General features: G+C 39.9%; 4 protein-coding genes across 9 annotated transcripts in view; 2 read left to right on the top strand and 2 right to left on the bottom strand.

Moving 5' to 3' along the window:
• LOC111870315 (spastin) overlaps window positions 1-12042 on the top strand; it is a 189829-nt gene extending 177787 nt beyond the window's left edge. For 3 of the 4 annotated variants that reach the window (XM_023862491.2, XM_023862493.2, XM_023862492.2), the window contains 4 exons: window positions 1476-1733; window positions 5058-5248; window positions 7106-7299; window positions 9605-10669. In XM_023862491.2, coding sequence (XP_023718259.2) covers window positions 1476-1733; window positions 5058-5248; window positions 7106-7299; window positions 9605-9768 — 807 coding nt within the window. In that variant the 3' untranslated portion in view covers window positions 9769-10669. Of the gene's footprint in view, window positions 1-1475; window positions 1734-5057; window positions 5249-7105; window positions 7300-9604 lie in introns of all 4 variants that reach the window. The other variant, XM_033753775.1, reaches the window with a different exon arrangement.
• Window positions 12043-28549: 16507 nt separating this feature from the next.
• Window positions 28550-30856, bottom strand: LOC111870347 (nucleolysin TIAR). The gene has a single exon (XM_023862549.2). The coding sequence runs from the start codon at window positions 30732-30734 to the stop codon at window positions 29514-29516; it is 1221 nt and encodes a 406-aa protein (XP_023718317.1). The 5' UTR covers window positions 30735-30856; the 3' UTR covers window positions 28550-29513.
• A 3231-nt stretch (window positions 30857-34087) lies between these two features.
• LOC111870318 (eIF-2-alpha kinase GCN2) lies at window positions 34088-96557 on the top strand. Of its 3 annotated transcripts, XM_023862496.2 has the most exons (28): window positions 34088-34248; window positions 38228-38397; window positions 40710-40845; window positions 45869-45988; window positions 48628-48815; window positions 54687-54799; window positions 54945-55111; window positions 58119-58238; window positions 58337-58508; window positions 58599-58836; window positions 62564-62681; window positions 63813-63959; window positions 65845-66087; window positions 66906-67063; window positions 68883-69056; window positions 72312-72509; window positions 73134-73302; window positions 74918-75084; window positions 77775-77949; window positions 78111-78504; window positions 83071-83258; window positions 85078-85308; window positions 85895-86052; window positions 87792-88023; window positions 88635-88744; window positions 90530-90746; window positions 94315-94481; window positions 94950-96557. In XM_023862496.2, exons 1-28 carry the CDS (start codon window positions 34150-34152, stop codon window positions 95074-95076), a joined length of 4896 nt encoding a protein of 1631 aa, XP_023718264.1. In that variant the 5' UTR covers window positions 34088-34149; the 3' UTR covers window positions 95077-96557. The 3 variants fall into 3 exon arrangements, with proteins under 3 accessions (XP_023718264.1, XP_023718265.1, XP_023718266.1); XM_023862497.2 differs by lacking the exons at window positions 94315-94481; window positions 94950-96557 and adding an exon at window positions 92637-92821; XM_023862498.2 differs by lacking the exons at window positions 87792-88023; window positions 88635-88744; window positions 90530-90746; window positions 94315-94481; window positions 94950-96557 and having other exon boundaries at window positions 85917-86039.
• Window positions 96558-105701: 9144 nt separating this feature from the next.
• LOC111870345 (maltase 2) lies at window positions 105702-138710 on the bottom strand. Its single transcript, XM_023862545.2, has 10 exons — window positions 138371-138710; window positions 122994-123173; window positions 119476-119633; window positions 118849-118974; window positions 115766-116007; window positions 114836-115034; window positions 113746-113932; window positions 112696-112855; window positions 108779-108928; window positions 105702-105837 (listed from the first exon to the last, which is right to left on the bottom strand). The coding sequence occupies exons 1-10, from the start codon at window positions 138675-138677 to the stop codon at window positions 105765-105767; spliced, it is 1782 nt and encodes a 593-aa protein (XP_023718313.1). The 5' UTR covers window positions 138678-138710; the 3' UTR covers window positions 105702-105764.
• Between the last annotated feature and the right edge of the window lie 5378 nt (window positions 138711-144088).

The following is a 144088-nucleotide window of genomic DNA, read 5'->3' as shown; positions in this document are numbered from 1 at the left end:
AATTTTTATGTTTTAGACAGCAGATGGGAAGATCAAAGGTCCTGGACTGAATGGTAGCAAGCATTAACCGAATTCAGTCTCCTCTTAACACATGACAGTATTAAAGGAACTTACTCTTTTGGGCCTCTTGGTAAAGCTGTCATCAGAACATGGAATATCTATGCTAATTAGCCTAACAGAGTGTGTTTCTTTTATATCCTGTTTACCTGAAGATGGAAATAGAACTGGTTTCTAAAACCTAGTGATTTTAATGAACTTCAGTTATGGACAAACTCCACAAGAACTGCAGAACAATTACAAATGTAAGCAGTTTTGTTCCTTTTTATCTCTGATACCTGCCAGGTTTCTCCTGCTGACATGATATAGCTTTACAGGATTTGAAATTCTCACATTAGTGGTTATGAAGAGTTTTTTCTTCTGGAATTTAATACCTTGTAGACCATTGAAAGTCAAGTGGCATTTCAGAGAAACGTGCCTTTTCTCTCTTCAGGTCAGTGAATAAGCCAGGCAAGTAACTGGCATGTGCAGTTTCGTGGCAGTTTCTTGCTTGTCTTATTCGTTACCCTGAAGGTGGAGGTGACATGTTCCTCCGAAACTTCCGTTGACTTAGATCAGATTACAAGGCATTATATCCAAGAAGATAGAGCTACTCATTTTTAATGGTTTTTGCAAATTCCACAATTCGTTCATTTTATCCTATGGAAATAAACATTTTAGACTTCTGCAGCCACTGTGTCTTGACTATCTGCTATGGTCCAAACCACTGTTCTGTCAGCAAGGGTCTATAATATTCTTGATGAACAAAATAATGGGCAGACACTTTGGAATTATTATATTTCCTTTTAGGATATGTGATATACATAAGTTTGAGGAACATTTTTGATTAGATTTAGTCTCTAGAACTCCGATGTACTTTGTACCACAAGGTCCTTTGATATTAGCCTAATTATCAAAATCACAAATGGTATATGTGTTTTATACATGTCTCTTTGCTTTTAGGCTCACTTACTGTGATTTCACCAATTTACCTCCATTCTGTTTCTCTGTTGGTAGAGTCTGTGGCTTAAATGAGCCTGTAGAACAAATTCATGANTATTTTAATGTGTGAACATGGCATGCAATGAACTGGTTTGACGTGGATAAGTAAGCACCTGAAGATGGCATTATTATGCCGAAACATGTAGTGCGAAGGAGAGAAGGAGATAAATGAGTGTATGCACTGCAAGACGGATTAAATAAATCATGGATTCATGATGTCTATTGAGTGCACCTTTAAGTTCTATCACACTTGAAGTATGCATATTTCCTGATAACTTGATGGTAGCCCAGAATGTGTTGGACTATGCTAACTTCCATATTGAGGTGTCCAATGAAAGGTTTAGATGAAGTGTCATCATTTCAAACCATGTCATATCAGTAATGCAGTCAAAATAAATTGAACCTAAAAGGAATGGGTGCTCACATCCTGCCCTTAGGTGGCCAAGCAGGCGTTACAAGAGATGGTGATCCTGCCGTCGTTGCGCCCAGAACTGTTCACGGGCCTGCGCACTCCGTCCCGGGGATTGCTGCTCTTTGGACCACCTGGCAATGGCAAGACATTGTTAGCACGTGCTGTCGCCACTGAATGCAGTGCTACATTCTTTAGCATCAGTGCTGCCAGTCTGACATCGAAGTATGTTGGTGAGGGTGAGAAGCTAGTCAGGGCCCTGTTCTCTGTTGCCAGGGAGTTGCAGGTGAGTCATATGTTCCCCTTTTAACACAGTAGAGCTTAAAAATGTTAACAATTTGTTCTTGAATTCCAGGAATATAATTCCAGTATGAAAGATTCAGGTATTTTCGTGGGGCTTGGCATGTTTTGGCAAACACAGTAATGAACCTTTCCACAAAAAAATGTGGAATTTCTTGAGTAGCTGAGGAACTAATAGCTTCTCAAGAAGAACTGTGCTCCATGGAATTAATTCAGTGGGCCTTTGAGTGCCTGTCTGCCTTCGTGCAGCCCCTTCAGTGCTGTATAGTCACACCTGTGCCACCAGTTGGTTTCACCCCTTGTGGGTATTAATTTTGATACTTTGCTGCTGTCACCACCACATGGACACTATGTTGATTCTTACCCTTGAGCACCTTTTACTTGTAATAATGATGTTAAATAAATCTATCCATGAATCCAGAGAACTCACTAATTTGTTGCATTACCAGGATACATGACAATATTATCACTAGACCTTCATTGCTATGTTAACCTGAAATTGCATAATGACATTAATGAATATTTTACTTATGAAACTTGTATATAAATCAAGATTTGTAGTTAAATTTTCATTTTCATATCCTATCCAGTCCTCCTTTCTCTCTGATGATGTAATCTTGATGATAAAGTCAGAATATAAAATTGTCCATGAAGGAAGCATACATGGGTTTGCGAGGAGCAGGATGTCAATTGTGTCTCCATCTGAACGGGTTGCTCACCTGCTTACACTCCTGACCTACACTTGAGAGACATCAAGTCCAGATCTTCGCTAATGCATCAACTGTCATCTGTGGGCATTTTTATGATTTTCCTGAGTCATGTCAGGCAGATTTCATTGTAGTACTTGAAATTAAACACCAGTCCCCATTCTCTTCAGTTTTCCAAGCATAATTCCCTCATATCATTAGATATTAAATAATGCCCTAACCAGACCTGTTCTTTTGCAAAGTCAGAACAGTGAGATGCATACCAGGTCCTGACCATGATTCAGGTGCCATGTCAGGCTCATGGTTTGTAACCGTCCAAACCTTTTAATATTCTTTAATGGACGCATGTTCCTTTTCAGCCATTTCAATAGAGTGACTGATTTATAAAGGTGACCCATCCATTAAGAAGTTGACATGCTTTTCGCATTTAGACAGGAACAACTTATTTTGTTACCTGGACCTTGGGTGACCGTTAGAGGGTCGAGGCAATTATGAAAAGGATATGTTTGTTGTCTGCCCTAAACTAAGACATAAGTGCTTTCACATGTAGGGTCCCGGGTTCAATATCTCTGGATCTCTTCATTCTAAAAGCTATTAATGTGATTGTCTTGTACTGATGGTATCATGAATTGGCAGTTAAAATCAGCCATTAGAAACTATTCTTGTCTGGGAGAAAGGCCGTCGGTTCAAATCCTATACGGTGATGAAGTGACGCTCCCGCAGAATAGAAGCAGAGGCACTTGGCGTTCAGAATTCATCAGAGACAGACGTATCGGACTTGGCACTTAGAATTCACCAGAGGCAGACGTCATTTACCTGCTCTCTCCAAGTTTATCTAAATTTAACAGTATTTATTTGGCTCGATTAATCTTTGGCACATTACTCCCTACTCGCCGATAAAGTTATAGTTTGATTCTGAAATAAACAATATTGTGATTAAGCAGAAAATAGAGTATTTATTTGTATCAGTGGACTAGTTTTAAATGTGCAGTCTCCGCGTTGCCCCAGTTATTACCGTGGCACAACCCTGAGAAGAGTCAAAAGTGTTCTACCGAAGCGGGCAAACAAATAAATAAACATAAAGATAAATAGGCAACGGTCACGAGAAGTGGTGAACAGCGGTTGTAAGAAGTGACGGCCGTGTGCGGTTGTAGGTTCCCACTGCTTTATCTCAGAAACTGTATGGAATAGTACACATATACACTATTTTGCTTAGAATGACTAATACTGTGACCGCTGAGAATATTAACCTTTCCTTGTAAGATTTGAGGCTTTCCTTGTTGGACATCCTGTATTTTTTAATCTTAAATGTTCAGCTAGAACACAGGAAAAGTCTGTACTTAACTGAGTGGAATGTCCCCCAAATTTAATCTACTCTCAATTTCTTCATATCCTTTTAATACTGCAGCAAGCAGCCTCTGTACTCTAGGGGTAACGTTCCCACCTCATGATTCAAGGTATGCGGGTTCAAACCCGGCGTAGGTTGTGGAATTTTTAAGGGCGGAAAAATTCAGGGAACAAGTCCTCTGGGAGGGGCTTTAAGCCGTGGGTCCCGTGTCATAGATTTACGGCACGTAAAAGAACCTCATGCCTCTAGGAGGCCTCTGAGCTAAATTAGGCCAAAAAGTTTCCTGCCCAAATAGTTTCCAATGCCTCCGATAGATGGGGAAGTATTAGGTACCACTGACAGAAAGGGACTAATTATTAGATACCACTGCCAAGTAGAGGGTAGAAACCTTGCTGGCAGAAAGGGGCTAAAGTATTAGGTACCACTGCCAGAGGAGGGACTAACTGTTAGATACCACTGCCAAGTAGAGGGTAGAAACCTCGCCGGCAGAAAGGGGCTGATAGCGAGCACCAGTATCGGTAGGGGATGGAGACGGTAGAAATTAAAAGGTGGATGTACAATAGACTATCAGTCACGGTGCATGGGGAAACCCACCCCCTCAATACTGAATCACTGAATACTGCAGCAGAGTTGTGTTGATGTCAGTTTCTTAACTGAGTCTCCAAGAACTGCCTAATGATATATTCAGCCTCATGTACGTTGCTGTAACTGCTGTCTCCGGTTTGGTCTTACTGACCTGCCTCATGCTGCCCATTGTGTCAGTATGAAGGTGTCCCTTTATGAAGTGGGAGCACCTGTAAGGTTGTTTTGCTGCAACTGATAATTTGGTGACTAGGATGTAGGCCAGCACAGAGAAACTGGCAGTGTAATTGGGGCCCAGTATGTCCCATGGTGTCAGTGTCCTGCCTTTGTCACAAATGATTGGTGGAAAGGGCATGCAGAGAAATGGACATTCAATTTAGCCAGTCATGAACTGAGGTTTTTGGCACAAACCTCTAGATTTCCATGTGTTGTGTGAGTTGCGTAGGACATGAGATTGTCAAAGATTCACTGGGTAACATAATGAAACTACGACAATTACTGTAAATGTTGACAAAGTTGCAGTTCATTATATTGAATGTAAAAATTGAATAAAATTTGCCATAAATACATTTAATGATTTGACAGTAACCGTAGTTATTTGTTGCCTGTCACAGAATATTGAAATAAGAAAGTAATGGACAGTTCACACTTACCTGACAGTTGTTGATTACAGCCGTCCATCATCTTCATTGATGAAGTAGACTCACTTTTGTCTGAGCGGCGAGAGGGTGAGCACGAGGCAAGCCGGCGCTTGAAGACTGAGTTCCTGGTGGAGTTTGATGGCCTCCCATCAAACCCTGAGGAGAGGGTTCTGGTCATGGCTGCAACAAATCGCCCCCAAGAATTGGATGAAGCGGCTCTCAGGTGAGTGCGAACTGCTCAGATAGATGACCAAGGTTAAATTTTTGACAGGCTCGAAGGTTGTTCTCTTTGCTAACCACCAACTACAAATGCACACTCAGTTATTGATTCATGACTGACTTTTCCTGCTTGTCTTCGTTATGTTACCTTAGTATGGACAACACAGAAAACATCATTTTGCACAGTTCTTCAATAGCTGTGTGCATATCCATTGTTGCTGGAGCAAGTTTACTGAGCCGTTACCTAGCAATGGACATCATCTGTGGCTCTGCTGTTCTGCCTGTCTGGAATCATGTCACAATACCTTTGCTGTTTGCATTCTGTGTCAGTTCTTGTTGAAGGTCACATGGAGAAACAATAGATGGCAAGTGCTACACAAACCATCTGTGAGTTAAAACAAACATTAAAATCATTAAAATCACTCCACACATGAGACCTAGCACCTATGTTGATGCACAGTTTCATGGCTATTGTTAACCTTTAAATGCCAGACTTTTGAAATGGTGGTAGCTTGAGCTGGCCGGAGTTTATTTAAGTGTTCGCTGCTGGTGCGCGTTTAAATGTCCGTTCCTATTAGGGCGCTTAAACAATTTAAAGCATTGTATGCTGTATCTGATACAATTTTTATGATAAATGGATGGAATTAATTTGTTTGTATCAGAAAAGAACATAGTTGCATATTATAACGGAAGGTTTGCAAATTTTTATACAAAGAGTTATACTCTATTTTCAATTTGTTTCTTTTAATTTTGATGCGTACTGTAAAAATGGTTTCCCAGTTCTTCACAGAGTTGTTCTGCATTATAAAATCAGTCCTGCTTTTAACACTTGACATATTTTAGCAGTCCCTGGTCTCATAAAACAGATGGAAGCAATAAAATCGTTTGGTCTTCTGCTGGCAAGTTTAAAATCTTTGTTACACTCTTCAGATTTTTTAATCTTTTAGCTAAAGGACAGAAGAATGAAAGCATTGCTATTCGAGAAAAAGCTAGAGGGTTCCCTTCTTCAGTGCTAATAAGACCTTCCGTTGTAGCTGCAAGAGATTATTTCCCTTCCTATCATCGTGAACAGACAGTAGCATCGTGACTGAGATACAGACTGTGATCTGTTTTCTGTGCGTTCATAGTGAAATTGAAAACTGTAGTTTCATTTCAGCCTATATATACATCAAGCAGATGACAACAAAAAAGGTATGTACATTGAATTTTACTATATATTTTTAACATATTAATCAGCAAAATCTGCAATAAAAGTACTGTCTCGTGGATGAGTTTGGGCATAACTCATATGTATACTCTTTTCTGTTGTTGTTCACTTAGGTATCATTTTAAGTCCTCTGTTAGGGTTATACTCAAGTCTGGCTGGTAATTATTACATTTAAAAATAAATATTTAGGACTGTGCATGTGCGTGCACTTCCACTGGTGGAGTTTAAATGTCCGATTGGCCAAATCGGGGTATTTTGGCCACAATAAGCATACTCATCACTGGCCCGATCAGGGCACTTCAGATGTTAAAGGTTAAAAGCTGAGTACTGTCAGAGATTCTTTGTATGGTACCAACATGACACAATTTTCATGCATAATCTGCACTGGATGGAGTTGTAGTTTTAGGACTTCTGCTTTGATAATAGAAGTCCAGATGGGAGAAATTGGCAAGCTGGGTTGACTGATCAGATGGGCTATCACAGACATGTGGGGAGATTCCTTGTATTTTTTGTATCTGGTGTTTAGCTCAATCTGCAAGACCTTCCCTTCTTTTCAACATTTTGTGACCCTCTTTGTGCACATGTTGGGCTAATCTTAATTTTTCATATATATGTTCTATTTCTAATTGTCTTCTTATCAATATAATATTGCAGGAGATTTTCAAAGCGCATATATGTGACACTACCAGATCATGCAACACGAGTTTTACTTTTGAGGCGGCTGTTAAGTCGACATTGCAGTCCCTTGTCTCAGGAGGAGCTGGCTAAACTGGCCACTGTTACGGAAGGATATTCTGGAAGTGATCTCACAGGACTGGCCAAAGATGCAGCTCTAGGACCAATAAGAGGTACGCATGTCTGAAATCAGTGCCAGTGTAACCCTGCAGATGAGATGTAGGATCAGACAAGATTTCTGGCAAGTGTTCATGTTGATTTATAATACCAAATGCCTGCAAAATGTAGGTTACAGAGGAATGAATCATAACTTCTAAATCCATCAACTCTTTGCATTGTGAATTTTTGCAGTTTGTGTCATTATGTCCCCAAACAATTTCTTGCATTTATTTGTGTATAAAAATGTCTTAGTGCTCAAATGTAAGACACTATAACCCGCCACACATCAAATATTTGACATTATGCCCAAATACTAATCTTCCAGCAGGCTTTGTTGTATTCTGTTTCAGTGCCACTGGATTTTCGATTTTTACTTTATGATGTATACAGATATTATTTCAATCATGCCTGTAGTAAAGACTACCCGTAGAAGTAGGTGAAAATAACGAAGTATAAATTTTGGAATTTTAATTATCAGTTTTAGGAGTTAATTAATTTTTGTTAAAGTTGGTCACTCACTGATTCCTTATTCTTATTATGCTATTACATCTCTGCAGAGTATTGTAACTTGAATGGCAAGAGCATTGCTAGGTAATTCACTGGTAAACACACAAGGCAACAATGGAAGAATGTCATTATGTGTTGCTAGGCAACAGCACACCAATGAAGATGCTTGCTAGGAATCACATGACTTATTCTCTGTGTAGTCTTCCTTATGCAACAGTAGAACTGGGTTTTCTGTGCATGGTCGGTGCAGAGACTATATAACAAGATTCCAGATGGAACAAGTTTCAGTGTTTAAGTGACAGTGAGTGCATTTTTAAGTGGCAGAGTGTATGGAGAGTTCAGGAGAGCTCAAGACAATTGAGAGATTAGTGTAGAGTGCTTACAAGAAGAGTGAATGGAAGACCTGATGCGTGTGATACAATTACAGTAATCTTAAATGTGTTACAACTAGTGAAGATCCAATAAACCAATTCACCAATCCAAACCCGCATCTCAGTCACCCAAACAAGTGACAACTGGTGCTGGAAGTGGTAAGGATGGGACCAGATTTATCAGATTATTGGTTTTGTGATTGCGTTGCTTACTTATGGAGATGGAACAAATTTTGGAATCCCTCCTAAAAAAGCTATGTGAGAGGACATGAAATACATGCAAGAAGAGATTAGAACCAACCAGAAAACAAGGAGATGATGGCCAAGATAGAGAACAACCAAAAAAGAATGGAGGAGAGGAATGGTTAGAGAGGAAATGAAACAAGAAATGAGGGCCGGCCAAAAACAGATAAGGGAAGAAACTGGATCTAGCCAAGAGGAAATAAGGTCCATAGTTAATGCCTGGATAGCAGACATGAAGGTTGATCACCTAGAGATGACTGCCTGCCACAAAGAGACGGAGACAGAGAAGATTCAGTCTGATCCAAGAATGATGCAGTCTGTAACGGAGCATCAAGAAGTCCCCAAGGAAGAGGCTGCAGTGATGCCAATCAGAGGACTGAGGAAGCGGCATAGGGACCAGAATATGGCTGAGGGGACCACCAGAAGCCGAAGGGAAGGATCCAGGCAAGGTGCGAATCTCAGAAGAAATTGACCATCACCAGCAGGAAGATGACTCACCATGCAAGAGTAGCGTGGCACAAAGGAAACATCAGGAAAGATCAGACCAGGAAACAGGCAGAATGAGGAACCCCAAAATGACAAAAGGATGGGGAAAGACTGTGGAAAGGCCTGGAATGCAACAATGGCATGAGTGACCAAGGCTTGAGACAGAAGCTTCAAGGCAGAAATGAAGTGAAGGAGGACATAGGTGGCAGATGGATGCTATATCTGAGGTAAAAGAGGACAACCATGGATGGCATCCAGTGGTGGAGTCCAGGAGAGTGAACACCTCTGGGCAGCAGAGGTGCTCGCTCTCAAGCAAATGTTATATGAGATTTCCAGTTTATAAACCATGAAACAAATGCTTGAGGCTTCTATCAGGTTATGAAGAATGATGAACTGAACATTGTGGAAAGGTTGGCCTCCTCCAAAGCGGAAAAAGAGGCTGCATATGGAGTAGGAGCTAGTAATGTAGAAGCACCAGCCTTCACCGCTAAGAAGGGGGAGACTGGCTTTGGATGATGGTGATACATCTGAATATTTTTAATACCTAGCACAAATAAAGTAAACAGCACAGTACAGCTTATAGCCATAGATGAATGACAGATTGCTTATTGATGTTGATTTCAAAAATATTACCTAGCAGTGCTGTCACAATTCGTAATTGTTTAAGAGTTTGTATGTTTACCCTCATTAAAATAATATTTGTTATTGGCAGAACTAAATCCCGAACAAGTTCGATGCCTCGACCCCAGCAGTGTCCGCAACATTAAGTTCCAAGATTTTCAAGACTCACTCAAGAGAATCCGACGCAGTGTGTCACCATATTCTTTAGCTGTGTATGAAAAATGGAACATGGAATTTGGGGATGTCAGTTTGTAGAAGCCAGCTGCAGTGAAGTTGTGCATCATTGGCGAGCATTTGCATGTCAGTATTGCACAAAGATCATAATATTGGAGGGCCAGTGTTTTGCGCAGTGTTTGTTATGATAAATAATCCAACAATTCAAAGCTCTTCTGTGATTGTTGGTTGGTGGAAGTGGCTGTGACACCGTTGAAACATACAGTATCCTGGAATCCATAGCTTTGAATGGCAAGACCTGGTACTAGCAACTCATAGAACTCCAGTGTAGGAAACTAGAAACCATGATTTCTCAGTATTTTTAGATTTCATGTAGTTTCACATGCAGTACATTCAGATAGGTGTCAGACTGGTAGTGTTTAGTCCTGAGTTTTTCTTTTAAACAGATGTAAGTTGTTTGTTTTGTTGTTTTCATGGTTATTGTATTGCAGTTGAATTTATAGAACTTGGCACATAGTTAGGTTGTACTCAGTGCAGCTGGTTCTGCCACCGTACGAGCAATGAGTCGATGAGTGAATAGCTCAAAGAAGCGTACATAGCTCAGTCTTAGACTGTAGTGATAGGCAAGGCAAGACACATGTTTAACTTGTTTTATTGTTTTGCAACATACACCAGGTGTACATGTCGAACACCAACTTTAAGGCCTCACAACGTGAAGAAAAGAAATGTTTTTCTGTTACTGTTCAGTGGAACTGAAATGGTGAACTCCTCTTGTTTCTCTCGGTTCCATTGCCTTACAAACTTGTTTTGCTACTTTTATATGGAAACCACTTGTGTGTGCTTTATGTAATAAGTTGTCCCCTTCTGTTGTTACATGTTACATACTGAAGATTTTCATGCTATATGTGGCTGCTGCTTGGATAGCTGCTGTATGAGAAGGAGAAGAATGCTTGTAAGAACAAGGGCCTCACAGGTGAACAAGTTATTTAATGGGTCCTTGCTCTAGCGAGTGTAAGCTCTTTCCATTTACATAATGCCCATCCTCAGTCCACAAATTGTAAGGGGTATGAACAAAAATGATAAATATTTACATTGTCATGTCAATTATCTCTAATAAGAAATGTGTATATATATATGAATCCTGTAATTTTGTAAGATTGCACAATCTGATTATGTTAAAGTAATGGCATTTTATTTTTAACTACTATATATGAAATGCATTTTCACTATGTTGGATTTAAGGTTCTTATGGTGATGACTGTGAAATATGCAGTCTTCTGGGGTGTAATGCCATATAGATAAGGGAGAGCCCAACATTTTGGAGGAACGTATTGCCTCCATCTGCAGCTTCAAAGAGTAAGCTGAGCAAGAAGCCACTACAGGCAGGAGGCAAGCTGGGTTACTTCTGCTGCTCTCAATCTTGACTGACTATTAAACGCTGAAGATCAAGGCAGTGTGTTCATCTGAAATGTTGGGCTGTCTGTGAACTACATGGTGTTATAACCCAGACAACTGTACTCTTTGCATCTCAAATTTTTGTCTGTGAAGTTACTGTAATGTTGCTTGTCAAGATCCTTCTAGAACATTGTTGATAGTGAGACAAATTGCCCACATTTTTTGCTTTTGATCCTACTCTCACCCCACCTTTTCTCTTTAAATAATCATATTTTGCAGTGTAGATTATAATAGTAATTCAGAATGTCAGAAAATAATTATTTGTTCATAAAACTTGTTGATAGCATTGGTTTTCCTAACATATGGCTTATACAGTAATATCAGTTCTCTTGCTGTTGACATTTCAGTCTCATTTGTTCTGAATGCAGTTACTTATACCTATAATCAAGCAGCAGCATACCATGTGGTGGTTATATTGAAAACATTTCCTGAATCTCTCAGTATTAGTGCCCTAGAGATACCACTGCTTCTAAAAAGAATTTAAATCTTCTGAATGTTGTTCTTCAGAAGAAAGAAGAAAGAAAGAAAAAGAGATTCTTGTGCTTTTTTCATGAGAAGTTTTAAGTAAAGTGCAGACAGAACATTCAGACTACAGCAGTTCATACTTCAGCCTTTGTGTTAGTAAATACTCCTCTTTCTCTCCCTAGTCCACATTTTCCTTTAAATATCTCAGCATGTCTTTTCTGCACTATTATCTTAGGTCATCTTCATTCACTTCTTCCAGACCTTTAAATAGTATATTTTTAATTGAGAGTTGCAACTGACATAACTGCTATTGTAGAGCTTCTATTTTCTTTGGCATCTTTAGTGTTTTCAAAAAAAAAAGGTCTTAGAATTTGAACAGCATTTGTTACATTTCTGCTTTTTGTAATGTGAAGAATATATATATATATACAGTAATATGTTGTGATGTGTTTCACTGCATTCCACACCCTGTATCCCATTGACCAGTATCCTGAACCATACTTTCAGGGAAGAAATGATGCTCGTTGAAAGGTAAAACCTATTTTTTTGCATGTCCTTCCCACCTTACCTTACTTAACTTATGAATTTGTGGAACTAAATCCATGCTGTAACATCCTGCATACTAAAACATGACTCTGTGCTCCATGAATTTATCTGTTATAGTACTTGAGCAGTCACCATATGGAAGGCACACAGAGATGCTGTCAAGAAGGCAGTATGAGTGCATCTTTCATTCACTCAATGGTTGTCTCCTCGTTGAAAATGCTCTCTGCATAGTGTACTCATTGTGTGGTAAGCAAGCATTTGTCCCCCTTGTTGTTCAAGAACTGTACTTACCTTTGTAGAAACTAAAGCTTACGAGTAAATTGGCTTAAGTGAAAAGTTGTTTTTGTACAAAGTGTGTAGAGCCACAGACTGAGCACAAAACAACAATAAATACCAGTTGGTCAACAATATATTTTACATTTGATATTTTTGAGTGCTCTAACTATCAAACAAGTAAATTGGTATATAGAATTCACCATTTTTACTAATTATAATGTGGCAACAGTACTACATGCCTGATAGATATTGCCCTCTTAACGTTCCTTTAATGTATTTTTGACTTCTCACATGAGTTTAAAAAAGAAGATGAAGTTGTCCCTATGTTTAATTAATTAAGCACTATGCCATGAAGGCATAGGGGTAAGTGGAGATATAGCTCCACCATTCTTGGCCTTGGCATTAGATGAAGGTTAATGGTCAGTGTCATGCCCTGTTTATGCCTGGGGAAAGAGCCCGTTGTGCCTTTTAGATATGAGGCTTGGTGGGCCCCAGTGTCAGTCTGGACGCTGTGGAAAAGAAAAATCATGCCTCAGCAGGGATTGGAACCCAGGCTGTCCGGCCATTAGTCCGTTGCTATCCTGACTGCTTTGTCATCTGAGGTAGGTGTTGTTATTGTTAGTGCAGCTGCACCATCGCAAGATAATGTTGATGGAATAGAAGTGGTTTGTGATGTACCAGAGATACCACTCACCCTTGTCATGTAAGTAATCTGATATTACATATTTGATGGTTTAATTTTATTTTTACACTGTAACCACCCACAAACAGTGTTGTCAGATTGACTGAACTCGATGGAATTAGCCATATTATATTCAAAATAATGTCATTCCCTGCAAAAGTGACTGATTTGCTCTCAGAATACATAGAAACCACTGAAGGTGAAAAGGGCATGTGTGAAGAAGTGGTCAGAAAATAAATGGAACATGGGGGAGTTAAATAATGCTTTCTGTCCTTCAGAAGTGGGATGTCGATGTATGAGGAGACAACCACTTGTTGAACTGTTCTGTAAATACAGTATTTATTATAGTTGCACAGTATACACAGACAAACTTGAAGAATTGAAGGTTATTGGCTGAAGACTAATGATATAACAGCAGTAGTGAACATTGTACTGAAACACACCTCTGAACTGGAACTAAAAACTCCAAGTCCAAGACCAAATCACATTGCGACTGACGGTCAGTCAGTCAGTAAGTCTTGGTGTTGAGCCCTGGCTGGAGCTCATGACCAAATATTTATTAGTGTTTGACATTTATGGTCTTGTTTCTGTGGGGCACCCTCTCTGATGAGAAGACGGGTCTGCCTTTTGTATATGCTGCTGGCCCTTGCCAGTGCAGTCTTTCTTGGGTCTGAGTCCCTTGGGACTCAAGACCATATTTTACTGTCTCAGATTTGAGACTTCCCTTTTCGTCACCTCATATGACTCGCAGGGTCACGATGGAGGTATTCGACCCCACCTCCCACTCAGCGTATCTCCTTATTTAACCTTGAGTCAGACCTATAGAAAACACGTCACTGTCCATATTGTTGTAGACTTTACCTAGCAATGAGTGTTAACTCGCCATTGCTAAGCAATGGTACCTGAGCTGTCACTGTAATGTTTGCTTGAATGTGGGCAGTTCCCACATCATCACCCCCCCCCCCCCACAGAGATGGTTGCTCAGCTGTTAAAGCAAGCAGGGAAATGTACATGGCGTCCGGAGCGTATAGTTTGTACTATGGGCGGTGGTGGCATGGCATGTCGTGCCGCAGCCAGGGTTGCATCAGCTGCAGGTTTGAAGGTCTTGGTGGTGGTCCCACGGCTGGTCTCTTTCAGCATGTAGGCTGGCTTGACCCTTTCAGTTGACACAGTGACAGGCCCATGATGCACGGGGATTTGCATTATTCTCTCTCCATGACAGGACCTGGTAGGGGGCTCCGACGCTCTGCAAGTTGTTTCCCGCTGGAGGAAGACATGCGTGCACTTCTCAAGGTTGCTGTGCACAAATGTAACCTACCCCAGCGCCAATTTGTCCACCACAAATCCCACTTGACCGAACCTGGGCCGCCGGCGTGGGAAGCCAGTGGCTAAGTGGTTGAGCTATGGTGCGGCCCAAATCTTATCTAAGTGGGATATAATTAAATGTGGAGTTCCACAGGGCTCAATTCTTGGTCCCCTGTTTTTTTTTTTTATTTTATATAAATGATTTACCTAAAATAATAAATAAGGATAATAACATGGTTCTATATGCTGATGACACCAGTATCATAATTACTGATACTAATAATGTAAACTTTGAAACAAATCTTAACCAAACCTTTAAAGACATGAACACTTGGTTTAATGTTAATTTAACTATCTTAAATTTCAATAAAACTCAATATTTATAGTTTTGGTCCATGAATTGTTGTAACACAACGACACAAATTAATTATGATCAGGAAAGTATCTCCAGTGTAACAGAAGCTAAGTTCCTTGGTTTGATTANTCGATGTATGAGGAGACAACCACTTGTTGAACTGTTCTGTAAATACAGTATTTATTATAGTTGCACAGTATACACAGACAAACTTGAAGAATNGATTATCCTCTGCGTGCTATGCATTGTGAAATATAAAACATATTGTATCATTTGCAAAATTAAGGCCAGTCTACTTTGCTTACATACACTCCATTANTTGAAGGTTATTGGCTGAAGACTAATGATATAACAGCAGTAGTGAACATTGTACTGAAACACACCTCTGAACTGGAACTAAAAACNATGGTATAATCTTCTGGGGTGGCTCCTCTCATGCCAGGAAAGTGTTCATCTTGCAAAAGAAAATTATTTGAATCGTAATGAACACTAAACCTAGAGATTCTTGCAGGAATATTTTCAAGAAATTGGAAATTATGATGTTATATTCACAGTATATATACTCATTACTTTTATACATAATTAATAATAAACATTTATTTAACTTTAATAACGAGATTCATGAATATATAACTACATCCAAAGGTATTGTGAATACTTCAAAATTTGATAAGGACCCTATATAACAGGTATTAAAGTGTTCAGTCATCTTCCACGATCAATAAAGATTTTGGTCAATGATGAGAAAAGCTTTAAATTTACATTGAAGAGGTTTTTATATCATCATTCTTTTTACTCTAAATGAATACTTTCACTATAAAGAAGACAAAGGATTGTAATACAAATATTTTCTTGAATTGTTTGTTAGGTTGATTTTCCACATGATGTATTACCCACTGTCTAGTCGCTGGGCATTTAAGGGTATAAATTTTATGGAAGTACGGTATTGTAATAGACCATCTGTTTTAAATAACATGTGACAGTAAACAATTAAGATGGTCATGAGTGGTTTACTTACAGCTCATTTCCTTTTATCCTGTAGAGGAATATGTTAATTAATAGTTTTCAAATTTTAAGGTTCTTGCTAGGAAATGACTGACTGTAATCGTATATACTGAATTTTTATTATATATTCTAATTCTTAAATCCTGATGAAATGTATTATATTTGGACTGTTAAATTAAGTATTTGTAGATATGCAATGGAGATAATTACATCAAACTTCTATATTATGAATAGGTCTTTTGTATTAATTTATGATTGTGACAATGATAATCATATATATGCATAAATTTGATCATATTTGAATATTTTATATACAAATGTTGTATTGTGACTGTATTGCATGTTGATGGGTCCATTGTTTTTATGTATTTTTACATGTTCTATATATCCTATAGCATGCGTGACCTGAAAGGATCTATGGAATTTAAAATAAAGTGAATGTGAAAGTGAAAGGGCCATGCCAGAAGCCTCACTGTGCATGGCTAGTCTCAAATCCTAGTATATTACTAACTTTAACAAAAAGAAGAGGATTTTGCAGTTACAGATTTCACATAACATCTGTCATGCTATCAGTTAAAAATGTGAGGTACCTGCAACTGAAGCACTAAATTTCGGTTGGATTTTAGGTTCTTACAGCAGTGACTAGAAGAGTTCCAACTTCTGGAATATAATGTTATGTTGTCTGGTGAAAGTCAACTAACATTTTGGAGGAACACATCACCTCTATTTTCAGGATCAGAAGATAAGTAAAGCAGGAAACCAGCATGAAGCAGGCAATGTGCAGAGCAATAGAGGAACATGTTGCCTCAATTTTCAAGGTCAAAGAGTAAGCAAAATAAGAAAACAGCATGAGCAGGCTGCATGAGGGCCATTGGAGTAACATACCACCTCCATCTTCAGGGTTGAAGAGAAAGCAGATACAGGGCATCAGAGGTATTATATCCCAAAAAAATAGAACTCTTCAAGTAAATTTCAATTTTACTTTATCATCTATATATAACCTAAAGAAAATTCTATAGTAATGAATAATATTTCTTTTGAGATTTGTGATGGAAAATAATGTATGTAATATACGAGGCACTTTCCAGAAAAATATGAAATAGGCTACTGAAGCATCTTTTCATAAAACATAAATAAATACAAACTTCTAGAATAAATTAAGGGATACTACAAAGAAAGCAGTCTTCTGGGATGTGGCACCATGTAGATATTGTTGACATTTCAGAGGAACGTATCACCTCCATCTTCAGGGTAGAAGAAAAAAGAGGAAACTCTGCAAGCGAGGAACTGGCATGAACAAGTGCTCACAGTAATATTGAGTTGAACATATAAGAAGGAAGAGAAGGGGGGAGATGGGCTACATGGGAAATCAGTAGAGAGGAGAGGGGAAGGGTCTGGGGAGGTCGGCCAACAGGTAGCAGGCCTGACCAGGTATAGAAATTGTGTCAGGGTGAGAAAGGCAAGGTTAATAGGAGGGCATTAACCCGAAGTTTAGGGGCATCATGTCCTGGAGGTTTCTTGAGGGAACAGATGAGAGGCTTCCATGACTTGCTGAGACAGAACCCCACCTCTCTGTTCATATTGTCAGGATGGATTTCAATCTCAATGTCCTCCCTAATGATGCACGCCATATATCGGGTTTTGGTGGCAAGGATATACCCGATACACATTCCTGCAGGACCCAACATGCGCAACAGTAGGACTTCTATTGCTAGGCAATGGCACAGTAAACACACCTCATCAACAACAGAGGCTGTGTTTTCTATGTGGTCCATGCCAATGAGTTATCTTGAAGACAACTGGCACTACAGTGCAGTCAAGGGTTCAGTTGTGGGGTGTTAACCAGCAGGCAATGGAAGTTGAAGAATCTCCATTGCTAAGATTTGTAACCATGAAACAATGCAAAGGAATAGCCATTATGGAAAGCTGTTACCAAGTAAAGACTTGTGAAAGTAGACTGAGAAGACTTAGTGTGGAGTGAAAATTAGCAATACTGTTATAGTTATTTGTAGTTATGACCTGCAAGTGGTCAGTAAATCTGTTCAACAATCCAAACACCATCTATAGTTACTAATATACTGATTGTTTTGCTGTAGATTTCCAAAGTTGTAAAGATAACACTGATCCACTGGATCGTGTTTTCTAACCCTCTTCCTTCGGACCCAGACAGAAAGATGGGTGTCTGCCCTTTAAGTATATTGTATCCACTTTTGCCTCCTGATTTATAACCACTGTGGGCTATCTGACATAGTTTTATATATAGATTTTGACTTGAATAATAATGACCTTTGTAGTGATCATCTACGTGTTATGTGTGCTATTCCTTAGGCAGAGAGGGTTTTACCTTTGTTGACTGGTGCACCACTGGGTGCAAGACACATACATATTTTGCCAGTGAATCAATGTGCCTGTTGGGTAATAATGTTCAGAATGAAGTAGTTACAATTCATAGATCACAGGAGGTGTTGCAAATGCCATTCCTCACACCAGAAACACAGGTTCTGATTTACCCTTTGAAGCTCTTCTGCAGGAATAGTTGCAATTTCCCTACAAATATTTTCATTTAGTTCTTCTGTTTGGGGGTTACTGTCATAAACTGTTCTTTAAACAACCCCAGGAGAAAAAATCACAAGGAGTAAGATCGGGTGAGAGCGGCCTCCGTAGTCTAGGGGTAACGTTCCCACCTCATGACTCAAGGTACGTGGGTTCAAACCTGGCGGAGGTCGTGGAATTTTTAAGGGCGGAAATTTCGGGGAACAAGTCCTCCAGGAGGGACTTTAAGCCATGGGTCCTGTGTCGTAGATTTACAGCATGTAAGAGATCCTCATGTCTCTAGGAGACCTCTGAGCAAAATTATGCAAGTTTCCAGCCCAAGTAGTTTCCAATGCCTCTGGTAGATGGGGGAAGCATCAGGTACCGAGGGCTGAACAGGGTTGATAGCACGCACCAGTACTGGTTGGGTATGACGACTGGTTGAATATCAAACGGGGACGTACAATAGACTATTAGTCGTGGTGCATGGGGAAACCCACCCCCTCCAATAATAATAATAATAATATCGGGTGAACATGCTGGCCAAATATCACTGCTGATAATTCTGTCCTTGAAGACAAAGCCTGCATAGACATGCGTGGATACTTCTAAAACAAAACACTTATTAGAAATCACAGTGTTAAACCCTTTAAGGAAGGGAGTGGGAAAGACAAGATCAGATAATGTTACAAACCAGGACATTAGACAGCAACGTGGAATCCAGTCAAAAGCAGAATGGATTTTAATATAGCGAGAGGATGACAGAAGACAGAATTGTTAGAACTGTGGTATAAAATATACTGGAAAAAGGAAGTCCAGGAAGACTCAAGAGGTGCTGGTCCAACTCCTTTTCTTCGAGAAACAGGCCATCAGCCTAACAGAAAGAAAATGTAAAAACTTGTATTTACTTTGACGTACTGCAGTAGAGTTGAACTTCTTTAGTCCAACATTCCACAGATCACAAACTTTGCCAGAACAGCAAAATAATTAGAAACTTAACATGAAGGTCTGAAAGCCCATGCTAAAAATATTAAATTTCTGTACCTCAGAGGTGTAAGGACTGGTATATTCATATATCATATCATGTAGGTAGAAAGGTAAAAGGGGTAAAGCTATCCCTGTGACAGTCCTTGAAGCCCCACAGGGTTGTGAGACATCGAGGCTCCTGCTTTTTCTCTAGATAGCTCACAGATGGCAGTAAGGTTGTCAGCCTTATGCACTGGTCACCCTTTAACCCCCAGGAAGATTCCTGATGCTCATTTTTGTTAGAGGCTGAGGTTACCCCAAGGCCATAGTGGGGCTGGAAGGATTAAGTAAACTGAAAAAATCTGCTTCATCAAGAATCGAACCCATGACCTTCTGGCTTGTTGCATAGTGCCTCAACCAGCTATGCTACAACATGCCCGTGTATCTTGTAGGTGTCATGAGAATTCACATTGCTCTGAGGTATACCACACCATGATGGAACACACTTCTCACTAATTGTAGCTGAGAAGGAACAGCTAATGGAGCTGATAACTGCCACCCACTGCTGACAAATCATAAACAAATTCCCATGTATGAACCACACTGTTCACCATGAAACATAATGCCGTCAAGCAGTCCACAAAGTTAATAACTTCCCTTAATTCCAAATATTATTGGCCATCAGGCATACTGATTCATCAGCAAAATTAGTATGTGTCACGCAGCCAATGGTGCAGCAATCACCATGATGTGCAGAACCATGAACCATCAACAAAGATAAAAACATCCCTGTATATTTGAATTTTTTATCCAAAATAGAAGGGGTAAAGAACACAAATGATTTTTGTCATTTAAAAGCACAGAAGCTTCAGGAATTCTCAGCATCCTCATAAGGTTGCAAATTCAACGCTATGCACATCTGAAAATATAGTTTATATCCAATGCTTATGCCATAATCTATATACCCAGAAAGCGCAAGAAGTCATTTACAATTCTGAAAAGTGGCCTGCTCTTTGAAAATCAGTGATATATCTTTTGTAGTAAGAACAAGTACATAAGAGACCTGTATAGAGGAATAAATGACTGTAAGAGGGGTTACCAACCTAGAAGTAACTTAGTGAAGGATGAGAATGGTGATCTGTTTGCAGATTCCCACAACATTTTGAATAGGTGGAAAAACTACTACTCTCAGTTATTGAATGTATGTAGGGTCAGTGATGTTAAGCAGATAGAAATGCACAGAGCTGAGCCGTTAATGCCTGATCCCAGCACTTCTGAGGTTGAAATTTCTATTGCAAAATTGAAAAGGTATAAATCACCAGGTAGTGATCAAATTCCGGCAGAACTTGTTCAAGCAGGAGACGAAATATTACGTTCTAAGATCTGTAAGCTAATTAATTCTATTTGGCGTAAGGAAAAACTGCCTGGTCTGTGGAAGGAATCAATTATTGTACCAGTTCACAAGAAGGGTGATAAAACTGACTGTAGTAATTATCGAGGGATATCACTGCTATCAACTTTATACAGAATTTTATCCAACATTCTTCTCAAAAGATTAAGTCCATACATAGATGAACTTATTGGGGATCATCAGTGTGGGTTTTGATGTAACAGCTCAACTACTGATCAGATCTTTTGCATTTGTCAGATATTGGAGAAGAAATGAGAGTACAATGAGACAGTACATCAGCTATTTGTAGACTTCAAGAAAGCCTATGATTCAGTTAGGAAGTATTGTACAATATTCTGATAGAGTTTGAGACACCCGTGAAACTAGTTAAGCTGATTAAAATGTGTTTAAACAAAATTTATAATAAAGTCTGTACAGGTAAACATTTGTTTGATAAATTTTCTATCCAGAATGGTCTAAGACAAGGAGATGCTTTATCATTACTCCTTTTCAACTTTGCTTTAGAATATGCCATTAGGAAGTTCCAGGTAAACCAGGTGGGACTGAAATTAAATGGGACACATCAGCTGTTGGTCTATGCTGATGATGTGAATCTACTGTGTGATAATATAGATACCATAAAGAAAAACATACAAACTTTAATTGATGCAAGTAAGGAGGTTGGTCTAGAAGTAAACACAGAGAAAACTAAGTATATGTTGCTGTCTCGTCACCAAAATGCAGGGTGAAATCATGACATAACGTTAGAAAACAGATGTTTTGAAAATGTGGCACAGTTCAGATATTTGGGGATTACTATAACAAATCAAAACCTGATTCAGGAGGAAATTAAGAGGAGATTGAACTCAGGTAATGCTTGCTATTATTCAGTCTGGAACCTTTTTGTCTTCTCATCTGCTGTCCAAAAACATAAACATTAGAATATAAAAAAAACTATAATTTTGCCTGTGGTTCTGTATTAGTGTAAAATATGGTCTCTGACATTAAGGGAGGAACATAGACTGAGGGTGTCGAGGAGAATATTTGGACCAAAGAAGAATGAAGTGACAGGAGGTTGGAGAAAACTGCAACATGAGGAGCTTTATAGCTTGTGTTGTTCTCCAAGTATAATTAGAATGATCAAGTCAAGGAGGATGAGGTGGGCAGGGCATGTAGCACGAATGGGGGATAAAAAGAATGCATATAGGATATTGGTGGGAAAGCCAGAAGAAAAGAGACAACTGGGAAGACCAAGACATAGGTTGGTGGACAATATTAAAATGGATCATAGAGATAGGATGGGATGGTATGGATTGGATTGATCTGGCTCAGGATAGGGACCAGTGGAGGGCTCTTGTAAACATGGTAATGAACTTTTGGGTTCCATAAAATGCTAGGAAATTCTTGAATAGCTGCATATTCGGCTTCTCCTCAAGAAGGGCTGAGCTCCATAAGTAAGTAAGTCATTAGGCAGTTGCTTATACTTAATCCATCTCTGACACTACACTTATAGACAAGATTTCTGACAAATGACACAGACAGCCTTGTGTTTTAAGATATCTTGCAGCTTCAAGTAGACTGCTCTCTCTAGCCAGCACAAGACATATTCATAGTTTCTGTAGTCAGAAGTAGTCTGCTTTACAACCACTGCTTGTTTAATAGCGATTGTGATATCTAGGATGTGCCTACACCCAGAAGTTGATAGCATAGTTGAAGTATGTGAGTGGTCCGCATCACTGTCCAGCCGCATTCGCCCTGGAATACAGGTGACCCCAGTACATGCGAACTGTTCTGGACACTGTGCATATCTGTAGGGAATCAAACCCCACCCATTCAGCCAATAGTCACTCCCTTAATGACAACTCCTAACACAACTTACACACAGGCATTTTGTGGAATTTAATAAAAGAGAAAAAGATATGATTGTAATGTGCTGTTTTAAAACCAATAAATATAAATTCAATTTATAAACAGTGGAAAGTTCAAACTATATATCATCTTCAAAGTTATCTGGATTAGTATGAATCACATGAGTGTATTTAATTATGTAACATGATTACATAATTACGAAACTAATGTGGAAACATTTCACTTTTTTGGCAGTAAACTTTATTTCTAAGTAGCACACAACACACTTTCTGAGAATCTTGAATTTTTCAAATCAGTTTGAAATCAGGATGCAGCATTCTCTACAGTTTGAAGAGTCTTCTTTTTAATTTGTACATGATATTTTCTAAAATTGTGCATGAATTAACCAACTCCAGAGGTATAGTTCGCTTGTGAACTCAAACCATGTAGTTTTTGTTTATTTTAACCAACTACAAGAGTTTAATTTATCAAATGTGGGGATCAGTTGGCCTGCAAGTAAGAAGCATGACTTCTGTGCCAAAGATCTCAAGTCCAAGACAAGCAGGATGAAGTCTGGATCTTTCTTCCTTCACTTCTTAACTTTCAGAATGTGAGAAATGCCAGATTCAACTGGAGGTCCCCTTTGAATTTTATTATCCTACTGTTGGGATTAGCAATTTGCCTTACAGGTAGCCAAATCTCAAAAATGGATATTTTCACCATTACCAGATGAGCAGAAACCAGTAAGTTGCATATCCTGTAACCACAAGCATAGTCCTAATTTTTTTGAAGTCATACTGAATAGTTTAAACAAAAAGAAATATTGTCTGAAGTTCTGAGACATGCTGCCATCAGATTCATACAGTAAACCTAATATGAGCCTTCACAGTGCACCCAGGTGGACAAATGACACAGTTGTATATTGGGTTTTAAATCAATGCCAATTACACTACTTTCTGAATTGCTAATTCAATTATTTCTGTACTTATGCAAGTCTGCAACTACCTCTGCCCCTCAGAAAACTATGCAGTCATCACTGCCACTTATATTTTGAGTTTATGCAAATTTTTGTCTTGTCTACAAAGCTAATTCTCCTATCCAGTGGGTACTGGGGGCCTTCCCCCAGGAGTAAAGGGCATGAAGCTGACCACTGACCTCCAACTAGTGCTGATGTCAAGAACATGGGGATCTAAAAATTCACTTCCTCATGTCTTCATGGCATATTGCTTGAACTGTTAAGCACAGGGATGACTTTACTTTTTTTTTCTCCCATACCTACAACAGGCACACAGTAGCATAGTTGGTTGAGGCACTATGTTACAAGCCAGAAGGTTGTGGGTTTGATTCCCAATCAGGTCATTGAATTTTTTCAATTTACCTACTCCTTCCAGCCACAATATGGCCCTGGGGTTGACTCAGCCTCTAAGAGACATGAGTAGCAGGAAGATACCTTGGGGGTAAAGGGTAGCAGGCACATACGGCTAACAACCCTACCACCATCTGTGAGCCAGTTATCTAGAAGATGTGTGAGCCTCGACCTCTCACACCCCTGTGGGCCTTCATGGCCTGTTACAGGGACAAATTTACCTTTTTCCTTACCTTTACCATACCTACAAAGCCAGTTGCTAAATATCCATACTCATCAGTTTCCAGCTGAAGAAACTCAACTTATCTGGCCAGTTTGTGTATTTCCATATCTGATGCAATGTAAAATACAGTACATTTTATTTCAGAACAGTAATAACTCCACAAGCTCCTCAAAGGTCAATAAGTGTTGCTTCAGCTCACACTTCATACCCTATTCACATACAGACACTGACTTTCTACATATTCAGTTGTGTATGTTTCCCTTAACAAATAAATTGTATGTAACGGACATCCCTAATTTAAAGTGAACAGCTGAATGGGGGACACAACTTACCAGAGCAAGGACCACATTACACCACCATACCCACCTGCGGTGCCTTAGCTATTTCCCCCACCATGCAACTTTACTGGGAGAAAACACACGTGTTGCTACAAAACCTCAATCATGTCTTCTGAATTATTATTGTAGTGTGCATATGCTAGTTACCTATAGAAAGATGTGAGGATGTGGTTTCCAGTGATGTAGTGACATGTCTCTAGATTGTGGCAGGTTTGTCAGTGCAGAATAGTAACCCCATCATGAAAACTGATCCTGGTCATATTGTTGGTATTGTTTCTACACCATGAAGTACTTGCATAGTGTCCTTGCATTGTTTCATACTTAAAAAGTTCAGAAAAAATATATAATTATGCAAGGAAACGTGTTGGATGAAGTTCTCATAAATAGTGGCTATGAAGAGCTCTGTCTTCTGGGACATATCACTGTATACTCCAATGAAAGTCAACCAGTGTTTTGGAGGAACATACGAACTCCGTCTTTAGGATCAAAGAGTAAGCCAATCAAGAAACCAGTAACAGCAGGCAGTACACTGAGGCTCTGCTTTCTGCCTGCTTCATGCTGGTATCTTACTTGGTTTACTCTTCAATCCTGAAGACAGAAGCAGAGCCTCTCCTTAACCCTGAGGATGGAGGTGGTGTGTTCCTCTAAAACATCTGCTGACTTTCAACGGACTAACTTGTTATCTCTCAAGACAGAACTCTTCATTTTGCAAGGAATTTCTCCTGCTCTTCCAGTTACTTGGCATATATAAAACAATCGTTTGATGGTTTCTACCAGTTAATAATACAACTTCCATCTATTAACTGCACTACTTAGGCATGAACACAGATATCCATCTTCCTCTGACAGAACTAGGATTTACTTTCATTTCCTCAGGAATCAAAGTTTCAAATCCGCACAGTGCTTCTAACCTTAATTAGGAAAAAAAGGGCTACTGTTGGAATTAGGGAAAATAGGTTAACTTGGTTGTGATATGACTTCAATTCCAGCACACTGTCACATCATCATAATAATGTTTTAACTGAACTGTTCCTCTGAATGTATGAATGATGATACATGGCAGTTCAATCATAGAAGAAAAATTGAAGGATATGAAATCTGTAAAGACATCAGAAATGCTATGTATTCATTTACCACAAAATGCTTTCAAACATTCACAACAATCTACCTTCTAGGCCACATATGTTCTACTCAAAACAGGTATTGACTGGCGTGAAAGAAGATTGATTAGTAAATTGTACATGGATCAGAGAGTTAAGAGTGCGACTGGACAGAGGGAAGACAAGAAGTGTGAAGATTGGAACAGGAGTTTGACAAGGATGCTTTTTATCACCAATTTTGTTCAACTTGTACAGCGAATGCCTTATCAAAGAAGCTGTGGATGGGCTGGGAGACTTCAAATTAAGAGGGCAAATTATTCAAACTGTGAAATATGCAGATGACCTTGTGTTAATGGCTAAGGAAGAAACTGTGCTACAGGGTATGATTGACAGACTAATCGAAATTGGAAGGTGCTATGGCATGGAAATGAATGTGGAAAAAACAAAAGTAATGAAAATTTCGAAACAACCAACCCCAGTCACAATAAAGATAGACCAAAAACAACTGGAGAATGTGAAATGTTTTAAATATTTGGGTAGCTTGTTAACAGATGATGGAAGGTGTACTTGTGAAATTAAATCTAGGATTGCCATGGCAAAAGCTGCATTTAGCAAGAAGAATAATCTTTTTACCAGCAAATTGGACTTAAATTTGAGAAAGAAACTAGTGAAATGCTATATTTGGAGCATTGCTTTGTATGGGGCTGAAACTTGGACACTTAGGGCAGTAGATCAGAAACACCTGGAAAGCTTCGAAATGGGGTGTTGGAGAAGGATTGAGAAGATCAATTGGACCGATTATGTGAGAAATGAAAAAGTGTTATTTAGAGTCAGTGAGCAGAGGAATATCCTACATGAAATAAGATAATGGAAGGCTAATTGGATTGGTCCTATCTTATGCGGTAACTGCCTTCTAAAAGAAGTTATTGAAGGAAAGATAGAGGGGCGGATAGAAGTGACCAGAAGACGAGGAAGAAGACATAAGAAGATGCTGGATAACCTTGGGGACAGAAGAGAATATTTTCATTTGAAGGAGAAAGCTCTAGATCACATCAAGTGGAGGAACTGTTTTGGAATATACTGTGGACCTGTCGTCTTAATAGATAACTGATGAATGAATGAATGAATGAATGATGTTCTAATCCCTCAAATTATTGGGTTGCATTGCATTTAGTAAAAGGGATCAAACTTCAAAAGAGGTTTCAAACATAAATGTTAATTTACTCAGGTCGCTGAAGATTTGTCATACATGATGTATGAATAAAACAACTTTCCTAGGCCTTGGATGGGAGCTGGGATAGTGTAGTCAGTATAGCATCTGGCCACAGGCTGGACAACGAGGAAGTCACAGTTCGAGTGCTGGTAGGGTCAAGAATTTTCTTTTCTCCATGTAGTCCATATTGCCTCTGGGGCCCACCCAGCCCCCTATCCAATGGGTACATGGGGCTCTTTCCCCAGAGGTAAAGCAAGTGGGGCATGAACCTGACCACTCACCTCTAACTAGTTCCGAGGTCAAGAAAATGTGGATCTATATATCCACATCCACATGTCTTCATTGCGCGTAGTGCTTAATTAGTTAAACACAGGGACAACTTTACCTCTTTTACCTTACCAAGGCCTTGGATAACCATGACAGATTTTGCATGTGGCATAGTCATGTTTTACACTGGTTCACTGCAAATCAGTAAGCAACATTTGAATCTGCTAACATGAACTTCAAGAGTGAAGTATTAAAGGATACTGAATAACTAACAAGATCATGAAACAGCTATCACACTGGGCATTGCTGCTGACTTGTCTTCCCATCCAGTCTACTAATTTCTTCAGGTAACCTCCCACCCCCCACAGACACACACAAAACTGGGAACTGCCCCACCCACATAAAATCTATCAAGTCTGCAGGAGGAAACTTCTTTCTCATGCTGTGCAACCGAGTGTGTTACTAAACCAGTCACAGCTATGCTGACATTCTAGAATAACTTCTTTCAGTTCCTTCACAAAAATGCTAGTGGCTTGAAACAAAACAAATTCATACCTGCGAGAACTGAGGTTCTCACAGAGGTGACTATGAAGAGTATGGGTTCCTGGGTTGTAATGTCATTTAGTTGGCAGAAGTCCACTGATGTTCCTTTGGAAAGGTCAGAAGACTTCTGCTGAACTACATGGCATTATCACCCTGAAGACTGCACTCTTCAAATTTGCACCTACACAAAAAGTGAGTCTTTAAGGAACTGTAGAAGGCACTGTCATTACAACTCATAATTACATGGCACTTATCCCCAGAAATTTGCTGCACAACAAATTACAGATGCAACACACAATCTAATATCACAAGAAAAGCAAGAACTGAGAAGAAGAAACCTCTGAAACAGGTGTCACTTGGATAGACTTGAAAGGATTCTGACGATGATGTATACTGTACTTCTTTTGGCTTATTTTGGACTTCACCCATCGTCTGGTATGTAAAAGACAAAATGACCATGACGTTTCGGAGACTGGATCTGTCTCCGTCTTCAGGTGGATAGGGAAGGATAAACCTATTCAGTTGGGCCCGTTAGAAAGAGCTAGTCTCAATCACTGGACAAACCCCGGTCTGTAGAAAAACAACCTATGAAAAACCGACAACCAGTTCCATCAGTGGGAGAAAAGAATAAAATCAAAGTAAAAACGTGATAGAAAATTTACATACCAGATGATGGGTGAAGTCCAAAATAAGCCAAAAGAAGTACAGGTGTCATTTGCTTTCTGTCAGCTTCCACAAAAGAAAATAGTATCACAGCAATCAGAAATGTTATGACAGTGAAACCTCCATTAAAGGTTCCTCACTTTAGGTTTTCCTTTATTTTATGTTCAATTTCACTGATTTCAAATCAATAAATAATATTGGTGTTTAATTACTACCATATATGGTTTTCCTCAGTACTATATTCACATCTACTGCTCCCCAACGGAACTTTAATTGAGTTTCACTGTATTTACCATAGCTCTGAGCAGTCGATAACAAAGACAATGATCCCAGACCCAAATATTTTATTATAACAATCAAGAAGAATCAAATTCAGCACAGTTACCTTCAGAGATACATGCTTTGTGACAATTATTGATTGAAACTTAAATCTAATTCTTACTTTACTGTTAGTGAATGCCTTACCTGTTTCAAAACAGAGGTCACCAGAAGAGAGGTCTCTGTTTTAAAGCCTAAGGCTTAACAACATGGGTCAAATTTTCTTGCATGAGCATCAAACTGCTCTGACACAGTTGAAAAAAATAAACATAATGTCTGAATTAAAGAGGTAAGTGCAATCAAATAATCATCACTCATCACTGGATCCAAACAGCACATTTCTCCACACAACGGGACAAACTTATATTATCTGTGTTTTGCCACAATATGAGAGAGATATCCTGCTGGTGGTATATAATGGCCCTCCCATTCAATTTACATTTTTTTAAGAAAAGAATGCAGGACCATGGCTATATATGATCAGACAATATGCTAGCGCACTCTAGCAAATCTACACAATCGTATCACTGATTACATTTCAAATTGAAACTGAACACTACCTGCCTTGCTAGACTTATAACAAAACTGAGTGGTGTTTTATATGAATCGAAGTACACATACTGATGTAATGATAAAATAATACATGACAGGTTTTCATATCAGTGTTTATATTTTACACAAATCATGACACAAATGTCTCATAAAATGGCGGAGTAAAAAATGGTTTTGTCATGTTACCAGGTCTCCCATATTCAGATCGGGGGAATCCAAAACCATCTTTCTTCCATTTCCATTTTCTTGGGCAAGACCTAGTCAAGGTTGGTGCAATGAAAAGTCTTTGCCTTGAGATGAAAATTTCCTGTGCTTTGCAGCTTACCAATTGTCCTCATAGCGAATTTCTGCATCACATATAATTTAACCGATCTCTCTCCCTCCCTCACTGTATGCATAGGCTAGGTGGTTATGCTCATCACTGTGTCTGGAACTGTTGCATGGTGTACGTCATCATGCCAGGACCCTGCTGCTGCATCGCGGCACCCTGCGCTGCTGCAGCCATCTGCTGTGCCGCACCCGGAACTTGAGCTTGTGCTGGCATGCCCTGCCAGGTTGGCACCTGCATCCCCATTCTGCCCATGTAGCCCTGTTGATAGCCAAACTGTCCGTATGGGTAGCCCTGCATCCCCTGCAGGTACTGGCCTTGCATCTGTGCAGCAGCTGCTGTTGCTGCAGTTGCCTGGTAACTCTGGGGATACCAGTATCCCATCTGTTGACCATATGCATACGGGTACTGAGTGCCAGCTGGAGCCTGCCCTGTACTCTGAGCATGATTAGGGTCACCAGTCTCCTTACCCCAGAAGCACTTCACTAGTTGCCCATTGATCTCTGTATTATGAATTGCCTCAATAGCATGGGTGGCTGCCTCCTTTGTTGAGAATCTGATGAATGCATAGCCCTTGTCTTTGAAGACACGGATGTCTTGGATAGTGCCAAATGGAGAAAATGTTTTTTGCATTAACTCTTCAGTAATCCCATTTATAAATCCACCACAATAAACGGTACAATTTGTAGGACTGGACTGATTATATACTTCATCAAATGTTGGAGCTTTTGCATTTCCATGGCGGGGTCGCTCACTCCTTGGGGGTGGCGGTTTCCTTGTAGACCAGTTTGTTCGAATGCTTCGACTACCCAGCCACTGACCATTCATTGCAGTTATGGCACTCTCTGCCTCTGCCTTCTTAACAAAAGATACAAAAGCATAACCTTTTGATTTTAATGTTTGTGGATCTCTAACTATTCTGCAGTTGGAAATTTCCCCAAAAGGAGCAAAAGCTTCTCTAAGCGTCTGTGTCTCGATTTCTGGACTCAGATCGCCAACGAATATGTGATAGTGGTTACTTGTGTCTTGTTTAGGTTGATTACCTGGTGAAGTGGCCCAGTTTACCTTCATCTCTTTATCAAGAAATAACCTCTTGTTCATCGCAGCCAAAGCGGTAGCGGCCCCTTGATGGTTCGTAAACTCCAGGAAGGCGTACGGATCATTTCCGGGCTCACGGATGATTTTGCAGCCTTTGACGGGTCCAATCTGCGAGAACAAGGCACACAGAAGATCTTCGGACACAGAAGGATCCAAATTCCCTACATACAAGGTCCTGGGATGGCTTTCTTCGCTCATCATCTGTCTTGACATAATATTTTCTTCCACTTTGTAAGTATTTTGTTATAAGTACTTCGATGATTAGTATCCCGCTGTATCCACATATGCTTCTACAAATGCTTGACGCATACCGCTGTTCTTTTGTCACAACAAGGTTGTTATTCAGAAATCCATGCTTGACGCAAGCATAGAGCGCTCTTACGTCGCTCCTATCACTAGCAATCGATATAGCGCTTTTCGCTTGATCACAGAACAATACTGTCAAGTGTTAGTGATTAGACGTGTGGGTTTCTGCGTAACAGAACAACTACAAATCAGATCTTTTGCATTCGTCAGATATTAGAGAAAAATGTGAGTACAATGAGACAGTACGTCAGCTATTCATAGACTTCAGGAAAGTTTATGACTCAATTAAGAGTGAAGTATTGTACAATATTCAAGCTGATTAAAATCTGTGTAAACGAAACGTATAGTGAAGTCCGTATAGGTAAACATTCGTCTGACAAATTTCCTATTCAGAATGAACTTGTCGTGAAACAAGACTTCGAGGAGTGTATTCTTGCGACGTCACTTTTTTACTCTTCCACGTAACTACAGTTCAATGTAACTATAACACAAAAGGTTGAACAAATACTTTCACAATAGGCCTTTTTTATTGACAACTATCACTAGAATATCGAACTGTCGAATTGTCCAAGTCCAAGTCACATTTCGATTGACAGTCAGTCAGTAAGTCTTGGTGTCGAGCCCCATCTGGGGCTCATGACAAGATATTTATTTGAAAGTGTGGCACAGTTCAGATATTTGGGAACAACGATAACAACTAAAAAAGCCTGATTCAGGAGGAAATTAAGATGAGATTCAACTCGGGTCCAGAATCTTTTGTCTTCTCGACTGCTGTCCAAAAACATAAAATTTAGAATACACAAAACTATAATTTTGAGTGTGGTTCTGTATGGGTGTGAAACTTGGTCTCCGACATTAAGGGAGGAACATCGACTGAGTGTGTTTGAGAACATGATATTGACAATATTTGGACAGGAAGTTGGAAATATCTCCATAATGAGGAGCTTTATAACTTGTACTCTTATCCAAGTATGATTAGAATGATCAGGTCAAGGAGGATGAGGTTGGCAGGGCACGTAGCACGAGTGGGGGACACGAGGAATGCATATAGGATATTGGTGGGAGAGCCAGTCAGGATAGGGACCAGTGGAGGGCTCTTGTGAACACGGTAATGAACCTTCGGATTCCATAAAATGCTGGGAAATTCTTGAATAGCTGCAGAATTGGCCACTCCTCAAGAAGGGCTCAGCTCTAGGAGTAAGTATTTTTTTTATTGCTAGTGGTGTGGGACTAAGTCCCTTGTACTGCGGCCACTTCTGGCCTATTGTACCAGCCCCAAATGATAGGTGAGGGTGATTGTGAAGTAGTTGGTGGATTGAAGATTGGCAGGGGAAACTCGGAAGAAACCTGCCCCAACGCCACTTTGACCACCACAAATCCCACTTGACCAGACCCGGGATCAAACCCGGGCCAATGCAGTGGGAGGCCACCGACTAACCGCTTGATCTATGGCGCGGCCTATCCCGTAATAAGTATGTAAATAAGTGAGTAAGTTAGTGATTAGACGCAGGATTTGGATCGATAATTGCATTAATTGAACACTTATAACTCGTAACTTCAAATAATTATAACGCTTGTACTAATCTACATACCCTACAAATTCACTATAGTCAATGTCAAAGTTACTTTACTTGCGAGGGCACACCAAGGAAACTGGCAACCGCAACGCAACCGCGATTTCCGAGAATTGATAACAGCCTGAGTTGAACACATGTTAATGAATGGAGCAGCGCAAATTGAGGAAACAGCAACTCAAGACTAGGAAAGCCTGAAAAACTCAATTTCCAGACAACGGAGCATGCCAGTCTTCTCACAGTTGCGTTGCGCGTTGTGTTCTAGTATCAGCTGTTCTGTAACGCGCTTCAGTGATTCGTTTGTTACGGTGACACAACAGGCTGACGAAGCTGTTAATTTTGTCTTGTGCAGTTAATTGAGCGAAAGTCCTGTATATATGACAACGCCACCCAGACTATGCTAGGCCGGACAAAATAGATTTGGCTTGGGGGAAAAATTTCTCATCAGACGAAGAAGTTTGGATCCAGGTTAAATTATTTCGAAACAATATAAGCGCTTCAGTTTAAATTGTCACACAAGAACGGATGCACCCAATTTTTTCTCTGCATAATATTGCACTTGATCATCCTGTTGCATGAATATATCATTTATTTCACATATGTTTCAGTCTTAATATAGCTGCATAATCATGGTTGACAGCTAAGTCTGATTAGAGTCTTCACTGTACTGTGGCTCTCCCTGACCCTGGTGACAAAATTATTTTAACCAGTTTGTTGCAGTGTCATAATGCAGGCATGCCTGTCAACACGCACTGCTTTCCAGATGATGATAATGGTGAGCACTGGATGCTGTAGCATATTCTATATTTATAGTCAGTGCTTGAGGTGGAATGAAAATAGAACCGGGATGGTTTTCCCCTTTTCATTCATAGGCATTTACTGCCAAAGAAGTAGCGGGATGCTTTTAAGCCATTTAGAAAAGAACCGGGATACCATCCCGCCGCATCCCGCGCCACCTCAAGCCCTGTACCTAACTAAACGTAAGACGGGAAAAAATGAGAAAACAATGGTTCTATTTGTAAATTTTAGGCGGTTGCGTTGCTGTCGTCAGATTCCTTGGTGTGCTCTCGACCTATGAGTGTTGTCAGAATTAAACAGCGAGCATGAACAGTTTGCCAATCATTATCATTATTATCAGTATCATTTATTATCATTCAGTAATCCATACATACAGGTATTACAACCATTTGGATAAGGAAATTGTCAGTTTTAAATCTAATTCTCGTGCATATCTTTACCGTATACTGTACCACCCTAATATAGGGGGTTTGTCGTCTGAATAATATTATCTAAATCTAGTTACCATTAATTTCATTGTCTTTACACAAATACAACAAATTAATCAGCTATATATTACATTTACACACTTGAAAAATCAAAAGACAAAAATTCATCTACAGAATAAAAGGAATGTTTCAGCAAAAAATCACCACGGATCACTACTGTATGGCCCAGAATGTAATTTTTATGAGTGTTCATCTCATCGTTCTAATATTCTATTTTTTGAGAAAGTATACACAATACGTTGATGGACTGTGTACAGTTGTGTACGGAAGAAGATCCATGATAGGAGATAATCAACGATTCGTTATTTTGTCTGTGTTTTAATCTGATTCAATGTCGAAGAGGATCATATAGTGTATTTAGTGTAGACACCGTGGAGACGTTAAAGCATAAATGTGTAGGGTTAGTTTAGTCAGCTAGAGGGATTTTAGTTTACGGTAGTAGTAAAGGTATTCTACCGGTCTATGCAATCTATGCACCTATGCTTATTGCAGGCATGGTTTGACGTAGCCGGTATGGAATCTCTGCAGGAGAGGCAAGAGAACGAAATACAGGCACTTAAGGTTAGAATTTAAATATTGAAAGTTAGAGTTCTCTTTTGTAACGAAGGTAACGCATTTTTATATGAACTACCCCCAGTATTATCTGTATTATTTAAATGTACCGAAAGGTTATGTGATACCGCAAATCTTTCGACCGGGCCGCCGGAAGCCAGAAGCTCTCTGCGTCAGTTCTTTCCCGCTTGTTCGAATCCACAGCGCATTCGACAAGCATATTGCAAATAAAACGAACCAAGATAACGGCAGATACCGGAAATTGTGCCAGTTACGCACGCATTCCTTGCACCAACCAAAAATGTTCACTTGTTGAATTTCCTTTTTGAAAACAGAACTTGAAACACGAAGCCAGAAAGTTTTAGCCGAGTACTTTTGTGCAAGGCATTTGATGGATTTTTTAAGGGGAATATTGAAACTTGGATCGATTTCATCAAATTTTTCTAAAGAGACCACTGTTCTGATTTAATTTTTTGTTTGTCCAGTAATTATACATGGTAAAAGTAGGGGTAATGCCCATGACCTTAATATTCCACCACCATGAAGGCAACCCACCATTCTTGACTGTAGCATTAGATGTAGGCGAGAGATCAGCGTCACTCTCCAGCTGGTTTACTCCTAGGGAAGTCGCCGATGGTACCCACTGCATGGGAGACTGGATGGGCCCTGGATCTGGTCTTGATTCTGTGGAGTAGAGAAAACCCTTGCCTCTGCCAGGAATTGAACCCTGGCCATCTATATATAAGTTGCAACAACCAGCAACTGACTTGATATAAAACATCATTTGAAGAGTCTTAACCTTGTTTTACCCTATGACTTTTGTTTTTATATAGTCTAGTGCTTTGTACCTTTATGCCAAGCATTTTATAATGTAATAATTATCATGTATCCAGTTTTATCAGTACTGCAGTTCAGTGGTGTGAATATATTAATCATTGTATTTGTCCGATGATGGCTTTAATAGCCGAAACATGTAGCACGAGCCAGTCTTGGCCATGACCTTGATATTGTTGTGTTGGGACGGATTTTAATAAAGAAATTGTATCTAAATTTATTTATATTTTATTAATAGTTTCAAATCTGGAACTGTAATATTCTGAAATTCAATTTTGTATCACACATTCATTCATTTCCTTTATTTTCCATATATCTGTACAGGCATATACACATGAACACTGTTTCAGTGTATAACTCATATGTTGCATTTTAGAATGTGAGTAATATGACTGATTGAGTATTAAATATTTGTGGTCGACGCGTTTAGACAAATTTCAGGTCTGACCAGGTCGTCAGAGGTTTTAAAATACCCGCTGAACCACTAAGTGAACTGTTTTGTCCAAAAAGTTGGTGCAAGAAGGGCCGACTGTGTACTTACCTCTTTGATTGTCAAATTCTTGGTCCAACTCAGCACTGCTATAATATCTGTCAGTGAAATGCTGGTACTCTTCAATTCCAGACACATTGAGTCATGGTCTTTCCAACAAGGAAAGAACTATTCTTCAAATGAACGGTATATCAGAGTATCGTTACACATGTCACCTGTAAGTTTTCCATAATTTGGAATTATAGTATGAACATAACCTGTGTCGCTTTCAGCTAATGCAAATAATCTGATGCCTCACTTCGTTGGTTCTTTTGGATTATAAGTTTTGAAAATTATTTTGCCCTTGAACCCAACTGTTGATTCATCTATTACAGTGTTTTTACCTGGCACAAAATTTTTCTGAAATTGTTTCTCTATATGTTTTATCACCCCATGTACTTTCTTTTCTTTTTAATGGCCCAATTGCTTTATTCAGTGGCATCATTTCCTCACATGCACCATCTCCCAAAGTCACTTCTTCCCATCCACCAACATGCAGCAAAATTTGTTTCACTCTCACTTTCCGACATTTCTTTGCCCAATTCTTCACTCGCAGTTGCTCCTTAAATTTCCAAATTAATCTGATCATCATAGTCAATATCAAGTTCTTCACTTAACATATCACTAGTAGATTCTTCATCCACATCACACAAGGGATTATATCTAGTTTCTTCAATCCAGAGGGCCATGGTTTAGCTGAACGTAGAAGCATGCTACTAACGTATGACATGCCATAATATATAAATAACATTCGTTCCACAAGAAGTTCAAATTATGACTTCCAGATGGCAAAAGGAGGCAGACAAAACATTCATTGGTATAGCCTGCAGTGCCAACTAATGTCGTATGATCGAAATATGACCGCAGAAACACGAAACAAACTCTATCAATAATATATCGACATTTGTTTGTGGTAGAAGAGTTACCATGTTGATTATATATCGACGTTTGACCAGAAAAGGTTAAAGCAGTAGCAAGGGCTTGGGATGATAGCCAACAGGCATGTTACACTGAAGATGGTTCATAATAGCTGTTCAAAGATATATTGATGTGATACTGGAGAGAATTGCAGTGTATATAGACTGTAGGCCTGTTGACTATGCCATGAATACAAATGTATAGAACATGAGATGATGTGAGTGATATGTTGACTTACCACCTGACCAGCCGAAGGATTTGTGGCAGACCCTCAGATGACTTCCCTGTATAGTTTGAAATAGTATCTTATTTGCCATAGTTCATTTTCATTAGTGGGACCATGCATTTTTATAAGAGTTTTTCTTTAAGATATTTTTAGCTTATGTTTATCACTTTCAATAAATGCCACATATATACTATTATGTATATAAGAACAGGTCGCAGAAGTATTTTATATAATTTGTCGTTGGTCTTTGTTAAGCTAATGTCTCAGTTGAGTTTTGAGTCCACAGTAACATGTCTTTGCTTTACCATCTGATGTTTTACTTCTGTTCTTTCTTAGTGTTGCTCATCATAATTAATATTCTCAGTTATATAAACTGTGTATTCTCACAGTCGGAAATTGGGTATTTGATCTCCTGTAACATCAATGCCATTTGCATGGGCTAATATTTGAATTGGTTTATAATATATAGTTCCACTGCTTTCAGTTTGTGATTGAATTTTTCAAGTGTATTATTAAAAGAACACATGCCAGAACATTACCTTATCTCAATCCTCTTCTTGTAGCAGAGATTATTTTACAGGTCATATGCAGTTTCACTCCATAGCTCCCACACTTCATTGCAGGTTTTGTGTAATTAATTTCAAGGGTATTTGCAGTTCCTCCATTGCAATATATAGTGTATCTCTTTATGCTATCATGAGCAGCTTTAGAAGGTTACCAAGAGATGAAATGTGTTTTGGGTGTTGTATCTGATGTCATTGCTGTTATCGGCCTTAGAGCATATGCTTGATATGTAGTAGACTTTACAATTGTAATTGCACACTGGTAAGAAGTCCCAGTTATGTTTTCCTGGTGGGGTAATAATCACATGTGTAATATATTGTAAATTGTAAAGAGATTTTGTAGGTTGAATTCAGCAAGGTAATGCGTTGGTGGTTTTGGCATTCTAACTGATCTCCTTTTGATAATATTGGGTAGATGGATGTTGCCTCTTATTTGTGTGGACATTTTGATGTGGTTCCCTCTTCATTATTATTTTTTTTTTTATTTTGCCTGTATTCAGGTGTATTTATATTATCTGGTCCAGGAGCTCAGTATAATTAATTTTCCTTTTGTCAGGATAGGGAGGGGGAGGGAGAGAGAGCTGTGATGCATGTATGAGATATGTGTGTGTGAATTTATGCCTGTCTGACTGTCCATCCATCCAGCTGTTTTTCCCTCCATCATAGTTGAATCTTTTGAGTAATCTTCAGAGTCTGTGTGTAATGTTTACAGGGTAATCTCTTTCATCTTTTACCCTTATTCAGTGTTACTTATTTTTTGCTGTGATCTGTAGTTAACCATATGGTATTGAAAAGAAATATACAGGTAGCCCATTACATTGCCTTCTGAAAGTTAAGATACTATCCCTGAATTCTCTTTCATGAATTAAGTTCGCCTTGACTTGTAAAATCAAATTGAGTGCAGACCTATTTTTGCAGGCTATCTTCACCCATGAACTGCAGGATGTTCGTGAAAAGGAAGCCTGGAATGTGTGGCGTCCTCTTGAAATTGTGATCACATTGACACCTCAGCAAGGAAGCAGTGGTCTGCAGGAAGTGCATGCTCATATTGACCTTCATGTGACATGTTCAGAGCAGTACCCAGAACAGTAAAGATCAGTTTTTACTGAATTATTTTGTATTTGGCAGTTGATTTTCTTAATGGATAAATTAAGTTATTTCTTCTTGTCATTGAAATGTTTCATAGTCTAACTGAAACATGCTGTAAAATATGAATGAATTTGGAAATAGAAGTACACAGAGAAATCAGAGTTGATGTTGATGTATAAGTTGGTATACCTGGGAATGTTTATGTTAAAAATATTACACTGCTTTTCCATTTTGTGTTGTTTAAATGCTGTAAATTTATGACCATTCTATATCCTCCAGTCCTTGCTTTTTCATCTTTGAAACTAAGGATTTTGTTTAGTTTGCTAGCTATAGAGTGCAGCACATGCTCAGCAGTTGTCCTCTCCCAAAAATATAATCATAATGTGACATGACACCTGAAAGCTGGAATGGTCCATTGCTAGACAATGGCTCACTAAGAGACATACCGTGACGAGTGGACAATGCAGTGGTAGATGAACTGTTGGGGATGGTGATCTATATTTGGTTCATCCCGAGTTATAAAAGAGGGACACATACTTGTTTCAATTTATTCAGAGTTTAGTTCAGGAGGGTTTATTTGTGAGTTCAATCATTTGGTCATAAGGGAATTCCAAAGTGGGTGTTCAGCTGTGGTGTGTTAACCAGTGGACAACGGAAGGTGAGGAAGTGACCGAGTTTTAAAGCAGAACCAAGTCAGTCACAGTAGAAGAGAAGACACTCGTAGTCTGGTGAGGAATGGAGCTAGTCTTAGACTGTCATCGATTATGAACTGTCATAATTGATTGTAATTGTAAAGAAGTGTTAATAAATCTAATCAGCCAATCCAGAACTCTTTATTATTGGTCACAGAACCCCAGACACATGACAGGATATTTCAGTGGTATAGAATTTTTCTTCAACATTTGATAATTATTCCATATCGTACTTGTATGTAGCTCAGCATTTTTTCAATTCAATAGAACTAGGAATACATGGGAGTGTATCCTAGAGGAACAGAATGTGATATGTGGACTGGATTAATCTGGCTTCAGGATAGGAACTAGTGGCAGCTTCTGAGAACCTTGTAATAAACTTTCAGGTTCTATAAAAGATGAGGAGTTTGGTTGATTAGCTGATTGAGTATTACCAGCAACATTTCAAGAAGGCCTGGGCTCCAGGGAGTTTATTTATTTATTTTGTCTCTATAAATCATTGTTACATGATATAGGACAAGTCAGTTACTGTACATTGGCTGATTACAATAAGAGAATAAAGTTACAATACTTATTGTCTACAATAGGGTACAGTAGATTACAATATTTAAGGTTTCATATAGTGAGGTGGAATCCATATTAGATCCCCTCAGCACATCAGCTTCCATATGTCCTATTGTACATGTACTGGTGATAATGCTTACTTAATCTCTGCAATTGTAGCATTGTCATTAAGTAATTTAAAAACCAGTCACACTTTATATCTGTTAGGCTTCACAGCTAATTAGCAGTGGTAGTAGTAGCAGTAGTAGTAGTAGTAGTAGTAACTACAATACCTGTCCACTCTTAAGAATAGAATGTATATTCAACCCTTTCCTCCTGTACAGCAGTACATCGTACAGAGGCATGGTACCAACTCCTGGGTCAACATTTTGTTTTTCTCTGTTCGGGTATCATTTGCAAGTACAGGTCTGAACTTCATGATTTTGAGATATTTGTTATATTGGACAGTGAAAAGGGCAATTGTTTATTTTGTTCTCACATGTTTCATTATTGTGATCTGTCTGGACTTCTGTTTATGAATCATTTTCAGTTTGATCTAGTTTGTGTATGTCCAGATTGAAATATAATACTGCCTACCCAGTAACTGATGCAAAATAACTTGACATGTTTCTGTAGTGGTAGCACTTGTATTTGGGAGGTTCTTGATTCAGATCTTTGGCAGGACACCACATGTCCTGACTGATTTTTTTTTGTGTTTTTTCTCAGTCCCTCCAGACGGTATCTGGGATGGTACCTGCTTCGATTGGGCCATGACTGCTTTTGAAATTAATTAAGATTCATCATCACTCATTGTACCACTTTATATATAGTCTGAGATATTGACAGCATTGTAAAATAAACCACAAAAGAAATACAAAATACATTATACAGACTTTAATTTATTTTGGTTATTTGATTCATAGATTATGTAACATTTGTATGAATTACAGAGGTTACTTGTCAGATGACACATGAGGACAGTCATGTGGATTGCATATATGTGTATGTTTGATACAGCATTTTAGTGTTCAGTTAACCTTTGTCATCTAATTGTTCTGCTTGTTCTCTTTTCTCAGGGTACCAAAGATTGAACTTGAGAAGAGCAAGGGTCTCTCACATCAGCATGTTGTCCAGTTACAGTCTGAGTTAGTGAGTTTAGCTCAGGAACTTAAGGGTGAAGTGATGATATTTGAACTTGCTCAGCATGTAAAAGTGAGTAACCCCTAGTTAATGTATATTGTATACATAGAAAATAAAGTAAAGGTATCCCTTTAACAGGCTGTGGAGGCCGATAGGGTTGTGAGATGTTGAGGTTCCCAAATTTTCTAGACAATTGGCTCATAGATGGCGATAAGGTTGTCAGCCCTACGCACCAGCTGACCTTTACCCCCAAGAATATTCCAAGAATATTCCTGGTACTCATTTCTATTAGAGACTGGGTTGACCCCAGGGCTATAGTATGGGTGGAAGGATTAGGTAAATTGAAAAAAATCCATTGATCTCATCGGGACTTGAATCTGCAACCTTCCAGCTTGGAGAATAGTACCTCAACCAACTACACTACCACATGTCCCAGAAGGTATTTTTATACTTTCAAAGTATGCATCCTGTTGTGTTTTTAATCTTCTTAATCTTTCTAATTGCAACTTGTAATTTTAATTGTATACATCAAAATTATAATAATTTAACCCCTACTAAAATATGGATTCATATTTAATACCTTGACACAGTTCATGGACTTACGCTATTGATTGTGCATTGCCTGAGGATTACCTAAAAGGAAAGGTCAAAACATGTTTCAATAAGAACTGCACAAATAAGTGAATGTTGTTATGTTAATAACATTATTGTTATTGTTGTGTTGACCGCCCCATTTGAAAGTATGTGTTTGTATACATTTACTAATTTTATTACCTCTTGTGATGTTTAATGACCTCTGAATGCAGTGACATTATGAGAGTATAGGGAAAGAATGTAAAGGAAAGGTAATCTATAGAAACATAAATACATTGGATGATAAAGTAATAAATAAGAGAGAATGCTTGGATCTATACATCTGCTTGCCTTCTTGGCATGATGCTAAGTTGAACACAGGGACAACTTTTCTTTTTATTTTATTTTCATAAGATGACATGTGTGTGTTTTAAGAACAAATTGAGAGAATACTTAACACTTTGCGGACCACACACCCTTTAAAAGGTTTTTCGCTTTTAAACATGGCGGACCGTTCACATGTTAACAGGCTTTTAGAACATGATAAGTTGCAACACTGTANGGGGAACAACAAAGAATTGTGGCCACAGACAGTAAAAGTGACAGTAGCTCCGATGATAATGCGGGTAATAACATTGCGCATAGTAACATTGCGGGGACAGCAAAAAATCTAAACCCTGATTCAGAATTGAAATACAAAGCATTTCTGATGAATGTGGCAAAGGCCTGGGCTACAGTCCAGATGGTGGCGGCGGAACCAGGGTCACACAAAGACTTAGTACGACCGGGGCCATCAACTCCCACCCCACGAAGGCCTCATGTGGACCCCCCAGGGCGACTCTTGAGTGATATGCCGAAAAATACCCTCGTGAAAATTGTGAAGAGTGAACATTCCAAGGGGAAGAATACTTCTAGGCAATGCCGTGTTTGCACAGTTCACAAAAAAAGGAGTATGTCTACATTTGCAAGTTTGTCACTTCACAAAGGGGAAAGTTTCCAGAAATATCACACCCTCAAGCACTTCTAGGAGCATTGGTAAGTGTTCTCCAAAAATTTTAGTTCATAAAATTAATTAGGAGATTTTATATAAATTTTTAAAGTGAACAGTGCACAAGTTAGGGTAGTATGTTTAAAAATGCCAGTCCCCAGGGTGATTTAAATATTTAAATCACCCGTCCGCGAAGTATTAAGAAAATTTTGAGCATGAAAATAAAGGGAAACTGCCCAACAGCAAGATGAAATCAAGATGGGAATAATATATTAGGAAAGATTAAGCTGAAGGAAGGATGAGCATGAGAGGGAATTTAGGAGGAAGACTTTGGGGTGGCAGGTATAAAAGAAGAGGATTTAAAAGTGGAAATGTCAAAGGAGGAGGAAGAAGAAGAAAGAAAACATAACTATGTTGTCATGCCATTATTTGTCTAGAGCAATCTGGAAATTTATTTTTGACATAAACAGCAACATCTGTGCATCCAGTGGACAGTTATCTGTAAGATCACCATTTCACTAAACTACAGAAGGATGTTAGTGCAGAAGGTGGGATTTTAAACAGAATACAGTGAAACTCGATTTTACACATTTTAGAGGTTTGCCAAAAATAAACATACAATTGAACATAGTGAAATCTGGGGAATGAGAATGATGCAAGATAAAGAAAAATGTGCTTTGCCTTATACCATAACTTCGGAAGAATATTTAAAATATACATGTTTGAACAGTGTAACAGTGTAGCAATTTAAATGTAAATGCAGTTTCAGAAATGTAAGATCGGTTAAAATTTAATGTTATTTTGGACATTTGTCTGGGACCATACAAAACATGCATAAATTCATGAAAAATTTAAAATATGGGAGCTTGAAATTAAAATGTCACTCTATATTGAGACAATGGATATATATGATGGAGTTTTAAAGAAACTAATTTTAATTTTAATATCTGACAGCTTTATAGGCATGAAAAATGCTTGACTTTGGGGGCAGCACCCCATGTCAGTGACTTTGTTACTGCAGAGAAATCTGAAGAACAGGTCTGCACGTTTAGACCTCCTGAGAAATGTATTATGTAGCATAGTAACTGCATTCCCTTTTGAAGGTTGACCACACAGTTTGTTGTATCATCATCATAACTTTGTGTGTTGCTGTGCTTTATTTGTGGTGTCTTAGGGAAGACCAAGGTAGATAGGCCTCAACTTGTGATTATGTGTAATACTTTGCATAATAATGATTGACGTAGTCATGATAGGACACTTACTCATTTCCAGTGATGTATTTTATAAATTTCTGTACAAGTGTTTTTATCAAAACTATGAAGTTTAATTATTTTCAGATTAAAGCTTAAGTAACCCTCCAATGCAGCCGGACGTTTAAATAATGTCCTCCATTGAAGACAAAGAACATTCAAATTTTAGACCAAGAAAGTGATACATTTAATATAGACAACTTATAAATCAGGATCACTATATTTGTCCAAATATAGGCCACTCTTGATTATTATTGACACCCCCAAAATTATATGGTCTTGAAATGAAAATAATATTTTATGCACATCTGTCATTGTGTGCAACGGGCAGAACAGCTCAGAGTAAACAAGTTTGATGTAGTTAAATATGTTACTTAAAACATGTTAATTTAATTTTTGTGGTTGAAGAGAGGCTCTAATAGAATGTTAACCAGTTTTCACATTATGTTCAAAAAAATTACAGAATCATACAACTGACTTAATATGTTTTTTAAAAGTAATATTTGGAAGTTAGATTTCAAAATTATTAGGAAGCGTTGAACATGATATTAGTAGTGTTTTAACAGTTGAGGTTTTTGTAATAACCCTCTAAAGATTTATGCAGAGGCCAGCATTGCATCAGTAAACAATGTCTTTCTTCTTTCCATGCTTGAGACGCATATCACACCTTCCTGTTGTGTTTCTGCCCTCTCAGTTTGCTCCCAGCGGAAGTGGTCAAAATGTGTGTTTGTTTTATCAGTTATTTCAAAAGTTCTTTGCCGATTTATATATCCAGAGCATTGCACACTCATTTCATTATGCTTTGTGGATTGGAACTACCTGTTAAATTTTCTTTATAATTCCTGCAGTTTTTCATATCTTCCAAAATAAAATTCCGAAGATCATTGTCATCATTTGCATCATTATCAAGAAGAGCATAGTTAGCAATTTAATTATCATTATCATAATCAGAATGTATTAAACTTTTCAGAGTCACTAGCCTCCAGCTTTTCTTGCAGTTATTTATCAGACAGGACATCTCATTGTTGTCGGCTTGTTGATGCATAAGACTGAAACACTGTGTGTTATTTTACTGCTGGGGTGACTAAACTGATTGCATTCAGAATGATAGAGGAATCCACACAGAAATATTATTTTCCCCTAAATGACCAACTCCATGGAGCAAAGTCCTTTATGAAAGGCCAATTTTCTCAGGCAATCAAGGAATTCCAGCCTCTTATGTAATCCTAAGGCACATTACTATGTTCAGAAGAGCTTCCCATAGGCCAACACTCGCATTTTATCTTTATAATTAATATTCTCCTCCCATATATGCCTAGGTCTTCCAAGTTGTCTCTTACCTAAGGTTTTCTGATGAAAACTGTATATGAATTTCTCATCTCCCATGTGTGGTGCCTACATCTCATTTCTCTCGATTTGAACGCCCTAATAGTATTTGGTGAAAAATACAGGTTGCTGTTACATGCCACTTGTGGAGTTAAGCCAGCTTCCAAAAAACATACTCAGATGGTTGTGAAATTAACTAATCCAGGAAAAGTGACTTTTGTTCTTGTCACAGTATTTTTTTCCTCAACAGTTTGTCATACAAAAACTGACTTAATTTTTCCTCAAAATATATTTTTTTTTACCCTACTCTCATTTAAAAAAAATAAAATAAGCATATGTGAGTTACATGCTGTCTGTGTGTCTGCGAGTCCCACCTTATTAACTTTTGAATTCCTGAATCGATTTTTATGAGACATGGTATGTATATCACGGCACCTGAGCCCATCTGAATGGCACACTTCTTAAATATTGCCCATCAGTCTGTGTGTCTGTATGTGTAGCCCCCTGTCGTTGCTAGGTAAAGGCTCAGTAAAGTTTATCCCTCCTTTCGTTGCTAGGCAGTGGCCTGGTAAACACATTCCTTTGGCATTGAATACATGCAATAATAGAGGAATTGTTGGGTGCATGTGTCTGTGAGTCTGTCTGTGTATCTCCCTATCGTTGCTAGGTAGCAACTCAATAAAGACATTTCCATGGCAACAAAAAAATGTTGGAGGTGTCATTTTCTCTGTGGTCCATGAGGTATCAAAGGAAAGTAGGTGATTAATTCTTCCCAGAACTTCTTGTTTAATCTATAGATTTCTTCTGTTCAAAGTGTGCCCCTCCAGTGTCATGTGCTTGAACATGGGTTAGGAAAATGATGGAAGTTTTCAGATGAACTAGTATCTTGTTTTGTTATTGAAGTTTTAATGTAGTACTCGGTTCTCTTTATGTTTTCAACTCACATTACCTGTTACAGAAATTCCTCCATGTTCACAACAAACCAGGATTTAAATCTTTCTACGAGGAGATGTTGTCACTCCAGGAGAAGCAGCAACAACAACAGCAGCTGATCAAGAAACAGAAGGAAGACAAACAGGTAATCTTGTTGAAGAAAGCAGTCTTCTGGGATTTGGCACCATGTATATGTAGTGTTAACCGACATTTCGGAGGAACGTCGGTTAACACCACATATACACGGTGCCAAATCCCAGAAGTCTGCTTTCTTCATAGTCACCGCCATGAAAGCCTCAAATCTTACATAGGTAATCTTGTTATTGTGACACAGTCTGGAGTATCTTTCCAGTTGTTAAGTTTGAAGTGGCATTTGACGCTGGAACACAGTTCAAGTTATATGGTTAGTGAGAAAGGAAATGGGTAAGAGAAAGCACAGGATATTTTGTTATACATTTCATCTGCTGTAATTTCTTTAACAGGCACTGTGATATTCAGTCTGTAAGAGGGCTTGGCTTTTGGGTACATTGCTCATTTCTAAAGTAAGAACCATTTGCGCATGCTGCTCATGCAGGTCAGTGACTGGAGTTTTTTAACTTTGAGAGCTGTTGTCAGACCCTCTGTCACAGCCCCAGTAGTGTATGTCAAGCCATTGAGTGAATTGGTTGCTGTGTCACAGTGCTTTATAAAGAACCATGTTAATCACTAATCCCTCCGATTGTGAGGTGCGTTTGGTGATTCGATTTTTGAATGTGAAAAACATACGCCCTGCTAAAATCCATCACCAACTTGTCAAAGTGTATGAGGAAGTTATCATGAATGAGGGGAGTGTGCCTCAGTGGTGTCGCTTGTTTAATGGAGGAAGGACAGATGTGCACGGTGAAGCATTATCTGGACATGAGTCAGTCATCATTGAGGATTTCAAAGACATGGTTGATGCTCATGTTCCTGAAAACAGGTAATTCGTTATTGATGAGCTTAATGAGTTTGCTCTTTCTAAAGGGCACAATCACTGGTCCAGTGATTGAGACTAGCGCTTTCTAACGGGCCCAACTGAGTAGGTTTTATCCTTCCGTACCCACCTGAAGACGGAGACAGATCCAGTCTCCGAAACGTCATGGTCTTTTGTCTTTTACATACCAGACAATGGATGAAGACCAAAATAAGCCAGAAGAAGTACAGTATACACCATCGTCAGAATCCTTTCAAGTCTGTCTCAGAAAAATTTATGCCAGATGGGTTCCAAGAATGCTCACAGATGAGCACAAGCAGTTACAGATTGGTTAAATGGACTGGCAGGCAACTTCTGTGATGAGGGGATCATCGAGCTTGTGCAAAGTCTGGACAAATGCCTGAATTGCGATGGGGACTACATAGAAGGGTACACATGTTGTCACGTGTAGCGGTGTATGCTTGACGGAAATAACTGTTTCTAGTTTGGATTTATTGGCGCTTTGGTTACAATCTCTCTTAATTACAATCAATAGGGTACTGTCCCAGATTTAGACTTTATAATTCACTGTTACACACACATTAGTCGTCACATGGTAACAGATCTCAACAAGGAACTATCACTTCAAATTGCTATGAAGTCTTCTTATCAGTGTGTCATCAGTTGCTTTGGAACCTCAGAACTCAACTAAAAACACTTCTTAGCTGGGAGCAGACTTGTGTTATGTAGCTGTGGCACAGACAAAGCAGAAAACACAGTTCTCCTGTTGCACAGCACAGACCACACAGAATACACAAGTCGCACGATAGCTAAGCACTAAGAAGTGTGTTTATGGAGCCATTGCGTAGAGGCGGGTTGCATAACTCCATTGTTCCATTGTTGCCTGCATGCATTACTTAGAAGCGGCTGTTCCTGTGGCTCAGCCTTTCTTACGTGGAGCAAATACACCACAGTATGTTGTATCTAGTTCATTCATCTGTAATCTATCAAGACGACAGGTCCACAGTCTCTTCCAAAACAGTTCCTCCACTTGATGCGATTTAGAGCTTTCTCCTTCAAGTGAAAATATCCTCTTCTGTCCCCAAGGTCACCCAGCATCTTCTTACGTCTTCTTCCTCGTCTTCTGGTCGCTTCTATCCGCCCCTCTATCTTTCCTTCAATAACTTCTTTTAGAACGCAGTTACTGCGTAAGATATGACCAATCCAATTAGCCTTCCGTTTTCTTATTTCGTGTAAGATATTCCTCTGCTCACTGACTCTAAATAACACTTCTACATTTCTCACATAATCGGTCCAACTGATCTTCTCCATCCTTCTCCCACACCACATTTCGAAGCTTTCCACGTGTTTCTGATCTACTGCCCTAAGTGTCCAAGTTTCAGCCCCATACAAAGCGAAGCTCCAAATGTAGCATTTCACTAGTTTGTTTCTCAAATTTAAGTCCAATTTGCTGGTAAAAAGATTCTTCTTCTTGCTAAATGCAGCTTTTGCCATGGCAATCCTAGAGTTGTATCTAGTAGTGACATTAAAATTATTTGGATGAATAAAGTTTTATTTTGTTTATAACAAAACAGTTCTGACTTTAAAAGTGACCCTCATAGATAACCAGTGTTTGATCCCTGTCAGGGATTTTTCTGTTTGTCATGTCCATGCTGGTTCTGGGGCTATCTAATGAAAGTAATGATGGACCCCAATGTCAGTGCCAGCGTTAAGAATGCGAGGAGCTTGACCTTTGTGTCCCCTTCTGGAATCATAATGGTGGGCATAAGCACAGAACTTAATGTTCACTTTTGTACTGCAATGTATTCTTTCTGCCTTTATGGCTTTTGCAGAGGCAGGCAATTCAGGATGAAATCCAAAGAAAGCAGGAAGCCCTGAAGGAGGAGCAGCGACGTCAGAGGAGTCAGTGCAGGTCTGCTGATGACGACAAAGCTTCACCTGTTAACAGTAACCATCCTGGGCATGCTGAGAGAAGTCAGAGCTGCAGTTATGTGCGCAGCTGTTCAAACTCCAGGAGGAGGTGGAGTATTCTTACACAGATGGTTGTCAGGTTTTGGTTTTGACTGGGTGCATTATACAGGACCGTTCTGCAACAGGACTGAAATATAATCGGTATATATTTATATTTTTAGGCCATGTAATTACCTTAAGAGGAGCTGGGATAGTGCAGTCGGTGCAGACTGGGTGCATTATACAGGACTGTGAAATATAATTGGTATATATTTATATTTTTAGGACATGTAATTACCTTAAGAGGAGCTGGGATAGTGCAGTCGGTGCAGACTGGGTGCATTATACAGGACTGTGAAATATAATTGGTATATATTTATATTTTTAGGACATGTAATTACCTTAAGAGGAGCTGGGATATTGCAGTCGGTATAGTGACTGGCTTCAGGCTGGACGACTGAGGGGTTGGAGTTCAAGCCCCAGTATGATCAATAATTTTCTCTTCTTCACATCATCCAGACTGCCTCTGGGGTCCACCCAACGTCCTATCCAATGGGTACCGGGGACTCTTTCCCCAAGGTTAAAACAGCCCGGGTGTGAAGCTGACCACTCACCTCCGGCTAGTGCAGGTCAAGAAAATGTGGATCTATACATGCACTCCCCTATACACCTTCAAAGCATAGTGTTTCATTGGTTAAGTACAGGACTTTACCTTTACCTGTAATCACCTTAAAATATTTTATTTTTTGTAGTCTTATTTCTGCATCTGTTCTTCAAGCTACAGTTACACTTAAATAGTAGTTTGATTTATTTTATTTTTAATTTTGATGATAAAGTTCTCTTTCCTTGTGAAACTAGTGGTCTTATTACTGCTATTATTATCTCCATTATATTTACTGTTCAAGAATTCTACATTAAAGTATATCATTTGTGGTTATACAGGGAAATTGGAGACAGTTGTTCAACCTAAATTTAATAAGTTGTATTGAGGTCTCAACTCTGAATGCCATTGGTGTGATAGCATGTAAACTAGAATAGAAAATGCTTCATCATGAAATGATGTTAAATTATATTCTGTGGAATCAGAACTAAGTTCAGCATTGCAAATGGGGCAAGTGTTTTTGGTTATGACATTATATTCATTTCCCTGACCTGTTCAATAAGATAAAGGGATCCATTTCTCTACAGTATTGAAGGCCATCAGAACTGGTCTGCAGGTTATAAACACATGCCTCTTGTAGTGTTACGCAGTTTACATACATGTGCTTAGTGTGTCACAACTTAACATCCAATTGTATACTGCAGCTGCTGATGGGACACAAAGAGAAGTCAACACTGCAAAAGTTAGAATGTTTTGTGGAATGAGTATTATTGCCAACCTCACCATGAATAAATCATGGATCCCAATTTTTGGTTCTAATATAGTTGGAAAATTTTGCATGGGGCATTCAAGAAAATATGATAAAGTAGAATGGATCATGTGTGTGTGTGGGGGGGGGGGCATGTCTGGATTCATATATCTGTGGTCAGAAATTAGAAAAGTCTGTTGAGTGAGAACAGTCATGTTGTACTGCTTTTTCAGGGGAGCATTTGTGGATAGATTCAGTCAATTTTGTAAACAGTTGTGCTACTATCTTATCCTCTTGCAGTGCAGTCAGTGTGTACATGAACAATACAAAAAGACAAACTATATTCTTACTTTTAGTCATACAGTAACTTTGTACCTATTACCTGAAGTCCTAAAAGTGCACTTTAGTAACTATAGGTACAGAATGTACCATCTGGGAGCTGGGTGGCTAAGAAGTGAAAGTCTAAACTGATTTAGAACCCAAATGGATGGGAGTAGAGAGTTATATGAGGATACATTATAAAACATCCTTCAGATTAAGATATTATTTGTTTGTTTATTATTTAATGACACTGTCAGTATCAAGACCGTGTAGCATTGAATATAGGATGATTAATGTATATTGAGGAGTTGGTGGAATCAGAGTTTTCAGGGGAAACTGAAATAGAAAGGTAAAAGTTGTCCCTGTGCTTAAGTAATTAAGCACTATGCCTTGAAGATGTATGGAGGAGTGGATGTATAGATCCACATCTTCTTGACCTCAACACTGGTTGGAGGTGAGTGGTCAGCTTCACATTCTGGCTACTTTACCCCTGGGGAAAGAGTCCCTGATGCCCATTGGTTGAGTGGACCCGGAGATGGTCTGGATAACGTGGAGAAGGGACAATTTCTGGCCCTACTGGGACTTGAATTCTAACTCCTCGGTTATTCAGCCTGTAGCCAGTCACTATACTGACTGCACGGTTTAGGTTCCATGGGGAAACTGAAGTACTCTGAGGAAACCTTCCACTTCGTCCATCACAAATCCTGTATGACTTGAACTGGAACTGAACCCAATCTGCTGTTGTGGAATATTGTTTGCAAATCAAGAATTTAAAACATGGCGTGAAAGTTTAAGGTTATATTTAACAGAGTTAATGGTTTAAAAATCATTGCTTAACATAGTAATGGCATTAGAGACAGTGATAGTGATGGCGTGTCATAACATACTTACAATTGTAAGCAGTAAGGAAACTCTGATTTTACTAGGATTGAATCGGTAAACATCTTCTCGCAAGCTTAGCATGCCAATACCTGAACTACACTGCAGTTTATTGTTTGATTATAAGCATTTCTACACACAGCCCTCATCCCAGTCTGATAGTGAACAAGATCTGGAAGGCTGGCTACAGCTAGCATTTAGTCACTCACAGAAGTTTTAAGTGTCAAGGGGAATAGTAGGTGATGAATCAGTGTGTGATATGTCAGCATGACTGCATTTGGATAGTCAACTTCAAACCCAGGGTTCCTTTTCAGCCTCAGTATTATTGTAAAGGGACATCACTTTAGGGAAGGACTCATAATTTGCATTAAAGTATTAATTAACTTTCTCATATTTAAACACAGAATATCAGAACAGAACACTTGCAGTTTGGAACTGTAAGCATTATAGTATATCCAAGCAATTTATTTACTAACTAATATTAGTTTCACAAAGGTTATATTTGCCATGTACAGCTACTCTTGAATTTCTAGTAGAGATAATAGATAGAGGACATCTGCAACTGATGTGTTTGAAAAAAGTTATCCCAAAGTTTGGATATGGTGGTGATCTGTGCTAGCAGGCCTCCACATGTCTCTTCCTTTGAATTCCACAAAAGAAAAAGCTCAGACTGATTGATTCAGAAACATAAATAACAGTCATTTCTCTCCATGGGTTTGTCCTCATGACTCTGAGTAGAAGGAATGGAATGTGGAAGTCTTGTGCACCCACTCATGTGACATAACTCACTTCCTCCTCTAAACTCACTTTTTTCCAAGAGAAATTTGCAGAACAGGTCCTCTGCATCNTATTGAGGAGTTGGTGGAATCAGAGTTTTCAGGGGAAACTGAAATAAAAAGATAAAAGTTGTCCCTGTGCTTAAGTAATTAAGCACTATGCCTTGAAGATGTATGGAGGAGTGGATGTATAGATCCACATCTTCTTGACCTCAACACTGGTTGGAGGTGAGTGGTCAGCTTCACATTCTGGCTACTTTACCCCTGGGGAAAGAGTCCCTGATGCCCATTGGTTGAGTGGACCCGGAGATGGTCTGGATAACGTGGAGAAGGGACAATTTCTGGCCCTACTGGGACTTGAATTCTAACTCCTCGGTTATTCAGCCTGTAGCCAGTCACTATACTGACTGCACGGTTTAGGTTCCATGGGGAAACTGAAGTACTCTGAGGAAACCTTCCACTTCGTCCATCACAAATCCTGTATGACTTGAACTGGAACTGAACCCAATCTGCTGTTGTGGAATATTGTTTGCAAATCAAGAATTTAAAACATGGCGTGAAAGTTTAAGGTTATATTTAACAGAGTTAATGGTTTAAAAATCATTGCTTAACATAGTAATGGCATTAGAGACAGTGATAGTGATGGCGTGTCATAACATACTTACAATTGTAAGCAGTAAGGAAACTCTGATTTTACTAGGATTGAATCGGTAAACATCTTCTCGCAAGCTTAGCATGCCAATACCTGAACTACACTGCAGTTTATTGTTTGATTATAAGCATTTCTACACACAGCCCTCATCCCAGTCTGATAGTGAACAAGATCTGGAAGGCTGGCTACAGCTAGCATTTAGTCACTCACAGAAGTTTTAAGTGTCAAGGGGAATAGTAGGTGATGAATCAGTGTGTGATATGTCAGCATGACTGCATTTGGATAGTCAACTTCAAACCCAGGGTTCCTTTTCAGCCTCAGTATTATTGTAAAGGGACATCACTTTAGGGAAGGACTCATAATTTGCATTAAAGTATTAATTAACTTTCTCATATTTAAACACAGAATATCAGAACAGAACACTTGCAGTTTGGAACTGTAAGCATTATAGTATATCCAAGCAATTTATTTACTAACTAATATTAGTTTCACAAAGGTTATATTTGCCATGTACAGCTACTCTTGAATTTCTAGTAGAGATAATAGATAGAGGACATCTGCAACTGATGTGTTTGAAAAAAGTTATCCCAAAGTTTGGATATGGTGGTGATCTGTGCTAGCAGGCCTCCACATGTCTCTTCCTTTGAATTCCACAAAAGAAAAAGCTCAGACTGATTGATTCAGAAACATAAATAACAGTCATTTCTCTCCATGGGTTTGTCCTCATGACTCTGAGTAGAAGGAATGGAATGTGGAAGTCTTGTGCACCCACTCATGTGACATAACTCACTTCCTCCTCTAAACTCACTTTTTTCCAAGAGAAATTTGCAGAACAGGTCCTCTGCATCTTCTAACTTCACAAACAGGAAAAGAATAGTCTCGTTGCTAACCTTTCTGAGCACGATCAGACCTACCTCTCTTAAATTCCTTCAGAAGCTTGTAATTTGAACAGTCACTTGTAAGGGGGCCGAAACTAGCTTCAGAATATGGGGAGTAAGAAAACATTCCTGACAAATGACATGTGTTCAGGCAGAGACATTCTCACTCCAGAAAGATGTTGTGATATTATTATTGCCTTATGTATGGAGAAAATCAAAATGAGTCATTCAAGCTCTTTCTCAATGGGCTGTAAAAATGAGAAGCACTGAATCTCCAACCATGGAGTCTGGGTAGGGGCCTTGGGAGCAGTTAACATTACTGAAGTGCAACATGAAAAGCACAGTTTGTACAACTGGAAGCCTTTGCAATAGGAGTGTCTGCTTCTCTGAGTTCTGCCCTTAACTCCTTTAATGTTTTAAAGAACAAACATGATATTGTATAAACCTTTGATATCATATTCGTGAAAGTAAATAGAAGGGTCACGTGGTAGCGTAGGTGGTTGAGGCACTATGCCATTGGATTTTTCAATTGGCCTAATCCTTCCACCTGTGCTTTATATCGTCCAGGGTTTGCCCATGGCTGCTGTGCTGTTTTCACTGTATATAAAGAATAAAGAAAGAATATAAAGAACCTCCACATCAAGATAGCCAGGTGGCACAGTATCTGCCCCATATAAGAGAGACGATGGGAGGACGAACACGAGCCTGCATGGTTTACGAATTTTAATTTTTGACAATCTAAAAAACTTTTAATTAGCATCAAGGAATTTTATACAATTTTTTAAAAAACTTTACATTCCCAGGAAACTGCTGTGTTTGTGATATGTTCTATTCTGTGTACTATGTATGGTAGCATATAAGTGTACGTACTTTACGTGTAAACAAATTATGTGATGGTGGTTTCCTAATTGTAGTGATGTTTGCCCTCTGAAGATGGTCCACAGAGACTGAAACATGTAAGGATGTTAAGTTTTTGTGTAGTAAAGAACTTACAAGTCACATTGGACGGAGTGATTTATAATTGTAATTGTTATTGTGATGTACCAGAATGAAACAAATCAAACTATTCAATTCTGTTTGTTGCAGGAGTCAGAGCTCATCAGAGAGCAACGTGAGTTCCCCATGCAGTCATAAGGGAACAAAACTTATGCAGTTCACTCATCGGGGTGAGAGACAGATTTACCGTGGTACATGTTTAGGTATGACAGACTGCAGATAAGATACATATATCTGTTCTCATAAAATTAACTTAAATATGATTTTATGAAAATGAGACCTGGCTGTTATACATAGACAAATATTATTAAGGTATGTTAATTTATTTTATTTTTTGTTATGCATTAGGTCACAGTCCAAGAGGCAGCATAGTATATGCTGGTGTAGATGCAACAACAGGTGAAGTGGTTGCCATTATTGAATGGTCATTCAAACTGAAACCAAAGAATAGCAAGAAATTGGCTTTACATGATACGGGTTCTGATTCCAGCAATCTCACAAATTACATGAAGCAGGTGGTGTCTAATCTTTCCATTGTGTGTGCATGTGAGCATCTGTCAGTGCTTGAACAGCAAGTTTTGACACTTATGTATTTGTTAAGTCTTCTTCTCTTCTAGGTGTTCCACCTTTTGTGGGACCTAGCAACTAAGCCTGTATCTNCTGAGCAGGAAAATACTAAAATGACGGACACATGGAAGGACTCCGAATGCTAGTAGTGAAGGCTTATAGGCACCATTCTGGAGAGAAGAAGATGCAACAGAATAACACGTTTTGGACACATTTTAAGGACTGAACAGAAACAGAATTAAAAGGAAGGTTTTGGACATGAAAGTAAAAGGGAAATGCTCAAGAAGCACACTATTATTAATGCAGATAAGAGGTGAGGAAGACGTCATACAGAAAGAAAGATGAACATGGGAAGACCACAAAGACGAAAACAACACCGTCCAGTGTGAATATTTAAGTTTTATCACTTGAAAACTCATCACCCTTACAAGTTTCGATCCCTACGGATCATCCTCAGAGGGCATCAATACTTTTTCCGGAAACTGCTATTACAATAGGTGTTAAATTATATACATACACATATAATGTCTGAAATACACAATGTACACAGTGTTCAACTTTTTACAGTCACAGCATTGAACATTGTGTATTTCAGACATTATATGTGTATGTCTATAATTTAACACTTATTGTAATAGCAGTTTCCAGAAAAAGTATTGATGCCCTCTGAGGATGATCCGTAGGGATCGAAACATGTAAGGGTGATGAGTTTTCAAGTGATAAAACTTAAATATTCACACTGGACGGTGTTGTTTTCGTCTTTGTGGTCTTCCCATGTTCATCTTTCTTTCTGTATGACGTCTTCCTCACCTCTTATCTGCATTAATAATAGTGTGCTTCTTGAGCATTTCCCTTTTACTTTCATGTCCAAAACCTTCCTTTTAATTCTGTTTCTGTTCAGTCCTTAAAATGTGTCCAAAACGTGTTATTCTGTTGCATCTTCTTCTCTCCAGAATGGTGCCTATAAGCCTTCACTACTAGCATTCGGAGTCCTTCCATGTGTCCGTCATTTTAGTATTTTCCTGCTCAGTACTGGAAACTGCTGTCATCACTAGATGTCTTGCGAGCCACATGCCAGAGGTCTCAGCACAGTTAGGTTAAAATTCAGAGGAGCCTCATAGTGTGGCAGCTGTTTAGAAAACGTTGATTGAAGGATGGTTGCTCATGCTAGATCGTGGTACCACATTTAGCAAAGTGTAGAGGTTACATATGAATTGATGTCTTCTGAAATGTATTTTGGTGTGCATGCAGCCCCTGCCCTGTGCTGACAGGTATCAAGATGTACGGCGATAACAGGACATATAGCCATCTTCAATTGTATCTTTTTTGGTTAGACTTGAAAGGATTCTGACGATGGTGTATACTGTACTTCTTTTGGCTTATTTTGGACTTCACCCATCATCTGGTATGTAAAAGACAAAAGACCACGACGTTTCGGAGACTGGATGTGTCTCCGTCTTCAGGTGGATAGGGAAGGATAAACCTACTCAGTTGGGCCCGCTAGAAAGAGCTAGTCTCAATCACTGGCGTGATTGTTAGGTCCAGTGATTGAGACTAGCTCTTTCTAGCGGGCCCAATTGAGTAGGTTTATCCTTCCCTATCCACCTGAAGACGGAGACAGATCCAGTCTCCGAAACTTCGTGGTCTTTTGTCTTTTACATACCAGATGATGGGTGAAGTCCAAAAGAAGTACTGTATCTTTTTTGTTTTATTCATACATAATAATTTCTTTATAAGCTACTTTAAGTTTATGGTCATTTGAGTTGATGCATAGTTTGGTGGATGGTTACTAGTGTTCAAGAGAAACATGGTGCCTCCATCTTCAGCGTAGAAATTGGCTAAGTTGGGAAATGAGCATGTTAGAAATTGTGATATGTTGGCTGAGATCCAGAACAGTGGAACAGTAAGGGGCGGCAGCTGTTAGGTAGTGGTGCAGTAAACGTGTTCCCGCAGCAATGAATAATCTTGCAACAATAGAGGATGTAGTGTTTTTAATTTGGTCTGTGCCAAGGCCATATAACAAGGACCAGCAGTCAGTCAGTCAGTCAGTCAGTCAGTCAGTGAGAGGAGTTGCATAACCCAGAGTTGTGAGGCAATAAATTATGGTTATGAGTTGGGTGGGCATCAGTTTACCCAACCTGACCTGACCTGACTTGACCAGTCATTGTTGAATCACATTGTTAGTGGATGCCACCAGCAATGACTAGGGACAGCAGAATAAAAAACAGGAGACCTTATGTGTTCTGTAGTTGTCAGTGAGACTGTTATAGTTATTTATAGTTATGAGTTATAAGCATTCAATAAATTCAATAATCAATCCAAACCCTGTGTCTAGTTACTGTACTAATGTGACAATGTATATATATATGAAAGGTAGGCACAGCTTTGTCATGGAGGACTGAAGTGACCAATCAGAGACAGGGCCAGGTGTGCCAGTGGGAACTGTAAATCCTGGAAAGGACAAGCAGGCCTTTTTTTCCTGCTGAAATTGTTCATGTTTCTTAGTCTCTCAGAAAACTTCTTGAAAGGGCTGCACTATAATGGATACTGCATGTGATTTGATTTGATGCAGTGATTTGTAACAATGAGAACTCAGTAGAAAGCTGTATGGAATATTAAAATATAATTTTCTTTCATAGAAATGGTTGTGACATTTAATAAGTGACAGCCTGTCATTGTATAAATGTGGCTCTTTCTTCTCTGCCCTGTTATCACGGCACACTTTTGTGGAAGTTGGAGAATCTCATCGAGAGCTTTTTGATCATGAACGTATGGGCAGCGGATGAAATTGATTCATGTGTGAAATAAAGAAAGGGAAAGTTAGTTCAGAGCAACTCCAGTGTCCATGGCAACATTCTTGTAGTTGTCATAGCAACAGATGGAGTGGTACATACGTGAGGAATCTGGTTTAAGGTAAAATTAATATTATGTAACTTTTGTTGATCTTTATTACAGGTATCTAGTATTGAACAAGAATTGAATTATCTTCAGAAATTGAAGCATGAAAATTTAATTCAGTATATTAGCATGAAATGTGTTCAGGAAAAAGAATATCTGGTCATTTATATAGTTCAGGTAAGTGTGTTAAAGCTATCTGCATGTGTTTGTATATTACAGTAATATAGGATGCTGTACTGAATTAGTTTTATTTATGGGTTGTATTTAAATTTCAGGAATTTGTAAATGGTATAAATTTAGCCTTTTGCCTTATGGAAAACTTGCCTGTAGATGGAGATTTCTTACGACATTATTCAGCTGGCATTTTGTGTGCATTGGCTTACTTGCACAGTAACAACGTTGTCCATAAAGACCTCCGAGATACCAGTGTGTTCATTGGCAAATGTGGTGAGTATTTATCTGAGTCCATCTTCAGAAGCTGCTAGTGTTGTCAAAGTTCCTTTATGTGGTAGACTTATGCCATTTTGTTTTTGGTAGGTGTAGTTAAAGTTGGAGACTACAGCCTGGACAAACGTTTGGCGGATATTTCCCAGGCCTTTGTGAATGGAAAAGGAGACAACACTTACCCTCCGTCTCTTGGTCGAGGAGGCAAGAAAGCTGACATTTACCGCTTTGGAATTCTGATGCTGTCCCTTATCAGTGGCTGCATAATCCATGACACTGTACCTGAAATACCACCCACCCTTCAGCCAGAACTCAGAGATTTTCTCTCAAAGTGAGTTTTACATTTCAAGGACAAAAGAACAAGTGGAATGAAATAATAAAAATTGAAGATAGTATGTGGATCAATTTGAACAATATTTTAACTTTTTAAATAGGATATTAGCAGTTACAGCGGAAACTCCAATTACTGTTTCTCAGTTTAAGGTTTTCTCTCCTTTGAGATCAGTTTCATTGATTGTGAATCAATAACTTCAGCGTTAAATTACCTCCTCTGAAGATCTTCCTCAGTTTAGTGTTCAAGTCCATTTCTGCCCAAAGAAACCTTGAATGGGGTTTTACTGTACAAGCAGCATTTGAGGACATCATTGTGACATGTTTAAGGAAAAGTTATGTGGATGCTTGAAGATGTTTGTAATGTCCAGAATGTCTATATGTGTGTGTGTTTTTTGGATTACTAATTGGGTTTATTGAACAATTACTGGAGCTGGGTTGCATTTATATGGAACAGGGTGGAAAGTTAGTTTCAGCCTTGGTCAATACACAGCAGTATTCCAGGCAGAAGTGTATGTTGCCATTAAGGCATGCATAGTTGAGAATTTAGATAGAAACTATAAAAATAGGAACATCTGTATTCTATCAGATAGTCAAGCTTAAATTAAAGCGCTTGGTACACATCAGATCACTTCAAAATTGGTCTGGGACTGCCACCAATCCCACAAACAACTGGCCAAACATAACAGAGTTCAACTGATGTGGGTGCCAGGTCATGAGGGTATTGCTGGGAATGAAACCACAGATCAGTTGGCAAGAACAGGATCTGAGTATCTGTTCACATGGCCTGAACCAGCTTAGCAGCATCTCAGTTGGAATTGATCAGGAACTGGACAGATAGAAATCGCAAAAAACACTGTGAATCCACAACTGGACTCAAACAGGCAAAGGGATATATCAGGACCCCTCTCCAGAAGAATAAAGTATCCGTTGAAATTAGACGAGATCAATTAAGATGGGTGGTAGGATTACTTACTGGACACTGCCACATAAAAGGACACCTTTTCAAACTGGGATTGACAGATGACCCAACCTGTGAAAGGTGCCTACAAGAAGACGAATCAGCCACACATACCCTATGTGATTGTGATGCCATAGCTTATATAAGATTTTGTTACCTGGTCCAGTTCTTTATGGAACAAAGTGACTTTTATGATGCCCCCATAAATAAAGTCATACATTTTATTCAAAGTGTAATATTAAAAAAGAGTTACTCAAAAGGGGAAGCACAATAGATCATTGAAGGTCACAGTGCAAGGGCCGGATTTTATGACTCACCCCCTACACATACTACATACATACTATTGAACAATTATAACTCATAAGTACAAATAATTGTAACAGTCTCATAGATTTACACATTCTAAATCACTACAATTAGAGCACCCATAAAGTCTTACATTTGTTCACTAGTCATTTCTGTGTAGTGGCTGCTAACAGTGCAACTCAAGACTGCTAACTGCTGACTCTGACCTATGACCAACCGGCTTGTCCAATTGGTCCTCAGTTTGTATCCTATACACAAACTGGATAGAAAATGTGTCGTTTATTGTTGCGTCAGTATCTGTTGCCAAGGAAATATGTTTACCATGCCATTGCCTAGCAGTGGCCTCATCTATTCATATCATTATTCTGGCTTTCAGCCATCATGTCAAAATACACATACACACACACGTGGGAAAGTGAATAAACTAAGATCTGAAGTTGTATTTGATGGTTTCTGTATACTTGAATTGTAGTACAGTAATTTATGAAGTGATTAACACTTTGAAGTCCATGCAGGATATTTGCCCCACCGTAGATAATTTACATTTATTTTCACTTCATGGATCCAGTCATCTCCCCATAGGGCTGGATATAAAACATGTCACACATACAAATTCATGATGACATCATACATCCTTGGTCCAGTAAAATATATAATCAGGCCTCACACAGAAAGCACAGGTTGTCAAGACTACACACATGGGCCGTGGAGAATCCACTGTCAGATTCACACCTTGCCATTCCACACACACTGGCAAGCCATATCATCAATACAGTTTCATTATAACATATTAAAATTCATAACAAACACACATCATACATACTACTACACTTATAACAAGAAAGTCTCAGCAATGTATAATGCAAGAACACAGACCATTTGTTAACTCTTAACATTTGAGCCTCTTGTGTGCTTGACAAATTCGTCAATAGAGTAAAGTGAGTTACTATGCAAGTAATTTCATAAAACAAACCTAAATTGGTTTTTATCAATAGTTCGCTTGTGGACTACAGGCCATGGAGAGATCATTTTTTAAAACTGAAATATTTGACGGCAGAGTGTTAAATAGCTTCACGCCTGAATAATACACCCCTCTCTGATAGGATGATAAATGTGTTGTAGGTATTGATGGTGGTCATTCCTTCTTGTACCAATCATATATACAGAGTTATTGGTCATCAGTGAGAGCAAGTATACACATGGGATTGGTACTATGTCAAGCTTTTTAAATAAGTCTCTACATGTATGAGTTGTGCCCACTTCCATCATTATTATTATTATTATTTTCTTTTGCATAACAAAGACCTTAGGACTGTCTGGTGTATTCCCCAGTATATTATTTCATATTTCACCAATGATTGATAATATGCATAATATGTAGGTAAGTCAATAAGTAAGTTACAAATGGATATAGAACTTAAACAAATAAGAGTACTGATTTGAAAAATTCTTTTATTTCTCAACATAATCTCCCTGTACACTGAGGCACTTGTCCCATCGTTTCACGAGCCCCTGAAAACCAGCAGCATAAAATTCTTTGGGCTGCTCTCAGAACCAGGTGGTGACTTCCCTTTACAGGGAACATTTACGTAAATGCCGACTCCTACTGTAACATCCTCAGGAAACTTTGTAAGGCCATTCAATGGAAGCGACTAAGACTCACCAAAGGCATGTTGCGCTTGCATGACAACGCACATTCCCATACTGCCAAGAAGACAAATGAGATGCTGCAAAAGTTCAAGTGGGAAGTCCTTGAGCATCCTCCATATAGCCCTGACCTTGCTCCATGCAGCTTCCATTTGTGTGGCCCTCTTAAACATCATCTTTCAGCTGAACATTTTCCTGGTGATGAAGCAGTAGAAGCAATTCTATATCCATTTGTAACTTACATATTGACTTACCCTCATATACAGCTTTAAGATTATTAATATTTAATATATAAGAACATTTTTTCATTAGAAAACCAACTGTGCTCAACTTATGAAGCAAAAAATCTCTATGTCCCTTACAAGTCAGATGATTATCCAGCTGCGAAAGCGAACTTCCGTGCCATGTTTTGTACATTTGCCTTAGTGGTTCACTGGAAAACCTGGCAACCATGAAAGTGGTGTCACAACATGGGTTCAGTCATGTGCCACTGGGGAGTATTTGAAAAAAGTTTTTCTTGCCAACAGAGAAGGCCCACAGAATGCAGCGTTTTAAAGATAAATTTTCAGCTGTAAAATAAAAAATGCTGTGGTTTTTTATTACACGTGACTCAATATATTTGCATGTAAAGTATCTGTATAGATTAGATTTGTGCATCTTTGGGGTATGTACTGGTAATTGTTGTTGGGGCTCTGGAAAGAATTATTGCTGTTGATTTTCTGGTAGAGCTGGGTCCTACGAAACAATGAATAATATACTTTCTTATTACTGAGTACTTTAATAAGAGACATGCTTCCTTCTTGTATCATACCAGGTGCCTGTTGAAAGATGAGCGACAGAGATGGAGTGCAGAACAGCTGTTAGAGCATCAGTTTCTTAAAAGCCCTGTGGAACATGGGCTGAGTCCACAGTGGAGTATAGAAGAAAAGCAGGTAGACAGCAATGAAGATTATAGTTTTCTGAGTTGCAATGCTATATAGTTCAGAGATAGCCTGACATTTTGGAGGAATATATTGCCCCCTTCCTGGGAGTTGAAAGGTAAGACAAGCAAGAATCAGTGGCAAGACAGAGATGATATGTCCAGCTCTCTCCAAACTGCGTAACGTTAAAACACAGAAAATCACACTGTTTATAGTCACCACTCAAGTTGTTGTGTTATAACTTCCGAGGGTCCATGGCATACAGAAAAGGTAAATCCATGAACCTTATAAAACATACATAGTTTCCAAATCCATTCTTTCCGGTCCTGGAAACATCACTGGCCTGTATATTTATTTACTGAAGATGAACATCCAGTGTTACAAAACCAATGCTGCTGCAGAACGTAGACCCAGATAATAATTTGTGTTTATTTTATTCAGTTGGGAGTGTGTAGTCGATTCGTATGTTGTGTAACAGTTTTTTTTTTTTCTTTTTCTTTTTACCTATTTGATTTTGAGAACAATTAATGGGCTGTGATTTCAGCTTCATACAAGATTTGGGTTGATGCACACCAAAATTAAATCAACCTGACTAATCATATTAGTGTTTACACTCCGAAGTGACAGTAATTCATATCTGTTATGTAGTGTCTGAGATGAAACACATGGATGGATATACATAACTTCCCTCTTATGCATTAATTTTAGATAATTTGTGCTAATAACACATAAAACATTATAAAGATATAATGCACATCAAAATAAAACAGTTCTTTCACAGACTCATAATACAGTAACTCTTCTCAGAGTGTAAAGAACTTCATTGTTTGTTTTGCTTGGTGAATATAAATTTTGAGATCTTCACTGTAGTGATTGTTCACATTGTGGTTGTCTGGGTTGTGGCACTGTAGTCTTGTAGACAGATGCCATAATTTCAGAGGAACATGCTTCACTGAAACATGTACAAATATACATGGTATCACAGCCTAGAAGGTCACAGTTTGAATTGCCTGGTAAAGATAACCTTACCTCTTGTAGGATCATTAAAACACCTGTTAATTCATTGTAATAGTTACTGTTTAGTTCTAGCTTTAGTACTTAGAACTATTCAATGTTAATTTCCTTTCTGTTTTGTTTCAACAGAAATATATGGAGGAGACTGAAGATGAAGAACCAGATTCCGATATCCATTTGTTTTTGCCAGCTAATCCCAAAGGACAGTCTCGAATCCAAAATGAATTTGAGGTTTTAAAGTGGTTAGGAAAGGGTGCCTTTGGAGATGTTTTGAAGGTGATTATGATTGTTTTGTATATTGAATTTGGTTGCAGTACGTGCAGTAATATTATTCTTAAACATTCCTGTTTTGAGAATATGGAGGTGTTTGTATTTAAGCAAAGCTTTAATTCATTAGCTTGGAGGTTGGAGAAGGCCATCATTGTGACTATGGAGTTTGTGTTATGTAGATACATGCTAGGACATGCTTCCTCTGGGGGAAGTATGAAGAAGTTGACTTTTAAAGAATGTAATCCTTGTTTATGGGTATATGAAAATATACAACTCTCATTAACATCAGTTTTATGGTGCTGATGAACCATCTTACTGTGAGGGAGAGTCAGGAAAGAGGTCAAAAATGGATATAAAATGTAAAACGTATGATATTTTTACCTGGAAGAAAACATTTATTTCTAGACATATCCTCCACCACCATCGCTTTACTAGTATGTCAAAACCAGCAGCATAGAAGTCTTTTGACTGTTGTCTCAGCCACTTCTGCACCTGGTTGAGCATCATCTGCAACTTTTGAACGTCCTTGAGAGAATTTATCGACCCAGTTGTGAACCACTTTATGCTACAAACACTTCCCATGGTAAACAGGAAACATTTATTTATGAATATCCTTTACATTGAGTCCTTTTGCCCACAAAAAATGCTCAACAGAATTATGCTCTTCAGTAGTATACTCCACAATAATGGTCGTTATTTTGACTACTGAAACCAGCCTCTGAACATGCACATGTGGGTCTGCTACCTGGACTGTGCTGCTACTTACTGATACTAATAGAAAATGTCTTATGTCCATTACTGCTATTTTACTTCTATTTGTGACCTATTTACTGACTCTTCCTTGTAATAATGTGAAATTTGGTGTGGAAAAATATTACAGACATTGCTGGTGATGTGAAAGTCTTTGAGAACATTCTGCTGCAGAAAATGTCTGTCTGGTTCTAAAAGAAGTCAGAGAAAATCAGACACCAGTAATAAGGTGCTTCATAAACTCTTCATCAGATGGTTGAGGTTGGCGTATACAGATCATGTAGCAAGCATGAGGAAGATATGAATTCATAAAAAAAATTTGTTAGGAAACCAGGAAACCTAAGTCTAGATAAGAGGGTGATATTAAGATGGATCTTAAGGTCATAGAGTGTTGAGGGTATAGGCTGGATTCATCTGGTTTAGAAGAGAGTCTAGTGATGGGCTGCTGAGGACACAATAATGAACCTGTTGGTTCTGTAAAAAGGTGGGAAATTTCTTAGCTGAATGACTGTTGGTTAATCATGGAAAGCTCTGCTTTGTACAGTCACTGGAGTATATTTTTTCTTCTTCCTTTGATGGATTAAGCCCTCTGGCCTGTTCACATTCAGAATTAATTTGAACCTATGTATCTTACAGATAGTTGGTAGGATTCCTTGGATGGGGATCAGCCCATAGTGAGGCCGCTACCTACACAGGACAACACAGACAGAAAAAACACAGATATACATCCAAGCCTCAAGTGGGATTCAAACTCATGATCCCAGTGTTTGAGCGGTCAAAGACATTTCATGCCTTAGACCGCATGGCCACTGTGATCGGCAAGTACATATTTTGAGTGTTGAAAATGTGCTCGCAGCTGACATTGTGAACAGTATGATCCTTAATCTCTAAGCTATTATGGATATATAAGAGGAAATTTTGTACAGATTTCAAAGATACTTGTTCTTGCTGTGGCGACTGAAGAGTTATGGGATTCAGTGCTGCTGTCTGCTTGGCTTATTCTTTGACCGTGAAGATGGAGACAGCAAGTACCTCTGAAACGTTGATTGACTTTTAATAGATTACACAGTGTTATATATACCTGATGGTAGAAGTCCTCAGTTACTGTTGATTTCTAACAGATATGTCTTCCTCTTTTTAGGTTCGTAATAAATTGGATGGTGGTATGTATGCAATCAAGCGTATTGAACTAAATCCAAAGAACAAACAGCTGAACAGAAAGATAACTCGTGAAGTAAAGCTTCTGTCCCGCCTGAACCATGAAAATGTTGTGCGCTACTACAACTCATGGATAGAGAGTGCAACCATTGAACCTGCTTCGATACTGAGTAGCACTGCCCCTTCTCCTGCACCCTGTGTCATCACTAAGCTGGATTCTAACCAGGTTTGCATATCATATACATGTCTCCATTTCTTCTGTTTGTAGGAAATCTCTTAATCGCATATTTACTCATGCAATTTATTCCTCTGCATATTTAACACACCCCTGTGTTATACAGAAAAGTTGTCCATGCTTAACTAAATAAGCACTATGCCATAAAAATGAATGAGGAGTGGCTGTATAGAGCCACATGTTCATTACTGTGACACTAGTTGGAGGTGAGTGATCATCTTCACACCCTGGCTGCTTTACCTCTGGAGAAAGAGCCCCTGGTACCTGTTGGATGGGAGTCTGGTTGAGCACCAGAACCTATGTGGATGACATGGAGAAGAGAAAAATCTCACCTCTAACAGAATGCAATCTCTGACCCCTCTGCTGTCCAGTCTGTTGCCAGTTGCTAGGCAAGATGTATGAAATTAATTAAATGCTGTATTTTTGCCACCAACATTTGGCAAAACATTTTTTGGTTGAATATGAATATAATTAATCAATTACTCTGCACCTTCATATACTTCATCCCTCCAGAGTTCTAAATAATCGTATCAAAATGGATATGTGCGAGGCATCCAGAGTAACATGCCAGTCATTTGCACTTGATCATCCTGGGAAGTGTGGGCATGCGAACCTGCTGAAATCTGTAAGCAGGTAGCTGGACACAGATAGTTAGAATGGAAGGAAAAGAGGAACGGGCTGAGACACACTAAGGAAGAACTTGCAGTCATTGGCATTTACAAGACTTTTGCTCCTGTTGCTTATATTGAAGATATAACCAGTGTAAGGGACTGCTGAATTGGTCTGTGTTGAGAGTTGTTTTTGTCTAGTTAGTCCTCTCTGATGACGTCGAGAGATTGGCTCCGCCCGTGACAGATGTGAGTGTAGAGTGGAGTGTGTCGTATGAATCCAGAGCAAGCGCTTTGCACGAGGAGAGTGCCAGTTCTGATGACAGCTCAGATGAAGATGAGGGTTGGATTAGCTTTATGTAAGTCTTAAACTATCTACTACTATCATCCCAGTTGTGGAATTGGAGGTTCTGGGAATGTAAGGTGTATAACGGTTTTACTGAAATTTGAAAGTTTCATCTTGTATATGTCGTATTGTACATTGTTCCTTTCCTTTGGTTTGTTATGCTGAATTCAGTTGTTTAGCATAAACACAGTATTAGCTGAAACCGAAGGTTCTGTACTGCCAGTACAAAATTTGCTGTTGGGTAAAATTCTGACTCAGTTCCATTCAGCTTGATCTTTATACTTAGTATATGAATATTGGTTGTAATGTTCTTTGCATCTTTTCAGTCATCATGTGACTGTTTTCTACCAAAACTCTGTCTGCATTTTTTGTCTTGTGATGACTAAGCTTCAGAATGGTAATAGAAGGTCACCACAGAATTGGTTTTGGCCAGAAGTATGTCTTTTGAAGTCCTCTGGACTACTTTTGAATGCCACGAGAGTTTTGGTTTCAGATTCTAAGTAAACTCTGGAAATCTCATCAATTCCAGCCATAATGCAAATAACCCTAAGGAGATGAAGTCCCCACCCTATCCGAGAAGGTTCCAGATATGGCCATTCATGATTCTGGGTTATCAGTATCAGATTTGAAGATTACAGTTGACTGAATTTTAATGCCATGTACTTTGGAGAAACCCTGAACTGAGCATGCCACCTGTTAATGCTGGTTTTTTGTTTGGCTTAATCTTTGTGCCTGAAGAAGGAGGCAGTATGTTCCTCCAGAATGACATGCTGTCTTTGAACTGCATTGCATTAAAGCCCAGAAGACTACACTATACATAGTTTGCTGCCCTGAGAACCTCAAATCCAACATGGTAACAAATTTAACTAAGCAGAATACACAGTGAGAATACATCTAAATACACACTTCAGAACATTCAAATAGGGCACTGTCTGCTGCCTCAGATTTTATACGACAGGAAAGGGTATATATGAAAAGGAAGCCTTGAAGTTTACTCCCTCGTAAACACAGCACAGTATATAAAACAACTGATATCTATATAGGATAACATAGGTTGCATTGTCACTAAGTCACTGATTTCATACAAGCATTAATCTCACTATTAAATTTGCAAACTCTGAACAGTAGAGGCAAATAATGATAGAATTCTCATAAATTCTTGTTATTAAGGATTTCTGTCACTACTGAATATAATACTAAATTAACTGTCCAGTTTCACTGAAGTCTGGACAGACTTCCCTGCAGTTCAGCACAGCATGTGGTTTAAATAGTCTGCTAAAGCAATATCCACTGTCCAGTGTTTGAGGGAGGGGAAAAGGGAGATGAAATGCAATATCCCTGTAGTCCTTGTCTTGTTCTTTGACTGTAGCCAGTATAGGACCTTTCGTGGAGCCTTCAGCAACTTATCCAGTCTGTATATAAGACAGTCATTGAAACCTTTCCTTCAGTTGTCTTCTGCCATGAGGACTGCCACCTTATCCATGTGCCTCCTTCAGGGTTTGAAGAACAAGTCTCCTTCCACAAGTCACAGTCAAGTCTCAGCCCCATAGTTCCTCCTCCTAAGAGAACTCTGAGGCTATATATTTTTTGTGCATAAGCTCCTGGATGATAGAGCATGCCACAGAATAGCATCCATTGGCAATGTAAAATGTTACAACATGACAGTCTTTGCCATTCTTAATATATTCACACTCCATCATAGCCTAGATTTTACTATTAGGTAACCTATAAGTTACAGAGTTTCTCATTATGTAATATCTTAATTGCTCACTTATTTTGTTCATCTTAGTTAGATCCAAATGTTTTGCATCTGTAAATTGATAATTTTTCAGGCCTTGTTCTGCTTCCTCAGATGGGATTTTGTTTGAGAAGGATGAGGTGGTGACGACATGTTTGCAATCTGAGACAGACTGTGAAGAGAATAAAGATTCAGCTGTTGCTTCACACTGCAGAGAGATACAGTTCATGTATATACAGATGGAGTTCTGTGAGAAGAGCACATTAAGGTAAGTTCTTTGGTTGTGCCATAGCCTATGCAGTGCATGGTGGTTTTGTTGACCATAGAATTGCAAAGCTCAGGTTTTTGTAACACCTATAATTTTTAGTGCTTGTTAATAATCTTTCCCCACCCACAAATCATGGCTTTTATTCCAAGGGGTTTCATGATGATATAGAAGACTTGAACAAGACGTTTTAGTTTGAGCAATATTATTTTTCACTTAACAAGGAACCAAGATGAAAACTGAGCTGTTCCATTCTGACATCCTGGACCCTTCATCTTGATATGGTCTCACTGTCTCAATCACTGGACCAGTGATTGAGACTAGCTCTTTCAAACGGGCCCAACTGAGTAGGTTTATCCTTCCCTACCCACCTGAAGACAGAGACAGATCCAGTCTCCGAAACCTCATGGTCTTTTGTCTTTTACATACCAGACGATGGGTTAAGTCCAAAATAATCCAAAAGAAGTACAATATATACCATTGTCAGAATCCTTTCAAGTCTATCCTGTTTTAGTGTTGATTATTTTTGTTTCCTTTCTGTGTTGCTGTTATTGTGAATCAGCATCAAGAATTTGGCAGATAACTGCTTGCTTACTTCTCTTCTTGTCTGAACAGGGCATTGAGTAACAGTCACTGGGTTGTAGATTGTGCCATATTGTTCACTCCCATAGTGTATGAATTTTGTGGACATGGTGAAAAGCGACTAGCTTCACTCTCCGTCCGTCTTTAGCCTTCTTCAGAAAAAACATGTGGATGATGTCACATTTGTCTCTCAGGTTCTGCTGCTATAGTTTACAGTGATCCCTTGATGACATAGAGCTTGTCCAAGAACAGGCATATCGAAAATGGAAGCATGATGAAACATAACCCGGGATGGTACAGGCTCTAGTCTCATACTTCCCCCCCCCCTCAAAGCTACACTACCAATTGAAAGAAATTCTCAGTAACAAAATTTTAACAACAATAAGAAAACCAGTAATGAAGAATAGACAGGGTGTAGCCAAAGTGATGGGAAATCTCAGAGGTGTAAGAAACAAACCAAATGTGGTCGAAGGACTAATTAAACAGAACTACAAGGTTCTTGTTTATCAGAATATCAGAGGGCTTGGTGGCAAAATTGATGAATTGAAGTGTTCAATAGTTAGCAATAATATAAATCCTCACTTAATATGCTTACCTGAGCATCTCATATCTGACCAGAAATTATTATACAGCAGTTTCCAGAACTATATATTGGGAACAAAGTATGCTCGTACGACTCATCAGCGAGGGTGTGTTTGTATTTACTGCTATAAATTTAGCACAGTTCTGTGGTGAAAAGAACAGAAATTTGTACACTTAAGATTTCTTTAGCTAAAACTAACATATTTGTACTGGGTATGTATATAGGTCACCTTATGTGAATTTTGAGTACTTTGTAAATAAGTTGGATAGAGTACTCAAATTACTGTATAAACCAAAAATTCAATTTATAATATGTGGTGATTTTAACAAATTTTTTAGAAGAGTCAACACGTAAAACACAGCTATTAGTGCTGTTGCAATCATGTATTGTATTTCATACAATACAGTTCCCAACTAGAATAACTGAGACCAAAAGCTCTGCAATTGATAATATGTTTATTGATAAGGCAAGGATAAATTCATATGAAGTAACCTCTATTAGTGATGGACTATCAGATCACGATGCTCAGTGTCTAGTACAAAAAATATGTATTTCCTGGAGAAGAAAAACTGCAGGGAATCACAAGAAGATTAGCAAATGAAGACTCAGTTGTTCAGTTTCTTAATAAACTATCTAATGAAAAACTGGAAAATATATCTAAACTTACAAATGATAAAACAATTCCATCCAGTGTGACCGTTGAAGATTTTACTACTTCTCTTCTTAGCACCCTAACATGTTTCGGTCTCTGTAGACCATCATTGGAGGGAACATCAATGCATACTACTATTACATTGGGTGTTTTGATTTTTAAAATACATAAATATACAATATTTGTAATATACACTTTATACAAAATCCAAATTTCTTACAATTACAGCAACTGTCCTTGATACATTAAAGTTTTTTTTTAACTTTTTGTTATTTAAGTTAAAATTCTTTATCCGAATAGGTTCATGTTCCTTGTCCTTTCATTTTTCTTGATGGGGCCGAACTTGTGCTGTCTGTGCCCGTCAAGAAAAACGAAAGGACAAGGGTCACAAACCAGTTTGGTTAAAGAATTTTAACTTAAATAACAAAAAGTTTTTAAAAAAACTTTAATGCATCAAGGATAGTTGCTGTATAAGATTTGAGGCTTTCACGGCGGTGACTATGAAGAAAGCAGTCTTCTGGGATTTGGCACCGTGTATATGTGGTATTAACCGACGTTTCAGAGGAATGTATCGCCTCCATCTTCAGGGTAGAAGAAAAAATATAAGGAATCTGCAAGCGAAGAGACTGTGAGAAATGGTAAAAGCAGACAGTCTGCTTAACAGCTGGTATATGTACCGCCTGTAGACGGAAGGAATTTGTGTTCATTCTCTGTAGAAACAATTACAACTATCTGTTTAAATCATACTATAAATCCTGCTGCTTAATATTAAGAAGAGTAATAAGATAAACTAAAAGGAAATATTATAATCAGTTAATTACATCAGCTGAAAACGAAATAAAAACTACCTGGAACATTATCAACACTGAAACAGGCGGGATTAACAATCAGAATAAAGAACGTCTACCTCAGACTTTTCAAAATAATAGTAACAAAATAAATACTGAAGAAGCAGCTAATAGTTTTAATAAATATTTCACATCAGTGACAGAAAATCTTAATATTAAGATGTTTATTCTGCAATGTCATAGTTTCATTTCCATTTCTCAAATGGTATTCCAGATATGAATCTTAATTTCATTGCAGAAGAGAAAATAATTAATATAATTAGCAAATTAAAATCCAAAAACTCTTCATGGTATGTTGGTGCAACAAATAAAATTATAAAACTGTGCAGACAGCAAATTAGCTGGGCTGGCTTCTCACTGCAGTGGACCGCATTTGATTTCAGCTCAGATCATGTGCGATTTGTGGAGAACATACTGGCACTGGGATGGTTTTCTCTGAGTACTTAGATTTCCTCTGCCAAGTCTTATTCCACCAGCTGCCTACATTTGTTAATCATCATGTCAATGCTATGTAATCCTGATAGTGACAGCGGTGTTAGATATGTAACCAACACTGAAAAGGAATTATAGATGGGCTGTATTGACTTTTGCAGGACTGCTATTGACAGTGGGTTGTGTGAGGATGAGGAGAGGATATGGCGACTTTTCAGGGAGATAGTTGAAGGTTTAGCACACATCCATCAGCAGGGCATGATTCATCGGGACCTGAAACCAGTAAATATTTTCCTTCATTCAAATGATCATGTCAAGATAGGTGACTTTGGACTGGCTACAACCAACATTTTGCCAAGGTAATTTTGAACTGCATTGACCATCTGTCAGATGATAGTTGTTTTTTTTCCTTTCCTTCCTTTACTATTTCTGTGGCTCTCCCCTTCTCCCCACCTTTCCATAACTCTTCTGCTGCAGAACTCACAGAAATGTGAGGTGTGCTATCAGCCAGTTGCTGCAGGACTCAGATTATTTCAAACTTCATGGTGCTGCAGCTGTCACATTTCTGCTGAGATCTGTATCCAGGAAGGGTAGGACATCTGTTGACTATGTACAAAAACTTTCATCAACATTGCCTAGAAGTGTAGCTGTACCCTGTAAGTAGCATTGTCAAGTGGTAAGGTACATAAACATGGCTTCTTGCAGACACAAACAGATTGCAGAAGATGATATAGGTAACCTTTTATTTGCTGATACTGAACCTGAGGGTGATTGTAATTGTTTCTAGAAGCAGTAAATTTTAAGTAAAATTCTTTCACATTCATGTTCATAGTGAAGGTATTTAGAACTATCAAAAATTTTGCAGTGAAATAGTTATCAGAACTTGGTACCAGTCATAGTATTTCTATTAATTCACTGCAAAAGATACCTGTACTCACAGTGAGCAGGTTAGAGATCAGCTTTGGCATGTGCTTCTGCTCTAGACATCTGGCCTCAACTCCTGCAAAGGATCATGTTGCTGATGGAAAGTTGACAGATACACCTTCATTCTCACATGAGATGGGAGATGGCTCCTTGACTGGGCAGGTGGGAACAGCCTTGTATGTTGCTCCTGAACTCAGTACATCAGGCAATAAATCAATTTACAATCAGGTGAGAAAACTTTCGTTGTCTGTAGTTAAATCACTACCATCCTCAGTATACACGCTGTCCTGATAAAGTCACAGAATTCTTATATATACAGGGTGTTTCACGACTTTAGGGCACAACTGCAGGAGGTGATTTCCTAGGTCTTTGTGATAAAAAAAGTTCATATAAAAATGTGTCTGATTTTGGACGGTTACGGAGTTATGACCATTTTTTCATTCCCATACACGCCCTCTTGTGAACTGCATCTGTCATCTGGCGGGGCGCTATTTTTAGCCAGCTACAGACAGTGTTCTCGTTATCTCGACACTTGAGAGGTACCTAAGACGTGGTGGGTTGGTATGTATCCGCGCAGTTCACAACCGAGCGGCAGCCTGTGTTGCGGCTGGCGGTGGCGTTTTCGAAAATCAGCTCTAAGCCCCAATAAATTTAAATTAAAGGTAATTTCACGAAGTTAACTTTACATTCATACTTTAAATATATTATGTATTATGCTGGTTTATTATTTTGTTCCGTTTATTGTCAGTAATCGTTACCTTCTATTCTGAGTTTAAAACGATCATAACTCTGTAACCGTCCAAAATCGGACACATGTTTATATGAACTTTTTTGATCACAAAGACCTAGGAAATCACCTCCTGCAGTTATGCCGTAAAGTCGTGAAACACTCTGTATATATATTTCACTAATTTTTGTGACTGTTATACTAGACTTTTGTTTTTGATTTACATTTTCATTCTCAAGCCCATTTCATATTGCCATAACATCATTCTAATTTTTTTTATGATATTCTTTTGTTACCTGAGCTTGCCACTGGAAATAAAGGCTTTGGAGTTGGTATACATAAAGAGAGCCACATTATATTCCAGAATTCACTTGATGTGTAATTTCAGTTTCCTCTTTACTGTATGTCACTAGTATATATAGAATAATAATACTTTTGTTGCTTCAGTTTTCTCTAGATTGTAATATTAGGTGTACTGCTGTAAGATCTGAAGCTTCTGTGGGAGCCAAAGTTAATGAAATCCTGGAGGGCTATCAGCCTTGCTAGTTGGTTAAGAATGACTGATGTTTCATGGAACAACTTTGGCTTCATCATCAGGATTTGTTGTGTTGTTCTGTCCCCTCTCCAGGCTTCACATATAGGAGTACTTAATGTAGAGATATTGGGTTTTCGGACTTTATCCATTGTCCTGGTTTTAAGATAACTAAGAAAAAACACGACATTTCGGAGACTTGACCTCTTCCCGTCCTCACGTGAAGTGGCAGAAGACACCTAATCAGTTGGGCCCCTTAGAAAGATGTAGCCTCAATCACTGAACCAGTGATTGAGGCTAGATCTTTCTAAGGGACCCAACAGAATAGGTGTTTTCCCTCACCTGAGGACGGAAACAGATCCAGTTTCTGAAATGTCATGTTTTTCTTAGTTATCTTAAAACCAGGACGATGGATAAAGTCCAAAAACCCAATATCTCTATGTGTTATACACCATCGTCAGAATCCTATAGTAACTACTAGTACATCATGTACTTGATGTAGCTCTGTACTGAACTAGGAAACTTTGTAGACAAATGTACATAAATTTGTAATGCAGCTCAGATGTTTTCTCTTTCATTTACAGAAAGTTGATATCTACAGTTTGGGTATAATATTCTTTGAGATGTGTTATCATCCACTTCTGACAGGCATGGAGAGAGTGAAAGTTCTGGTAAATCTTCGGAGCAGTGAGATTATTTTGCCTTCTGACTTTACACAAGATGGAAAGTCACAACAGGTTCATATCATTAGGTATGTATTGTTACCTCTGAATGTGTTAGTGTTCAGCTGAAGGAATTTAAAGTGTGAGTTATTACTGATCTTGGTATTATCTTCACTTTAGAGTTTGTGTAATTTGATTTGGCTCCATATCTTCACTCTTCTCCACACATTATGCCTTACAGATGGAATACTTCTTTCACACAGAAAACCATAAAGTGTTCAGTGTTTTGGGAGCAGAATTGATCTGAAAGATATACAGACAATTAACACTGCCTCCTGTGTTCCATCATTGCTAGCTGTGGCATCCTTCTTGTGTTGTCTTGGTGCGGACTATCTAGAAAATGATGCCTTCAACAGTGACCCGGCTGCTGTGTGTGTATGTGTTTGTTACTGTGGATATGTGATTTAACAAGATGTTACATAGCTGTGGATGGCTGTTCTGCATTTCCAAGATTCCAAAGCTTCTTGTTTTTAGATTTCTTGTCACATACATCAGTTAAAAAGTAATTTTTGAATGGAAAAGAACAACTGTAATTACTGTTTATGCACTGCTGCTTTTAGATGGATTTTGTGGGAAAAATTAAGTACCTGGTACCATATGTTTAATTTGAACTTTTAACCAGAAATGTTTTGTTAAATAGATATGACTGTTACTTGTCAAAAACTGCATAATGAGGAGCTTCATAACTTGTACTCTTCTCCAACTATAATTAGCATGATCAAGTCAAGGAGGATGAGGTGGACATGGCATGTAGCACATATGGGGGAAAAGAGGAGTGCACATGGGATTTTGGTGGGAAAGCCAGAAGGAAAGAGACCACTGGGAAGACCAAGGGATAGGTGGGTGGACAATATTAAAATAGATCTTAGAGAGATTGGATGGGATGATATGGATTGGATCAATTTGGTTCAGGATAGGGACCAGTAGAGTGCTTGTGGGCATGGTAATGATCCTTCGGGTTCCATAAAATGCTGAGAAATTCTTGAGTAACTGCAGAATTGGCAGCTCCTCAAGAAGGGCTCAGATAATGGCATATATTATTAAATCGTTAGAAAATTTCTAGGTTCTACTTTAAACATACAGTGGGAGCATATATTGCCATACTGGAGATCTCAGTAATGCAGGTCATGTTTTCCGTAAGTTTGCTTACTCAAGGTATGACATCATCTTGAACAGACACTTGTAATGGCTTCTGCTGTAATGTGCACTAGTCTTTATGCTTGCCCAGCTCACAAAATATGGGCATAGGAACCTGCCAATCTGTATGGGTGGATAGTTGGGTAGCATGATACCTCCTGTGATTTACTTCAGGGAAGGAATATATTTTGTTGCATGTGGCAAATTAGCACAGTCTTTACTTGTGATTTGTATGAAATTAACCAGCGTACAGCTTGCAATGGCAGTACATTTTGCACCATGCCAATGAATCTATAAAGTGGGGGGGGAGCTATCCCTCTAACAGGCCCATAGGGTTGTGAGATGTTGAGGATCCCACATTTTCTAGACACTTGGCGCACAGATGTCTGTGAGGTTTTCAGCTGTATGTACCAGCCACCCTTTACCTCCAAGGAAGATTCCTGGTACTCATTGCTGTTAGAGGCTGACTTGACACCAGGCCCATATTGTGGCTGGAAAGGTTAGATCAGGTGAAAAATCCATTGACCTTATCAGGATTCAAATCTGTGACCTTCCGGCTTGTAGCATAGTACCTCGACCAACTGCGCTACCATGTTCCCCCCTCCATTTATTAAGGAAGTTATGATTTTGTAAATGATTCAATATGGCTTTTTTTTTTTAATTCACTTAGTGGGGGGTTGAGTCCAACTGGGTCCACTCAGCATGGCAGCCACTGATTGGCCTGTTGTACCTGCCCCAGGTGATTATGATGATGGAGAATTTGGTGGAATGAAAATTGGCAGGTGAAACCGAAGTACTCGGACAAAACCTGCCCCAGTGCCACTTTGTCCACCACAAATCCCACTTGACCAGACCTGGGCTCGAACCCTCACCGCCGCTTGAGCTATGGTGCAGGCTTGTCATTATGGCTTAGGGAAATACTCGTTTTTTTGACTGTAATTTGTGTATTAATAAAATATACTTTATGTTTATGATGGTTTGGAGGATGATATTATCTCTGTCTGTAGGGTTGAAGAATACACCAAGCAAGAAACCAGCAGAAGCTGGTAGCAAACTCAAGTTTGTGGTATTTCCTTTCTATTAGGTTAACTCAGTTTGCTGTGTGCTTTTTCTAGTTTCTTACTTGGCTTCCTCTTTGACCCTGAAGGTGGAAGTCATGTGTTCCTCCAGAACATTTGACTGTCTCTAACTACATGGTGTTACAACTGAGAAGAGTGTACTCTTCATAGTCATAGCTGTGAGGATCTCAAATCCAGATCTTTCACAAATTCAACTACTGGGAACTTTCTTTTTCCCATTTAAATAGTAAATGAAAATATGTGGTTCAGAAATTTATTGAGACAATTTAAATGATTTGTGTAATGAATAATGTTTGAAATAGGGCATGAAGTTGTGTGTTGGATTCAGCTGACTTATATACTTGGTTGTGGTGATGAGTGATAAATACAATGGTGAAGCTTTCAATCTCACTAAAATAGGGATTTCCTTGGCTTGCTTTGTATCTCTTAGTGAACCATACATACAATTTGTATGTGTAATCGTTTAACTGAGGCATAACTGTAACTCTTGAATATCTGTATAGATGGCTTCTAAATCATGACCCAAGTCAGCGTCCAACATCTCTTGAGTTACTGCAGTCAGATTATGTTCCACCACCTCAGCTGGAAGAAGCAGAACTGCAGGAAATGGTTCGTCACACGCTATCCAACCCTCAGAGCAAAGCATATAAATATCTTGTGAGCTCTTGCTTTAAACAGGTAAGTAAAAGCAGTTACAAGTCTGTTGTCACGTCCACATGATATTGAGTGAAAACGAAATTTGCATCAGAAATGAATTCTAGGTAGCACAGGTTGAGATAGTCTTTAAGACATAACCAAGCAGCAGTGTATGTTATTATATTTTAATGTTTGTGTTGCAGGAGGTAACACGAGCAGAAGACATAACGTTTGATATGAATGTTGGCAAGAGCACATCGTTGCCCATACCACTAATGCTGCAAGAACTAGCAAAAGAGAGAATTGTGCGAGTGTTCCAGAAGCATGGTGCCACCTGTCTGTCGACACCTCTTCTCATGCCACAGAACACATTATATGACAACACAGAATCCTGTGTGCGCCTCATGACTCACTCTGGTGGCATTGTAAGCATCCCACATGACCTCCGTGTCCCATTTGCACGCTACGTGGTCTGGAATGGAATTACGTGTCTCAAGAGATATGCCATTGATAAAGTGTACAGAGAAAAGAGAGTGTATGGCTTTCATCCAAGAGAACTGTATGAATGTGCATTTGATATTGTCACTCCAAACACAGGTATGATCATATTTTTCCATTTACATTTATTGAGATTGAATTTAATTTCTTGCCTCACATAAGCATGTGTTTCTCAAGTTGCCCGTCGATGCATTCTATATGTTCAGCTGACCATAGCCTCACATTCTGATCAATTTATCCTATGCTGAGCTTACTGTTTCCAGATGAATTGTGTTTTTATTTGTTCTTTAATGTGGGAAACCAATTTCCACTAAATGCTAAATGCTAAATGCTAAAATGTGAATAACTCTACCTCAGAAGCAAGTTGCTGCGCGTGTAACTTTACCATCCATTTAGTCTATGTTTCTAACATACAGGTAGAGTTTCATCTTTTTTATTTTTCTCCCCATTTTTATTATTTTAATTTTAATATTAATACTTCTCCGTGTTTCCTTTACTGCAGTACCATTCTTAATTATAATAGGCTCTGCATCTTGGTCAGACAGTCTGTTGACACATGGTTTCACATTGTAGTCCCTTTTGCTATTGATAAATATAATGCCAATCAAAGTCGCTGTGTTTTTGGTGATTCTTGTCTGAAAATTTACAGTGCTCGTTAAATTATAAGTTAGCAACATCTCCAACTGCTTTTTTACTATTATTTTCTAAATAGCTTACATTTATATCACATATTATGAATTCCGTATTATCTTTATAATAGAAATTAAGTATATAGTCCAATTTGTGTAGAAAGTAATCAAAGTTGCCAGCTGGCACTCAATAAATACTAATTATAATTAATTTAACTCTGTTAAGGTTTATTTGTACTGCAGCAATTTTCAAATCTTGGTCTTTAGCATATTTTTGTACATTTACAGTGATGAATTTTAACTTTTCCTGTGTGTGTGTCTATATATATATTGTCGCGTGTCGGGCGTATATCGCGACAAATAACTTCACGATGTATTTTATATAGCGAATTTTATTTCACATTCGCTCTTACAATCACCCAAATTACAATCTGACGATTACTGCTATCTGCAGTATCACAAATAGTACACTCCAAATGCCACAATACAACTGACTGGTTGCTGGCTAACTCGACAATAGGTCCAGGACTCGCTGACTGACTCAGTACAACTCTGCGGTAGCCACACTAGAACTGACTGGTACCAGCTGTGCAGCTCACTTATATAGCTGCAGTGCTTGCCGGTTGCGTAATGAGTGCCACGTCACAGTAGGAAGTTGATTATGGTTACGTAGCGTTGCGTGTTACGTCACCGCGTTGACTTGCGTTGCCTAGCGACCAGGTTGCGGGGGCTCGGCTATCTTCGGCTCCGCTCGTGACGTCACCGCGCATAGCTGCCAGGATGCGGGGTGATTACTCGCCTATCACGCGAGCGTTACGTTACCGCTGAGGGGTGGGAGGGGAGCGCTGACTCACCCGCCGCGTCACTGCTGGTGTGGGGGTCAACATGTCACACTATATATATAAGCACCTCCAGTTTTCCTTTTTTTTTTTTTTCTTCAGAAAGAAAGTCAACAATGAAGAAGGCAGGAGGAAATACAGGAGATTGAGGAATGAATTNAGAACTTAGCACCCAATTTATAATTTGGCAGATATGTCACTTCTATTTCTAACTCATTTAAATGATGCTCCATGAGGCAGATTATATCCAGTGTCATCTTGGATAAATGAATCATAAACTCATATCTTACCCTTAATTCCTCGAATATTCTGATGATGTATCTTAAAAGGGCCCCTTGGGTCGTCATTCCTTTTACTTGCCTGCCTCTCATTTATTGAGGGTAATTATTATTTCTGTTTATGTGATGATTAGAATGTAAATTATAATCACTTGACTTCATTCAGTCTGTTTTATTAAATATAGCATTAATCGTGTTAGGACTAATGGGTGGTTTATTATTATGAATACTGTTAACAAATTTTAATGCTCTTTTCCCCATAAAAAATCACTAGATCTACATACTGGTAACTTTTTTATTCTGGTGGAGAGTCGCCTATCAACTGTTGTCCCCTTGCCCTCCATTGGTTTGCATATTAGCTATATGATAGTTTTCCTGTACTTCCAATATGTCCAACCTTGAAGCTCCAGGTTTTTTTTCTGTTTTCGAGACATCATTCTGTTTGAATGAATGAATGTATAAGGGGTGGGCCTTCTTGGCCCTTGCACCACGACCACAGTGATTATTGTGCATGTCATGCTGTTTACCTTGCCTACAGTTATTTGCCTAATTTCTCTTCCTATTTGTTATCATCAGAAAGTTGTAGATTCTATTTGCAATATACAGTCGGGACCAAAATAGCCATATCTGGAGATCTTATTGAACAGACAGGCGTTTTCTTTGCATCTGTTTTTTAATGATGCTGTTAGTATAGAGACCGTACAAGGTGCTATCGGAAAGTTCCTGGACTAGGTCAAAAAAGAAATGCTGGCTTAACTTGCTAAATTTTGGCTGCTATCTCTTTCAAAATAGTCTCCTTTGGAATGTATACAATGATCACATTGTTTTTTCCATGCTTCAAAATCACCATCTAAGTCATGGTCCTTAATGCTGTTGAGTACTGCTTTGGGATTCTCTTTGGATGTCAGACACTGTTTCAAAAAAAATTGTCCCTTCAGTTTCATTTTCAGTTTGGGAAGCAAAGCGAAATCACAGGGGGCTAAGTCTGGTGAGTAGGGAGGATGGGGAACGATAACCATGTTGTTGTTAGTCACAAACTGTTTGGTTTTCAGGGACGTGTGTGGGTGTGTTGTCATGATGATGTAGCCAGTTGTGGTTGTGCCAAAGTTCTGGTCTTTTTTGGTGCACATTTTCTCTCAAGCATCTCAGAACATTAAAGTAAAAGTCAGAGTTGACCATAGTGTTAGGAGGAACAAATTCACGGTGAACAATTCCCTTCACGTCAAGAAGAAGACAATGCGCATGCTCTTTGTTGAACTCTGGACCTGCTACACCCTTTTCACTCTTGGTGATTGTGGTCTTTTCCACTGTGACAGTTGTTGCTCTGGTTCTGGATCATAACCATAAATCAAACTTTTGTCACCCATCATGATCCTAGAGATATGAGTAAGAGTTGGGACCTCATTAGCCTCCTCTCATAGCTCAAGACACACATTTACGCGCTGCTGCTTTTGATCATTTGTCAAGAGTCGGGGAACAAACTTCATGGTAATGTGACGCATGTTCAAATTTTCTGTTAAGATCTGACAATCTTCATAACTGATCCCAACAGTGTCTGTGGGTTTTTGGATTGTTCGGCAATGACCTTTGTGGATGAGTTCTCAAATTTTTCAACATTTTCTGTCGTTTTGCTGGTACTTGGTCAGTCTGAATGTTCAGCATCTTCAAGTGACACTCGACCAGTCTTGAAACGTGAATACCATTCAAAAACCACTGTCTATTTTAAAGAATGTTCTCCAAAAGCCTCATGAAGCATTTCAAGGGTTTTGGTAGTGGATTTACCGATCTTCATGGAAAACTTGATGCAGACGTGTTGCTTGATTTTGCCATCCATTGTTGACAAAATGACACATGAAGTCGAAAATGCACTCATGTAAAAACGTGTTCACAGTGCGGTCTCATGTGGCAGACTGATGCAATAGGCTTGCAGAAGTGTGACCTTGGCCTCCCTCTCATCCTTCACTGAGGCATTTATAACAATAACAATCCAGGAACTTTCCAATAGCACCTCGTATAGCATCCGTGACAGGATGACTAATGAATTGCATAGCAGTTGGTGGAATGAAAATTGGCAGGGGAAACCAAAGTACTTGGAGAAAACCTCCCCCAGTGTCAGGATAATGTAGCCAATGTACCGACTGGCTATGGGTTGGATGATGGGTTGGAGTTCAAGTCCTGGTAGGGTCAAGAATTTTTTCTTCTCCACATCATCCAGACTGGCTCTGGGGTCCACCTAACCTCTTATCCAATGGGTACCAGGGGCTCTTTCCCCTGGCGGTAAAGTTGCCTGGGCATGAATCTGACCACTCACCTGCAGCTAGTGCTGAGGTCTAGAAAATGTAGATCTGTACATCCACTCCCCCATAAGCCTTCATGGCATAGTGCTTAATTAGTTAAGTACAGGTACAACTTTACCCTTACCTTACACTTGTTTTAATTTGTTCATTAAGGCTGTTAAAACCTTATTTACTGATATAGTCAACATCATTAGTTTAAGAGAATAAAATTGCTTTAGTAACGTAATGTGTAGAATTGGTTACAAATATACTTTTTTTCTGACATTTCCATATTTATTAATGCAATATGCATAAGTTATTTTTGAGTAGCATTGTTGTTATAGTCTAAATATGCCTGAATCATATTGCTCTTTGTTGTAACAACTGTATACATTGTTTCTTCTAAATAATTCAATTCTAACATGTATTTTGTTTCTTCTAATGTTCGACGGCTTTCTCCGGAATCAAATGGTGCATCACAACTAAGATTCCTGTGTTGTTATTTTCAGTTTACCCATGATTTCAGAAGCCATTCTGTAATGCTTCTTAATTTACTTGCAGACTGAAGTGTAAACAAATAAGCGTTGGTGAGTGCTGTGTTTCTATCCTTGTGCTGCATACCCATAAGTTTATCTTCTTGCAGGAACTCTGATGGCAGAAGCTGAGTTACTTTCCATAGCTTGGGAAGTCGTGAATGAGTTCCACAGTCTCCGAGACAAGACCTGTGTGATTCGTCTGAATCATGCATATCTCTTGAAAGCAATTCTGATGCACTGTGGGATTGAGGAAGAGAAGTACCATGACATTTACACTATTCTTAGTGAGGCCAAGGTGTGCTTCAGGATAACCATGAAATGTTAAACTACTGTTAGTTCCTCGGAACTCTAGCCGTGGTAGAGGGGTCATACTATCTCTCGCAGGGCTGGGGGAGCAGTCTAATCAGCTTACATCAGCGTGGGTGCTACCAGTTTGGAATGTAGCGTCTTGGAGTGAGGTCAGGTGTCTAGTACGTTGTGTCGCTTGTTAGTTGGTACCAGTCATAGCGATTGTATTACGTGGTGTTTGTGTCACTATCATGGCACACCACTGCAATGTATCGGTTCCCCTGATCTCTGTAGGCAATGTTTTCTGCTTGGGTAGTAGCTCTGAACGTCACCACAGCAAGCGTACAGCTTTGCGTGCTCCACAAGTGTTTACCTTTTCGCACGGCTAAAGTTACGAGTAACTAACTGTAACAGCCTCTGAATATGTGATTGTTGTGAAAATTTGTATGTAGTTGTAGTGAAACTCCCATTTAAGGTTTCTTTGAGTAGCAGTGAATTTTAACACTGAACCAAGGAAAATTTAACTCTGTGAGTATTGACTTTGGATCATCAGGATTGAATGTTAAATGAAGGAAAACGTTAAATTGAGGAAAATCAGATGGGTGTTCCACTGTGAATCAAAATAAATTGAACATCCAACACTAGATAATTGTTCCTGCACCATTAACATTTGTGCTTGCATCTGAATGGCCTGCTGATATGCCTTCATCAGCCATTTAAATTTGTTGAGATGCCAGTTTTCTTAAATTCATTCATGTTGATATATATTTGTATTTATTTGCTGAATCATATTTTGTGGGAGCCATGAGACATTTATTTGGAACATCAGAGATTTAACATTCTCATGTCATTTGTTATGAATACTTGAAATATAATGGCCAGGTTTTTTAAGATGAAGGTTGTAGCTGTTCTTTATTTGGGGTTTTGCGTAATCACTGCGTTAGCCGTTCTTCTGCACCTTCGTAGTTGATAGGGCGCTGTTACGTGATCTGGGAACCACGTCAAGGTGCTTTGGAGTAGCAAGAGGACAATATCATGGGTTTAAGCTATGAGATTCTTTTCGGGGCCTAACGGGCCTTGCTTCGAAAGAAGAGGTTTTCTCGGTGAAGAAGTCTCTTAATTACACTTAGAGTTGATACAACGTTACACTTCCTTTATTGATAACACTACACAGTTACAAGCAGCAGTCTCTTGCAATTACAGTTGCACTTTTGGTACTCACTGTACGCTACTTGAAGATTCAGAACACTACTTTACTGTACAGTAGATGATGTACATCAATCTCCCAGCCTGGTATCTCACCGAATATACATGTTCCCTCACTGATTGCCCATGTGATCGGCCAATGCTGCTCTGCTTGCTCTACTTGTCTGTCTTCGCTATCCTGGGTCAGTCCTTTAATACCATGGGATGACGTAACATCCAGAACCTTCTCTTACCAGATTATTCTTGAAGCNATACGCCATCGTCAGAATCCTAAAGTAACTACGAGAACATTTTGGAAGCTTCATTTAATCAGGCTGGTGGAGTGATAGTAAACCGCTAATGTTACCACTGGCTGTCGTAGATCCTTCTAGTAGCCTCTTATCTGAACATTCCTTGCCGCAAATTCTTAGAATAGTTAATGCAAGACTGGGCGTAAGTTATGTTTAATACAAAATTCGTACTAAGTAACAAATATTAATTTCTTAAATTTATGCCAGTAGGTAATGATTGGTTACAAGGTGAATCCATCTTGATGTTGGCTAGAATGGATACTCTCTTGCCTCAAGAGTTGATATTATGAAGCACTGGTTAACAGGTTTCTGTTTCTGCTTTGTTTCCAGGATGAGAAATATTCAAAGTTTCAAGTGCAAACTCATTTAATCAGTCTCTGTCTAAAGGACCATGTAATGGTTACATTGTTTAGTCTAATTGGGACAGAGAATCCAATTTCCAAAGTTGCCAGTGCTTTCCGTATTATCACCAAGAGAAAGGGTGAGGCAGCATCATTAGCCAAGCAAGGCTTGCATGAATTAGAGACGATTATCTCCAACACAGAAGCCCTAGGAGTGAAGGTAATTCTATATTCATTGTTCTGTTTGTGGTCTGAATAACCAAAAGGACCAGCCAATTCTCGCATTGTACTTTTAGCCTGAGAATCATGACCCAGTATGAAGGTGTGCATTTCTTATTACAGAACTGAAACCTTTGCCCCTCACTGCATGTGGATGTTACATTGTTCATTGTTTCAGATAGGTTAACTTGTTGGAAACAACATTTTTATTTCAGGTGTCAGAATCTCGTTACGTTCATACCTGTGTTCACAAAACTCATCCCTGGACTCTGAGCCAATTGAATGCAGAATGCTAAATATGACAAATAAATAGTGTGGTTAACTTTTACGTGAATAAGCTGTCGGCAATCCACTTTTTTGACACAATTTTTTTTAACAATGTGCACTGAGTATTTAAGAAATTACAGTACATAATTAGATGTTGGGCTTGAAGATTATATGCAGTTGTGTTCAGATATTATTTGTATTTGATATAAAAAGCATTTTAAGGAATACTGTAACTGTATTGAGGTTGCACTGTATTTTGGATATGGTGCTTTTAAATGTTTTTATTAACATTTGCTGTTCTCTAATGTTGTGTATTACAGTGTCCTATTGTGGTTGCCCCAGGACTTGTGTACAATGTGCAGCAGTACTCGGGTATGATGTGTCAGCTAGTATGTGAATTAAAAAAGAAAAGAAGACGAAGCGGAATGGATGTAATTGCTGCTGGCGGGAGATATGATCATATGCTGGCCGACTTCCGGTAAGTTTCTGTCTTTAACATTAACAGTACATAAAATAAACCTGTAGCTCAGAAGCATAAATGCTGAAGAGATGGTACGGTTATATGAATGTACCAGCCCTTGTGCCTCTGAGGTAAAGAAATGTAATGTTTTTTAGCATGGCCTCTCAGATCTTCATGTCAGTTTCTAATTATGTAGCTGCTCTGGCAAAGTTTGTGATCTGTGGAATGCTGAACTAAACTGTTCTCTCCCCTCCTCTCCCTTTCCTTCCCTTCTCTTCTCTTCTCATAAAGGAGATGGACCAGCACTTCTTGGATCTTCCTGGACTTCATCTTTTTGGTATATTCTGTAATGTAGTTCTAACAGTTCTGTCTTCTGTCATCCTCTGGCTGTTTTAAAATCCATGTTGTTTTTGGCTGTATTCCACGTTGTTGTCTAATATCCTGGTTGGTAAGATGATCTAATCTTGTTTTTCTGACTGTCTTCCTTCACTGTGGTTTCTAATGAGTGTTTTGTTTTAGGAGTATCCATTCATATTTTGGAAGTATATATAAGAATTCGTTTTAAGGCTGATTTTTAAATTCTTGTTTCCAATCTTAGATATTTAATCCACCATGTACTCTTCTCCAAGTATAATTAGAATGATCAAGGCAAGGAGGATGAGGTGGGCAGGTCATGTAGAACGAATGGAGGAGACGAGGAATGCGTATAGGATATTGGTGGGAAAGCCAGAAGGAAAGAGACTACAAGGAAGACGAAGGCATAGGTGGGTGGACAATATTAGAATGGATCTTAGAGAGATAGGATGGGATGGTATGGATTGGATAGATCTGGCTCAGGATAGGGACCAGTGGAGGGTTCTTGTGAACACGGTGATGAACCTTCAGGTTCCATAAAATGCTGGGAAATTCTTGAGTAGCTGCAGAATTGGCGGCTCCTCCAAAAGGACTCAGCTCCATGAGTAAGTAAGTAATAGCCATCCAGATACTATGGCAGCTTTATGGGCTTGGTGTTGTACTTTTGACATGAAGTGCTCCATTGCTTTTTATCTCTGTTCCTAAGTATTTAAATTTTGCTACCTGCTCTACTGTGTTACCTTGCATCTCAAATTTGCATCATAGTGGTTCTTTACTTCTAGGCCTTTGTTTTGCTTACTGATATTTTAATATGATGCTTTGGACAACTTAACATGCACTGGGTAAACAGTGTTGGTAAGTTATTTTTGCTGTGTGCAATGAATGCCGTTAATGAAAAATTTGTGGCATTTGCCCACATTGCGTACTTCAGAATCAGTATACTTAACGCAAGTCTGGTGATCACAATGTAATGGTGTTATGGGTTATTGACCCTGTTTTATATTCAGGAGAGTCTAGGTGCAAATCCCAGTCTGGTTATGAGCTCCCTGACTTAAATTTATAATGATTTTAATCCACATTATTACTAATTTTTAATTAAAATCACTCTGTCATTTGATTCTACACACTGCACTAGATAAATCATCATCAGATAACCCAAGAAGAACACTCAGCATTGCAAGGATTTTGCCTTTTCCTGTACTTATGTGACAGAATGTAGTGAAATTAAATATTCCTTGCTGTGCTTAATATAGTATCTGGAAATATTAGGATGCAAGGAATATAAATGGTGTGGCAAAGGGTGAATGAACTGAACATGAGAATTGTAGGATTTATGTCACTTGTGAAGGTTGCTGGTACAGTGGGTTATAAGTGTAGATTGATTTGTTTTGTTCTGTCTGCAGTAAAACACTGGACATTACTGGTATAGCCTCTAAGGAGGTAAGTCAGGCTGCAGCTGGGATCAGCATCTCACTTGACAAGATAGTGTCTGTGTTACAAGATGAGAGTAATGCTCCAGCTGTTGACGTTGTGGTCTGTTCTGTTGGTCATCGATCCATGGTGAAGGAAAAGGCAGCTGTGATTCGAGAACTCTGGGCAGCTGGCATAAAGAGTTCTCTCATAGACAGTCATCAGGTACCTTGTGGTCCAAAATCAGTTAACTCTTTCACTGTCCATGTTATGTGTTATGGTTGTTTCCCACAATTATGATCTCCTTCTGAACCCTGTGAGTCTCGGCATACAGTGATGGCCAGTACAAGGACCACTAGCATTATGTGAGTCACAAATCACAGTGGGGAGGGCCTTATGCCTTATAGTTGTCCTAATTTTGTGATTGATTGGGTATCATTATTATTATCTGCTGCCACCAACCAGGAAAGAGTGCTCACTACTTATTGTAAGCACTAACAAACCTGGCTTCTATCTGATAGATGCAACAGCCAGCTATCCATACACAGGTTTTTATATAGTTCTTTGCAGTGAAGCAAATGCCAGGATATTAACTTGAAATGACCACAGCTGCTTCCTTTCCTACCACATGCATTTCACCATATCAATCTCATTTTATGCTATGCATATCACGAGTGATTCTGACCTATTGGAGCTTCCAGTCAATAAAACATGCATCCAGTGCTGCAGAGAGTAGAGCTGAGTATTCCCACCCTTGTACATATCAGTAACTTATTTTGGAAACTGTGTCTTTCTGAAGTGATCTTACAGGACTTTCTTTCTCATCTTATACACAGAGTTTAGAAGAAATCCAGGACTACTGCCAAGAGAATATGGTGCCTCACATAGTTATGCTGAAGGACACAGAAACAGGAACCCTTCGGGTTCGAAGCTGGGAAAAGGAGAGGTTAGTAGTGAAATTCCACCAGATATTTGAACTGGAACATTTTACCCTTTATTTTGATAACGCTTCTCTTTTTATGCAGCATTTTAGTTGTATTTCGCTTGATAATTCATAGAAATGAATAATTAATATCAAATTACACTATTATATATGAGGGAGAGTCAGTAAATAGGCCACAGATGGATATAAAACATAAAACGTGTGATATTCAAACCTGGCAAATACGTTTATTTCTTCACATATCCTCCACGAACATTGATACACTTGTCCCATCGCTTTATCAGTGCGTTGAATCCTGCAGCATAGAAGTCACTTGACTGTTGTCTCAGCCACTTCCGTACCTTTGTTTCAGTCTCTTCATTATCAGTGAAATGTTTGCCACACACTTGAATCGCTTTATGTGAGTCCTTTTGCCCACAGAAAACACAACAGAATATACTCCTGAAGTATACTCCTGAAGCATGGTCACCATTTTGACTACTGAAACCAGCCTCTGAACATGTGTATGCGCTTCTGATGCTTAGACTATTACAAAGCTGGAATGTGCTGCTACCTAGTGATACACATAGGAAACCTATTAAGTCCATTACAGCTGTTTTTCTTCCGTTTGTGACCTGTTTACTGACTCACACGTAGGCATGCAACAAAATTGTGGGCTCATTGTGATGTGACATGAGATGAATCTTGACAGATGAAAAAGGCAATATGAGATTGCTACATAGAACCTAGCAGCAAAGCGGCTTGGAAACAATCTGTGAACATTTTTCATTATGATTTTTGTTGCAAAGTCACTTCTCTTTTGACTCGGTATCTGACTGACTGGCAAAATAAACCAAGTAAAATTCCCATTTAAGGTTTCCTTGGGGAGCAGTGGAGTTCTACTTTAAATCAAGGAAAGTCTAAATGGAGACAGTTTAATACAGAGACTATTGATATGGGTTCACTGAAATCAAATGTTAAATGAAGAAAACCTTAAATCTAGCAACATTAAATTGTGGTTCCACTGTAAGTAATTAGCCAATTTTTTGTGCATTCTTTTTTGAGAAGCCAGTAGTTGCTCTTTTTATTTAATTTAATGCTTTTTATGGAACCCAGAGTTCATTATCACATTCACAAGGGGCTGCATCACCCTTCATTATAATATCAATAACACAGCTGAATACCATTGTAGTAGGTCTATTTCTTAAGCCTGTTGAGCAAGGCCAGAAAGTATGGTGGTTTTTCTTTTTAGTGGACTTTTGTACATAGCTAAGAAAGGACTACTTGAAAGTCCTCTGAAAAATTAGAAAGAACCCTCTTTTTACAATAAGTAACAGGTAACCTGTGTTTGTAGTGATCAAACTTCCACATTAAATTAACTAAAATTCTTCTTTGCCATGACATTGCTTAAATTATGCATTTTAACTCAACTTATTTGCAATAATTAAGTATTTGCAGTCATGAAGACTTTACTAGAAATGAATGTAGGAACTTCAAGCTTAAATTTAGAGCAACTTGCTATACAGTTTGGTACTTGCATTTCTTTGACATCAGATATAAAGATTGGCTGCCATGACTCAGCTTCCAGACACCAGAGTGCAGATAAGGTTAGATAACAGGAGAGAATTTTAGTTGTGCATGATACTTTGCTCATGTGTTCAGTTGTGTATATACTGTGCATCATACCCCATTCATGTGTTCACTTGTGTGTATACATTGTGCATCATACTCAATTGAAATGTTCAATTGTGTATACATTGTGCGTCGTATGTGTACCCAATTGTGTAAATGCTGTTGAATATATTACAGGTTTCAAGAGAGGAAGGTGAATGCCTCAGACCTGGTAGAGTTCTTGCAACGGTTGCTGAAGAGCAGTGGTGAGACTGCGGAGGCAAACAGTATGCTGACAAGATCAGAGTGTAAGGTGCCATGCAGTGATCCTGCAGGAGGAAATTCCTTAGTGAATATAAACTTTCTAACTGTGGAAAAATACCCAGCCAGTACTCGAAGGAGATTTGAAGTTCAGGTAATGTACAGATTCAAAATATTTTTAAGGTATAATACCAGAGATATCAACATAATTTGCCCTCTCCTTCTCAGAGGAAGTTAAAGACAGTTCAAGTGAAGTTCTCTATGATAGTGGGACTCTGCTTTCTTGAAATTGGTTAAAACTGGATGGAAGGATCGAAAATAAAATTGGATTTTCCTTTCAGAAACGAAAGTGAAATGTAATTATGTTGTTCAGAATTTAAGAGCATTAAATTACTTGAATGATATCAGTATTGCTTAGAATGGAAAGTTATTTTCATGGGTCTTTAAGGAATATAAACTGCACTGCATAATCAAGCATGTGGGCAAAAAGGGAATCATTGTATTTTATAGTTAGTTGCTTGCTGTAATGCATAATTGTGCTCTAACATGCACCTACATGGGCACCTTACATCAGGTGTTAGGCTGCGCCATAGCTCAAGTGGTTAGTTGCTGGTTTCCCACTGTGGCAGCCTGGGTTCTAACCCGGGTCTGGTCAAGTGGAATTTGTGGTGGACAAAGTGGCGCTGGGGTAGATTTTCTCCGAGTACTTTGGTTTCCCCTGCCAATTTTCATTCCACCAAATTCTCCATCATCATTATCACCCGTGGCAAGCGGCCTCCGTAGTCTAGGGGTAACGTTCCCACCTCATGACTCAAGGTACGCGGGTTCAAAAACCCGGCGGAGGTCGTGGAATTTTTAAGGGCGGAAAAATTCAGGGAACAAGTCCTCCGGGAGGGACTTTAAGCCGTGGGTCCTGTGTCGTAGATTTACGGCATGTAAAAGAACCTCATGTCTCTAGGAGACCTCTGAGCAAAATTAGGTCAAGTTTCCTGCCCAACTAGTTACCAATTCCTCCGGTAGATGGGGGAAGTATTAGATACCACTGCCAAGTAGAGGGTAGAAACCTTGCTGGCAGAAAGGGACTAGGAACCCCTGCCAGAGGAGGGACGACCTCGCTGACAGAAAGGGACTAACTATTAGATACCACTGCCAGTAAGAGGTTGGAACCTCGCTGGCAGAAAGGGGCTCATAGTAAGCACCAGTACCGGTAGGGTATGGAGACAGTAGAAATTAAAGGGGGACGCACAATGGACCAGTAACCAGTCTAAGTGCATGGGGAAACCCACCCCCTCAATACGGAATACGGAATCACCCATGGCAGGTACAATAGGCCAATCAGTGGCCGCCGTGTTGAGTGGACCCAACTGGGCTCCACCCCCCATTATGTGAATTAAAAAAATTAATTACATCAGGTTTTCAGTCATATACCTTAGGTTTGTTTTCAACTCAGCCAGGAAATGAACTCATGTTAACACTATGTTTTTAACATAACCTAGAAAATAAAAAATAAAATCCATGAATGTTAGCACTTTTGAAATTATTTCTTGTGTGGAGAGTACAGTCTTCTGGGTTGTAACACTCGTGCAGTTTGGAGAGAGCCTGACATTCTTCACCTCTATTTTTGGAAGCAAAGAATAAGTCAAGCAAGGAAACAGCACAAGCAGGTGGCAGGCCAAATGTGCTGCTTCTGCTGGATCCTTGCTTGGCCTGCTCTTCGACCCTGATGATGGAGGCCACATGTTCATACAGAGCCTCTGAACCACATGGCATTACTACACAGAAGACTGCCCTCTTCATAGTCACTATTATGAGAACCATAAATGTAATGTATTTGTTACTCATTCAGCAGTGGATGTGCATTAACCTTTTTACTGTTAAGTAAATAAAATCTATCATAACCACCTGTGCTGAATTAATTTTATAATGCATTTTTGTGGAAATAAGGGTAAATCAAGTAGAAATTTGAATAATGCACGCTTACCAAATCTTACATGATGAAGATGATTTTGCTGGTAAATCCACTAGTTTTTAAATATGTTTACAGGTGGCATACAAATGCATCAAGATATCTGCCTTGTAGTTCATTATGTTTGTGATAGATGGAAGTATGTGCTTGGCAGATTTGAATGCATCCAGAAAATTAGTTTGGATGGTACATGTTTATAAAGATCACACCTGTAAGAATGTGGGTGCAACAAGGATGCTGTGTTGAAACATGCGCTGAGCAGCCTAAAGGTTAATATCTAGTCTGTCTTGTTAAGAAAGGGTGGAATGTAGATTAACCTGAAGACTTAACAGCTTTATTTTCTGTCCTACCAGGACAGTGTTTTAGTGGTTGAAGAGAGTTTTGTAAACAGAGTTTCCACATATGTTGTTCCATACAAATTCTTCATACCATTCTAAAGTTCTGACTATGATCTAAATATTGTAATTAGAAAATGAGGTCAAAGTGTTAGTTTTGAAATATGGCAGTTATCAGCAAAAACAAAAGTAAGGAATTAATTCTTTCTTTATTTCTTTCACTGTTTGTTGAGCATTGAAACAGAAATTTAAAATTAGCACAGAAATACAGAGTGTATGAAAGTAGAATTATTATCTTTCCTAATATTTCTGAATTGTCACATTATTAGCTTCTTATCTGTTGGTACTACAGTGTGTTGTCTCCCTGTCTGTCACACTAGTTAGTGCCTTCTTAGTATGATACACTGTTCATGAGCAAGAAATATTATGTGATTAAGTGTATTATATGAACAAATATAGAAAGGAAATGTTCCCCGTCTCTTCATGTGAGTGTAGTTGATAGGTGGCCCCAGCAGATAGCTCATTTCCATATACATAGAAATCCCTGTTTGAGGTCTCTGTGGATCACTGGATTTGAACAGTAAACTTAATCTTAAATGGTGGTAATTTAATTTACTGACTTGGGATCATTGAAACAGAGTACTAAATGAAGGAGAACCTTAATTCTGGGAACAGTAAATGGGGTTTCCACTGTATGTTGATTTTTTTAATATTGGCATTTTCAATTTTGGCAGTGACAAGTCCATATTGACAGCAGCCTCAGCATTCAGTAGTCATAATATTGAACATTTGGTATAGAAATGTTCCTTCATTTCGTTAGGATTTACTTTAGTTAGCTATTCTTCAAGTAAAGAATTTCTGCCAAGGTTTGTAAAGAACATTCATAATGCACAGTGATTTCAGTTTGATTACATTTAACAGTTATTTCACATAGGATTTGAGATTCTCACAGCTCTATTTATGAAGAGTTCTGTCTTCTAGGATACAATGCCTTGTAGTCTGTTGCAAGTCAGCTGTTATTTTGGAGGAACATGTCTACTTCATCGGAGCTGAAGAATAAGTCTAGTAAGGAATCAACATGAAGCAGGTAGCAAGCAGAGCTGGTTTCTTGTGTGGCAATTCATTGACCCTGAATATGGACTTGACATGTTCCTGCAAAACTTCAGTTGAATTTTCAACATACTGTGCAACATTATATCCCTGAATATAGAATTCTTATTAATTATTTCATTTAATTTGTGATGGAAGCATCTTATTTAATTATTATTTTTTTCACTGTTTATTGTTTTATTGTATGCAGACATTGATGGTGAATAGTACTGTCCTGGCTTTAAACTCAAAAAGTGGAGAACAGTTTGAAATTGTAAATGTTCACACATGCCTACAGCTGTGACTAAGTCAGTCTGCCCTGTTTGATGCAGATGTTGTCACACATGTCCAGCACACTTCAGTGTCTATCTGCTAAAGTTCGTGTGGAAGTGTTGGCCCTGAATGTGGAGTCTGCAGCAGTAAAGACATTGGCTATGCATCTTGAGTTGGATTTGGACCAACAAGAATTTCAGAAGAGCATTGCACTAGTAACTGAAAGGTAAGTTGAAGAGTACTGTATACTGGGATTGATGCCATATAGTCTGGTAGAAGTTCACAGAAGTTTCAGAGGAATGTACTACTTCCACCTTTAGGGTCACTTCTGAAAATAGAATACTTTTCATAGTCACCGATCCAAGAATCTCACATCCAATGAAAGGTAAGTTTTCAATGTGAATTGATGTATGTGGGTTTAGTACTGAAAAGCTAGAGACTGACAGAATTCTTTATGTTCATCTTCAACAAATTCCAGATATTTAATAACAGAAAAGACAGCTCTTTAATGTCACTAATTCTATGTAAATAGTGTATCAGTGCTGATATGGTTCTGAGTTTCCCATTTAGACTGTAGAAGTGTTTCACATGTTATCCACATTTTCTTCTCAGACTAAAAGTCTTCCATTCTGATTCCAAATTTTTCATGCAGCCAGAGCTGTTGTCACTGCCATAATGTTTGCTTTTTTTTTAGGCACCCACGCCATAGGAAATACTTGATAAGAATCTGTGATGAAATCCATGATCTGAGATGTGAAAAGAACTGTCCAGTAATTATACTATATAGCTTAGGTGATAACGTTTTTAAAGTTCTTATGTGACTGAATATTCCTGCCAACAGTACCTGTACTGAAGAACAAAGAGTGGCTACAAGTTTTTGTATATTTATGTTTTGTGAGATGGTTTATATTAGATGTTGGTGCTGAAAGTTCTGAAAGTTTTGAAGGATGATTAATGCCTGGCCCGCAACCAGTATAAAACAGCATTATTATGAACTTAATGACCATTTGGTATTGAGAACACTTTGCATTTCATTGTGTTCTGTGCTACCAGTCTGTGATATGGAAGAATAAAGTATACTTATAGAAAATGTGTTGCATTCCATGCTTTGCAGAGCACACCAGTTTTCTGAGCACTAGTAAAATCTGTTGACAGTGTGTACTAGCATTAATCTTGTACTTTCCCTTTCCCAGATTCATATGTCTGTCTTTAACTGAACCAGCAATTATTCTGTAAAGAATTCATTGTTGCATATTCAGTACCTTTTCTGCACATGAGGTTCTGCAAACTGCATTTTACAGTTTAGATTTTGTATGGAAAAGTGTGTTGAATGCTCTTTTTATAACAGACTGCACATAGTTGAGAACTTGTGGGTAAGAACGTTCATTTTTGTATGTAATCTCATTTTGCTCTCTTTTTATTATGGGAGGACTATAGCGAGGAAAATTTTTCCATCCCCATAGTATATGTTTCCAGGGCTCCAGAAATGTGGTGTGAGTCTCCTAACTACTCCTCATATCCAGTCACTCACATGTTGGATTTGAGGTTCTCACAGCAATGACTATGAAGAGCATAGTTTTCTGGATCTTATTGCCATGCAGTGTGGAGAAAGACAGAACTTTTGGGGGAACATAATACCTCCATTTTCAAGGAAGAAGAGTAAGTGAAACTAGAAACTAACAGAAGCAGGTGGTAAGCTCAGCTTCTGTTGGTTTCTTGCTTGTCTTATTCTTCTTCCCCAAAAAAGGAGGCATTATATTATCCCAAAAATTAGCCAATCTCTGAACTCTATGGTGTTGCAACAGAGAAGCAAGTGCTCTTCAGTCACAGTCTGAGAAGTATGCCTTATACACATATTTGTTTGCATGTGAGTAACCTCAGTTAACTTACCAGTATATTTCTGGAGCCCTGATTTGCTCTCTGACTAGATTATGGCATGTAGAGTGCTTTTAATGTAAAAAGGAATTACAAGTGTGAAAGGTATAGATTGTAGTCTCCAATAAAGAGTTTATATTTCTCATTTTTACATTATATTTTACATTGAAATTTAAAAAATGAGATTGAAATGTTGTATTAGTAGATATTTATTCATAATACATACTATCAGTTGATAGTAATTATAAGTGAATTAGATGAGAAAATAAAGAACACTTATGTTGCAGGGACCACATAAACCCAATACATTTTATGTATTTGCCCTTTGATGAAGACTGGAAATTACTTCTCTGTTTCTTACATTTTTACCATTGTTTTGTCTCTGAATAAAGTTCATGCTTTGAAGACATAAGAAAATATTCTAGTGATTTTATTGTAATATCCTTTTTTTCTTTGTGAATGGAATTCATGAAGTAACAAGCCATTTGTGCTATGGTGGAACACAATAATAACCTTCTGGAGTAAGTATGACTTACTCATACAATGAGATGTTCATTTTAGTAAGTTTTTATCTATTGATTATATTCAGCACAGCAGTGTTCAGTTTTAATGAGAGTACTTCAAGAATTCCTGCTGTAGTGAGTACTCTTCTCTCATTTCTGCATTTGCATAAACATATATTTTGTGGCTTTCATATGATGCATAATATGTCATGGAGACTGGGGAAAAAAACACTGAGATTTTCATAATCATTTGCAGTTACAAGTTGTAAGCGTTCAGTAAATCAGTTACAAATCGAAAACCCCGTGTCTTGTCACTAACATGTGACAATACTTTCATGTTTCTTCTACAGGAGCACGATGTACCAGCTGCCATCCTGTAGAACCAGTCCTGCCCTTATCAGCCTCCTGTTGCTCCTCTTTGCAGCAGTTTGTAATCCTACCCTCTAGGCTTAAACGTGGCTGATGGATCAGCACTGAGGTTTGTCATTTGTGCCAAATTTATAATTTGCAAATGTTCAGCCATGCATTTTCACACCACTGATACGGTTTTCTGTTGCACATACCTTGCCCCAGTGCTGACTTGATTACATTCATGAGAACAAAACTTAACAGTGCCCATTGTTTGTGTCAAATTCATAGCTGTGATCACATGTTCTTTTGTCCTGAAGATGGAGGCAGCTCTTGCCTCTAAAATGTTGGTAAGCATCTACAAGACTACACAGTGTTATGTCCCAGAGGTCAATGATGTGCTTAATCACCTGATTTATGAACTGAGCACAATTTATTTCTTATGAAAAACTGTTTATTTCTTTTTATAATGAACAATGTTACATTGTCATAGGTTTTCTCAAGTTTGTTTAGTGATGCTGTCAGTGTCGAGACTATGTAGTGTCAATAAATTCATAGAAATTTGTATTACAGAAACGTGGAAAGGTGTTCTCTGGTTAGCACTTACATATTCTGTTAAATATTGACATACAAACCATCAAGCACTCCTAGCTCTCTGAATCTCCCTCAGTTCAGTGTTTGACAGGACTCCATCAATTTTAGGCATCATGATTTGACTGACAGCTGTTGATACATAGATTTAAATGTTGTTCCCCCTTGCGAGTTCACATTTCTTTGGATGGGTTTGTACACCAGTGCCATAAAATTTTATTCTTTGGTCCTTACACTGTGTTGGGATCTCATCGTCTACATTCCAGCAATATGCATGTGGAACCGAATAAAGCCATAGAGTGGGATGTGGTCTAGCCTGAGCAAAAATAGGTTTGTAATTTAGACCTAAATATTCCTTTCACTTAAGTTTCTCATAGACTCACTCTTGCCAAAGAAACCCCTGATGTGGGGTTATAAGCTGTGATCATAAGATTGGGCTTGAAATTTCAGTGAAGTTAACATAGCCAAACCAGCAGTGAATGTAATAGTCTGGTTCCAATTTCATGTAGTTTCCTCCATCTGATGACACTGCAAATAATTCCCATATTTGTGCCAAACTGTATATATTGATTTATTTTGGATGGATAATTAGGAATGGGTATGACTCGGTTAATGGAATTTGAATCATATTTTGGTGGCCGTAGCATACAGCTGCATGGTCTTGGAATTCAGTGACTTCAGTGTATAATTTTGACAAGATCATCTTAATTTTCCATATATAGCTAGCTCTGGTGGCTGTCTCGTTAATTACATCTCATGTCCCATTTGCCCACTGTGCAATTTTCTCCTGTTGGTTCATAGAGTCTGACCAGCTGTTCCATGAGATCTACCATCTTGTCATATTTATATTTTTCATAATGTCATGACTGGGGATACGCGGTTTCATAGTTGGTTGAGGCACTATGTTACAAGCCAGAAGGTCGCGGGATAAAATCCCGATGAGGTGGATTTTTTCAGTTTACCTAATCCTTCAAGCCACACTATGGCCCTGGGGTCGACTCAGCCTCTAACAGAAATGAGTACCAGGAATATTCCTGGAGGCAAAGGACAGCCAGCGTGTAAGGCTGGCAACCTTACCGCCATCTGTGAGCTGACTGTCTAGAAAATTTGGAAGCCTCAACATCTCACAACCCTGTTGGCCTCCATGGTCTGTTACAGGGATACCTTTACTTTTTTTTTTTAATGTCATGATTAAGGTCATTGGTAGTCGTTACCTGATTATTTACGTCATGAATGAGGCTACTTTGCTGTAGTTTCAAGACATCTCTTGCATTGCTAACTGGGGAGGTAACTTTCCATGAAACGTCTTGTCAAAGCTTCTTTTAACCTGTCATAGGTGACCATGTCATATATGTTAAGGCCTTCCCTTGCAGCTTTTCTTTTACAATATGTCTTATCTGCTGCTGTCCATTGACTAATCTTGGCATGCAGTTCTGTCTGACTGAAAGATTCAAACTGGTTTATTTATGAAGAAAGCAGTCTTCTGGGATTTGGCACTGTGTATATGTGGTGCCAAATCCCAGAAAACTGCTTTCTTCATAGTCACCACCGTGAAAACCTCAAATCTTACATCTTACATGGTTTATTTATATGTCCTGAACATTCTTTAAAGTTCACTGCTAGTGACATATCCTCTGTCCTTCCTGAACTCAAATTTTGTTGTTCTAACATTGCCAGCTGTATATCCATGATGAAAGTTACTTATACCTTTCCTATACCCCAAACCATGGCTGACAAAAAACGTAGCACTTCTGCCTCCACTTGCCATGCTGGCGGTGCTATTGACGTCACTGATGCCACCACTTGCTGTATGGTCCAGGGATGAGCAAGTCTTCCCCTTATCATGCTTTTAATATGTGGGCTAAGCTGTACACACACATAGATGCACTGGAATTTTGCCAAGCTGTTTTCCTCATAACTGCCTTTATTACTTCAATTAATGCATCACTTAACGATGCAAACATCTCCACTTACACACACACACACACACATGCACAGTCATACACAAGGAGTGGGCCTAACTGCTGGCCCTTGCACCTCAATTTTAGTGATCTGTTGTGCATTATCCTCTATTTTAACCCTTCAGCAGTCCCAAACTCTGAATGAAGCACAGAGTTCCGCTTGTAGGGGCGTTAGGATAGTTATCTGGTTCCTTAGAATAGTGGCCCAGATGATAAAATCGTAATTGGCTATGGCCTCATACTCTCATAGGATATGCGTGGCTGTTACATGTTTTTCTGGGCACATTTTGCAAACTGGACTGTCTTTCAATCCCATTTTGAAAAGGTGTCCTTTTAGGTGACAAATGTGCTGTAAGTAGTCCTGTCACCCACCATAACTGCTCCTGTTTAGGTTTAAGGATACCTTGCTTCTTCTGAGTGGGGGTCCTTGTATTAGTACCATTTCCTGTTTGACTCCTATTAAGGACTCCCAGTGTCTTTTTGGTCTGCATAGACCTGGACAGCTTTCTTGGCAACTCCTACTGCACAGTGGCAGCATAGGTGGCAATGGGTCTTACATCCACGGTGTAAATCCAGTACATCACCTTCAGTTTCAGTCCTCAGGTTTCTCAAACATGCCTCTGCACATTCAAAAGGTCCTGTAGGCCTTATTGGTTACTTTATCCAGATGTTTTTTTCCATATCAATCCCTTGTCTGGTGTTAATCCAAGGTACTTGACCTCATTAGATAGCTGGATTGTATTATTGAAGCGGGTTGGTTCCATAAGTCACCTAATATTCTCTTCCTAGTAAAAGGTATTATCACCGTCTTATTGGGGTTGAAGGACAATTTTTTCCTGTCGCACCAGGGTTAGACTATACATAGAGCTGTTTGTAAGACCTCTGATACAGTTTGAGAGAATTTTCTGATAATTAGGATTGCAGTATCATATACTTATCTTACTTTGTAATAATCATTGTCATGTAGCTCACAAAGAAGCTTATCCATGACCAGGCAGAGGCAAGAGTACATCTCCCTGCAGGCATCCCCTAGCTGTGGACACCCTCGTGGTTTCTCCTGACAATGTAAGTTCTACTTTCCAGCACACAACTGATCCACATGCAAACAGTGGGCTCAGTACCATGCCCTTCAGAAGCCTGCATTAGTATGTCAAATGAGTTCTGTTGGATGCTCCCTCTATGTCAAGGAATGCTCCTACTGTGATTTCCTTGTATTTAATAGAATTTTCTATGTGTCTTACTACATTGTGAAGTGCAGTTTCAGTTGCCTTATGAACTTGGTATGCATGTTGGTCTCGGTGCAGAGGATGTTCCTTTAGTACACTGTCCCACATACATCTCCACAAATTTCTCCCTCGTCTTCACATGAAAAGGCAACAGTCTGATAGGACGTATGACTCAGGCTCAGTATAGACAGATTTCCCAGGCTTTGGAAATAAACGTCACTCTTACCTACCTCCAAGTGCCAGGCAGGCTCTAAATGTATGGCAAAGGTACAGAACTAATTGCTCTGCCCCTTGCTGCAAAAGTGTCTCTTCTGATTTAAATGGTTTCAATGTACCTAGTCCCTATCTAATTTTGCATTGATTGATTGCATTTCTGGCCAGGTTCCAGTCTTCCCTGTTTATTGTGTGTTTCCTTATGTCCAGGTTCTGCTGTCCCTGCCCATAATTTGAATCTTCAATCAGCGTTGAGTCTGGAAAGTAAACTCTCAATAACCCTTTCAGAATCTCCCTTCTGGTTTAGGTGGACTAACCTTCAGGTAGCTTAATAGTGCTGACCCCATTGGTTGCTTGTTTTGCCATGATCTTCATGAGTTTGGCACTCCCTGGTACAGCAGTGATCTCCTGGCAGTACCTCCTCCATGAAGACTATTTGGCTTTCTTACTTTCTTTGTTGCAACAGGTGAGGGGTTCCTTATAGGTGGCCCAGTGACCTGTCCTTTTAGATACATTAAATAGCTTTCTTATATTGGCTGTCAGCCCACTCATCTCTATATTCCAAAAAGGTGCCTTGGTGAGCAAGTGGCCTAGGCTGGACAATTGTTATGATAGGACTTGATAATGACATTCTTTGAAACTGACAACATTGTGAAGAAACTGCTGCTACCTGCCAAGAAATAACTACGTAGATGCACATGCATGTTCCCAAACATGGGCATGCACTGCCATAAAGATCAAAGTTTCATGTTAGTTCAAACTAAAGAAACCTGAGTCATGTAATAATTACCAACACACATAACATAGAACTATAAATATCACTTAAATCTTCACCATTATCCTGAATTTTGCTATTTAGGAAATACCTGATTAGAATGATGTCCAAGGATCAGCTGTCACGATAATTTTCATGCTTGTCAACAGTTAATTTAATTTTGTTTTTCAATCTCAACACAACAACTATTAAATTCTCATTCACGTTTGCCTTGTATAACGAGTTTATTGATCTTAATGGTACGGCAGTGTGCTACATGTTTTGGCTTATAGAGCCATCATCAGGCAGTATGCACTAACAACTGTTCACAAATTATTGAAATGGGTTTTGTATGAATTAATATATTACAATACACTTGGTCGTCGACTTACGACCTATGCAACTTATGACCAGCCGCACTTATGACCACAAAAAAAAAAAATGAAAAATAAAAGATCATTAAAATGTAAAAGGTTTTAAAAATAAATTATAAAGATGTTAAAAATACTGTTAATAAATATATGACTGACATACGACCAGATCGACTTGCAACCTGTCAGTCAGAATGGAAGTCGGTCGTAAGTCGACGACCAAGTGTATAACAACTCTTATTAATGTATCTGATTTTACATGTGGTTAATATTTCATTAGAATTAATGCTATTCTTGTAAATATACTAAAATTTGAGTAGAAGTTTTATATTAAATGGGTGCCAAGAGATGCAGATAAAAGTGTCTATAAGAAAATAAAACAATATAAATATAATAAAAGTTTTTAAGTTATAAAATACGCTCAGATAATGAATTAAAGTGTTGTTCGTTATGTTGTGTTTAAATATCTCATACATAAATACTATTCATGTTGGTGTCCATAATTGCATTTATGGCGCTACAATATGCAGTTATCTGTGAGTGTTGATCTGATCGTGGTCTAGTCTGTTTGATTTCTTTATGCAGCACTCGCATTGTTTGGAACTATTTGTTATGATGTTCCATACTGTTTATTTCTATGTTTCCTGGTCTGGTTTTCTTTATTTTATGTGTTTATCCACCTTTCACATTTCAAAATGTTAACATAACATTTCCTTATGTTATGATATTGTTTTTACTATTAGGGGCCTCCACATTCTAATCGCCCTGAGATCCCCGTGACTGTAAACCCGGACCTGCTATCACGCGAACTCTGAGCTTGTTCCTCATGCCAAGGTTCAGTAAACAGTTGGGGGTCAAGGGCAGCCTGTTCCTTCTTGGAAATGACTCCCCGGAAACAGACAACCTCCCGCCAGTTTTGGTCAAACTAAGGAACATGACTGTGAAGCCGCAAATAATGACTTTATAAATCGGCCGTTAAAACTGTTTTAAAATATCGCCCAAGGATGTCCGGTGAAATTATGCAAACTATAAAATATTTTGTCTCCTGACTACCGGAGAGTTCTGTCTCCACTTCAGGGCGAAAACTTCCGTAGCTTTAACTTACCTGCGAGTGTGAGAGAGAACGTGCTTTAAGTCGCTCTTAAACTGCAGTTGATTTCCCCGGCTTCAAACTGTTTCCCGAAAATCAGTGCTGACTGACCTATTGCGGTGCAATACTCAAGCTTCAGTTTGTTTAGTCTACTTTATCGTTTAAGATTTCAGTTAATAAAAGCCTCTTCGATTTATGGAGTACAGAGTGCCAGTGAGGTTGGTTTTCTCCCAGTACTTCGGTTTCCCCTGCCAATTCTCACTTCATCAACTGCTCCACATTCATTAACCCACCTATCATCAACAATATACAGGCTGAAACGAAATTTGCCCACAAGATCTGCATTGCGTGATTTTTTGACGTCTCGGGACTTAAGCTATACAATATTTTCGATTTGTCATTTTAACAAGGAATAACGCTATGGACAGCTTTTAAGCGTATTCGTTTCTCAATGTATAGTCTCCATACTAACAGCTTCGTTAAATAATAAACAAAGAAACAAAGTGATTCTATAAGGACCACTTACTTTAACACACTAAAACTCTTCGTGCTACCCACAGAGTGTATTATGTGTTCCATACGGTTATCACAATACACAGCGGCTGGGTTTTGTAGCGGAGACGTAATGTGTTTCCTATGAGGTACGAACTGAATTTTTATATATTATTTAGCATTTCCCTCTCTCTGTCTTTTTCAGTCTTTCAAGGGTTAGCCTAATGTCTTCAAGTACTACTAATGAGAATACATTAATGGAGTTGTCAAAATGTTGTGAAATTTAACTGACCACACACTTGAAGAGAATATATATTTTGTAATAAATGTCCGTCATAACTTGGATGGACATTCTCTTTCACTAATCCCAGCTGCTGATTGTCAGCTGTTACAGAGCGCTATCAGACCGCGACTTCCAAGGCGTGCTACTTAATGCAAGCCCCTTAGTATTTCGCAGTATTGGCATGTCTCACCGATTTGCGGAAATACTTTAGAACATGGCAACAGCAGTTGACATTGTGTTATGATCATGAAAGTAGAGATTTTAAGAATGTCCAAATAAATAAAGGTTTATGACAGGTTATGGGGAAAACATTTGGAAGATATGGTAAGTACAGCTCATTTAATTTGTTCATCGTTATTGCTTTATGTATTTTTTGTTTACAAACAATATTGTATAATTTTAATATATGTACTCAATGAAACTATCAAAAGCCATCGACTGTCACTAACGGCCGCTACTGGCTACAACCGCCAGTAGCAGCTCTACCGAAACTAAAGCCGTGATTAACGTTTACACATCACACGGTCCTTGCTTCGGTTAGTAAGGCCGTGGCATAGCTCAGGCGGTTAGTCACTGGCTTCCCACCGCGGCGGTCCGAGTTACCTCCCATGTCGGATCATGTGGGATTTGTGGTGGACAGAGTGACACTGGGGAAGGTTTTCACCCTAGTACTTCGGGTTCTCTTACCAATTCTCATTCCACCTACTGGCCCACACTCATCATCTATCGTCTGGTGCTGGTACAGTAGGACAGTTATTGGCCTACGTACCAAGTACGTACTTCCATTTTCGTCGCCTCGTACGACTCGCAGGGCCACGGTGGAGGTATTCGACCCTGCCTCTACACGGGGGAGACTTCCCTTTTGGTCGCTTCCTACTTATAAAAGCGCCAGGCGGACCGAATAGAACGCTCTCACCCAAAAATGTCTCTATCCTTGTGTGTGTATTCGTTGTAGCGGAAACATAACAAGACGTTGTCCAGCAAAGGAGACCTGTGTGACGGTTCTCTGATATCATAAGATATATAATTAGCATATTTTTAATATGCATCTTGACTTTCGAAGGTATACCGCCTTAACTCTAAACTTGTCTCACTGATAACTCCTCTGCACAGACCAAGTAGAAAACACCGTTTACAACAGTACCTCTATTATTGCATGCATATCCGTTGCTTCGGGGAAGTGTTTACCGGGCCGTTGCCTAATAAATGGCTTTACACGCTGCAGTATGGTATATTAAAATACGAGCTCCTGGATTCTAATGCCCTGTACTGAGAAAGTGCATTGTTTCGGACGAATGAATCAGGTGGAAGCAAGAAACTAGTAGAAGTAAGCGACAAGGTGAACTCTTGTTTGTGTGGCTGTGCTTGCTGCCTGCTTCTGTTAATTTCTTGCTTGCCTTACTCTTCGACCCTGAAGATGAGGACGGTATGCTCTCCGAAGTATACAGCGTCACAACCCAGAAGACTGTACTCTGTGTAGTTACCGCCATGAGAATTTCAAATCCAGTAGAGGTTATGTCAGGCCGAGGCAGGTCAAGGTTAAATTCGAAAGACAACAACTAACTTACACCCAAAATGGCAACTTAACTGAAATCTTTATAGCAATTTCAGAGATGGAAATCGTGTGGATGGACAGACAGGCTTTCACTTCGCGTAATTTCTGCGAAGATTGTACAGATGGACTGAAATCTGAAATTCAGGCTGCAGAATCCACACGTAACAAATAAAAGACCTCTACGTTGAGAAATAAATAGGAGATTTTTATTGCGATATGATAAATTAATGTGTTTCAGTTCTGCAGATCAGCCCGTAATCTGTGGTACGTATGAAAGAACGACTCCCTCTCTTGCTTGAAGTGTGATGGAACTTGTTGAGCTGAAACATACAAATTAACACACATCACTGAACTAGTGAAAGTAGCTGTAATGATCGGACTCGTGTCAGAGAATGCTTGGTTCGAATCTCGGCAGCGATATTTGCTGTCCTGACATATTTTTCATGGTTTTATTCCGTCCCTCCAGACATGCTGGGTTATTATCTCAATTAGGTGACGATGGCTTTATTCAAAATCCATTCTAATTCAAGCAGTCATCCTATCATACAATTTCATATAGTCTGAGATACAGCGTCGTTAAACAACCCGCAAAAAAATGGTAACATAAAGGTAAAGTTTTCCCTATGCTTAACAAATTCAGCACTATGCCATGAAGGCGTATGGGGGAGTGGATGTATAGATCCACATTTTCTTGACTGCGGCACTAGCTGCAGGTGAGTGGTCAGCTTCACGCTCAGACCGCTTTACCCCAGCGAAAGAGCCTCTGGTACCCCTTAGATATGAGGTTGGGTGGACCCCAGAGCCCGTCTCGACGACGGAGAGAAAAGAAAATTCTTGATCCTACCGGAACTCGAACTCCGACCTGTCGGCCGTCCAGCCAATCGCATTACCGACTTCGCTCTCCCGGCTCAAAAAGACAACAACACGAAATTCACTTCATATGTTTCTATCCTAATGTTGTAATTACGAACGGAATATTGTGAATGTCCGCAATTTAAAACTTGCGAAACAGGATTTTCAAATTGAAAACCGTAATCAGAATAATCAGAGAATTTGAGTTTAAGTCTTCAGAACTGTTAAGTGTCCATCTAGAACTTAGCTGGAAAGGGTTTTCCATGGTTTCAGGGGCCGAAATCTGGACTTTTTGAATACGAAATGGAAGTATTAATGGATTCCTCGCTATAATTATTTTACTAGGCAATGAAACTGCGGCCATGTGCTACATTCTTATGAGTGCGCGGGACGATACAGCGTCAAACTTGAAACGGTAACTATACACTATACGTGGTCTGACAATAAAGTTCGCGTACTCATCACGGTAGACGTGCTACATGCCTCATTCCTGAATATCACTGTTTTCGCCTTCAAAGTGCTCCCCTTGGGAAGCTACGCACTAATGCCAGCTCCTAGTCCACCCTTCAAAACAATTTTGGAAGTGATTTTGAGGAATGGCCTTCAGAGCTGTCGTCTTATTACTCCTGATGCCATAAATGTGATCAAAATACCTTCCTTTCAACATTTCCTTTATCTTCGGGCAGAGAAAAACGTCAGTGGGGGATAGAGCCGGTGAATAGGGAGGGTGTTACAGCACAGTTATTTGTTTACTAACTAAGAACTCCCTCACAGACAGTTCCTCGGTGAGCTTCTTTGGAACCATTTTTGCACACACCTTCCTCATAGCAAGGTCTTCAGTTAAAATTTTCATGTTTCTTGGTAGATATTCGCTTGCTGTTCTATGCTCCTGTCAGTCGACGCCTTTCACGCACAATTTGACGACCACTGTTTTCTTCACTTGTGCTCGTTGCTGGCCGTCCTGATCTCTCTTCGTCAGTGACACTTTCTCTTCCATTACAAAAAACGTGCCAGCAACTTATAAACTACAGTTTCCTTCATAGCATTATCCCCGTAAACTTGCACTAACATCTCTCTGATTTCGCTTCCACTCTTGCCAAGTTTAACAAGAAATTTAATTAGTTACTATAGGATTCTGACGATGGTGTATAACACACTGATATATTGGGATTTTGGACTTTATCCATCGTCCTGGTTTTTAAGATAACTAATAAAACACGACGTTTCGGAAACTGTACGATTGAGTCCAGTGATTGAGGCTAGCTCTTTCTAACGGACCCAACAGAATAGGTGTTTTCCTTCACCTGGGGACGGAAACAGATCCAGCTTCCGAAACGTCGTGTTTTTATTAGTTATCTTAAAAACCAGGACGATGAATAAAGTCCAAAATCCCAATATATCAAGAAATTTAATGTTCGTTCTTTGCTGTAATTCAAGCTCCGGCATTCACGCGACGCACACCAAAACACATTCTGACATTAATAGACGTCGCTCAGAAAGAGACTGCCATAGATCAACAAGACAGCTGTGAAACGCTGATATGGCAACGTCATTAAACCATACTGAGGTTTCTGTTCGCTGCTGCCGCGGCAAGCACACGGTGCTTTATTGTTAGACCTCGTACGTTACTATTCGTGTTAGGAGTTCCTTGGATATAACACCATGTAGTCTGTAGCGGGGATATCATTGTTTCGGAATAACCTTCTGCCTCCATCTTTAAGGTAGAAGTGAGCCAAGTGGTGGGTTTGGCTGGTTGTATAATAGAAAGGGAAGGGAAGGGAAAAGAGTTACATAGGTGGACAATCAGAGCCATGACTGAAGAGAAGCATGACGGGGCTCAGACAGGCCAGAGGACCAGGAGACTTTGAACTGTTGTAGCAAGTGTTGGAGGAAGGAGGGACGGAAGGCAGGAAGGAAAGCAGGAAAACAGCTCCTCGTTCTGTTCCCCATTTATGGCCAAGATTGACCATTCCTACCCCCGCGATGCATTTTTTTCCGGTGTTAATCCAGGAGACTACAGTCATCCTTCTGCGTGCATGGTTTACTCTTCGGCCTTGCAAAAGGAGATGGTTTGTTTCTCCGAAACGCCTGCGAACTTCTACGGGACTACAAACGGCATCGAATGCCAGAAGTTAACACGTTTCGTAGTCACCGTTTCGGGAGCCTCAAACCCAGCAATTTTAATCTCCACCTCCAAGGAGACTTCAGAAGGGGCGTTTACTGTCTGGTTCAGGATTCGCAAAATAATTAATGAACCAGAGTGTCTGGTTTTGTGTCCTGTTTAAAATCTGTTTTCAGTCGTTTGGTATAACTTCGGAAATATTCTTCCCATTTCTGAATAATGCGCGTAGTCTAAAATCATTAATCATTTTCAAGCCCGATGTATTTCTGGAGGGAATAAGTACTTACACTGTCTTTGACAAGGAGTCACTGAAGTTGACGTTTGTAACATAGACCTCAGCGACTTCTGGAATTTCACCGAACTCTCCGAGATTCACTGTCACTGAGCTGTTGCCCCAGTTGACAGCCACCACATAGCTCCTGCTTTTCTCTCGCGACCTGAAAATTCGATTATCATAATTAGTACAAAACATTCGTATCGGAGGTCTCTTGTTTGAACTACTCTACGTCAATTGCAAAAACTACAAAGTCCATATGGGCTTGATATTCTCTTGTTCAATGTCGAGCCCCAAAATTGAATCTCGATGACTTAGTGATGGGCCGTGAAGTCCCAAAATAATCAAGAGAACTTTATGCTAAAATATTTTAATTTTTTTCGGGAAATTTCACTTGGGACGGGCTACTGGCTGAACGGCCGAGGTTCGATTCTCGGTCGGGCCAAGAGATGTATCTCTTCTTTACAGCGTCGAGACCTCTTCAGTGGCCTACCCAGTGTGTTAGCCAATGGATACCGGCGGTTCTTTCCCAGGGAATAAAGCGTCCAGGGCGTGAAACTGACCACTCATATCAATCCAGTACAGAGGTCAAGAATTTTGGAGCTATTCTTCCACTTCCTCTTACGTATTTATGGCCTGGTGCTTCATTAAGCACAAGAATAACTTCAACTTTACCTTTATTATGTTGTAAACATACGGACTTTTTGTTTTGGGGGCGGGGGGTTAAATAGATGCCTGTTACATCTGGGTCGCAAAGTAATACGCTCTGGAATTTTGAGTCTTGAGCAGTATAGATAGGGAAGCAGTCGTATCAGAATCAGAATGCATTAGGGTCGGCCCCTCGACCAGCACGTGTTGCCTTGGTATAAAATCCTATTTGGGAACCCCCAACGTAGGCAGGGTCTTGTTCAGTCTGCACACACAGGACGAATAACGGAACTTGTGATGCTGACAGGCAAACTTGTCAAAAATCGCATGTAAGTCAGTGCTTTTGTATTTCTACCTTCACACTAAAGCCGAGCATGAGATTGCCGTCAAACATGCTTTTAGAAAGTAATCAATGCATACATGTATTGATAAAAATGTTATGGTGCATATCGTATTCCAAACAACCTTTAAACAAGGAGATGCTTTATCGCCATAGCTTTTGAACGTTGCTTTAGAATATGCCATTAGGAAGGTCCAATAGATTGAATGAATGGAACACGTCAGTTTCTTGTTTATGCTGGTGATATTAATTTACCGAAGGAAATCATAAAGGACATAAAGAGAAACGCAAGCTCCCTTAAGCACTAGTAAGAACATTTGTCCATAAATGGACAGAGATTACCGCGTGTAAATTGATGTCATGTCGCCGATATGCAGAACAAAAGCGTAATATAATTATAGCTAATGTATGCAGCTATTTTTTTCTTAGAAATATATGGCAGAGTTAAAATATTTGGTAATGACAGTAAAAATATCGTATTTGGATTCATCAAGAGCAGATAAATTATGGGAATGCTTGCTGCCACTTAGTTCAGAATATTTTGTCTTTCCAATTGCTATCTGCGTAAAAACGCAACTATTAAAATATTGTACCGTGTAGAGTCGTTACTGCGGATACACTCCGTCCGCAACAGTGGAGATACGAGTACTGCTGGAAACTGTGCTTTCTACGCTGGTCCGAGCCGGGACGAAATGAAGACTTAGTTCAATAAAAAAATAAGAGGCTTAAACTTGGCGGTGATCAAGCTTACGACCGTTCAAGTGACGAAGCTGCCGTTGTAGCATAAGATATGCAAGATAGGTATGATATGCTCTGCAGAGCCTGTACTAACAGAGGACTTGTGCACAGTGCAAAAGCGAAAAAGAATTCGGTAACATGCTATATGTGCGAGAAGTACGCTTGACGAAAGGCCAAGCATATTCATAACAGACAAACCTTTCCCATCGCGGCGGCCCGGGTTCGATCCCGGGTCTGGTCAAGTGGGATTTGTGGTGGACAAAGTGGCGCTGGGGTAGGTTTTCTCCGAGTACTTCGGTTTCCTCTACCAGTCTTCATTCCACCAATTGCTCCACAGTCACCCTCACCTATCGTCTGAGGCTGGTACAATAGGCCAGAAGTGTCCGCAGTACAAGAGACTTAGTCCCACCCCACTAGCAATATAAAAAACAGACAAACCTATCTTATCGACAGAGAGAATGTTACATAAGGACTATTGCCGCAAGGGTCCTGCTGGGGAAAAAATATCTCTCGTCGCGGGTCTCAAGGGGCTTGACACCAAGACAAACTGATTGGCGGTAAACCGCTAGTCGTGAAGTAACTTTCACTTTGACTTAGTCAGTTTGAAGGGAGCCGCTGTTCAGTAGGACTTGAGCACGGAAGCAGAGGAATAGCCATTGTTATAAACAGTTACCAGGAAACGTCTAATGAAAACTCTGTAGGCTGAAAAAGACTTAGCGTGTGCTCTAGTGAACTGTAAAGTGTGTGAATCAGCGGAGGCGCTATAATTAAGTGTAATTACGGGTTGCTGAATTGGTTAATCCAAAACCCGGCGAGAGTCGCTCATACACGTGACAACATATAACAAAAGCTATAATCTTACCACCTGTTTTGTAGTGAGGCTTGGTCTCTCACAGTGAGGGGAAATACAGATTGGGGGTGTTGCAAAACAGGCTGTTGGGGAGAATGGTTGGACGTAGGAGTAGGGAGGTAGCAATAGGCTATAGACAACTTCACGGAGAGCTTCATAATTTGTATTCATTGTCAAATATTCTTAAATAAAGGAGGACGAGGTTTATGACGCATGTGACAGAGTTGGGAGAGATGAGACCTCTGCTTGCCATTAGCTTTCACACTGATATCTTGCTCGGCTTATCTTCGACCATAAAGATGGAGGCGACATGTACCTCTGAAACGTCAGTTGAATTTAAATGAACTACATGGCGTTAATTTCCCAAAGGCAGTACGAGATGATAATCACCGCTGCGAGAACCTCAGATCTTCTTCTTGTTTCCAAATTATTCAGATCTCGAACTATTTGCATGTAACAGTTCTTTACATAGTCCCAAAAGAAAAAATCAAACGGTGTCAGACAAGGTCACAGAATTTATCCGTATTCCAGGAAATGTTGCACTACGAACTTCCATAACTTGTCTTGAGAAATGTGGCTGTGCGCCATCTTGCTGGTGGCCATTCANAGCAGGAAATAGTAGATATAACACGTTCCTCCTGGAGAAACAAACTCGGAAAAACTATTAATTTTGCTGCTACATGCATGGGTTCGATTCCAAACTAATTTCTTTCCCCCATATTTCCTCCATAAGAAAACACTGAGGCCGTGATGATATTGAGCACGTAATCATACTGCGTTTTACATAGTAACTATATGAAACTAGCTTAGGGCGGGATGTAGTACCGTTTTTGTTTCCAGTTAACTTACATAATGAGATAGGGTGGGATGATATGGATTGGATTGATTTGGCTCAGGATAGGGACCAGTAGAGAGCCCTTGTGAACACGGTAACGAACCTTCGGGTTCAATAAAATGCTGGGAAATTCTTGAGTAGCTGCAAAATTGGCGGTTCCTCAAGAAGGGCTCAGCTTCATGAGTAAGGAGATTATAATTTTATGTGTGAAATTCCAGAGACAGTGATGCGGTTATATTTAGCGTGAACACAACAGTCTTTAAACGGCCTACACCATAAGAATCATCTCTGAAGGTCCACATATGACGTGTATGAATCCAAAAGCCTCCAGATATATGTAAGTAACCGTTAGGAAGAACAACATTATTTCTGAAATTTCAGTGCAGATTTTTCTGGACGGGCAGGCTAATAACACAATAATTTCCGAAAGGTGTCTTAATGAAATTCCGCGGAGCTGCAGTTGGGAACCACTGCATTACAAATCTCCTCAACCAACAGAACCGAATGTCTGGTCAGTACCTGGTGAAGGCGAACACCGAATCACTTAGAACCCTCATGTTCAGGTCACCGTCGATGACGGACAGATCATTGCGTGCTCGTACCAGAGTCTTGTAAATGTGAAGGTGACTCGGCTTCCGTGGCGTCTGGAAGTCTGGGCGGAGTGGGACCCACGTCTCGTCTGCAATCAGATACGATACAACTCACGCAACCAGGAGCCTATTATCTGTTCAGGAGTTCTCAAGCGTTTGTGATACCGCAAGTTACTCGTAGTACCTGAATTTTTATGCATATCCCCTCCCCATCTCTGCCGGTCAGCGGAAAGTGCACCTCTGCATAACCTTACAGGTTCCTGTGAGATTGTACGCTGGCTTAAGTAGCTGTACAGCCTCTCTATCCCTACGGTAATATATAAAATGTTCCTATACCGTCACAAAAGCAATCGCGAAATATTTTGTCGGTTGCAGATACAATATTTTCCGAAAGAAGCTATACTAAACTGTATGTGGATAACTATATTTTATAATTTAAATAATTCTTTAGAATTCCGCAATTCCTTCTTAGTGGAGGGCGCGCGACCCAGTTTCACAAAACCATGACTTACCTGCGCCTGAGCGGCCTCCGTAGTCTAGGGGTAACTTTCCCACCTCGTGACTCAAGGTACGCGGGTTCAAACCCGGCGGAGGTCGTGGAATTTTTAAGGGCGGAAAAATTCAGGGAACAAGTCCTCCGGGAGGGACTTTAAGCCGTGGGTCCCGTGTCGTAGCTTTACTGCATGTAAAAGAACCTCATGTCTCAAGGGGACCTCTGAGCCAAATTCAGGACACATTTCCCGCCCAACGGTAGTCTCTAACGCCTCTGGTAGATGGGGGGAAGCATAGAGATACCGCTGAGCCAGTAGAAGCTGAACTCGCTGGCTGAGTCGGGACTGATGGCACGCACCAGTACCGGTAGGGTATAGAGACTGGTAAAATATCACAGGGGGACGCACAATGGACCAATATATGGTCTAAGTGCATGGGGAAACCCATCCTCTCCAATAACAACAAGAACAACAAAATCTTGTCTTACCTGCGCCTGACTCACTGGAATGCTCCGGTCCCGACGGGTCCCAAGGAGCTAGCGTGCTCTCAACGCCGAGTTCCTCGCCGCTGTGCGTGACGGCTGTACCGGGCAGCATCAGCAGGATCATGTTCACACAGTCCAGCAAATCGTCTCCGAGCCGCGACACCACTCGCCAGTGGTCACGGTTCCCCAGCTGCGAGCAGGATTTACATTTTGGTTTCCACCTTTCGGAAAACATCCCTCATCTCCAATACAACAATCTGTTAATGCCTATGGAAACAAATCGAAGCCCATAAACACACTACGCGAGCAAAATGTCAAGTTACTGTTCTTAAGGCAGGCCATGCACAGAGATGCAGCCTTCTGTAATTCTTTCCATAATACGCACGAAATATCTCGCTTACAGCGTTTGTCTGACTTGATGTGGTGTTTGAGAAGGTCAGTGGAAGAAACCTATCTCACATTTCCCAAACAGTTAAATCTAATTTAGTCATGGTCTATTTACAAAAATGTCGCCACTGATATAGCCTGATGCAAAAAGTTTCCTAAATGAAATTTACACCGAAAAGAAGCAAACTGTCTCTTTTGTTTTATGATAGATGAGGAGTGTGCAGCAGTCTGTGAAATGAGAATTGGCAGAGAAGACGGTAATTCTCAAAGAAAACCTGCAACAGGTTCACTTTGTTCACCACAAATCTCATATGACCTACTGGGATCGAACCCGGGCCGCCGCGGTGGAAAGCCAGTGACTAACTGCCTGAGATATGACACTGCCCTGGCCTCAGGGGTGTCTCTGTGGCTCTGTATTCGGGAGGACTCGTTTTGAATTCCGACTGGGATACGGAGTATCATGACAGGTTTCTCGTTATTTTCCTCATGCTCTCCACAAGAATCATAAGCTCGTATTTCCTATTTCGGAATTTGTATCTTTTCAGCATGCGTCATGGTCTTGTAAAATTCATCGCTATGTAAACTCTTGAATTAAAACATCGATGCTACGTAACCTAAGGATGAAGCATTCAGTGCACATAAATCACAACCCGACTCTGTGTTCGTGATCACACACAATCGGCACTGCACTTTTGCTGTAACTTACAATCCAGTTTGCCCATTGCGTTTCTGGCAGGCTGTTCTTCCACACTTCTAAGGTGTTCTTAATGTCGTAAGCAGAAGATTCTCTCCGGATGTTGGTCATGAGATAGAAATTGAAGGGGAAATCTGCCGCTGGAACTTTGTGACCGTCGTAATATTCCATTGTCTTTTCGACTGAATCATACACTTCAGCCATAATGAGCCTAAAATGAAAGAGAACAATAATTTGTCGTTTGCTGCTTCTCGTGTTTTCATTCTGATGTCGCGAGCGAATGCAGGAGATTCGCAACTGATTGCAAGGCATCATGGCCCAAAATTAAACAGGAGATTTATTTTAGTGACTTTCTTTTTTTTTTTTACATAAATATGTTTCAGAATTGTAGAATGATGAAGTCAAGGCCGATAAGATGGACAGGGAATGTTGCACGCATGGAGAGAAGAGGAATGCTTGTAGGATTTTGGTTGGAAAGCTAGAAGTATAGAGAGCACTATGAAGACCTAGACGTAGGTGGAAGGATATTATTAAAATTGATCTTAGAAACATAGGGTGGAGTGGTATGGACTGGATTGATCTGGCTCAGTATAAGGACCAGTGGAAGGTAATTGTGAACACGTTATTGAACCTTCGGGTTCCATAAAATGTTGGGGAATTCTTGAGTAGCTGCCCAATTGTCGGCTTCTGAAAAAGGGCTTAGCTCGATGAAGCTAAGTTTAGTTATGTTTCAGCGTTATTTCTTTGGAGCTCTATTTGCAACCCTCATGTTAGTCCATATGTAACTTTTACAATAACGGGACTGTCTTTGTGCAGAAGAAAAGTAACTTTATGCTGCGCGAAATATATTGGTGTGGTAACAGATTTCATTTCGTAAGTTGTATTAACGTTGGCGTCGTATCCTAGAACTAACACAAAATGCCCTATGTCCTAACTGTTTACCTGCGCACTTTGTCAGTTCGCTCCGAATACTCGTCTAGCGTCCTCCTGAACTCAGCCATGACGCCCAGCACTTCTGGGAGGCTGTGGGTGTGCACATGCTGCAGCTCGCGGTAGTCCCCTTGCTGCAGGGCGGTCTCATTGGCACTCGGCTCGTCTCTCAACGTCTCGTCCTCGAACAAGTGAGGCATGGCGTCCACGCGGAACCCGTCTATCCCCAGCTCCAGCCAGAACCTCATGACGTCCTGCAGGCAGTAGGGTGAGACTCAGTCCCTTTATGAAGACTGCCCGGGGTAAGATCTCGGGGAAATACCTGCCCCAATGCCACTTCGTCCGTCACGTGTCGCACTTGCACTGAACATCTCGTGAGACGCCACAGACCAGCCCCTGTTTATGGCATGGTCTGCCTAAGTAAGGATTTGGGACAATGCTGTCTGTACTGTGACGTGACGCCTGACAGCTAGAATAAGAGACCCATAGAAACAGCTATTGCTTGGCAACGGTTGTATAAACACTCAGCAAAAGCGGAGCCATCTCTAAGCAACATAAAACGTAAACTACGCACAGAACAATGGAAGAACTGTTGGAAGTTTTTTATTCTGTGCGACCAATTTTGAGTTATGAGTCGGTCAATGCCTTCGGCTGTCCCGTTTTTCAAAGCCTTGGGAGGAAACAAATGTTATCGCGTTACCGAAGCCAGGTAAGGACCCAAATTTCCTAAAAAGTATGTTTGATTAGCCTCTTGTCCACAACAGACAAGCTGTTCGAGAAAGTTATTTTGAAAATATTTCAAAGACACATTGAAGAAAGAGGCCTGCTTAATGCAAGCCAGTTTGGATTCTGTGCCCGTCACAGCATGACACTTCAATGTATCAAGCTTACGGACCACGTCATCTTAAATTTCAACAGTGACAACAGATTTCAACAGCTGCGGTATTCTTGGATATTGAAAAAGATTTTCACACAACATGGCACATTGGCTTGCTATATAAATTGTCTAAATTATTTTATTCAATTAGAAAATTCAGAGTCTCGGTCGAAGATGAAATGTATTCGCCTAGGGATATACAAGCAGGGGTGCCACAAGGTTCTGTCCTACACCTCCCCCCCCCAAAAAAAATTGTATAGTGTGGATGTAAATGATACGCCCCCAAACACCTGGCTTCTACGAAGGTCCCTTAGGTGATGATACTTGTACATAAGCACAGGCTGCAAAGACGATTATGTTCTCAGAAAGCTGCACCGAGGTCTCAGTGATAATGAGACGTCTGGTGAGCGTTGGAACATAAAAATCAGTGAAGACTCAGATTATTTAACTTTCTTATATACTTGGGTCCCCTGAGGCTCATCTTGCAATGAATGGACGGAATATCTCTTCGTCAGTGTGTAAAATATCTTGGTGTAATCTTCGATAAGAGGATTATGTGGAGAATACACATAGAAATGACGCAATACAAGGTCATCAGTACATTTATCAGAATCTCCTCCCTATTCGAAAGTGCCAACATTAAACTTACGCCAAATAAAGCACTGCTTAGATCAGTAATGACTTACGCTTGACGCGTCTGGGCGTTTGTTTAAGATACCTACTTCTTAAAATTGCAGGGCGCGCAAGAAGCTTCTCCGCACCACTACAAATTTTCCAAGGTGCACACCTATCCGCGATTTGCACACGGCCTTCAGCTTTCTATGTGTATACGATTATAAACAAAATTGTGCAGGCAACAAGAAGAAGTCGTTCAAGATCATGAGAATAAACATGTTCGCAACATAGAACAAGGCGGAGCCAGACCTAGAAATTACAAGAGACTTGAACTTGGCGGTGGTCAAGCTTACGACTGTTCAAGTGACTAAGCTGCCGTTGTAGCATAAGATACATAAGCTAGACGTGATCTGCTTTCTAAAGCCTGAACTGACAGAGGACTTTATATAGTGCAAGAGGAAGAGTTTTCAATAGCATGCTATATGTACGATTCGTACAACTGACAAAGGCGAAGCCTAATCGTAAGAGCAAACCCATCTTCTCGTCAGAGAGGAAGTTACATGAGGACTATGACCGCAAGGGTTCAGTTGTAAAAAGAAAAATGACTCAGGTCACGAGGCTCAAGAAGCTTGGCGTAAAATAACTTTGAATCAGACTCTGAGTCAATTCGTCCCAGGAGCTAGCAGCTCAAGGAAGTACCGACTGAAGCCAGCGTTCAGAGTGTGAGGTTGGCTTGAGATGGTCGCCAGTCTGCGAGGATGTGATCATGAAAGCAGAGGAACGTCCGCCTTTGGAAGCCGCTGCCAAGCAACGCGACTTAGAACACTAGTCTGTGTGGGATAGTGATCAGTGAAGGTGTAGTCACGAGCTGTCGAAGTACTCAATAAATCCAGTTATAAATCCAAAACCCGTCTATAGTCACTGAACACATGATGTTACGTGAAAATATTGAGATTTGAAACAGGTACCTCTGGAATACAAATCTAGGACATCGTTGCTGTCCTTAGCCTGCGCGGTAGCTTCAGGATATTTGCTGCAGTTCACAAATCTCAGCCCACTTTTAGCAATATTCAGGATCACTGTATATGAAGGTCTAGAAAGAGATAGAACGCATCTGGCCTGTACAAGGGAGGTACTCGGTTCGAATCTGTGCCATATATGAGGAGTATTGTGAGAAATTCATTGTATGACATGAGGTTCACACGGCTGTGGTTGTGAAGCTTGTGGTCTTTCGGGATAAAGCAGCGTATAGTTCAGAGAAAGCCTGAAGTGTCGAAGAACATATCACTTACATCTTCAGGGCAGAAGTGTAAACAGTTGCCACCTGCTTCTGCTGATTTCGTTAATGGCTTACTCTTCGACCCTGAAGATGGATGCCGTATATTTCCCTGCAACCTCGGACTTTATCCAAACTACATGCGTTACAACCCAGAAGACCTCACGCTTTAACTTCATCGTGGTATTCCTCAGTTCAGCCTAGTGAACTAACCTCTAAGGACCAGTTATATGTATGTTGAGATAAACTAATTGGACATTCTAATTGTGATTGACACGAAAACCAAACATTTCTGGGTAATAAAAGGAGTAATACGACGTGACTCACCAGCATCTCCTCTTTGACAGCAGGGTTCCGGAAGTTGAGATCGGGCTGCTCCTTGGCGAACTGGTGCAAGTAGAACTCTTTCCTATCCGCGTGCCACTCCCACGCCGATCCCCCAACCACGCTCAGCTACCAGACAGAAAAAACGTCAGAATTTACCGCTCGGTAGAATAAAATACAGAGTTTAATATCTTCAGAAAACTAGTTTTGAAGGTGAAAGAACGCAAATTATTTGGAATATATTTTATTAATTTTTTTATTCCTAGTGGGGTGGGACTAAGTCCTTTGTACTGCGGCCATTTCTGGCCTATTGTTCCAGCCTCAGATGATAGGTGAGGGTGACTGTGGAGGAATTGGTGGAATGAAGATTGGCAGGGGAAACCGAAGTACTCGGAGGAAACCTGCCCTAGCGCCACTTTGTCCACCACAAATCCCACTTGACCAGACCCGGGATCGGACCCGGGCCACCGCCGTGGGAAGCCAGCGACTAACCGCTTGAGCTATGGCGCGGTCTATTTGGAATATAAGTAAATAATCGAGGAGTTACAGTGTTCAGAATGTCCCAGTAAGTCTCGGTATTTGAAGCGGTTTGTTTCCCTATAAGTTGTATTATTTTGGCCGCTTACTCACCCAGTTGTTTGGTGGAATCGGTTTCCCGTCTTCATATCCCTTGGCAGGAGCCCAGACATAGTAGTCAGTGAAAGGTTCCTCCTTAGCTACCGACTTCTGGAACCAGACGTGTTGATCACTGGAGTGGTTAGGAACCAGGTCCATTACCAGCTTCAAACCTGAAAAGTTTTGAACAAATGTTACAATGCCTTAAAATTAAAAAAAAAAAAATCAGTTTACTTCCTGCGATGTTAATTAATCTAGCTAAAAGCAAGGCAGTTTCTTTCACTAGACCTCGAGTGACGGAACCACTAAATTATTCATTACGGGACATAGTAATTCCGGAAGCGAGCAGTTGTAAATGCACGTACTTGGGAATAATTTTACGCAGGTCCTGTACTGTCTTCGCTCGCTTGGAAACCGAGATCGTAGGTTCGAATCCCACTCAGGGCATGGATGTTTAGTTTGTGTGTGTACGTTTTTCTGTGTTTGTGTACAGGTAGAGGCCTTGCGACGAGCTGATCACACGCCCAAGGAGTCCTACCGTATGTCTAAGATCTAGAAAAACCGAAGAAAACGGAGAAGTTCATGGAGGTAGGCCTAGGCCCACTGGGGCTGTAGTGCCAAAGGAAAAAATTACACAGAGATTTAAGTTGGGCTGATCAAGTAAATTATAAGGTGAAAAAGGCTTGGAAGACACTTCATTTTACAGTACATATTCTCAAAAAGGGAAATAGAAATACTAAAATTTAGCCTACATGTCACTAGTGCGTCCTATTTTTGAATATGGGGCGATGTGCTGGGATCCTTACAGGAAGGGACACATAAATGCGGTAGACCGGGTGCAAAACATGGCGGCTAGATTTGCACAGTGCAGAAAGATAGCTCGCATTTGTGCTCTCTTCAAATCGTACACGGGACAACGGGCTTGCAAGGCTATTGGTGATAGATTACAAAGACCATGCTATCTGAACAGGGTCGATCGTGATAGGAAAATTAGGAGCAGAAAGCAAAAGACAGATATCGGAAAATAGTCCTTCGTAAATAGGACCATCCAGCTCTGGAACCAACTACCTGCAGATGCTTTAGGGACTCTTTCCTGTAAATCAAGCCAATTTAGGAAAAGGGTTAGGAAAGTGATAAATAAGGGGAAGTGAAGGTGTGAGGGAAATCATCAAAAAATGCAGTGAAGCGAAGCAAAGTGTTGTGAGGATGTGAAGGGTGCGTAAGTGTAGTGAAGTGGAGTAAAGGGAAGGTCATTTTGAAATGTGCGTGCATCAGTTCATGATATTACGTATTTCTTTACTGTTATTGTTTAGTGTATAGTGTGTTTATTTTTATTAGTATTTATTTTTATAATTGTAGTTGTAATTGTTTTTGCATTGTATTCATTGTGTGCAGTGTGTCCTATTTTGTTTTTGTAGTTTTGTATGCTGAATTTTGTTTGAACATCGTGTGTTATTTTGTTTCATGTGTGTATTTGTGTGTTGTGTCTTACTGTTGCACCACTGCAACCGTATAAAAAATCAATTTGTAGTTAAAATAAATAATAATAATAACATTTTTGGCTGTCCATATTGAAGTTCAGTAGGAATCTGCCCATGGCTGGAGTCCACCTTCAAGAAGTAAATATCAAATTCCTTCGAAATGTCTATATTTTTTCCATGCTGATGCCGCATTTTCTACAATGAACTCGGACATTCATAGCATCATTGCCTCATTTAAATAGGCCTATACATTTGATGACAAAAATGCATTCTTGGAATTTTCTCAAGAATTATCAGCAAATATTAATTGCGGCAGCATGTGACCAGAATATTGGCAGAGCTTTTAATGCAGAAAGCGAGCACCAAATGTAAATGTGGCATTAAATAACAGTGCATGAATACAGAATTTATTCATCAGATACTTTTAAAGCTGCAAATAAACAATTTCATGAATTAAGCATACTTTAAGAAAATCCCATTCGGAAAGCAATCTCAATCTTAATTATAACAGAATTTCTGATATAACAGTAGTAATACAAGTAGTAGTGCAGTATAGTAACAGGGCGGAGATTAGCCCTTTCCATGCTACATATTAAATTGGACAATTACAAACACGGGCCACTCCTGTTTTGAACGTCACTTCTACATTAAAGTGTCAAATGAAATTTTCTCCGCAATTCGGATTAAGTATTTATAGTCTTATTCCGTAGAAATTACAAATGAAGAAGCTGTTTGTTATCTCGTTGAAACTCAGCAATTACAGAGTTAAGAATTGAGCCAGATGTATGATTTGCATTATATGCCTATGCCCTCTATGAATAAAATTGTCTGTATCTGCATTTAGTTGCCGAAATATCTCTCACTCAATCACTCACTCGCTCACTTCTGGAGCTGGACCATTCTCGAGAAGCCGCCAATTGCGCAGCTACTCAAGAATTTCCCACCATTTTATGGTACCCGAAGGTTCATTACATGTTCACAAGAGCCCTCCACTAGTCCCTCTCCTGAGCCACATAAATCCCATCCATAGCATCCCATCCTACCTCTCTAAGATCCATTTTAATATTGTCTATCCAGCTACGCCTTGGTCTTCTTAGCGGTTTCTTTTCTTCAGGCTTTCCCACTAATATCCTATATGCATTCCTCTTCTCCCCATTTGTGCTACATACCCTGCTTCACTCATCCGCCTTGACTTGATCATTCTAATTACATTTGCAGAAGAGTACAAGTTATGAAGCTCCTCATTATGCAGTTTCCTCCAACCTCCTGTCAATTCATCTCTCTTCGGTCCAGATATTCTCCTCAAACACCCTCAGTCTATGTTCCTCCCTTAATGTCGGAGACTAATTTCACACCCATACCGAAACACAGGCAAAATTATAGTTTTGTGTATTCTGATTTTTTGTTTTTAGACAGCAGACGAGAAGACAAAAGGTTCTGCACTGAATGGTAGCAAGCATTACCCGAGTTCAGTCTCCTCTTAATTTCCTCCTGAATCAGGTTTTGATTTGTTATAGTCGTCCCCAAATATCTGAACTGTGCCACGTTTTATAAACATCTGTTACCTATCTTTATGTCATTATTTTGCCCTGCGAAATGCCCGAATTCCCCTAAGTTTATTAAGTCATCACATTAATATTTAACATATTCGTGTACCCCTCGACTTGTGGAACAGTTCATGTAAGTTCTTAAACTTTAAAGTTTCTAGCAGTTTTGAATTTTTTTTAGAAAATTCAGCATGGATCATGCTTGTAGATTTTTATGTAATTGTAATTAAAACGTTTTTAATATTCATATATATTCTCGCTGTAATTACTCGAATTTTCTTGGCAATTTCATGCAGATAATACAAGTATATAGTTTTTCATTCATTTCTGTTTCAGGCCAGTTATTCTGTGATGGGCTATGTATTATCATAATGAATAGCTAAGTTTCAAGTTATTTTAACGTTCATTAGAGTGAGAAGTATTTGTAGGAAATTTATAAGCTTAGAACTTTTCTTGGCAGAAGCTTCTGAGGCTAATGGGAACTCAACAGTGACCTGATACCTACCTCTAATTCTCATCGCCCGCACCAAGCCCTTGAAGTCTTGTAAGCTACCGAAACTTTCATCCACGTTCTTGAAGTCTTCAATATCATAGCCAAAATCCTTCATGGGAGACTTGTATATCGGAGAGAGCCAAATGGTCTTAGCTCCGAGCTCCGCGATGTAATCCAATTTGGATTCAATGCCTGCGACAGAGAGAGGCAAGAATGTTTCACATTGAATCACAAACAAACAAACAAACAAAGAAGCCAACCAGCTAATTAGCCATCCAAGTGACTGGCTCAATAAATAACTAATTAACTAATGAACCAACCTACTGACAACCTAATCGACCGACGGACTGATTAACTTTGTAACTAACCAACTGATTACGTAGCCGTTCAGAGCGGACGCGCGGTCTAAGGCATGAACCGGCTTCGACCGATGGACCACTGAGGTCCTGGTTTCTAGTCCCACTCGAGTCATGGATGTCTGGTGCGAGACTGTGAATGTGCACAAGCTAAGCGTCTTCCCTACATCTTTTGTCTGAATAATGTTTCGATATGGTGCGCCTGTTTCAGTAGAAGTACAATAGATGTGCTCCCTGTCGTCACGGCATGGCGTGTCCTCAGGGTGCGGATAGAGGAGACGGCCTCCAGATATATATGGTAAAAAGTAAAGTAAAAGTATCCCTGTAACAGGCTGCGGAGACCCATCGGGTTGTGAGATGTTGAGGTTCCCACATTTTGTAGACAATCGCCTCACAGATGGTGGCAAGGTTGTCAGCCTTACGAGCTGGCCGCCTTTTACCCCCAAGAATATTCCTGGTACTCGTTTTGAGGCTAAGTCAACCCCAGAGCCATGTTGCGGGTGGAAGCATTAGGTAAATTGAAAAAATTCGATGACCTCATCGGGACTTGAAACCGCGACCTTTCGGCTTGTAGCACATAGTGCCTCAACCAACTACGCTACCGCGTGCCCCGATATATAGAGTAGCTCAGAATATATTGAATAAGCAGTCACGGACAGCCGACAGAGGGTGATCTTCCAGCTTGAGAGTTCGCCGTGGGGCTAACAACTCCTCACCGTAGAAAATTAAAATTTTTACGGAATGTCACAAGGGCGTCGGATTTGGAAGACTAAGACGTAGGTGGGTGGACAATAGTAAAATGGATTTTAGAAAGATAGGTTGTGGTTGTGTGGACTAGATAAATCTGTCTTAAGATATGGACCAGTGGAGGGCTCTTGTGAACACGGCAGTGAGCGTTTGGGTTCCGTAAAATGTTGGGAATTTCTTGAGTAGCTGCACAACTGGCGGCTTCTCAAGAAGGGCTCAGCACCATGAAGTTAGTTAGTTAAACAGAAGTAATGTACACTTCGGTAAAGTTAAAGTAAAAAATGAAGGTATTCATAGGCTTAATCAATTAAGCACCACGGCATGAAGATGTATGGCGACTGGAAGGAGAGCGCCACCATTTTTAATGTCGGAGTTAGACGCCACTGCCGCTTTACTGCCTGGAAAACTTAACCTGATAATTGTGATGATTAACTCATCTGTCCACAGTTCTGGTATGAAGACCACACGGAAACATCATGTCACTGGAAAGACAAATGTGTAGAGGGGAAAGTAATGTTCAATTTTATACTATAGGAATAATAATGGAGTGATTTGAACTGGCGTAGGATAGGGTCTAATGACAGGCTACAGTGAGCTCGGTGTTCCTTAGAGTTCCTTAAAAGAGGAACGTTCTTGACTTTTTGAAAAACACTGGCAACATTTTAAGAAAAAAACTGCGCGTTAGAGTTAGTTGTCACGGTAGCCGAGCAGTCTAAGGCATGAACTGTCTTCGCTCGCTCGGAAGCCGGAATCGTGGGTTCGAATCCCACACAAGGCATGGATGTTTGGTGTGTCTATGCCTTTATTCTGTGTTGATGTCGTCATGTGTTTAGGTAGAGGTATTGTGACGAGCTGATCACTCTTCCAAGGAGTCCTACCGCCTGCAAAATTGTCAAGAAACTAAGAAATCAGCCCTATGCTCCAAAGTGGGAGCAAGCGCCATAGCTCAAGCGGTTAGTCGTTGGCTTCCCAACGCGGCGGCCCGGGTTCGATCCCGGGTCTGGTGAAGTGGGATTTGTGGTGGACAAAGTGGCACTGGGGCAGGTTTTCTCTGAGTACTTCGGTTTCCCCTGCCAATCTTCATTCCACCAATTGCTCCACAATCACCCTCACCTATCATCTGTAGCTGGTACAATAGGCCAGAAGTGGCCGCAGTACAAGGGACTTAGTCCCACCCCACTAGCAAGAAAAAAGAACGCTCCAAAGTGAAGCAAGAGGAAGAAAAAAGAAAAAAGAATTTCAAGTGCGTGCCATCCTGCATGTGGGGTCGCTGAGAAACTTTGGGAAATCCAGGAAATCTTGTTTTTTGTCTGATGCAATAAATATTAAATTTGAGTTATGTTGTTTCACAGTTTCTGTTTATCTGCAATACGTCAGCAGTCTATGGGCCTAAAATGAGAAACAGCGACAGTCGTCTGTCTACGTAATGCCCATTCGTCACGCTCTGGATATGTCGCGCAAACAGAGCAGCGCTCCTTTGGTAAGCAAAATTCTGGGAAGTCCACACAGTACCTTAGGAGCAGAAAACAGTACAGAATAGAAAACACGGGCAAATTGCACGAGAATAAATATTATTCTTTTGACAGCTAGTAGAGGATTACAATAAAATGGCTGCCATTAGGGTAGGAGTTACGGGAAACTTGGCAGTTCCTGAAGAAAAAAATAAATGTTAAAGGTAAAGCTATCCCTGTAACAGGCCGTGAAGGCCCATAGGGTTGTGAGACGTTGAGGGTCCCACATTATCTAGACAATCGGCTCGAAGATGGCGGTAAGGTTATCAGCCTTACGCGCCGGCCGCGCTTTACTGCCCAGCAAAATCAATTAATTAATTCCTGGTACTCATTTCTGTTAGAGGTTGAGTCGACCTCAGGGCCATAGTGCGGCTGGAAGGATTAGGTCAACTGAAAAAATCCAATGACCTCATCGGGACTTGAACCCGCGAACTTCCGGCTTGTAACATAGCCCCTCAATGTTGTATAAAATTGTGGAATCATGGAGGAGGTGAAATTACGAACTTAATTTCATTTAATTTTCAATCTATACATTGGAGACCAGCAAAATTATAGAACAATACAAATTCATAAAATAAATCTCTGAGTGCCACCTGAAAGCCATATTCTTTTTGCGCCGTTGCCATATTCATAATTCTCATTCTAATTAAATTTTAATTTAGGTTTGATTCACAGATGTTGCAGGCATTAAAATATATTCTATTAAGTTAATTACAGACCCATTAATTATTTACCTTAATTTTTGTTATAACACAGAACAGTGAAAAAAATCTATTAGCCTGAGGAAATAAATGGCTTCTTTCGAATTTTGATCCAGGTTTTGCTAACTCTCCCACATAGAATTTGATTTAAAGCGATGCACCTAGGCCCACACAGAGGGAGGGAACAGCAGGGTCATTTGTCACAGGCCCCTGGCCTAGGGGAGGCCTAAATATAGCCTTATTTATTTTCAATTTAATAACCAAGAAAATAACATGGGAATTCTGTGTAATTGAATTTCTGACAATATTCTCGGCCTTTAGTCGATATTCGTTTCTATTGTTAAGATAATTTCAATTTAAAAAAGTTTGTATTTTCGTCGATCAGTTGTAATATTCTTCTCGAGATGGTCGGGAATACATTTTAACAGTATTACGTTATGTGAAGAAAGCAGTCTTCTGGGATTTGGCACCGTGTATATGTGGTGTTAACCTTCGTTTCGGAGGAACGTATCGCCTCCATCTTCAGGGTAGAAGAAAAAATATAAGAAATCTGCAAGCGGAGAGACCGTGAGAACCGGTAGAAGCAGACTGAAGATGGAGTAGATACGTTCCTCCGAAACGTCGGTTAACACCACATATACACGGTGCCAAATCCCAGAAGACTGCTTTCTTCATAGTCACCGCCGTGAAAGCCTCAAATCTTACATTACGTTATGTGTTTGTATATGATTTGTAGCGTTGTCCGGAGTATGAACCCCATATTCATGACTGGCCCGTACTGCAGCTTACGTCTCTTTGTCCCTGAATATACTAACTGAGGCATACGGACGGTCATGCGCACGTGATCGCCGTATCGTTTAGCTTTACAAACAGGTGTAAAGAAATCTCATTAAAATTCACGCTAAAATATGATTTGTTTATATGAATCGTGAAGAATGCGAGAAGAAAGAAGGCAAACAGTCTCAATACATGACCATCACATCTGCACAAAAATCAGTGGCGTCGGACGTCCTTAGGTCGTGCGAACTCTGTGGCTGGTGCAGCTGCCGTCCCCGTGTGCCAGGAGACTAGCTGCCCTGTCGTCACAGTGATATGACGTGAATTCGTGTGACGACATTGCATGTGGCTATTATCACGTCTCGGCGCACTCGAGTTCATGAGGCCATGGTGGAAGTCAGGATCAAAATGCCGATAATATTGTCACGTAGCATGGAGTGGCTATAGACGGGGTTTTGGATCAGATATTGGAGCTATTGACCACTTTACCACACGACTCGAACTTAAGCAATTACAGCACCGTCGCCAATCTTCGCAATTTACAAATCGCCACACCACCCGCTAAGTCTTTTCCAGCCTCGTGTGTCTTCAGCAGCCGTTCCCTGGTAACGGCTTCTAGCAGTGGAGATTCTTCGGCTTCCGCGCTCAAGTTCACTCTGAATCGTGGTTCACTTCCAATTATCTTCCAACTGTCCCTTGACCACTGACTTAATTGTCGCTGATTCTTTTCTTCGGACTCCCGTACATAACTGGCTTGCTTGCCCCAGTTGTCTTTTTTATAACTCTTCGGCACGGCCCGCGCAGAAGACACGGTTCATTTGTTGCACGCTTATCCGTTGACGCTTGAGCGTGTTTACCTAGCCTTTTCCTAGCAGTGGCCGTCTATTCTTATTAAAAATCTTCTGCCTAGTAACGGACGTCGTTCAATTGTCTTTTTCGCGGCCTTTGCCTAGAAACGAAAGCTGTTTTATAGTCGTTCACTAGCAACGGCTGATTATCTTGCTTCACAATTCTTGCTTTGTGCAAATATGCAACAGTAACCCGTTATGTGACATAATCCTGAGTCCTCTTCGTCTATCACCCATCCTCACAGCACATTTGTATAAGATTTATCTTCTTGATATTCTCCCATCTCTTTCTCGGTCCTTCAAGAGGCCGTTTTGCGAGAATTTCTCCACAAAAATTCTCTATGTACATAGTTATTTCTTCTCCTGTTATAGCCATTAGCTAACCAAGTCGTATCTCAGTTTCAATCTCCTAAACAATACACCACGTACGAGTAGTATCCTAAACTTGTCAATAAGTCACAGATACTTTCATGAGCGTTTCTTTTGAAAATAGGCCTACTTGCATTTTATGCCTTCTCTAGGACAAGAGATCAGGTTCCACGACCACACAAAACAAATGACAGATTTATACATGCATATTTTTATTTTCAGGATTTGTAAAGCCCTGAATGATAATAATTTTTAAAGAAATAATAAAAATAAATTTCACTTTTTCTTTGTCACTACAAACGGACGGATTCTTAAGAATTTTTGTATCGGAACCGCTCATTCAGTCTGAGGTTAACTCGGTCTCTTACAGGAACCGAGCGGGCGGTCACTCACATATACGTACACATAAGCAGCCATACACACCACATTAACACGCACGCACATACACATAAGGAAGCGATATAATTTTGAGCATCCGAAATCATTCCTGCAGCTGGCAACAGCGGATTACAAATTGGTGAACTCGTGAACCGTCCCCTCATAGCAGTAGATCTAATACATGCTGCACAAAACGTAGAGAAAGGCGCAGCTGCATTGCCCTCCTCGTTTAAATACTGTCACATGTATGAGTGGCTCTCGACGGGGTTTTGGATTGGATATTGGATTTACTGACTACTTTAACACACAACTCGTAATTACACTTAATTATAGCGTCGTCGCTGATCTCTACACTTTACAGATCACTAAAGCACACAGATTGGTGTTCTCAGTCTGCTACAGTTTCCACTAGTAGTTTCTTAGTAATGGCTTCTAACTGTCTATTCCCCCGCTTTCGTTCTCAAATCCTCTTTCAATGGCGGCTTCCTTCTAATTTTTGTCAAATCAAAGTCACATTGCGACTGATGGTCAGTCAGTCATTCAGTCTGTCTTGGTATCGAGCCCCATCTGGGACTCATGAGCAGACATTAATTTCTTTTTGAGAGTTACGGTCCTGTCCAAGTGGGGCGCCCTCTCTGACGAGAGGATGGGTCTGTCGTTCGTCAGAGTCATTGTCAGCAGTAATACGTTAGTTGTCAGAATGTTCAATATATTTAAATTGTACATGTTACGTATACTATTAAATGTATATAGTGTATGCTTCAAAGTCAAAGTCAAATTGCGACTGACGGTCAGTCAGTCAGTAAGTCTTGGTGTCGAGCCCCATTTGGTGCTCATGACCAGATATTAATTATTACCGTTTGACAGTTACGGTCTTGTTTCTGTGGGACGCCTTCTCTGACGAGAGGACGGGTCCGTCTTTTATAAATGCTGCTGGTCCTTGCCAGCGCAGTCTTACTCGGGTCCGAGTCCCTTGGGACTTGCGACTCTATTTTACTGTCTCAGAATTGAGACTTCCCTTTTCGTCGCCTCCTACGACTCGCAGGGTCACGGTGGAGTTATTCGACCCCGCCTCCACACGGGAATAGTGTATTCTTGTTCTGGTTGTCCCCCTTATAACCCCAAGGCACGGACCACCGTAAAAAAACCCCTTTTCCAACAGTACTTCTATTGTTGGGAGGGGAATGTTGCCGCAGGAACCTGTTTGTTTGCGATCGTTGCCTAGAAACGGCTCTACCCGCTAAAGTACGAATAAAAATGATTAAAATGTCAACGAAATATTTATGACCATGTATAAGAACGCCTCTTCCATCACCTTACAAACATTCTTTTGATTCTGAACCTTATCTTCTCCATGCATACCACATACGTACCATAGCTCAACATCCTGTCTCCCGCTTTCTTTCTCCTAAAAGGGCTGACCGTAAAAAAAAAAAAAGTAAAGCTATCCCCGTAACAGGCCGTGAAGGTCCATAGGTTTGTGAGACGTTGAGGGTCCCACATTATCTAGAAAATCGGCTCAAAGATGGCGGTAAGGTTGTCAGCCTTAAGAAGAATTAAACACACACACACACACGGAAGATATTTCTCTTGCAGAGACAACCTCGAGACATTTTTCAGTTTTTCTGTTAGTTAGTTAGTTAGTTATTGGAGAGGGTGGGTTTCCCCATGCACTGAGACTAGTATTGGTCCATTGTGCTTCCCTCTATGATAGTCTACCAGTCTCTATATCCTACCGATACTGGTGCGTACCGTCAGTCCCGACCGAGCCAGCGAGTTCGGCCTCTACTGGCTTAGCGGTATCTATAATGCTTCCCCCATCTATCAGAGCAGTTCGAGACTACTGTTGGGCGGGAATTGTCCTTGAATTTGGCTCAGTGACCTCCTTTGGAGATATGAGGTTCTTTTACGTGCTGTAAAGCTACGACACGGGACCCACGGCTTAAAGTCCCTCCCGGAGGACTTGTTCCCTGAATTTTTCCGCCCTTAAAAATTCCACGACCTCCGCCGGGTTTGAACCCGCGTACCACGAGTCATGAGGTGGGAACGTTACCTCTAGACTACGGAGGCCGCTAGTTTTTCTGTTACATGTGTGGGTTCGAATCCAAGTAATTTTCTTTCCCCATGTTTCCTCAACAAGAAAGCATTTGGACCTTGGCAAAGAGTTCATAACCTACATATGCTGATAGTAATGATAAGATATTAGACCATGACGTGATGTAGTTTCGTTTTTATTTGCTTCACCTTAACTTACTGTAGTTGTGTCGTGTTTTCGAGTTGTCCTTAGTGGTGCACTTTAATTATGTGTACACGAAATTTAAAAAACAGTTTCGATGTGGGAATTCAGTTTTCTTTATACGGCCTGTCCCACATCATAGTGTATATGTGTATAGGTCACAGAAGTGACATGTGAAAGTCCAAGAACCTAAAGACCTTATACGGAAGTAATAGACAAGAATAACATACATTCAGAAATTGCAGGCATCCAGTGCATATTGTCACGTGATGGAATGACTATAGACGGTGGTTGGATTCGTAATTGGATTTGTTGAACACTTGCAGAACGTAGCTACAAATAACTACGACAGTCTCACCGCGTTACACACTCCAAAAATCACTTCAACGACAGCACACATAAAGTCTTCTCAGTCTTGACTAGCCGTTGCTGAGTAGCGGCTTTCAACGATGGACGCTCCCCTTCTTCTGAGTTCTCGAACACTTCCGGCTGCAGCTACCAGCTTCTCACTTCCCACAACTGTAACTCTCTACTGAGTCAGCCAAAGTAAAAGTCAAATTTACGTTACGACCGACGGTCAGTCGGCCAGTCTGTCTTGTTGTCAAGCTGCATCTGGGGCCCAAGACCAGATTTTGGTTACTGTCAGAGAATTGGGTTTGTTCGCGTGGGACGCTCTCTCTGAGGAAAGGACGGGTCTGTCATTACAATTGCTACTTGCCCTCGCCAGCGCAGTCAGAGCCCCTAAATGAACCGCGCAGAAAATCTATCTTTCATTATTACGTGCTCTCTCACTGCCAAGGGAACATTTCCACAGAGCTGTTCTCTAGCAACGGCTGCTGTACTGTCGCCTGTTTGCACAGCTGTTACTTGGCGATGGGTCTACATGTTACAATGTAATATTCAAATGTCCAGCCGTTCCACACCGTTTCTCCAAAACCTGGCACTGTACAGAAATACAGTAAAAGTAAGTAAAGGTATCCCTGTAACATTCCGTGGAGGCCCATAAGGTTGTGAGACGTCGAGGCTCTCACATTTTCTAGATAATCGGCTAACAGATGGCGGTGAGGTTGTCAGCCTTACTCACCGGTCACCCTTTACTCCCCAGGAAGATTCCTGGTACTCATTTCTGTTGGAGGCTGAATCGACCCCAGGGCCACAGTGCGACTAGAAGGATTAGGTCAATTTGAAGAATCCAGTGACCCCATCGGTAATCGAACCCGCAACCTTTTGGCTTGTAACATAGTGTCTCAACCAACTACGCTACCGCGTGCCCCAGAGAAACGTGGTAAATACAATAAATATTCATCTTGGACGACACACACTCATATATTTGTAAGGTCATGAATAAATTGTACCAATTCGAGAAGTCCCGTGTTCATGGTACACAGTCATATGCGCAATTCTTGAAGAAGCTGCTCTGAAGAACCTGGCGCAATAATGGCAGGTTACGCTAGATTATGGCGTAATTTATTTTCATTTTTACATATGTTAACTTGTGTGCTTGACTAGCAGCACGTTATATTTTTATGTACGTGAAAATCCAAAGGAAGGCCATTCTAATGCGGGAATATAAGAATTCTGCGTTGAAGGTCAGAAGAATGCAGTGTGTGAGTCCAGTAACATAGAAAAGTCAAGTAACTGAGACGATTAACAGAAATATTTTCTTAAATTACAAATCACATGTTTGTACAGGCTAGCTAGTTAACTGGTGACAGAGAGATTATTAATAGCAGATCAATATTTTCAGTAGAATTAGGACTGCCAACAACTAGAGCACGTGCGAGGAGAGGAGAAGCTTTCTCATTTATTCTCTTCATCCAGTGTTGATAGGAAGGTGGAATGTATGAGCTTCATGTAGACTGGGGGAGGGGGGTGGAGTAGAACAAAGAATTATACAGAGTAAGTCCACTTGTTTCCTTCTCTAATAAAACATAAACTTGCATTTTAAAGTGTCATTACAGTTTAATTTAAATTTCCCAAAATGTCATTAAAATCATGTTTTATTTCACTGTTGCAACATGTTTCTGCCCTATAAGGCTCATAGTGTCATCAATACAAGGGATACACGCCCGGCTAGGGAGACACTGCAATATGAAAGTAGCATGAGTGAAATGTGGGCACACATTCTCAAAGAACGACGACGTGCAGTAGTAACATGTAAAGGTTCGGCCACACAGAGCGCTAAAAGATGGACTTAGAGGGCCGAAACATGTCGTAACAGTAAAATAAAATGTGATTTTAATGGCATTTTGGAAAATTTAAGTATGATTGTAATGACATTTAAAAATAAAAGTTTGTATTGCATTAGAAACGGAAATAAGTGAACACATCAATGTAACACAGTACTGAAATATAATACAATATAAACTTGGTAAGATACCCCCGAATTACCGAAGACAACGGATGCTGCTATCATAGGCTTAATTAGTCAGAAATTTGATATGGAGACAATTTACAAATTATTTGGCATGTTAAAAATTACAAAGATGGCAACATCAGATATCATTCGAGCGGAATAAATCTACAAGAAGGTACATTTTCCATAGAAATTGTTATGCTCTAAACATTTTAATTTTCCAAATATTTTCGTGCGTTTAGAAATTGCACGTGCAAACAGGTCAAGTAGTTGCTACGCAAACCGAGAAGAATTAGTAATCGTTGATGTACGGATATTAAGATTGCAGAAGACGCGCAGGGCAGCCGCCGGCTCTGGCTTGCGGGTGGAGAAAGAAGCGCTGACTCGGAGACTGATAGCAAGTCGGGCTAATGAGGCTAATACTGATCTGGCCAGAAGGCCGAGTAAGTGAGCAGGGGAGAAGGCGAAGACACATCCCCGAGTTGCCGCCAAGGATAGAGGCCTGCGTGCGCTACTGACGCTGCTCAGTATTCTTAGCAGGTGGTGGCCCATCTGAGGACGGTCAGTGCAGAGAGAAGGGTTACAAAATTATGATTAATAATGGGGCTCTAATTAGCGAAAGTCGTACGGCAAGGTATAAATATTGCAAAGTAAAGTTAGGAGAGGCCGGTCACGGTAGCCGAGCGGTCTAAGGCATGTACTGTCTTCGCTCGCTCGGAAGCCGGGATCGTGGGTTCAAATCCCACTCAGGGCATGGATGTTTAGTTTGTGTGTGTGCGTCTTTCTGTGTTTGTGTATGGGTAGAGGCCTGGCGATGAGCTGATCACCCGCCCAAGGAGTCCTACCGAATGTGTAAGATCTAGAAAAACCGAAGTAAACGGAGAAGTTCATGGAGGTAGGCCTAGGCCCACTGGGGCTGTAGTGCCAAGGAAAACAAAAAAGTTAGGATAGAACCATAACCTCATCATTCGAAATCTTTTTCCCTATCCACTAGAAATTCCTCAAAGTTAATATTAAAATATGGAAATCATGTGAATGGTCTGATGGCAGTTTCCGTTTGGAGGGAAACTCCACAATAATTTGGGCAAGAGTCGATTGGGACCAGCAGCCACAAGTGTGGCTGAAATCCAATCTCAACATCCGGACACAATAGTGGTACCAAAAAGGCAAAATTGTTCCTGTGATTAATTAATCACTACGCCATTAAGATATATGGGGGAATGAATGTATAGATCCACGCATTCTTGACGTCGGCAGTGGTTTGAGATGAGTGGTCAGCTTCACGCCCCGACCACTTTACTCCTGGGGAAAAAGCCCCCTGTACCCAATGGATAGGAGGCTGGGTGGGAACAGAGCCGGCCTGGACGCTGTGTAGAAGAGAAAAATGCCGTGGTCCTTGGTATCGAGCACTGACCGTCCAATTAGCATCTTGTCGCTACTCTGACTGAGCTGTCATGGATCCGAAATGATGAGTTACATGTTTACAAAGTTTAGTTATTTCCGTAATTACTTCTTGAAGCCTCAAGCGCTGCAACTGAGTGATTAACAGGAATGCTCTTTCATATTCGGGAGGTACTGGGTTGGGATTTCGGCCCGAATGCAGACTATCCTAGCAAGGGATTTTCGTTTCTTCCTCACCCCATGTAGGAAAAAGCTTAAATAGGCCAAACAGCTTTTCCCCTACCATTTAAAAATGCATAATTCATTATCATCCAACCGTCCGACGTTGTGTAAGTATAACCAGAGTACTTGCTGCAAAGGCGCCGTTACATGAAATTGGAGTGTTAGTGAAATCTTCACAACGAATATTCTTTGCAAATTAACAAACAAAGAAGCAAATAAACAAAATTAACAAACGAACTGACTTCATGGAGCCGAGTCCTCTTTCAGAAGCTATCAGTTGGTCAGCAACTCAAAACATCCTCAGCGTTTTATGGAACTCAAAGATTTTCGCCGTGTTCACAAGAACCCACCACTGGACCTTATCCTGAGCCATATGAATACAATCCACACCTCTAATCATATTTCTCTAAGATCCATTTTAATATTATCTTCCCACCCAATTTTTCTTACACCTTTTGAAAACATTCTCCCATCTTCCCACGTAGATAATGTAAGTTTATACTCGAGTGAATATAGCCCTGTCTTGTTCGAGCTGTATTCCCTTGACAACAATGGACGTTAATTGAAAGCGGGGCGGGGGGTCATGGTGCAGTGGTTGATAAAGTGGTAATGACTATGCAGTTATCGCGAGAACGAGATAAATGAGCTTTATGCAGTGCTGGGAGGGGTTAGTGAACACGTGAAAGAAACCCACAAAAGCTGCCACAAGAGCGGAATTGAGAGCAGATGAACTTCGCAATGTCCTGTCCGTCCTGTCGTTACGGCAGTTGTTAAATGGCATTGACATACAGAGGGCACTGAGGAAGCGAGACACATACCATTACAAGAACATTTCTTCAGATGTGGGGGATGAAATCTGTCTAAAGTAAGAAGGCAAAGATGTGGATTGGATTGAAGAAGCTCGGATTAAATAAATTCTTATATTTTTTCCTAATTAACCTACTGTACGGAGCAAAATCCTTCTTGATAATCTAATGGTCGCTCAGCTAGTCATGAAATTCAGCGCTTTTTTTATGAAATATTAATTTCGTTCTTGTGTGTGTTCCTGTCACTGGAACTTATCTTAAACCAAATGGATCGAGTCGACACTGTCACACACTATTTCTATAAAATTCAATTTAATATTCTCCGAGCTACGCCTAGGTCTTACATATTATTCTTTCCCTTCAGATTTCCAAAAAACTCTTTTATGCATTTCCCATCTATCCCCGTACTTGCTACATGTCTAGCCTATACAATTCTTCTTGAATTGATCCCCCCCCTGATAATGTTTGAAGAAAACTTATGAAAGTCCTCATTATGTGTACTTTTAATCGTCTAAGAAATTAGGTCGCAATGACAGCATATACAGCATGGCGAGTTAACAGGTTTGGTGCACGAAATGTATGTGGACCTCTCTTCCCAAGCGTGTTGACACTGGCGCAGCAGGGGATCTTTACCGCATGACACCGAAGTGTTGAAACTGAACTTCGATCGCAGACATTTTCACTATTACTTTCTTCAAAACAACGTAACTAATAAACAGGAGTGGAGCATGTTTGCTTACAGATTCCAGAGCTTCTCTGCACGCTGAAATGAAATTTTGTCAAGTATCTCAAAAACGGCTCATAACATCGAATATATGAAAAATATGTATGTCTATAGACACTCTGTTACATAAGCTGCTTTCATGAATATTAACAGCTGATATCAGAGACTGTTGGCAGATCCATCTTCCGGCAGTATTAGTACCTACTGCAGCCTTCGGGCGAGCATTCATAACCTCACTCAATGTCATAGTGCCATTTATATATATATTAGGTTGAGGGGCTATGCTATAAGGCGGAAGGTCGCGGGTTCAAGTCCCGATGAGGTCATTGGATTTTTTTCAGTTGACCTAATCCTTCCAGCCGCACTAAGCCCTGGGGTTTACTCAGCCTCTAACAGAAATGAGTACCAGGAATTAATTAAATAATTTTCCGGGGGAGTAAAGCGCGGCCGGCGCGTAAGGCTGACAACCTTACCGTCAGCTTTGAGCCGATTGTCTAGATAATGAGGGACCCTCAACGTTTCACAACCCTATGGGACTTAACGGTCTGGTACAGGGATAGCTTTACTTTATATATATAAGACACTTGGCATACGTGCCCCAATAACAGGGCGGTTGCCCCCAGTTTCTTGCTTTGTCCCTGTGCTGTAAAGTCGAGGGTTCCACAGGACGCTGTGTTCTGTCAACAATCGGTACGTACTCTTTCAATATAGTCTTACGACACGAAGCCTTTATCACTGTCACAACAAAAGTAATTTTTGAACTCTGCTCTCAGCTGCTACATATTCAAACTCCTGAATTATATTCCGGAAAATTTTATTTTAATATTAATTTAATTTCTACTGTCTTGTCGTTTAACTGTATGAAGTTCCCAGATCAAAATATTCGTATAAATACCTTATTTCCCCACCAATGCTCTAAATTCCATTTATCTGTACGCGAAATATGCGTTGATATACTCCATATTTAAAGCAAAAACACATATGAAACGGATTTGCATCTGTTAGGGGCACATCAACTATATAGGAGTATCTCTGTAAGCTTGTACCTGGTCCAGAGTGACGTCACACTCCTCTCTGTGTACCCATGACACTGACCTCTCATTGCAGGATGCTGTTCTGTTAAGTACCGAGCCTGTTGGCTCAGGCGGTATGCTTCAGACTTGGATGAGGGAAGGGTCCTGTTCGAATCTCGACACGACAGCCATTACTCTGACTGAGGGTGTTCGTGATTTTTCTCAGTCCTTCGAGGCAGATGCAGAGATACTTGGAACGTATATGTCAGCCTCGGAGCCTTCATAGTCGGTCTGGCTACGTCTGTATCTCAGTCGGGTTTATTAGGTTCCTGAATTTGTTGTCGATTCTTAAAATTCAGAAAACATTCCTACTTTTACTGCCAAAAAATAAAAAACTAGTAGTGAAGAGGACCGTAAACCAAATACTAAATAGATTACTAGGGAATAAGAGAGACGAAGTAACAAGGGGGAAGTCGTAACACATTTTAATGTGTTACGCTGTAGCGTACTTGATTGAGGCACTATTCTACAAGCCGGAAGTTCGCGGGTTCGGTTTCCGATGAGGTCATTTAATTTTTCAATGTGCCTAATCCTTTCAGCCACACTATGACATTGGGGTCAACTCAGTTTCTAACAGGAGTGTCAGGAATCTCTCTGGGGGGTTAAAGGACGGCCGGCGCATAAGGCTGACAACCTCACTGCCATCTGTAAGCCGATTGTCTAGAAAATGTGGGAGCCTCGACCTCTCACAACCCTATGGGCCTCCAAGGCCTGATAGAAGGCTAACTTTACTTTCTTTTATAGTTAGGATTTAGCAGGAGAAAACGAGTGTAAATGTAATTGGATCCAGAGGAGATACATCGCTATTATCCGTCTTATCTGAATGCCATTTAATCCTGTTTCCTGTACCAAGTTACGTAACAATATTACGAATAACACAGTACCTGCTATGCCATCAGCATTGGAGACGCCGTCATTCCGGAAGTCATGGGCGAATATTCCGTACATGGGTCCCTCCTGCCACCATTCCATCTTACGGCATCGAGGTGCAGTGACTATGAGGACGACCGCAGTTGCAGACAGCGCAACAAACGTGAACCAGAAGAAGACGAAGCAGAAACACCGAAGTCTCACCCAGAATGGGTCATTTGAGTAATCCATTAGCTTCGAAATCGGCATTCCTTTCCATTGGTGAGATACAGGCTCGTCTGCTTTAGGGATCAACAGTCTGGTCTCCTCAGTTTGTGACATTGTGTTGCCGGTCACAGTGACAGAAGTGTCGCGGTCCCTGTCAACTTTATATTGGCCTACCCCTTCCCCACAGCAAGGTCGTTAGTCGCGGTTCATTGAAGACGGGGCAAGGTCATGGCTCAAAGTCTGAAACCTTCGCAGAGTTTGGTGGGTCTGCTTCCACAGAACAGTTAGAACATTCGCCTTCATTAGTCATAACGTAGAATATCTGAAGACAGGCTGAGGCATGAGTCAGGGTTTAATAGCCTGTATTTTCGTTCATGATGTGTATGTATTGACCGTCTTCTAGTGCACACAATCTCACATGTCACTGCACTACATGTTTCGGCATGACAGTGCCATCCTCAGGTGTGTTATTTACGTTAAACTATTGCACTGTTCGCCATCATGTGTCGTTTATAAAATTATTTAAAATTATATTCTTCATGTACTATAATAACATTTATTTATTAACATTTGTTAAGATTTATCATCTTATACGTCGCATTTCAAACTCGCGTATTATATCAATCTTCCGCTATGGGAGTCGTTCTTCCTATGTTTTGTGTATACCTGCAACGTGAAAATGGTATGTGTCTTGTGATGTGTCCTTTTGTGGCTGCGTGCGTTGTAGTCTAGTAGTGTAATGTAGTGAAGTGACAAGTGAGATTGTCTGCACTAGAAGACGGTCAATACATACACATCATGGACGCGAATCAGTGCAACAGGACGCTAAAATACATTATTAGCCTGTATTTTATTGATGGGTCTGTCAAAAATTCTCGGAACTATGGAAATATCGTCTATTCACCATATTTATACACAGTACAGGAAATTTATGATGTAAATTACGATTTTGAATTAAATCTGATATTCCATATTGTGAATTCTAATTTAAGTATAGTGTGATATAACAACGTGCGAGTTTCCGTGGAGGCCTAGATATTGCAGGCTCAACCATTTCTTCAAATACAATAAAACCCCTCTTATCTGACCTTCGGTTATTCGACTTGACTTGAGCACTTCTGCAAACAATGCTTTTTAAGATTTTGCCGTGTATATGAATTCTTCATTTATAAAAATTTAATTTATATGGACAAATACCGTCTTAAGTGCAACAATTTTATTGTAGTTTTTACTTCTTTTTCCTCCTCCACACTACATGTTTCGGCCCTAAATGGCCATCATCAGGTGTGTATCACTCACGTAACTGTTACACTGCTTGTTAAAAATGTAAAAATCCCAGTCTTTCTAATTGTATAAAATCTTTGTTAATCTACACGCGTCGATTTGATTTTTAAATTAGCACTTTTTAAACCTTAATTCAAGTTAAAATGTCTATAAGATCTTTGTTCTCTTTCTTTTTCAAATTAAACTTTTCAGGGTACATGCCCTATATCTATAGTGATGCAGCGGCCACTTCTTGTTTTTATCGCTGTTCATGTGTTGTTCAGTGTAGGCGCTCTCTGTGTGTGTCGCTGCTTATCTTTAACATGTAGTGTGGAGGAGGAAAAAGAAGTAAAAACTACAATAAAATTGTTGCACTTAAGACGGTATTTGTCCATATATATTGTGTGAGTGTAACAGGATGCTGAAATATAATATTAAAAATTTAATTGTTCACTTATTTTTGACGTTGTTACCAAATAAATATTATTTACGTGCTCGTTTTTAATGACATACCTTTGAAGCAAGTAGTGTAGATATTTGCTTCGTGTTATCAAGATTATTCATAATATCTGATATTTTTTTAGTTATTCGACAGCATTTCGTTTCAGTTTAGGTCGGATAATCGGGGTTTTACTGTGTTCTTTCTTTATGGTGAGAGATGAATTGCAGAAACGCATACAGCAATAGGTAAATCTGTACATATGTGAATTTGAAACTTTACGTTTCAGGCAGGGGACGGGAAGGTAACAATTAAAGACTATTATCGCAGATAATAGAGTATTATTAGTAGTGGGTGACTGAACAACATGCAGTGTGTGCTCCGTGAGCTTGACGTGTTAGTCCCCACATTTCAGGAGTGAATAAGACCGAATACGCCTATCTAAGGGGCCCATACACGTACGAATCCGGCTCACGAGTTCGACTCGGCTCGGGTTCCAATGAGCCAAACTCGTCCGTGTGTGGGTCGCCACGAGCCGGGCTGGGCCGAGTCCGGTGGGGCTCGCCAGGGCCTTCGGTAGGACTCGGCGCGGCGAAGGATCGCTATTGGTTCGTACGTGTTTGGGCGGTCCCGGGCCAGACTCGCGTATCTACACCCCACACGAACAGACAGCGTGATGAGTTGTGGTACTACGGAGGAACCATGTCGGCTTCCATGTGTAACAAAACATTCATGAGCCCGGAGTTTTTGACACGGTTTTTAGAAGAGTACCGTGCATTGCCACTTCTGTGGCAGGTTCGCAGCACAGAGTATTCGAACAAGGGAAAGCGGGATGAGGACTGGACAGTATCCGGGCATCATTTAGGAAAGAACTGCACCGAGTTCGGGAGAGCAAGAGAAGGGGTGCGTCTGGGGATGACGTCTACAAGCCAACGCCGTGGTACTTCGACCTGCTTTTGTTCACGGCAGACCAAGAGAATCCTCAGAAAAGCAAAAGCAATTTGGATGAAGAAGCTGAAGATGTTGATGGTGATGGTGATTCACAAGAAACAAGAAACTCGGCCGGGACTCCGGATACCCTGAGTGGGTGTTTTCATATTTTTCCTCAGGTCCTTCGAGACAAAATTCTGAATGTTACTTCAATTAGGTCATGACCGCTGCCTTCCAAACCTTTTCATGTAATTAGTCATCTTATCACCCGACGCTATGTAAGGACGCTGATAGTGCCGTTAAGTAACCAACTAAAAAGAGAGGGAACAAAATTTTGAATTCTATTACGGATTACTGTGGACACGCGGTAGCGCAGTTGGTTGAGACACTATACTACAACCCGGAAGGTTACACGTTCTATTCCCGATAAGGTCACTGAATTTTTCCATTGACTTATCCTTCCAGCCACACTACAGTCCTAGGGTCGACTCAGCCTGTAACAAAAATGAATACCAGGAATCTTCGAGAGGATAAAGCGCTGCCGGCGCGTAAGGCTGACCTCACCACTTGAGCCGATTGTCTAGTAAATATGGGAGCCTCGACGTCTTACAACCCTATAAGCCTTCACGGTCAGTTACAAAGATAGCTTTACCCTTTTTATTAGGGATTACTATTTCTCCCTATTCTTATTTTTTTGTTATATTGCTGTATTATGCGTGCTGCGTGGCTTTCAGTGCATGACGCAAAGGATGCACAGTGTTTAACGAAAGGTTCCTTCACCCAGACTGGGCTGCGTCTGTCCGTCGCATTAACGGCTCATGCAGTCATTTCGAGAGTATGTAGTCTCAACTGTTAAATAAACCGTACATAAACAAATATATCTTAAACTATCGGTACTTTATTAACCACATATCAAAACATGACGGCCATGCGAATTTGTGAGGTGGGATTACCACTATTGAACTTTGTATGATGACGGCTGATTGAAAAATGTTGCAACATTTATAAGAATAATTTTACTAGGAAATAACAACGAAGACCTTCGTAATTTATAATCTTTCAGCCTTCATCGGATATTTTATGGTTATCTAATCAAAGAGGACAAATCGGAAGAGCATGCAGCACACAAAGAAAGCATCATTAATGCATAAACCGATCTACCTGTAAATGCTGAAGGCATGAGACCAGAAATAAAGCCTGGCCGTGTATTGAAGAGTAATACTGATAGAGATCTGAAGGAAACAGAATGGCATGTTGCGGTTTGGATGCCCGTGGCTCAGCGTAGGCACAAGTCGGCTGCTCCTGTGACACTGCAGTGAACCTTTGGATTACCGTAAAGCAACAATCAGCTTCTGGAGGTCTGCGTTCCATTGACGATAATGAAAACACGACTTTCGCATAGCGTAACGATGAAAACTGTTGATGCGTGTGAAATATACAGGAAAATATATTTAAGCATATAATTTTTTTGGAGTCGGCAACCACCCACGGAAATTGGCTGTTCGCTGCAACCGACTGATGTGGGTTAAGTGACACCAAGCTGGCCAAGCTCAGCTCATAAACGGGAGCATCTTATCGTGCACTCTGATAGAGTTGTCTGTGTCTTCTTCAATTCTACTCCAGGTCCAGCAAAGCTGCGATCGACTCTTACTCAGTTCATCCGTCTTAGTGTCGAGCTCTTTCTGGTGCCCATGACCACATTCATTTTTTAATTGTTTAGACGATTGCAGCGTTTATCGCGGTGGGGCGCCCTCTCTGACGAGAGGATGGGCCTGTCTTTTGTCTACTATGTTTCTCACATTTTCGCTGTAGAGAGTGGAACGGAATCCGCACACAGACTGTTCATAACGTGAGTCATAGTCGAGAGAGAATTAAAAAATATAATACAACGTATATCCTACGCCGCTTAGTTTAGTCACCCTCATATTTCTGGGCAGCCGTATTTGTCACGCCGATATACAGCGCATTGTTAGGTGCACTCAAGACGCAGAGTTTAGAGAAGAGGTCAATTGCGATCGATCATGGCCTACACACACGACGAATACAGCGGCATGCTCTTATATCTCGGAACCTCTACTAGTCTTGCAGTTCAACAGCTCAGACTGGTACATTGTACGCCTGAAGATGACCCGTGTAGGGGTCGAAACATGTTGCGTCTTTAATAAACCTAATAAAAGCAAATGTTGATGCAGTAGTATCTTGTAAGATTTGAGGCTTTCACGGCGGTGACTATGAAGAAAGCAGTCTTCTGGGATTTGGCACCGTGTATATGTGGTGTTAACCGACGTTTCGGAGGAACGTATCGCCTCCATCTTCAGGGTAGAAGAAAAAATATAAGAAATCTGCAAGCGAAGAGACCGTGAGAACCGGTAAAAGCAGACGTGTCTGCTCAGCGCGGTCTCAGCTCAATGGAGACCTGGTGTGAGCGCTGGAATATAAAAATTAATGAAGATAAGACTCGGGGGGTCTACTTCTCTCGTGGTCGTCGACCGCCTGAGTCTTGTCTTACTCTAAATGGAAGAAATATTCCATTTGTAAATAGTGCAAAATATCTAGGTGTAATCTTCGATAAGAGAGTGACTTGGAGATTACACATAGAAATGATCGAAGCCAAGGCCTTCAGAACATTCATTAGAGTGTATTCCATATTCAAAAATGAGCGATTGAGCGCTAACATTAAACTAACCCTCCATAAAGCTCTTATTAGATCCGTAATGACTTATGCTAGTCCCGCCTGGGAGTTCGCGACAGACACCCTTCTAGTGAAATTGCAGCGCCTGCAAAACAAGGTTCTCCGCACCATTGGCAATTTCCCAAGGCGCACACCGGTCCACGATTTGCACATGGCATTCAAAATCCCGTACGTATATGATTACATAACAAAATTATGCAG

This window comes from Cryptotermes secundus, unplaced genomic scaffold (assembly GCF_002891405.2).
Source record: "Cryptotermes secundus unplaced genomic scaffold, Csec_1.0 scaffold391, whole genome shotgun sequence".
NCBI classification, from domain to species: domain Eukaryota; kingdom Metazoa; phylum Arthropoda; class Insecta; order Blattodea; family Kalotermitidae; genus Cryptotermes; species Cryptotermes secundus.
The sequence above is the reverse complement of the archived record's forward strand: the minus strand, read 5'-3'. Positions and strand labels throughout refer to the sequence as shown.

Bases quoted from the DNA above. Each gene is read 5' to 3' on its own strand.
- LOC111870347 (XM_023862549.2), bottom strand. From the start codon at position 30,734: ATGTCAAGACAGATGATGAGCGAAGAAAGCCATCCCAGGACCTTGTAT.
- LOC111870318 (XM_023862496.2), top strand. From the start codon at position 34,150: ATGCAATCTATGCACCTATGCTTATTGCAGGCATGGTTTGACGTAGCC. The intron at 34,249-38,227 runs GTTAGAATTTAA...CTATTTTTGCAG, and splicing joins ACGAAATACAGGCACTTAAG to GCTATCTTCACCCATGAACT. The intron at 88,745-90,529 runs GTTAGTAGTGAA...AATATATTACAG, and splicing joins CGAAGCTGGGAAAAGGAGAG to GTTTCAAGAGAGGAAGGTGA.
- LOC111870345 (XM_023862545.2), bottom strand. From the start codon at position 138,677: ATGTCACAAACTGAGGAGACCAGACTGTTGATCCCTAAAGCAGACGAG. The intron at 115,035-115,765 runs GTAAACAGTTAG...CTTTCATTTTAG, and splicing joins CGAACTGACAAAGTGCGCAG to GCTCATTATGGCTGAAGTGT. The intron at 105,838-108,778 runs GTAAGTACTTAT...TGTATGTTTCAG, and splicing joins GACTCCTTGTCAAAGACAGT to CTCAACAAGTTCCATCACAC.